This window comes from Ranitomeya variabilis, chromosome 4 (assembly GCF_051348905.1).
Source record: "Ranitomeya variabilis isolate aRanVar5 chromosome 4, aRanVar5.hap1, whole genome shotgun sequence".
Classification (NCBI taxonomy): domain Eukaryota; kingdom Metazoa; phylum Chordata; class Amphibia; order Anura; family Dendrobatidae; genus Ranitomeya; species Ranitomeya variabilis.
In genome coordinates this window covers 602,384,953-602,529,131 of record NC_135235.1, presented here as the reverse complement: position 1 = coordinate 602,529,131, position 144,179 = coordinate 602,384,953, and the positions used below count along the sequence as shown (strand labels likewise).

The 144,179-nt window shown below is 44.6% G+C and overlaps 1 protein-coding gene and 2 long non-coding RNA genes across 20 annotated transcripts in view; 2 read left to right on the top strand and 1 right to left on the bottom strand.

The window, feature by feature from the left end:
* The window catches only part of LOC143769227 (uncharacterized), a 15,675-nt gene extending 13,390 nt beyond the window's left edge, over window positions 1-2,285 (top strand). Inside the window, exon 3 of the long non-coding RNA XR_013214282.1 lies at window positions 2,027-2,285. This is a non-coding gene — a long non-coding RNA (uncharacterized LOC143769227). The remainder of the gene's footprint in view (window positions 1-2,026) is intronic.
* A 36,195-nt stretch (window positions 2,286-38,480) lies between these two features.
* LOC143765990 (uncharacterized) lies at window positions 38,481-79,023 on the bottom strand. Its single transcript, XR_013213494.1, has 3 exons — window positions 78,683-79,023; window positions 40,188-40,290; window positions 38,481-40,109 (listed from the first exon to the last, which is right to left on the bottom strand). It is a non-coding gene; the product is annotated as an uncharacterized LOC143765990 (long non-coding RNA).
* Window positions 61,487-141,185, top strand: ZMYND8 (zinc finger MYND-type containing 8). Of its 18 annotated transcripts, none has more exons than XM_077253268.1 (25): window positions 61,864-61,935; window positions 70,988-71,089; window positions 71,737-72,018; window positions 79,387-79,457; window positions 93,352-93,411; window positions 96,498-96,646; window positions 105,922-106,140; window positions 106,828-106,941; window positions 109,233-109,325; window positions 109,705-109,792; window positions 110,748-110,803; window positions 126,372-126,449; window positions 128,349-128,464; window positions 129,114-129,595; window positions 129,866-130,006; window positions 131,500-131,652; window positions 131,738-132,250; window positions 132,511-132,885; window positions 133,592-133,776; window positions 134,392-134,472; window positions 134,570-134,648; window positions 134,829-135,068; window positions 135,398-135,546; window positions 137,353-137,442; window positions 140,251-141,185. In XM_077253268.1, the coding sequence occupies exons 3-25, from the start codon at window positions 72,005-72,007 to the stop codon at window positions 140,350-140,352; spliced, it is 3,648 nt and encodes a 1,215-aa protein (XP_077109383.1). In that variant the 5' UTR covers window positions 61,864-61,935; window positions 70,988-71,089; window positions 71,737-72,004; the 3' UTR covers window positions 140,353-141,185. The 18 variants fall into 18 exon arrangements, with proteins under 18 accessions (XP_077109384.1, XP_077109382.1, XP_077109394.1 ...); XM_077253272.1 differs by lacking the exons at window positions 61,864-61,935; window positions 70,988-71,089; window positions 71,737-72,018 and adding exons at window positions 77,994-78,014; window positions 78,990-79,116; window positions 79,192-79,310; XM_077253269.1 differs by lacking the exons at window positions 61,864-61,935; window positions 70,988-71,089 and adding an exon at window positions 61,487-61,729.
* The last annotated feature ends 2,994 nt before the right edge of the window (window positions 141,186-144,179 follow it).

Sequence of the window (144,179 nt, the reverse complement as noted above, 5' to 3'; positions counted from 1 at the left end):
TCTCCACGGTATCTCCAAACTCTAAGTCTGTCACATGTGTTCAGCGTGAACCTGCTTTTATCTGTGAAGAGCACAGTGCGCCAGTGGCGAATTTGCCAATCCTGGTGTTCTGTAAAATGCCAAACGTCCTGCTCGGTGTTGGGCTGTGAGCACAACCCCCATCTGTGGATGTGGGGCACTCAGACCATCCTCATGGAGTTTGTGCAGACACATGCACATTTGTGGCCTGCTGGAGGTCATTTTGCAGGGCTCTGGCAGTGCTCCTCCCGTTCCTCCTTGCACAAAGGCTGAGGTAGTGGTCCTGCTGCTGGGTTGTTGCCCTCCAATGGCCCACACCATGTTTTCTGGTGTACTGGCCTATCTCCTAGCAGCGCCTCCAGCCTCTGGACACTACGCTGAGACACATCAAACTTTCTTGCCACAGCTCACATTGATGTGTCTGAGCCACTTGTATGGGTTGTAGAGTCCGTCTCATGCTACTGAAGCGATGGCCGGGGGACCACCACTGTGTAGGAAGACTACTGTACACAAGATGAGGTGCAAACAGCAAAGGGTAGATTGATTGGGAGGCAAGGAATGAAAGGAACGAGGAAGATGCAAACAGGGGTTTACAATAGGAAAAGACAATGTACATGAGTTATCTTGTCCGTAAAATAGCGCGGTGCTCCAACAATTACAGACTCAGAATTTGTCTCACAAGCAACTTTAAACAATAAACAAATAACGATGCTACTCTATGTATAACCTCCTTGGCCTTTACTAAAAAGGCCACACGGCTCCCGTGTACTGACTACTGAAGCCTGCACTAGGCCCTAACAGGTGCACCAAACAGAAACAGACTCACGGTTATGTTGGGGACTCAGGTACAGTCCCAGGGGGGCCCCCAGAAGTCCAACACGGTGGTGCGCATGGCTTCCTGTCAGCTCTGCGAAGCGTGGTCTCCTTGCTTCTGGATCCTAGGGATGCTCCTGGAAACTGTAAGTCCCCTTCTCAGTATCTTCGTGGCTTCACAAACTAGCACAGGACAGCCACCTTTGCTGTACCCGGAAAAGTCTTGCAAATTTCACAAAACGCACTACGTCCCAAGCTGTGGGACCTTTCTTGCAGCAAACAGCACAAAGTTCTCTCTAGCAGCTCCAGCTCACACATGCTGCTCCATCTCCACACCTGCACTCTGCACCGACCAGTTCATTACAACGATTAGAGCAGGGGAGAAGCAGAACATTCCATCACACCAGACAAGGGGGTGCAGCCTCTTAAAGTGACAGCGTGTTCCTTACTGTCCATAACAGCACCACCCTCTTACACTACCACGAGTGTGAAAGCACAAACAACATTCAAAAGTGACCAAAATATCAGGCAGAAAGCATTGATACTGAGATGTGGTTGTGGTCCACACCTGCAAAACCAATCCTTTATTGAGTGTGTCTTGATAATTGCCAATTATTTCCATCTGTTGTCTATTCCATTTGCACAACAGCATGTGAAATTGATTGTCAAACAGTGTTGCCTCCTAAGTGGACAGTTTGATTTCACAGAAGTTTGATTTACTTGGAGTTATATTCTGTTGTTTAAGTGTTCCCTTTATTTTTTTGAGTAGTGTATTTATGTGTTTTTGTGAATTTGTCTTCAAACATGTATATGTACGTATCTGGGTATGTCTGTTTAGGTGCATGTCTGCGCACTGTGTATACAGGTGTTCGTGTGTATGTATGTCTGCGTATTGTGTGTGTGTCTGGTACCACCTGATGGGTTTTAGTGGGCGATTTTACCCCTGCTTTGTGTCTGTCATGGTTATTGCTAATATCATGGGGTTTCAAACATCTTTCTTGATATATTGTCTTATTTTGACAGATAGTAGGATTTAGATTTAAGGTGCTCATTGATTTCATCTACAACTTTGCATATAAGATTATGTATGGTAGATCAATTGTACCACTCACCTTATATCTGTTATAATTGCACCTTATCTGCACTTTGCACCTTATGCTTTAATATATTTTATTTTTTTTTCCACTTTTTTCAGCAGTATGAAGAAAAAGCATCTTTTTTGTTTACAGTGATCACTGAAGTGGTTAGCTAGTGTGATAGTTACGAACCCGGCAATACCAAATGTGTGCTTTTTTATTTTTACATAAACATACGTATTGCTAGGTATTTTGTTTCACTTTTTATTTAATGATATAATATATATATATATTTTTTTTTTTTACTTTGTCCCTCTAAGGGACTTCAACTGATATTTATCTGATCACTGGTCTCATTCATTGCAATACAAATGTATTGCAATGCACGAAACCTGTCATCTTTTCAATGGCAGATCACCCATTATACCTTGCTGCTGGCTAGGTCTAACAGGCCACACCGTAGCTGGCAGACCAGGAGGTCATTTGATCACCGGCTGCAATGACAACCCTCAGCTCAACTTGGTCACGTCACGGAGGATGGCGGAGGGGTGAGAGAGGTAATCCACTCCCTCTCAAAATCTTCTAAATGCTACGGCATCTTGAAGAGAACACAGGTATAACATGAAGACCTGAACCAATCGAGTACCGATGATGTCGCTGGTGCAGAGTTAGCGTTCTGCACCGGAATCCTGGAGCTTAGAGGCATGTAGGGGTCCTTATCATTGCAAGACTGCTGACCATAATCAAACGTTGGAGCTGCACAAAGCCCAGCAAGCACTGCTGTTTATTTACAGTCGGCGGTCGAGATGTGGTTAATGCAGCAGGGTCCCCGCACTGTTTGACCCATAAACTTGTATGGGCCCGTGGGTAGATAGACTTGTAGTATGTGTATTTTGAATCACGTTCAGTTTTCTTCCTTTACATTACACAAAATTCTTCTTGAAGCCTCTCCTTCCTGTTATCTCGTAGGACAATTCTTGCACCTGCCTCCTGTTAGAAATTAAATATGTTGCATATTGGACCGATCTTCATAAATGGCTGTGGTCGGCTAGTGCTTGTAAAATTGAAGCAATTTATAGCTTAATAAAATTTGCACCTGTTCTTGAGATATTTACATTTTCCTTTTGTTGATTTGGAGACCGACCACCTCTGCAAATCAGCAGAAATGCGCAATGCTTGCAAGCTCTTTTCTATTGAGCTTGTAAACGATTTTGATGCAAGCCAGGATCGCCAGAATGTGCGGTTATCTCCTAATCCTGGCCAGCTACAGTGCAGTGCTTACAGTTATACAGTTATAAAGTTATACAGCCAGTGGTGGTCGGTTTACTAGCCATCGAGCTGAAGAGAAAAATTTTAATATCCCAAGAACGGCTGCAAATTTTAATAAGCAGTAAATTGGAAAACTACTTGTATTTCTAAGAACTATCTGATAATATCCATGTATGAAGATAAGACTAGACCTTTACTAGTATATCAGCTTGATCTGGTCTTTGGTATAAACACGGTCACTTGCAGGCCTGATAATCTGATTGAGCTCTGATCACTGCTATTTAACCAATTTCAATATGATGGCAGTATTTCAATGAATGCTAGGTGGTGTACAGTGAGAGTACAGTTGCTATATACAGTATAGACCAAAAGTTTGGACACACCTTCTCATTTAAAGATTTTTCTGTATTTTCATGACTATGAAAATTGTACATTCACACTAAAGGCATCAAAACTATGAATTAACACATGTGGAATTATATACTTAACAAAAAAGTGTGAAACAACTGAAAATATGTCTTATATTCTAGGTTCTTCAAAGTAGCCACCTTTTGCTTTGATGACTGCTTTGCACACTCTTGGCATTCTCTTGATGAGCTTCAAGAGGTAGTCACCGGGAATGGTTTTCACTTCACGGCTGTGCCCTGCCAGGTTTATTAAGTGAGATTTCTTGCCTTATAAATGGGGTTGGGCCCATCAGTTGTGTTGTGCAGAAGTCTGGTGGATACACAGCTGAAAGTCCTACTGAATAGACTGTTAGAATTTGTATTATGGCAAGAAAAAAGCAGCTAAGTAAAGAAAAACAAGTGGCCATCATTACTTTAAGAAATAAAGGTCAGTCAGTCCAAAAAATTGGAAAAACTTTGAAAGTGTACCCAAGTGCAGTGGCAAAAATCATCAAGCACTACAAAGAAACTGGCTCACATGACGACCGCCCCAGGAAAGGAAGACCAAGAGTCACCTCTGCTTCTGAGGATAAGTTTATCCGAGTCACCAGCCTCAGAAATCGCAGGGTAACAGCAGCTCAGATTAGAGACCAGGTCAATGCCACACAGAGTTCTAGCAGCAGACACATCTCTACAACAACTGTTAAGAAGAGACTTTGTGCAGCAGGCCTTCATGGTAAAATAGCTGCTAGGAAACCAATGCTAAGGACAGGCAATAAGCAGAAGAGACTTGTTTGGGCTAAAGAACACAAGAAATGTACATTAGACCAGTGGAAATCTGTGCTTTGGTCTGATGAGTCCAAATTTGAGATCTTTGGTTCCAACCACAGTGTCTTTGTGCGACGCAGAAAAGGTGAACGGATGGACTCTACATGCCTGGTTCCCACTGTGAAGCATAAAGGAGGAGGTGTGATGGTGTGGGGGTGCTTTGTTGGTGACACTGTTGGGGATTTATTCATAATTGAAGGCATACTGAACCAGCTTGGCTACCACAGCATCTTGCGGCGGCATGCTATTCCATCCGGTTTGCGTTTAGTTGGACCATCATTTATTTTTCAACACGACAATGACCCCAAACACACCTCCAGGCTGTGTAAGGGCTATTTGACCAAGAAGGAGAGTGATGGGATGCCACACCAGACCTGAACCTAATCGAGATGGTTTGGGGTGAGCTGGACCGCAGAGTGAAGGCAAAAGGGCCAACAAGTACTAAGATTCTCTGGGAACTCCTTCAAGATTGTTGGAAGACCATTCCCGGTGACAACCTCTTGAAGCTCATCAAGAGAATGCCAAGAGTGTGCAAAGCAGTCATCAAAGCAAAAGGTGGATTCTTTGAAGAACCTAGAATATAAGACATAATTTCAGTTGTTTCACACTTTTTTGTTAAGTATATAATTCAAAGTTTTGATGCCTTCAGTGTGAATGTACAATCTTCATAGTTATGAAAAAACAGAAAAATCTTTAAATGAGAAGGTGTGTCCAAACTTTTGGTCTGTACTGTATATATATACACACACACACACACACACACACACACACACACACACACACACACACACACACACACACACACACAGTATATAGTAATTAAAAATAGTGATCTATTTCAAGTGGTTTTTTTCAGTTAATATTGATGATTATGGCTTACAGCCAAAGAAAACCCAAAAGTCATTTTCTCAGTGAATTAGAATACTTTATAACACCAGCTTTAAAAATGATTTTAAAATCCAAAATGTTGGATGTATATTCAGTAAATGCACTCAATACTTAGTCGGGGCTCCTTTTGCATCAATAACTGCAACAATGCAGCGCGGCATGGAGGTGATCAGCCTGTGGAACTGCTGAGGTGATGTAGAAACCCAGGTTGCTATGATAGCAGCCTTCAGCTCATCTGCATTGTTGGGTCTGGTGTCTCATCTTCCTCTTGACAATACCCCATAGATTCTCTATGGGGTTAAGGTCAGGTGAGTTTGCTGGCCAATCAAGCACAGTGATACTGTTGTTTTTAAACCATATTGGTACTTTTGGCAGCGTGGACAGGTGCCAAGTCTTGCTGGAGAATGAAAGTTCCATCTCCAAAAAGCTTGTCGGCAGAGGAAAGTATAAAGTGCTCTAACATTTCCTGATAGACGGCTGGGCTGACTTTGGTCTTGATAAAACATAGTGGACCTACACCAGCAGATGACATGGCTCACCAAACGATCACTGATTGTGGAAACTTCACACTAGACCTCAAGCAGCATGGATTGTGTGCTTCTCCACTCTTCCTCCAGACTCTGGGAACTTGATTTCCAAATGAAATGCAAATTTTACTTTAATCTGAAAACACCTTGGACCACTGAGCAACAGTCCAGTTCTTTTTCTCCTTGGCCTAGGTAAGACATTTCTGGCATTGTCTATTGGTCATAAGTGGCTTGACACAAGGAATGCGACACTTGTAGACCATGTCCTGGATATGTCTGTGTGTGGTGGCTCTTGAAGCAATTACTCCAGCAGCAGTCCACTCCTTGCGATTCTCCCCCAATTTTTTTTTATGGCCTTTTCTGAACAATCTGTTCAAGGCTGCGGTTATCTCGGTTGCTTGTGCACTTTCTTCTACCATACTTTTTCCTTCCACTCAACTTTCCATTAATATGCTTGGATACAGCACTCTGAACAGCCAGCTTCTTTAGCAATGACCTTTTGTGGTTTACCATCCTTGTGGAGTGTCATTGACTGCCTACTGGACATCTGTCAAGTTTAGCAGTCTTCCCCATGATTGTGGAGCCTACTGAAAGAGACTAACGGACCTTTTTAAAACTTAGGAAGCCTTTGCAAGGGTTTTAATTATTCTAATGTACTGGGATAATGACTTTTGGGTTTTCATTGGCTGTAAGCCATAATCATCAACATTAACAGAAATAAACACTTGAAATAGATCACTATGTTTGTAATGACTATATAATATACCAGTTTCACTTTTTGTATTGAAGACCTGAAATAAATTACCGTATATACCAGTGTATAAGCAGAGTTAACTATTTTGTGTGACTATCTCTCTGATTTAAGGGCATAAAAATTCAAAGTTTGAAAATTGCTAAATTTTAACATTTTTCGCCATATTTCCATTTTTTTCATAAATAAACTAAAGTAATATTAAAGAAATTTTACCAATAACATGAAGTACAATGTATCACGGAAAAACAACCTCAGAATCAGCGGGATCCGTTAAAGCGTTCCAGAGTTATAAACTCAAAGTGACAGTGGTCAGAATTGTAAAAATTGGCTTGGTCATTAAGTACCAGATTGGCTCTGTCACTAAGGGGTTAAATCCACAATGTTGGTCTACTGAAATGTATGTTCAGTAAATACATTCAATACTTGGTCGGGGCTCCTTTTGCATCAATTACTGCATCAATGCGGCATGGCATGGAGGCGATCAGCCTGTGGCACTGCTGAGGTGTTATGGAAGCCCAGGTTGCTTTGATAGCAGCCATCAGCTCGTCTGCATTGTTGGGTCTGGTGACTCATCTTCCTCTTGACAATACCTCATATGGGGTTATGGTCAGGCGATTTTGCTGGCCAATCAAGCACAGCGATACTGTTGTTTTTAACCCAGGTATTGGTACTTTTGGCAGTGTGGACAGGTGACAAGTCCTGCTGGAGAATGAAATTTCCATCTCCAAAATGCTTGTTGGCAGGGGGAAGCATGAAGTGCTTTAAAATTTCCTGGTAGACGGCTGCGCTGACTTTGGTCTTGATAAAACACAGTAGACCTACACCAACAGATGACATGGCTCCCCAAACCATCATTGATTGTGGAAACTTCACACTAGACCTCAAGCAGCTTGGATTGTGCGCCTCTCCACTCTTAATCCAGACTCTGGGACCTTAAATTTTGCATGTCATTTGGAAATCACTTTTATCTGAAAACAACATTTTGCACCACTGAGCAACAGTCCAGTTCTTTTTCTCCTTGGCCAGGTAAGATGCTTCTGGCATTGGCTATTGGTCATGAGTGGCTTGACACAAGGAATGCGACACTTGTAGCCCATGTCCTGGATACATCTGTGTGTGGTGGCTCTTGAAGAAATGACTCCAGCAGCAGTCTACTCCTTGTGAATCGCCCCCAAATTTTTGAATGGCCTTTTCTTAACAATCCTTTCAAGGCTGCAGTTATCTGGGTTGTTTATGCACCTTTTTCTACCACACTTTTTCCTTGCACTCAACTCTCCATTAATATGCTTGGATACAGCACTCTGAACAGCCAGCTTCTTTATTAATAACCTTTTGTGGCTTATCCTCTTTGTGGAGTGTGTCAGTGACTGCCTTCTTGACATGTGTCAAGTCAGCAGTCTTCCCCATGATTGTGAAGCCTACAGAAACAGACTAAGGGACCTTTTTAAACGCTTAGGAAGCCTTTTCAGGTGTTGTTTGTTAATTATTCTAATTTACTGAGATAATGACTTTTGGGTTTTCATTGGCTGTAAGCCATAATCATCAACATTAACAGAAATATACACTTGAAATAGATCACTTTGTTAAATATTAATTATTGACTTATTCTTATTCTCAATTCTGTACTGAGCACATTGCTTTTCGCTGACATACAGAGTAAAAGTTAACACTATTGATGAGCGAATATACTCGTTGCTCGGGTGGTCTCCGAGTATTTGTTAGTGCTCGGTGATTTAGTTTTTGTGACCGCAGCTGCATGATTTACAGCTGCTAGACAGCTTGAATACATGTGGGGATTCCCTAGCAACTAGGTAACCCCCACATGTACTCAGGCTGGCTAGCACCCATAAATCATGCAGCTGCTTTGACAAAAACTAAATGTCCGAGCACTGACAAATACTCTGAGACCACCCGAGCGTGCTCGGGAAAACCCGAGCAACGAGTATACTCGCTCATAACTAGTTAACACCATATAGAGAGAACACGTGCTCTGAGGGACATATATAATCATGAGTCACAGGAGGGAGGGGCACTCTCCCTCTCTTGGGGTCTCTTCACTCACACAGACTTCAGACAAGATGGACAGCTGGTATGTGAGTTAGCCATGTGCTTCTTGATGGCTTCTACAGAGACAGATGACATTTACCATTCAGAATTTCAGGAAGGATGGGGAACAAACTTTGATATGGACAAATGGACAATTCTTTGTAACTATTTCATCTATTTTATGTTTTGCTACAATGATGCTTTTTGGTGGACAATCCAAGAAACCACTACTTTTTTAATGAGAAATATCATGGCATTTTCTTTAGAGTATCACATCTGGTAAAGAGTCCTGAATAAATAAATATATTAAATAGCTATTTTTAACACACACTGTTTGTAATAACAGATAATATACGAGTTTCACTTTTTGTATTGAAGAACTGAAATAAATAAAAATTTTTGATGACATTCTAATTTTGTGAGAAGCACCTGTATATATTCACACTGTAGTGCAGCAGTAGCACCCTGTGCAGTGATGAGGCAGTGACCCAGCAAAGTTCAAAGCAAAATGTCTCTTTAATGTTCAACTCAAAACACACAGCACACAATATCCTCCGGATCGCAGCCGGGAACCATATCTTTCAGCTTACAGTTACTAAACTCGCCAGTCCACCTTTGACTAGTAACGGTGGGTGACTGCACCGCTGTGGGTATCAAGCGTCTCAGCTCCCCTGGCTGCTTGGCTCCGCTTACCTGTGTTGCCTCACACAGCGCGGAGCTCTGCAGAGCCGACTGCTCTGTACTCCTCCAAACACCAGACTGACACAGACTCTGACCCTGACACACCCAACCCTTTACTGCAGGGATGTTAACTGGAATCTGTGGCCATGGGCCACATGGAAAACAGGGGCCAATAATAAAACTGGCTGCACCACTACCATCCTGTAGTCCGTTTCAAAACAAAAAGGCCCAGAGCCAGGTTTTCCTAAATCTGCCCTGGACAAATAGTTTGCCCAAGACTAACACTTTTTATTCCGCATTGCAATCACAGCTACGCCTGTGACTGCCATGCACTCTCGTGGCCTCAATACACCATACACACAGTGACCCCTACATGTAACACCAGTTACTGCCTCACATACCCCCTCCCTCTGTTCATATCTGTGGGGTTGAACACTTGTCACCCCACATGGGCGCGTGACACACCTCGCCCGACACTGTACTGAGAAACCAAAGTAGGGACTGGAACCATCAGTTGACGCAAGCATCCCTCCTCTTTACGTTTCTCCTCCATACTTTGTTACGTGACCACCCACCTCCCCGTTCTCCATTGCAGAAGACACGCCCACTTACCTGACTAACAGATTTGGCCAGTTTTGGGTGCTCTCGACCTTGTTTATTTGGGGTTCACTAACCCCGCAGCTCATCCCATGACCTAAGTACCTGCTTTTGGGCACTTGGTATCGTTTCCCCCATACTCTTGCCTATGCCTTGGTGACTATGTCCTGCCGAAACGCCGAGGTCAGCACACAGCAATTCCGGGCATACATCCGTACCACATCACACCCAAATCTGAGCCTCCCAACGCTGCTGTCTAGTGAGAGCTCTATCCAGTTTACCCTGACCCATGGCCACACCCTTGGCCAATGCCAGCGGGTTCCTCGTGCGTACATCCCTAGTCGCCTCCACGGCCACACACACACACGATACCTCCCGGCCTTCTTTTTATACACACGTCCTGTAACTGAACTGTCCCGAACTTACGAGGGGTCATTTACAACTCGGGATTCGACTGGGTCTCCACGACCTCTCCTGCCACAACCTCTAGGGGGAACCTATCGGGGTTACACTCTGTCCCTAGGTTGGCGACCCCTATGGCAGGTATCCACGACTCGGGATCTTCGGGTTCTGCACCCGGAACAACCTCATCAGCCTCTCCTGCCAATACTTCTAGGGGGAACCTATCGGGGTTACGCTCTGTCTGTAGGTTGGCAACCCCTATGGCAGGTATCCCTGACTTGGGAACGTCGGGTTCTTCACCCGGAACAACATTTACCTTGAGAGGGTTGACCCTGGTCTCCCACAGGGATCAGAACAGGGGAAAGTCTCTTCCCAACATGGTCCCATATGGGAGGGTCTTCACCACTCCCACCACTTGTTTAAAGTCCCCACATAGTGTGGAAAAATTAACCTCCACAGTCGGGTATTTTCGGATTTCCCCATGGATATCCATCACCTCTACTTTTCATCCTTTGGGGTGGTCCCTGGCAACAAGGGACCCATGGTCCAAAGTCACTATGCTCCCCCAGTCCAGGAGAGCCTCTGTTTGGTACCCATTCATGAGTACCTGGCACAGCCGGGCATCGCTGTCGGCCATGCCCATAGTGGCGGAACAGACTGGCTGGGCATACATAGACACCTGGTGAGTATACCTGTAGTCCATGGGCTCAGATTTCAGGGGGCAGTTGACAGCCACATGTCCAGACCCTCTGCACCGCCAACACTTAATCACTGTGGCACGGCTATACCTTGGAGCTGATTTGGGAGAAACGGGACTTTTTTTCACCCTCACTTCGGGTTACTCCCTCATCACAGGCTCGGTCCTGGTTAGCAGTAGCCCAACAGTGGTTTGTGGACTTTTCCCATGCTCCTATACACAATCCTGAGTGGCTGTATACCGCTCAATCCAACTTATCAGCTGGTCCAGAGTGCCCAGGTTCCCTTGGCCCACCCAACGCTGCAGGGAAGCCGGCAAAGCCCTCACCAGCCGGTCGACCACCACCCTCTCTACCATCTGGGCCAGGGTCAAAGTCTCAGGCTGGAGCCATTTCTCCACCAACTGCAATAAGACATACGGCACGGCTGAGACCTGGCGGGACGAGTCTCTGCAAAGGACCACTGGTACACCCTCTGATTGCCCCTTACCTTAGGGGTCTCTTCTTGACACTGCTAATTGCCCCTCACCTTAGAGGCCTTCTCTTTAAACCGCAGATGCATTGGTAGCTGTCACTGCAGCGCCTCTTGCTCCTGCTACTGGAACTGCAGCACTTTCTGCCGCTGCTGCTGGAACTTCAGCGCCTCTTGCTGCTGCTGGCCCCGTAGCTCCTGCTGCAACTGCGGTGCCTCTTGCTGATGCCTCTATAACTGCAGCGCCTCTTGCCACTGCAGCGCCTCCAGCTGTTGTAGCTCCTGCTGCTGCTGAATGAGGACCACCTGTTTCAAAAACTCCTCTATTTTCCCAGCAGGCTTGCTCACAGACATGCAGCACACATTGGGGTATGCCTCAGTTCAAACTTCTCCGCATTCTCCAGTCATATGTATTGCAGTGGTAGCACCCTGTGCAGTGAGGAGGCAGTGACCCAGCAAAGTTCAAAGCAAAACGTCTCTAATGTTCAACTCACAACACACAGCACATGATATCCTCCGGATCCGCAGCCAGGAACCACATCCTTCAGTTTACAGTCACTCAACATGCCAGTCCACCTTTGACAAGTTACGGTGGGCGACTGCACCTCTATGGGTGCCAGGCGTCTCAGCTCCCGTGGCTGCTTGGCTCCGCTTGCCTGTGTTGCCTCACACAGTGTGGAGCTCTGCAGAACCAACTGCTCTGTACTCCTCCAAACACCAGACTGACACCGACTCTGACCCACCCAACCCTTTACTGCAGGGATTTTAACTGGAGTCTGTGGCCATGGGCCACATGGGAAACATGGGCCCGGAATGAAACAGACTGCACCACTACCATCCTGCAGTCCCTTTCAAAACACAAAAGCCCGGAGCAGGTTTTCCTAAATCTGTCTTGGACACATAGATTGCCCAAGACTTGCCCAAGGGTATGTTTCCATGTTCAGGAAACGCTGCGTGTTTGACACTGCGTAGAGCCGCAGCATCAAACGCGCAGCGTCCAGATGTTACAGCATAGTGGAGGGGATTTCATGAAATCCAGTCTCCACTATGCATTAAAAGACGCATGCGGCAGACCCGCGGAAACGGACATGCGGTGCGTCTTTTAAGAATGCAGCATGTCCTTACATTGCTGAAACAACGCAAGAACAACGCAGGTGACCTGCCAGTGACCTCAGGTGCAGATTTGGTCAGGATTTTACCTGCATAAAATCCTGACCAAATCCTGATGCAATCCTGAACGTGGACACATACTTTTTATTCCGCATTGCAATCACAGCTACACCTGTGACTGCCATGCACTCCCATGGCCTCAATACAACTCCATGCGCATCCTGGGGGTGGGGGGAACACACAGCGACCTCTACACGTATCACCAGTCACTGCCTCACAACACACATACAATATACATATATATATTATATATATCTATATAATCGTATAAGGAGTACTTTCGTCTGTCCGTCTAACGGCAATCCCACGTCGCTGATTGACCAGTGGAAATCTGTGCTTTGGTCTGATGAGTCCAAATTTGAGATCTTTGGTTCCAACCACCGTGTCTTTGTGCGACGCAGAAAAGGTGAACGGATGGACTCTACATGCCTGGTTCCCACTGTGAAGCATAAAGGAGGAGGTGTGATGGTGTGGGGGTGCTTTGTTGGTGACACTGTTGGGGATTTATTCATAATTGAAGGCATACTGAACCAGCTTGGCTACCACAGCATCTTGCGGCGGCATGCTATTCCATCCGGTTTGCCCATCAGTTGTGTTGTGCAGAAGTCTGGTGGATACACAGCTGAAAGTCCTACTGAATAGACTGTTAGAATTTGTATTATGGCAAGAAAAAAGCAGCTAAGTAAAGAAAAACAAGTGGCCATCATTACTTTAAGAAATAAAGGTCAGTCAGTCCAAAAAATTGGAAAAACTTTGAAAGTGTTCCCAAGTGCAGTGGCAAAAATCATCAAGCACTACAAAGAAACTGGCTCACATGACGACCGCCCCAGGAAAGGAAGACCAAGAGTCACCTCTGCTTCTGAGGATAAGTTTATCCGAGTCACCAGCCTCAGAAATCGCAGGGTAACAGCAGCTCAGATTAGAGACCAGGTCAATGCCACACAGAGTTCTAGCAGCAGACACATCTCTACAACAACTGTTAAGAAGAGACTTTGTGCAGCAGGCCTTCATGGTAAAATAGCTGCTAGGAAACCAATGCTAAGGACAGGCAATAAGCAGAAGAGACTTGTTTGGGCTAAAGAACACAAGAAATGTACATTAGACCAGTGGAAATCTGTGCTTTGGTCTGATGAGTCCAAATTTGAGATCTTTGGTTCCAACCACAGTGTCTTTGTGCGACGCAGAAAAGGTGAACGGATGGACTCTACATGCCTGGTTCCCACTGTGAAGCATAAAGGAGGAGGTGTGATGGTGTGGGGGTGCTTTGCTGTTGACACTGTTGGGGATTTATTAAAAATTGAAGGCATACTGAACCAGCATGGCTACCACAGCATCTTGCAGCGGCATGCTATTCCATCCGGTTTGCGTTTAGTTGGACCATCATTTATTTTTCAACAGGACAATGACCCCAAACACATCTCCAGGCTGTGTAAGGGCTATTTGACCAAGAAGGAGAGTGATGGGGTGCTACGCCAGATGACCTGGCCTCCACAGTCACCAGACAAAAACCCAATCGAGATGGTTTGGGGTGAGCTGGACCGCAGAGTGAAGGCAAAAGGGCCAACAAGTGCTAAGCATCTCTGTTAACTCCTTCAAGATTGTTCGAAGACCATTCCTGGTGACTACCTCTTGAAGCTCATCAAGAGAATGCCAAGAGTGTGCAAAGCAGTCATCAAAGCAAAAGGTGGCTACTTTGAAGAACCTAGAATATAAGACATATTTTCAGTTATTTCACACTTTTTTGTTAAGTATATAATTCCACATGTGTTAATTCATAGTTTTGATGCCTTCAGTGTGAATGTACCATTTTCATAATCATGAAAATACTGAAAAATCTTTAAATGAGAAGGTGTGTCCAAACTTTTGGTCTGTACTGTAGTGGAATGTGTTGAGAACAATAAAACATAAAAATGATCAATGTAAATCAAAATTAATATCCCATGGAGGTCTGAATTTGGAATGATACTCAATATCAAAGTGGAAAATCAAATTACATGCTGGTTCAACTTGAGTGGAAATGCCTCAAGACAAGAAAATGATGTTCTGTTGTGTGTGTGTGGCCTCCACGTGCCTGTATTACCTCCCTAAAATGCCTGGGCATGCTCCTGCTGAGGCGGCAGATGGTCTCCTGAGGATCTCCTCCCAGACCTGGACTAAAGCATCCGCCAACTCCTGGACAGTCTGTGGTGCAACGTGACGTTGGTGGATGGTGCGAGACATGATGATCCAGATGTGTTCAATCGGATTCAGGTCTGGGGAATGGGCGGGCCAGTCCATAGCTTCAATGCCTCCATCTTGCAGGAACTTCTGACACACTCCAGCCATATGAGGTCTGGCATTGTCCTGCATTAGGAGGAACCCAGGGCCAACCGCACCAGCATATGGTCTCACAAGGGGTCTGAGGATCTCATCTCTGTACCCATTGGCAGTCAGGCTACCACTGGCGAGCACATGGAGGGCTGTGCGGCTCTCCAAAGAAATGCCACCCTACACTATTACTGACCCACTGCCAAACCGTGCATGCTGAAGGATGTTGTAGGCAGAAAATCGCTCTTCACGGCGTCGCCAGACTCTGTCACATCTGTCACATGTGCTCAGTGTGAACCTGCTTTAATCTGTGAAGAGCACAGGGCGCCAGTGGCGATTTTGCCAATCCTGGTGTTCAGTGGCAAATGTCAAGCGTCCTGCACAGTGTTGGGCTGTGAGCACAACCCCAATCTGTGGAAGTCGGGCACTCAAACCATCCTCATGGAGTCAGTTTCTAACTGTTTGAGCAGACACACAACAGACCCTCCTATGGCCCCCTCCACATCTCCTGGTGTACTGGACTGTCTCATGTTAGCGCCTCCAGCCTCTGGACCCTACGCTGACAGACACAGCAAACCTTCTTGCCACAGCTCGCATTCATGTGCCACCCTGGATTAGCTGCACTACCTGAGCCACTTGTGTGGGTTGTAGAGTCCGTCTCATGCTACCACGAGTGTGAAAGCACAACCAACATTCAAAAGTGACCAAAACATCAGCCAGAAAGCATTGGTACTGAGATGTGGTCTGTGGTCCCCACCTGCAGAACCACTCCTTTATTGAGTGTGTCTTGATAATTGCCAATAATTTCCATCTGTTGTCTATTCCATTTGCACAACAGGATGTGAAATTGATTGTCAAACAGTGTTGCTTCCTAAGTGGACAGTTTGATTTCAGAGAAGTTTGATTTACTTGGAGTTATATTCTGTTGTTTAACCCCTTAACGACCTTTGACGCATACGCTGCGTCATGAAAGTCGGTGCCAAAGCGACCTATGACGCAGCGTATGCGTCATGGAATGATCGCGTCCCTGCAGATCGGGTGAAGGGGTTAACTCCGATTTTACCCGATCTGCAGAGACAGGGGGAGTGGTGCTTCAGCCCAGGGGGGGTGGCTTCACCCCCCCGTGGCTACGATCGCTCTGATTGGCTGTTGAAAGTGAAACTGCCAATCAGAGCGATTTGTAATATTTCACCTAAAAAACTGGTGAAATATTACAATCCAGCCATGGCCGATGCTGCAATATCATCGGCCATGGCTGGAAATACTCAAGTGCCCCCCCCACACCCACCGATCGCCCCCCCAGTCCTCCGTTATGGGGTCCGGTCCCCTCCGTCCGCCTGCCGGCTCCCCCGTCCTCCTGTCCGCTCCCTCCTTGCTCAGATCCCCCCCCCTGTGCTCCGATCACCCCCCCTGTGCTCCGATCCACCCCCCCACCACCCCTTCATACTTACCGATCCTCCCGGTGTCCGGCCGTCTCCTCGCTGGGCGCCGCCATCTTGGAAAATGGCGGGCGCATGCTCAGTGCGCCCGCCGAATCTGCCAGTCGGCAGATTCCTTACAAGTACATTTTGATCGCTGTGGTAGGTTCTATCACAGCGATCAAAATAAAAAAAATAATAAATAACCCCCCCCCCTTTATCACCCCCATAGGGACAATAATAAAATAAAGAAAATTTTTTTTTTCTTTTTCCACTAGGGTTAGGGTTAGAACTAGGGGTAGGGTTAGGGGTAGGGTTAGGGTTAGGGTTACGGGAAGGGTTAGGGGTAGGGTTATGGCATGTGCACACAGAGCGGATCGGCCGCGGATCCGCAGCGGATCCGCAGCGGATCGGCCGCGGATCCGCAGCGGATCGGCCGCGGATCCGCAGCGGATCGGCCGTGGATCCGCAGCGGATCGGCCGCGGATCCGCAGCGGATCGGCCGCGGATCGGCCGCGGATCCGCAGCGGATTGGCCGCGGATCCGCAGCGGATTGGCCACGGATCCGCAGTTTTCCATCAGGTTTACAGTACCATGTACACCTAAGGAAAACCAAATCCGCTGTGCCCATGGTGCGGAAAATTCCGTGCAGAAACGCTGCGTTGTATTTTCCGCAGAATGTCAATTCTTTGTGCGGATTCCGCAGCGTTTTACACCTGTTCCTCAATAGGAATCCGCAGGTGAAATCCGCACAAAAAAACACTGGAAATCTGCTGTATATCCGCAGGTAAAACGCAGTGCCTTTTACCTGCAGATTTTTCAAAAATCGTGCGAAAAAGTCTCACACGAATCCGCAACGTGGGCACATAGCCTTAGGGTTAGGGTTGGAATTAGAGTTAGGGTTGGAATTAGGGCTAGGGTTTGAAATAGGGTTAAGATTAGGCTTGTGGTTAGTGTTACGGATAGGGTTAGGGGTGTGTTGGGGTTACAGTTGTGGTTAGGGTTGGGATTAGGGTTACGGTTGGGATTAGGGTTAGGATTAGGGTTGGAATTAGGGTTACGGGTGTGTTGCGGTTAGGGTTGTGGTTAGGGGTGTGTTGGGGTTAGGGTTGTGATTAGGGTTATGGCTACAGTTGGGATTAGGATTAGGGGTGTGTTGGGGTTAGTGTTGAAGTTAGAATTGAGGGGTTTCCACTGTTTAGGCACATCAGGGGTCTCCAAACGCAACATGGCGCCACCATTGATTCCAGCCAATCTTGCGTTCAAAAAGTCAAATGGTGCTCCCGCCCTTCCAAGCCCCGACGTGCGCCCAAACAGTGGTTTACCCCCACATTAGGGGTACCAGCGTACTCAGGACAAACTGGGCAACAACTGTTGGGGTCCAATTTCTCCTGTTACCCTTGCAAAAATAAAAAATTACTTGCTAAAACATAATTTTTGAGGAAAGAACAATTATTTTTTATTTTCACGGCTCTGCGTTATAAACTTCTGTGAAGCACTTGGGGGTTGAAAGTGCTCACCACACATCTAGATTAGTTCCTTGGGGGTCTAGTTTCCAAAATGGGGTCACTTGTGGGGTGTTTCTACTGTTTAGGCACATCAGGGGCTCTGCAAATGCAATGTGACGCCCGCAGACCATTCCATCAAAGTCTGCATTTCAAATGTCACTACTTCCCTTCCGAGCCCTGACGTGTGCCCAAACAGTGGTTTACCCCCACATATGGGGTATCAGCATACTCACAACAAACTGGGCAACAAATATTGGGGTCCAAATTCTCCTGTTACCCTTGTGAAAATAAAAAATTGCTTGCTAAAACATCTTTTTTGAGGAAAGAAAAATGATTTTTTATTTTCACGGCTCTGCGTTGTAAACTTCTGTGAAGCACTTGGGGATTGAAAGTGCTCACCACACATCTAGATTAGTTCCTTGGGGGGTCTAGTTTCCAAAATGGGGTCACTTGTGGGGGGTTTCTACTGTTTAGGCATATCAGGGGCTCTGCAAACGTAACATGATGCCCGCAGACCATTCCATCAAAGTCTGCATTCCAAAACGTCACTACTTCCCTTCCGAGCCCTGACGTGTGCCCAAACAGTGGTTTACCCCCACATATGGGGTATCAGCGTACTCACAACAAACTGGGCAACAAATATTGGGGTCCAAATTCTCCTGTTACCCTTGTGAAAATAAAAAATTGCTTGCTAAAACATCTTTTTTGAGGAAAGAAAAATGATTTTTTATTTTCACGGCTCTGCGTTGTAAACTTCTGTGAAGCACTTGGGGATTGAAAGTGCTCACCACACATCTAGATTAGTTCCTTGGGGGGTCTAGTTTTCAAAATGGGGTCACTTGTGGGGGGTTTCTACTGTTTAGGCATATCAGGGGCTCTGCAAACGTAACATGATGCCCGCAGACCATTCCATCAAAGTCTGCATTCCAAAACGTCACTACTTCCCTTCCGAGCCCCGGCATGTGCCCAAACAGTGGTTTACCCCCACATATGGGGTATCAGCGTACTCAGGAGAAACTGGACAACAACTTTTGGGGTCCAATTTCTCCTGTTACTCTTGCAAAAATAAAAAATTCTGGGCTAAAAAAATATTTTTGAGGAAAGGAAACATGTTTATTATTTTCACGGCTCTGCGTTATAAACTTCTGTGAAGCACTTGGGGGTTCAAAGTGCTCACCACACATCTAGATAAGTTCCCTTGGGGGTCTAGTTTCCAAAATGGAGTCACTTGTGGGGAGTTCCTACTGTTTAGGCACATCAGGGGCTCTGCAAACGCAACCTGACGCCCGCAGAGCATTCCATCAAAGTCTGCATTTCAAAACGTCACTACTTCCCTTCCGAACCCCGACGTGTGCCAAAACAATGGTTTACCCCCACATATGGGGTATCAGCGTACTCAGGAGAAACTGGACAACAACTTTTGGGGTCCAATTTCTCCTGTTACCCTTGGGAAAATAAAAAATTGTGGGCTAAAAAATCATTTTTGAGAAAAGAAAAATTATTTTTTATTTTCATGGCTCTGCGTTATAAACTTCTGTGAAGCACTTGGGGGTTCAAAGTGCTCACCACACATCTAGATTAGTTCCTTTGGAGGTCTAGTTTCCAAAATGGGGTCACTTGTGCTGGAGCTCCAATGTTTAGGCACACAGGGGCTCTCCAAACGCGACATGGTGTCCGCTAATGATTGGAGCTAATTTTCCATTCAAAAAGCCAAATGGCGTGCCTTCCCTTCCGAGCCCTGCCGTGCGCCCAAACAGTGGTTTACCCCCACATATGGGGTATCATCGTACTCAGGACAAACTGGACAACAACATTTGGGGTCCAATTTCTCCTATTATCCTTGGGAAAATAAAAAATTCTGGGCTAAAAATAATTTTTGAGGAAAGAAAAATTATTTTTTTATTTTCACGGCTCTGCGTTATAAACTTCTGTGAAGCACCTGGGGGTTGTAAGTGCTCACTATGCATCTAGATAAGTTCCTTGGGGGGTCTAGTTTCCAAAATGGGGTCACTTGTAGGGGAGCTCCAATGTTTAGGCACACAGGGGCTCTCCAAACGCGACATGGTGTCCGCTAACGATTGGAGCTAATTTTCCATTCAAAAAGTCAAATGGCACGCCTCCCCTTCCGAGCCTTGCCGTGCACCCAAACAGTGGTTTACCCCCACATATGAGGTATCGGCATACTCAGGAGAAATTGCCCAACAAATTTTAGGATCCATTTTATCCTGTTGCCCATGTGAAAATGAAAGAATTGAGGCTAAAAGAAATTTTGTGTGAAAAAAAGTACTTTTTCATTTTTGCGGATCAATTTGTGAAGCACCTGGGGGTTTAAAGTGCTCACTATGCCTCTAGATGAGTTCCTTGGGGGGTCTAGTTTCCAAAATGGGGTCACTTGTGGAGGAGCTCCAATGTTTAGGCACACAGGGGCTTTCCAAACGCGACATGGTATCCGCTAACGATGGAGATAATTTTTCATTCAAAAAGTCAAATGGCGCTCCTTCCCTTCCGAGCCTTACCATGTGCCCAAACAGTGGTTTACCCCCACATGTGAGGTATTGGTGTACTCAGGAGAAATTGCCCAACAAAATTTAGGATCCATTTTATCCTGTTGCCCATGTGAAAATGAAAAAATTGAGGCTAAAATAATTTTTTTGTGAAAAAAAAGTACTTTTTCATTTTTACGGATCAATTTCTGAAGCACCTGGGGGTTTAAAGTGCTCACTATGCTTCTAGATAAGTTCCTTGGGGGGTCTAGTTTCCAAAATGGGGTCACTTGTGGGGGAGCTCCAATGTTTAGGCACACGGAGGCTCTCCAAACGTGACATGGTGTCCGCTAAAGATTGGAGCCAATTTTTCATTCAAAAAGTCAAATGGCGCTCCTTCCCTTCCGAGCCCTGCCGTGCGCCCAAACAGTGGTTTACCCCCACATATGAGGTATCAGCGTACTCAGGACAAATTGGACAACAACGTCCGTGGTCCAGTTTCTCCTTTTACCGCTGGGAAAATAAAAAAATTGTTGCTAAAAGATCATTTTTGTGACTAAAAAGTTAAATGTTAATTTTTTACTTCCATGTTGCTTCTGCTGCTGTGAAACACCTGAAGGGTTAATAAACTTCTTGAATGTGGTTTTGAGCACCTTGAGGGGTGCAGTTTTTAGAATGGTGTCACTTTTGGGTATTTTCAGCCATATAGAACCCTCAAAATGACTTCAAATGTGAGGTGGTCCCTAAAAAAAATGGTTTTGTAAATTTTGTTGTAAAAATGAGAAATCACTGGTCAAATTTTAACCCTTATAACTTCCTAGCAAAAAAAAAAATTGTTTCCAAAATTGTGCTGATGTAAAGTAGACATGTGGGAAACGTTATTTATTAACTATTTTGTGTCACATAACTCTCTGGTTTAACAGAATAAAAATTCAAAATGTGAAAATTGCAAAATTTTCAAATTTTTTGCCAAATTTCCATTTTTTTCACAAATAAACTCAGAAATTATCGACCTAAATTTACCACTAACATGAAGCCCAATATGTCACGAAAAAACAATCTCAGAATTGCTAGGATCCGTTGAAGCGTTCCGGAGTTATTACCTCATAAAGGGACACTGGTCAGAATTGCAAAAAACGGCAAGGTCATTAAGGCCAAAATAGGCTGGGTCATGAAGGGGTTAAGCGTTCCCTTTATTTTTTTGAGCAGTGTATATTTACTTAAAAAATTGGTAGAAAATGATCCTTCTATGGGCTGATCTTAACGAAATGATATTAGATGGTAAGGTTTTTGAGCAGTGCATATACATATACACACACACTGCCCTGGAGAATCATGTTGCCCTTGTACAGCCGTGTAGGCAGAAAAGAAGAAAATAGAATTAGTCTTACCGGTAATTCGGTTTCTAGGAACCTTCCACGACAGCAGCATGGGACGATGTCTCCTCACCCTAATGGGGGACAGGAAACATAAAGAGGTTAAATACCCCTTCCCTTCCTGCAACCACCAGTGTTTTTCCGGAAACACTAGCATGAATAGTTACCACCAAAATGCAGGAATCATGAAATAAGAACATCAGATAGGAGGGGAAATTAGTACTGTCGAGGAAGGTTCCTAGAAATCGAATTACTGGTAAGGCTAATTCTATTTTCACCAGTCACCTTCCACGACAGCAGCATAAGAGTAATACCAACTAATTTCTTAGGGAGGGACGACAGCCTGCAGAACTAGTCTGTCGGACGTTAACCCCTTACTGACATAGGATGTACTAATATGCTGATGTCAGTATCCCCCGCTTTGATGTGGGCTCCTGTGGTGAGCTCACCTCAAAGCCGGGACATGTCAGTTGTTTTGAACAGGTGACATGTGCCCACAATAACCGCGGGCGGAATCGCGATCTGTCCGCAGCTATTAACTAGTTAAATGCCACTGTCAAGCTCTGACAGCGGCATTTAAATTGCTCTTCGGCCATCGGCCCGGAAATACGCGCACCGGTGACCACCTCGTCACATGATTGGGGGTCATCGATGCTTCGGCATGACAACCAGAGGTCTCCTTGAGACCTCTATGGTTGTCAGTTGCGGATTGCTATGAGCATCACCCAGTGGTCGGCGCTCATAGCAACTCAACTACATAGAGGCGATCTGAGCATCGCCTTAATGTAGCTGAGCCGATCAAGTTGTGCCAGTCTTCTAGTCACTTGAAGCATGGCAAAAGTAAAAAAAAAAAAAAGTTTTAAAAAATATATATAAAAAATATATATATAAATCACCCCCCTTTTGCCCCATTCAAAATAAAACAATGAAAAAAAAAAATCAAACCTACACATATTTGTTATCGCTGCGTTCAGAATCGCCCGATCAATAAAAAAAAGGATTGACCTGATCGCTAAACGGAGTAGCCATTATAAAAAAAGGAAAAATGCCATAATTACGGGTTTTTTTGGTCGCCGCGACATTGTATTAAATGCAATAACGGGCGATCAAAAGAACGTATCTGAACCAAAATGGTATCATTAAAAATGTGAGCTCAGAAGGCTTTACCGGCCTCTTCTTATAGGGAAATGTTGCTTAGATTGTACCATGGCACATATATATCCCCACATCGTTCGTTTCTTATGGGCCTATCTCAATCGGCTAATTGTTTGAAGTGTGCAGCTCCTGAGGCAGACCTTTATCATCAATTTTGGGATTGCCCGGTTATTATGAGGTTTTGGGGGGAGGTAAAAAGCTTTTGTTTAGACCACCTCTTGAATTATATACCCTCCACGGCAGAGTGGGCGATTTTGGGAATATGGCCTAGGGAGGTATTGAGAATTACAAGAGGGGCCAAACGTCTGGCATCTATAGTGTCCATGGTAGGGAAAAAATGTATATTACAACAATGGATAACAGCGGAACCTCCAACACTGATAATGTTTTTAAATAAATTAAAACATGTGTTCCGTATGGAATGGATAGAGACACAGTTGGGGGAAGATCGCATGGTACCCCGCTTTTTTGATACTTGGGAGAGTTTCATTGATATGTTCTCCGAAGAGATGAGAACTCATCTTATAGCTTGTTTTGAACAGTCCCCATGGTATATTACTAGGATGGTGGCAGGAGATCCCCCGATCCGATCTAATGGACAGGATAGGGTATGACGGGAGTGACAATGCATCAAATAATTGTTGCTAATGGGGTGGGATAGTTTTAACAATGCAAAGATATTGTTGGTTTGATTAATGGGTATGATAGGATGTGACGGAAGTGACAATGCACTAAATAAGTGTTATTTGTAGGTTGTGATAGTTTCAATAATGAAAAGTTATTGTTTGTTTTATAATCTTTATTTGCTGTTTAAAAATGAAACAAAAAATAAGTTAAAATGAAGGTCATATTTCTTTTGAATATGTGATACTGTTGAGCTTACTAATCTCATGGACCCTGATTGTAATCACACATGTTTCAATTATATGATGCCTATGAGATGCTGAATTGTATACTAATACATGGATCACTGTATTGCATAATTTTGTGAACATGAATATTGTATCCTTCAATAAAAAACTTCTTAAACAAAAAAATGTGAGCTCAACACACAAAAAATAAGCCCTCAACCCACCCGAGATCACGGAAAATAGAGATGCTACGGGTATCGGAAAGTTGTGCAATTTTATTTTTTTTTAGCATAGTTTGGAATATTTTTTACACCACTTAGATAAAAAAGAACCTAGACATGTTTGGTGTCTATGAACTCGTAATATATAATAAAACCTGGCACTCAACTTTTTAACTGGAAATATATTTATTATCAGCAACAAAATGTTTCGGTCCCGGACTGGACCTTCATCAGTTACGTGCTATGAAGGATATTTGGGAGAGACGTGCTCGTATGAGCAGATGATAATTAGTTCTCCATAAGGATGCAGATTGTTAACCTGTGTAGAGATGTACGGGCAAAAAACCTCCGTATAGAGATGGCGTGGCTGACGCGGTGTCTCTCTCTCTCTCTCTCCCTTCCAGAAGCTTATACCTAAAAATCGAGGCAGGAACTTCGACGCATCCGTCATAACACTCGATGCGTTGCACACGTTTTCAGCTATTTTCACAACATCCGTCGGTACGTCGTTTCACTGCATTGCGACGCACCCGCAGCGACGGAAGTGTGAAAGAGGCCTTACCGATAACGGTATTTCTCTGATCCCATGAAAGCACCATGGAGAGAGAAGGATCTGCCCTCAGGGACAGGAAACCTACAGGTGAAAAATGCGGTAACTCTCTCCCACATCAGTTGGTTTACAGAGCCTTAACAGAACTTCAGCTGTAACTTAAATGGTTACCAAACAGAAATATTTTAATTTTAGGCTTATCAGAGGCACCGCGTGACTAAATATTAATAACTAATCCTAGTGTGCACACCCACACGTGAAGGAAGGGAATGTACAGGTGCCGTCATGGGATCAGAGAAATACCGTTATCGGTAAGTAACTACGATATTCTCTTTCCCCCATGACGGCACCACAGAGAGAATTTCATAGAATGTACATTAGGGGGGGGGACCACTGCCTCCAGGACCCTTCTGCCAAAGGTGAGGTCTGAAGTCAGATCTAGTCGGTAGTGTTTAAAGAATGTAGAGGGAGAAGACCAAGTAGCTGCTCTACATATCTGCTCAATTGATGCTCCCACTCTCATACGAAAGGATGATAGCGTCCCTTATCTATCTCGCCAGTGTGGCCTTCGATGCTTTATGTCCTTTGTTTGGACCCTGAAAGCACACAGAGACCTATCCCTCCTACAGGGCTGCTAGATATTGGATTAAGTGTTGTGAATTCCGCTCTTGGGCTCCCTCCGGTGGTTGTAAGTAGCACTTTTGTGAATTCTGCTCTTGGGCTCCCTCCTGTGGTTTTGAGTGGTATAGCTGCTTCTTGGATTTAGCATCAGCAGCTGCTTCCACTGATCGTCTTTCTGGCTCGGCTATTTTAGTCTGGCCTTATCCCTCAATCAATGCCAGTTGTCAATTGTTCCTGCTTGGAGCCACTGCTCTTTTGGATTTCCCTGACACTCTGTCCAGTTCAGCAAAGATAAGTCCTTGCTTGTCCTTTTGCAGTCCACTTGTTGTGGACTTTATTGTTCAGCACATTCTATGTTTTGCTCATTTGTCCAGCTTATCAGTATGGATCTATTCAGCTAAGCTGGAAGCTCTGGGCTGCAGATTTTGCCCTCCACACCTTTAGTCAGGTGTGGAGATTTTTGCATATCTCTGCGGTGGACTTTTTCTAGTTTTTATTACTGACCGCACAGTGTTCTTTCCTGTACTATCTATCTAGCTAGAAGTGGCCTCCTTTGCTAAATCTTGTTTCATACTACGTATGTCATTTCCTTCTCCTCTCACAGTCAATATTTGTGGGGGGCTGTCCTATCCTTTGGGGATCTTCTCTGAGGCAAGATAGCTTTCCTGTTTCTACCTTTAGGGGTAGCTAGTTCTCCGGCTATGACGAGGTGTCCAGGGAGTGACAGGAACATCCCACGGCTACTTCTAGTGTTGTGTTAAGATCAGGAACTGCGGTCTGTATAGTTACCACCTGCTCAGAGTTAGTCGCATGTCGCTCCTAAATTACCAGTCCATAACAATTAAGCATCTTTTAACATTAGTGTGTGTAGGAGTTCTTCCTTTCTTGTTGTGAATTTGGATTCTGGGCTCCCCCGGTGGCCGCTTGTGGAATTGGACTTGTCATCCTCTTTCCTGTTTCACCTGGTTCCATCAGTAGTGGGTGTCGCTATTTAAGCTCATTTCTCTGGTGGTTTCTTGCCGGTCAACAATGTTATCTGATGCCTCTCAGTGCTTGTTCCTGCTTCTAGACAACCACTAGATAAGTTGGACTTTTGTCCATGTTTTGTTTTGCCTATTTGTTCCAGTTCACAGCTGAAGTTTTGTTACTGTGTCTGGAAAGCTCTCGTTGATCAGGGATTGCTACTCTGGCGTTATGAGTTAATGCCAGAGTTTAAGGTAATCTCTGGATGGTGTTTTGTTAGTGTTTTTCTGCTGACCATGAAAGTATACTATCTGTCTTCTGCTATCTAGTAAGCGGACCTCAAATTTGCTAAGACTATTTTCCTGCTGCGTTTGTTGTTTCATCTGAACTCACCGTCATTATATGTGGGGGGCTACTGTCTTCTTTGGAATATTTCTCTAGAGGTGAGCCAGGTCTTATATTTCCCTCTGCTAGCTATTTAGGTCTTAGGCCAGAGCTGGGCATCTAGCTATAAATAGGAAATGCTACCTGGCTATTTCTAGTTGCGCGGCAGGCTTAGTTCATGGTCAGTATAGTTCCATCTTCCGAGAGCTTGTCCCTCTATAGGCTTGCTATGATCTCTGCCTGCAGAGATCATGACAGTTTGACCGGCCTATAAAGTGTTAAAGACCCAGGTTGAGAAAGGAGAGTTATAAGAAGTCTGCTGGAATATTTTTTTTTTTTTTTTTTCCTCCAGTCTGCCTTGCTGCAGTCTTTTTTCTCTCTCTCCTCCTAATCTCTGTATGCTCTGTGTGCACCTGACAATAATGGATCTCCAGAGTGTAACTGCGGGTTTGAATAATCTCATCACGAAAGTACAAAATTTACAAGATTTTGTGGTACATGCTCCGGTATCTGAACCGAGAATTCCTTTGCCGGAGTTCTTCACAGGGAATAGAGCTAGCTTCCAGAATTTCCGAAATAATTGTAAGCTTTATTTGTCCCTGAAGTCTCGTTCAGCTGGAGACCCTGCTCAGCAGGTTAGGATTGTGATTTCCTTGCTCAGGGGTGACCCTCAAGATTGGGCCTTCTCATTGCCAGCAGGGGATCCTGCGTTACGCGATGTGGATGCGTTTTTTCTGGCCTTGGGCTTGCTTTATGAGGAACCTCATTTGGAACTTCAGGCAGAAAAAACTTTGATGGCACTATCTCAGGGGCAAGACGAAGCTGAAGTTTTCTGCCAAAAATTCCGTAAATGGTCTGTGCTTACTCAGTGGAATGAGTGCGCCTTGGCGGCAACTTTCAGAGAAGGTCTCTCTGATGCCGTTAAGGATGTTATGGTGGGGTTCCCTTTGCCTGCAGGTCTGAATGAGTCCATGACAATGGCTATTCAGATTGATAGGCGTCTGCGGGAGCGCAAACCGGTGCACCATCTGGCGGTGTCTATGGAAAAGACGCCAGAAAGTATGCAGTGTGATAGAATACTGTCCAGGAGCGAGCGACAGAATTTTAGACGGAAGAATGGATTGTGTTTCTATTGTGGGGATTCTACTCATGTTATATCAGCATGCTCTAGGCGTACAAAGAAGCTTGATAAGTCTGTTTCCATTGGCACCATTCAGTCTAAGTTTATTTTGTCTGTAACCCTGATTTGCTCTTTGTCATCCATTGCCACGGACGCCTATGTTGACTCTGGCGCCGCTCTGAGTCTTATGGATTGGTCCTTTGCCAATCGTTGTGGTTTTGATTTAGAGCCTTTGGAGGCTCTTATTCCTCTGAAGGGGATTGACTCCACCCCATTGGCTAATAATAAACCACAATACTGGACACAAGTAACCATGCGTATCAATCCGGATCACCAGGAGATTATTCGTTTCCTGGTGCTGTATAATTTACATGACGATTTGGTACTGGGATTGCCATGGTTGCAGTCTCACAACCCAGTCTTGGACTGGAGAGCAATGTCTGTGTTGAGCTGGGGATGTAAGGGTATTCATGGGGACGTACCTTTGGCTTCTATTTCGTCGTCCATTCCCTCTGAAGTCCCTGAGTTCCTCTCTGATTATCAAGACGTCTTTGACGAACCCAAGCTTGGGTCGTTACCTCCGCACCGTGAGTGCGATTGTGCCATAGATTTGATACCGGGTTGTAAATATCCAAAGGGTCGTTTGTTTAATTTGTCTGTGCCGGAACATGCTGCTATGCGGGAATATATAAAGGAGTCTTTGGAAAAGGGACATATTCGTCCATCTTCTTCTCCCTTGGGAGCTGGGTTTTTCTTTGTCTCAAAAAAAAGACGGCTCTTTGAGACCATGTATTGATTATCGGCTTCTGAATAAGATCACTGTTAAGTATCAATACCCATTGCCATTGCTTACTGATTTGTTTGCTCGTATAGAGGGTGCTAAGTGGTTCTCTAAAATTGATCTTCGTGGGGCGTATAATTTGGTGCGGATCAGGCAGGGGGATGAGTGGAAGACCGCATTTAATACGCCCGAGGGCCACTTTGAGTATTTGGTCATGCCTTTTGGTCTTTCTAATGCCCCTTCAGTTTTCCAGTCTTTTATGCATGATATTTTCCGCGATTTTCTGGATAAATTTATGATAATATATCTGGATGATATTCTGATTTTTTCTGATGACTGGGACTCTCATGTCCAGCAGGTCAGGAGAGTTTTTCAGGTTCTGCGGTCTAATTCTTTATGTGTGAAGGGGTCTAAGTGCGTTTTTGGGGTCCAGAAAATTTCCTTTTTGGGGTATATTTTTTCTCCCTCTTCCATTGAGATGGATCCCGTCAAGGTGCAAGCTATTTGTGACTGGACTCAGCCCTCCTCTCTTAAGGGTCTTCAGAGATTTTTGGGCTTTGCCAACTTTTACCGCCGATTTATTGCTGGTTTTTCGGATGTCGTTAAACCACTGACTGATTTGACCAGACAAGGCGCTGATGTTGCTAATTGGTCCCCTCATGCTGTAGAGGCCTTTCAGGAGCTTAAGCGCCGTTTTGCCTCTGCCCCTGTGTTGCGTCAGCCTGATGTGAATCTGCCTTTTCAGGTTGAGGTTGACGCTTCGGAGATCGGAGCTGGGGCAGTGTTGTCGCAGAAAGGTTCCGACTGCTCCGTTATTAGGCCTTGTGCCTTTTTTTCTCGCAAATTTTCGCCCGCAGAGCGGAATTATGATGTTGGGAATCGGGAGCTTTTGGCCATGAAGTGGGCGTTTGAGGAGTGGCGCCATTGGCTCGAGGGGGCTAGGCATCAGGTGGTGGTATTGACTGACCACAAAAATTTGATTTATCTTGAGACTGCCAGACGCCTGAATCCTAGACAGGCGCGCTGGTCTTTATTTTTTTCTCGCTTTAATTTTGTGGTGTCATACCTACCGGGTTCTAAGAATGTTAAGGCAGATGCCCTTTCTAGGAGTTTTGACCCGGACTCTCCTGGTAATTCTGAACCCACAGGTATCCTTAGGGAGGGAGTAATTTTGTCGGCCGTTTCTCCTGATCTGCGGCGGTCCTTGCAAGAGTTTCAGGCGGATAGACCGGATCGTTGTCCGCCTGATAGACTGTTTGTTCCGGATGATTGGACCAGCAGAGTCATCTCTGAGGTACATTCTTCTGCATTGGCAGGTCATCCCGGAATTTTTGGTACCAGGGATTTGGTGGCAAGATCCTTCTGGTGGCCTTCCCTGTCACGAGATGTGCGAGTCTTTGTGCAGTCATGTGACGTTTGTGCTCGGGCCAAGTCTTGTAGTTCTCGGGCTAGCGGACTGCTGTTGCCCTTGCCTATTCCTAAGAGGCCTTGGACACACATCTCGATGGATTTTATTTCAGATCTGCCTGTTTCCCAGAAGATGTCTGTCATCTGGGTGGTCTGTGACCGTTTCTCTAAAATGGTCCATTTGGTTCCTCTGCCCAAGTTGCCTTCTTCTTCTGAGTTGGTTCCTCTGTTTTTTCAGAATGTTGTCCGATTGCACGGTATTCCTGAGAATATTGTTTCTGACAGAGGTACCCAATTTGTGTCTAGATTTTGGCGGGCATTCTGTGCTAGGATGGGCATAGATTTGTCTTTTTCATCTGCTTTTCACCCTCAGACTAATGGCCAGACCGAGCGGACTAATCAGACCCTTGAGACATATCTGAGGTGTTTTGTCTCTGCTGACCAGGATGATTGGGTTGCTTTTTTGCCATTGGCAGAGTTCGCCCTCAATAATCGGGCCAGTTCTTCCACCTTGGTGTCCCCGTTTTTCTGTAATTCGGGGTTTCACCCTCGATTTTCCTCCGGTCAGGTGGAATCCTCGGATTGTCCTGGAGTGGATGCGGTGGTGGAGAGATTGCATCACATCTGGGGGCAGGTTATGGACAATTTGAAGTTGTCCCAGGAGAAGACTCAGCGTTTTGCCAACCGTCATCGTCGTGTTGGTTCTCGGCTTTGTGTTGGAGATTTAGTGTGGTTGTCTTCTCGTTTTGTCCCTATGAGGGTCTCTTCTCCTAAGTTTAAACCTCGGTTCATCGGCCCTTATAGAATATTGGAGATTCTTAATCCTGTTTCTTTCCGTTTGGACCTCCCTGCGTCCTTTTCCATTCATAACGTTTTTCATCGGTCGTTATTGCGCAGGTATGAGGTACCTGTTGTACCTTCAGTGGAGCCTCCTGCTCCGGTGTTGGTTGAGGGTGAGTTGGAGTACGTTGTGGAGAAAATTTTGGACTCTCGTGTTTCCAGACGGAAACTCCAGTATCTGGTCAACTGGAAGGGTTACGGCCAGGAGGATAATTCTTGGGTCAATGCATCTGATGTTCATGCTTCTGATCTTGTTCGTGCCTTCCATAGGGCTCATCCTGGTCGCCCTGGTGGATCTGGTGAGGGTTCGGTGCCCCCTCCTTGAGGGGGGGGTACTGTTGTGAATTTGGATTCTGGGCTCCCCCGGTGGCCGCTTGTGGAATTGGACTTGTCATCCTCTTTCCTGTTTCACCTGGTTCCATCAGTAGTGGGTGTCGCTATTTAAGCTCATTTCTCTGGTGGTTTCTTGCCGGTCAACAATGTTATCTGATGCCTCTCAGTGCTTGTTCCTGCTTCTAGACAACCACTAGATAAGTTGGACTTTTGTCCATGTTTTGTTTTGCCTATTTGTTCCAGTTCACAGCTGAAGTTTTGTTACTGTGTCTGGAAAGCTCTCGTTGATCAGGGATTGCTACTCTGGCGTTATGAGTTAATGCCAGAGTTTAAGGTAATCTCTGGATGGTGTTTTGTTAGTGTTTTTCTGCTGACCATGAAAGTATACTATCTGTCTTCTGCTATCTAGTAAGCGGACCTCAAATTTGCTAAGACTATTTTCCTGCTGCGTTTGTTGTTTCATCTGAACTCACCGTCATTATATGTGGGGGGCTACTGTCTTCTTTGGAATATTTCTCTAGAGGTGAGCCAGGTCTTATATTTCCCTCTGCTAGCTATTTAGGTCTTAGGCCAGAGCTGGGCATCTAGCTATAAATAGGAAATGCTACCTGGCTATTTCTAGTTGCGCGGCAGGCTTAGTTCATGGTCAGTATAGTTCCATCTTCCGAGAGCTTGTCCCTCTATAGGCTTGCTATGATCTCTGCCTGCAGAGATCATGACACTTTCTATTTCTGGGGTTTGGACAGAAAGAGGGCAGAGAGGTTTCCTGAAATCTATGGAAACGTGACGCCACTTTAGGAAGACAGGATGGGTCAGTCTTAAGGACTACTCTATCATCTAGTATCTGGGTTAGAGGCGGGTATGCTGATAAAGCTTGCATATCACTAATTCTGCGAGCTGACATTAGTGCTACAAGAAGAGAGGTTTTGAGGGATACTATTTTTAAAGAGGCTTGTTATTACATAGTTATTAAGGTTGAAGGAAGACTGTAAGTCCATCTAGTTCAACCCATAGCCTAACCTAAAATGCCCTAACATGTTGATCCAGAGGAAGGCAAAAAAAACCCATGTGGCAAAGAGTAACCACCATGGGGAAAAAAATTCCTTCCCGACTCCACATACGGCAATCAGACTAGTTCCCTGGATCAACGCCTTATCAAGGAATCTAGTGTATATACCCTGTAACATTATACTTTTCCAGAAAGGTATCCAGTCCCCTCTTAAATTTAATAAATGAATCACTCATTACAACATCATACGGCAGAGAGTTCCATAGTCTCACTGCTCTTACAGTAAAGAATCCGCGTCTGTTATTATGCTTAAACCTTCTTTCCTCCAGACGTAGAGGATGCCCCCTTGTCCCTGTCTCAGGTCTATGATTAAAAAGATCATCAGAAAGGTCTTTGTACTGTCCCCTCATATATTTATACATTAAAATAAGATCACCCCTTAGTCTCCGTTTTTCCAAACTAAATAGCCCCAAGTGTAATAACCTATCTTGGTATTGCAGACCCCCCAGTCCTCTAATAACCTTGGTCGCTCTTCTCTGCACCCGCTCCAGTTCAGCTATGTCTTTCTTATACACCGGAGACCAGAACTGTGCACAGTATTCTAAGTGTGGTCGAACTAGTGACTTGTATAGAGGTAAAATTATGTTCTCCTCATGAGCATCTATGCCTCTTTTAATACATCCCATTATTTTATTTGCCTTTGTAGCAGCTGCCTGACACTGGCCACTGAATATGAGTTTGTCATCCACCCATATACCCAGGTCTTTTTCATTTACGGTTTTGCCCAGAGTTTTAGAATTAAGCACATAGTTGTACATCTTATTACTTCTACCCAAGTGCATGACCTTACATTTATCCCCATTAAAGCTCATTTGCCATTTATCAGCCCAAGCTTCTAGTTTACATAAATCATCCTGTAATATAAAATTGTCCTCCCCTGTATTGATTACCCTGCAGAGTTTAGTGTCATCTGCAAATATTGAAATTCTACTCTGAATGCCCCCTACAAGGTCATTAATAAATATGTTAAAAAGAAGAGGGCCCAATACTGACCCCTGTGGTACCCCACTGCTAACCGCAACCCAGTCCGAGTGTGCTCCATTAATAACCACCCTTTGTTTCCTATCCCTGAGCCAGCTCTCAACCCACTTACACATATTTTCCCCTATCCCCATTACTCTCATTTTATGTAACAACCTTTTGTGTGGCACCGTATCAAAAGCTTTGGAAAAGTCCATATACACTACGTCCACTGGGTTCCCTTGGTCCAGTCCGGAACTTACCTCTTCATAGAAGCTGATCAAATTAGTCTGACATGAACGGTCCCTAGTAAACCCGTGCTGATACTGGGTCATAAGGTTATTCCTCTTCAGATACTCCAGTATAGTATCCCTTAGAATGCCCTCCAGGATTTTACCCACAGTAGAGGTTAAGCTTACTGGCCTATAATTACTGAGTTCAGTTTTTGCCCCTTTTTTGAATATTGGCACCACATTTGCTATACGCCAGTCCTGTGGTACAGACCCTGTTATTATGGAGTCTTTAAAGATTAAAAATAATGGTCTATCAATGACTGTACTTAGTTCCTGCAGTACTCGGGGGTGTATCCCATCCGGGCCCGGAGATTTGTCAATTTTAGTTATTTTTAGACGCCGCTGTACTTCCTGCTGGGTTAAGCAGGTGACATTTAATGGGGAATTTTTATCACTAGTCATTTTGTCTGCCATTGGATTTTCTTTTGTAAATACTGATGAAAAAAAGTCATTTAGCATATTGGCTTTTTCCTCATCCTCATCCACCATTTCCCCCAGATTATTTTTAAGGGGGCCAACACTGTCATTTTTTAGTTTCTTACTATTTATATAGTTAAAGAATATTTTGGGATTATTTTTACTCTCTCTGGCAATGAGTCTCTCTGTCTCAATCTTTGCTGCCTTGATTTGCTTTTTACAGAATTTATTTAATTTTCTGTATTTATTTAATGCCTCCTCACTACCTACTTCCTTTAATTCTCTAAATGCTTTCTTTTTGTCCCTTTTTGCGCCCCTTACAGCTCTATTTAGCCATATTGGTTTCCTCCTATTTCTAGTATGTTTATTCCCATACGGTATATACTGTGCACAGGTCCTATCCAGGATGCTAATAAACGTCTCCCATTTTCTTTGTGTATTTTTGTGTCTCAGGATATCGTCCCAGTTAATTGCACCAAGATCCTCTCTCATCCGTTGGAAATTTGCCCTCCTGAAGTTTAGTGTCCTTGTCACCCCCCTACTACCCATCTTATTAAAGGTTACATGAAAACTTATTATTTTGTGATCACTATTCCCCAAGTGACCCCCAACCCTTATATTTGATATGCGGTCTGGCCTGTTGGTTAATATTAGGTCTAGCAGTGCCCCCCTCCTTGTTGGGTCCTGAACCAGTTGTGAAAGGTAATTGTCTCTCATAGTTGTCAAAAACCGATTACCTTTGCTGGAACTGCAGGTTTCTGTTCCCCAATCTATTTCAGGGTAGTTGAAGTCCCCCATAATAATGACTTCTCCTTGAGTCGCAGCTTCATCTATTTGCTTTACGAGGATATTCTCCATTGCTTCCATTATTTTTGGAGATTTATAACAAATCCCTATCAGTAATTTATTATTTTTTTCCCCTCCCCTTATCTCCACCTACAGGGACTCTACATTTTCATTAAATTCACCTATATTATCACGCAGGATGGGTTTTAAGGAAGATTTTACATATAGACACACCCCTCCCCCTCGCTTATCTGTACGGTCATTTCTGAACAGGCTATAGCCCTGCAAGTTAACAGCCCAGTCATGGCTCTCATCCAGCCACGTCTCAGATATCCTCACCATGTCATAATTATGCTCCAACAACATTAGTTCTAATTCATCCATTTTGTTGGCGAGGCTTCTGGCATTAGTATACATGCACTTGATGTTACTCTCTGTACCTCTATTCTTTCTTAAATTACTAACTGTTCTAACCCCACCCCCCATGCCACTGCCACCCCCAACTTCCTTATTTGTGCCCAGGTCTCTATCTGCACTATCTTCCCCTCCTATAAAATGAATACCCTCCCCCCCAATCCCTAGTTTAAACACTCCTCCAACCTTCTAACCATTTTCTCCCCCAGCACAGCTGCCCCTTCCCCATTGAGGTGCAGCCCGTCCCTAGCGTAGAGCCTGTAGCCAACTGAGAAGTCGGCCCAGTTCTGCAGGAACCCAAACCCCTCCTTCCTACACCAATTCTTGAGCCACTTATTAACCTCCCTAATCTCCCGTTGCCTCTCTGGCGTGGCACGTGGTACAGGCAGTATTTCGGAAAATACCACGTTGGAGGTCCTTGCTTTCAGCTTGCAGCCTAATTCCCTGAAATCATCTTTAAGGACCTTCCACCTACCTCTAACTTTGTCATTTGTGCCAATGTGCACCATGACCGCTGGGTCCTCACCAGCCCCTCCCAGTAATCTGTCCACCCGATCAGCGATGTGTCGGACTCGAGCGCCAGGTAGGCAGCACACCGTCCGACGATCCCTGTCTTTGTGACAGATTGCCCTATCTGTTCCCCTAATAATTGAGTCCCCCACTACCAGCACCTGTCTGGCCTGCCCTGCTCTCCTATTTCCCTCCTTACTGGAGCAGTCACTCCTCCGGCTTTCAGAGGACATGCCTGGCTGCAGCAGTGCTACCCCTGTACTGGCACCCCCCTCATCTGCCAACTTAGCAAACTTATTGGGGTGTGCCAGATCAGGACTAGCCTCCCTGGCACTCTTCCCTCTACCCCGCCTTCTATCTGTCACCCAGCTAACTGCCACACTGTCCTGCAGCTCCATCCTACCATCCCCCTCCTCATCTATCCCATTGAGCGTCTGCTCTGTGAGCAGAAGACTCCTCTCCATATTGTCTATGGATCTCAGTGTTGCCAGCTGCACATTTAGATCCAGTATCTGGGTTTCCAAATGCACAATGTGCTCACATCTCGCACAGCAGTATGCACCCTCGACCAGCTGGTCAAGGACTGCATACATGTGGCAAGATGTGCACTGGATGGCATTAACAATTGTGGAGCACATTTCTTAATGGGGATTGCACCACACAGAAACGTTAATTAAAAATAAATACAAAGTATTAATTAAAAAAAAAAAAAAAAAACAGAAGCAATTCCTCCCTTGGAAACTCCCTGATTCCAAAGTCACTGAATCACAAGTCACACTTACCACCGTTCACACTTACGCTCAGGTCACACTCAGCTCGCTCACACTCGCTGTGCTGAAGATTTATAGATTTTTTTTTTCTCTCTATCTCCCCTCAACAGCAATCCACCTTGCTGTTCAGATGCACTTCCAAAAAGGACTTGAGCCCCAAACAGCTGCCCCTTATATCCTCTTAATTATGAGCCCCCACCCTAAGTTAACTCCTTATGAATATAGCTACTCCCAATTCAGCAACTCACACAAATTCACACAGGTATTTGTTAAAGGCCTTCCAAATACCTCCTCACTGAATCACAAGTCACACACTTACCGCCGTTCACACTTACGCTCAGGTCACACTCAGCTCGCTCACACTCGCTGTGCTGAAGATTTATAGATTTTTTTTTTCTCTCTATCTCTTCTCAACAGCAATCCACCTTGCTGTTCAGATGCACTTTGTGACAAAGGCTCAAAGGGTGCTTTAGTCAATGCAGAGAGTACCAAGTTTAGATGCCAGAGAGGTGTAGTGTGGTGGACAACTGGTCTACTTGAGGCCTTAATAAATCTCTTTATCCAGCGATTTCCCGCTAAGTTGCAGTTGTAAAGGGCCTCTAGCGCTGCCACTTGAACTTTAAGTGTGCTTGTTGCTAAGGTTTTTCCAGCCCCTTCTGAAGGAACTCTAGCACTTTTTGAATTGGCATCTCCTCAGAAAAACTGGCACCTGAAACTGACAAAAGTCTCCTCTAAACCTTCCCATACGCCCTAGTAGTCACCGGTTTCCTACTTGACAGGAGAGTAGAAACTAGGTTTGAAGAGAATCCTCTCTTAGTTAGAAGCTCCCTTTCAAATTCCAGGCCGTCATATGCAAGTTTTTTACTTGCAGATGATTTACCGGCCCCTGACACAGAAGGTTCGGGATATCTGGAAGAACCCAAGAGTCTGTTATAGACATTATCCGTAGCCACGGGAACCATGCTCTTTTTGGCCAAAAGGGAGCTATCATGATCACCCTTGCTCAGTCCTCCTGGATCTTCCTCAATACTAGGGGAATTAACAGTATTGGGGAAAGGCATAGGTTAGATGAAAATCCAAGGGAATTGAAAAGGCGTCTTGGGTCACTGGGCTCCCTCATAGGTCGATTGAACAGAAGGCACAAGTCTTCCGGTTTTGGCTGTTTGCGAATAAATCTATCCCTGGGAGACCCCAAAGCTCTACTATGTGGTTGAATACCGCCTGGTTCAATTCCCACTCCCCTTGCTTCAGCTGTGTTCGGCTTAAAAAAATCTGCAGCCCGATTTTCCGTCCCTTTGATATGAAGGGCTGAGAGTGAAGACAGATTGGCCTCTGCTAACAGCAGGATAGATTTTGTTACCTCCATCAGTGCTCGAGATCTCGTGCCCCCCTTTTGGTTCAAGTATGCTACCACCACCCTGTTGTCTGAGAACACCCTCACGTGGTGGGAATGGAGGGAGTCTAGGAAGTGGTTGAGCGCACATCTCTGCTAGGAGTTCTTTCATGTTTGAGGAAACAAGTTTTTCCTCCTCCGACCACGGTCCCTGAGCAATTTGATTGTCTAAATGAGCCCCCCAACCCCAAGGACTCGCATCGGTGATCAGTGTTATAGATATCGGCCATACCCACGGAACACCCCTGGTTAAGTTGTCTGGATCCACCCACCAAGCTAGGGAACGTATTGTTTGTGAGATTTTTTAGCGCTTTTCTAAATCCCCCTTTAAGCGAGACTCTGCTTCTAGTATCTCCCACTGGAGATCTCTGGTATTACTCTGGGTCCATTGGACCGCTGGAATACAGGCTGTCATTAATCCCAGTATGGACATTGCTTTGCGCAAAGTGACGACTGGGGACCCCTTCAATTGTGCTACCAGTTGAATCATGTTCAAAATTTTTCCCCCCGGGAGATAACATTCTTGCCTGTTCGAGTCTATCATTATCCCTAAGTACTGTTGTACTTAGGTTGGGATAATTCTGGTCTTTGCTAGGTTCAACATCCAACCTACATTTGTCAGGGATGTCATCACTTTGTCCAACTATTGACTGCAATGGAGAGAGGATTCGCCAATTACCAGGAGGTCATCCAGATATGGGACTGTTAATATATTTTGCTCTCTTATGTGAGCCATGACCTCTGCCATTAGTTTCGTAAACACCCTCGGGGCTATGGCTAGGCTGAAGGGAAGGGCCTTGAATTGGTAATGTTTTAACTCCCCTTGCATTAATACCGCCAATCTGAGGAATTTTTGGTGATCTGAGTGGATGGACACATGGTAATATGCATCTTTTAAATCGATGACAGTCATAAAACAAGACGGATAAAGCGTTCTCGCACAGGTCTTTATTGTCTCCATTTTGAAACTTTGAGTCACTAGGTACTTGTTTAGTTTTTTCAAATTTATGATTGTCCTGTAAGTTCCATCCGGTTTTGTTCGAAGAAACAGAGGGGAGTAGAATCCCGTGCCTTTCTCCTGGTCTGGGACTTCTTGTTGAAGGACATTCTTTGTTAAAAGACTCTATCTCTTTTTGAAGGCCCAGTTGTTCGGCCTTTCCTTTCCTTTGTGGTGTCATGATAAAGTGATGAGATGGCATCGTATGAATCTTCAGCTTCAGCCCTGTTTTTATTATATTTAATATCCATACACTATCAGATATTTTTTCACAGGCTGGAAGAAAGTGTGTCAACCTCCCTCCCACCTGGGGCACACCTTCATTGGGGTTGTTTTTTGTGTTCAGGTTTGTTGAACATGAAGCCTTTTCCCTTAAATCTTTTATCCTCCCATCCTTCTTTTTGATTTTTAGGGGGCCTTCTACACACAAATCTCCTGCTCCGAAAGGGCCGTCTGTAGGATTGGTTGGGAAACCCCGGAAAGGCTTTTTCTTATCCCCTGCTTTCTCAAGAATGTCATCTAGGGTAGGCCCAAATAAAAATTCTCCTTCGCAGGGAATGGAACATAGTTTGGCTTTCGTTTGTAGGTCTCCCGGCAAACACTTGAGCCATAAAGCCCTTCTTGCTGCGCTTGAAGAGGAAGCAGACCTTGCCGCCAGTCTCACCGAGTCTATAGAGGCGTCTACTAGGAACGCAGCTGCTCCTTTCATTATTGAGACTGAGTCCAATATTGATTCTCTCGGGGATCTATCTTTTAGTTGTGACTCTAGGTGGTCTAGCCACATCATTAGTGCTCTGGAGGTACATGTGGCAGCTATGGCTGGTTTTAACCCCCCCCCCCCCCGGCAGCCTCCCAAGAACCCTTTAAGAATACTTCCGCCTTTTCGTCCATGGGGTCCTTTAGGATTCCCATGTCTTCAAAAGGCAAGGCAAATTTTTTTACAGGATTTTGCAATGGTGACATCTAATTTTGGTGCCTTTCCCTAGAAAGAGCAAACAGGGTCGTCAAAGGGATATTTTCTCTTTGGGGTTAAAAGGACCTTTTTATCTGGCCTCTTCCACTCCTTTTTTATTAAAGCTTGTATTTTTTCATTTAATGGAAACGCTCTTCGTTTCCTTTGTTCTAGGCCGTTAAACAAAGTCTTGCGCTGTTTTCTTGGATCGAGTCTCCACTAGCTCCATGGTTGTCCTAACTGCTTTTACTAAGGCATCTGTTTCTTCAATAGGGAAGCAATTGCAACCCCCTTCTGAGGATGAAGAGGATGAAGGAGAAGAGAGTGAACTGTCTGAGCTACAACGGTCGCTATCTTCCTCACTGAAACTTCACTCCGGGGAGCTGTGCCTGGATTTACGCTTTCTTTTTAAACTTTTAACGCTTTTTAACCCATCTTCCACTTGTGTTTTGATTAGCTCTTTTAAAGTCAGATGCGAATATTGGGGACTCTTCACATATGGTATTTTCTATGCATATAGCACAGAGCTTTTTTACCCACGTAGCGGGTAGCTCTACAGAGCAGATCGGACATACTCTGTGCCTGGATTTCGCTGTACACTTCTTCCCCTAAGAAGACACAATAAACCCCATTTAGAAGATGAACATTCACGGAGGTCACTTACCCTCCTAATGTAAGGGGGATACCGGTTCTGGCGTAGGAGTTGCTTCCTCGACTTGAACCGCTGTTGGTCTTCTAGATCCACTGGAGTGTTATGACCTGGTGGTTACGGAGCGGTACTGAGATGACCTGGTGGGTAAAACCAATGATGAACAAGCTCAGAGGAGGTGGCAGCTCCACAGACAGAAATCACTGATATGACCTAGTGATTACGGAGCAGCACTGAAATGACTTGGTGGGAAAAACAAATAATGAACTAGCTCTGAGGAGGTGGTAGCTTTACTGACCGCAATCCCTACTCCTAACACCAACACTAGAAATAGCCGAGGAGCGTTCCTATCTCTGCCTAGACGCCTCTTCACAGCCTAAGAACTAGCTACCCCTGAAGATGGAAACGGAAAACTCTCGCCTCAGAGAAACCCCCAAAGGAAAGATAGCCCCCACATATATTGACGGTGAGTGGAGAGGGAAATGACAAACTCAGAAATGAAACTAGAATTTTAGCAAAGGAGGCCAATACTATCTAAATAGACAGAGATAGAAAAGGCTACTGTGCGGTCAGTATAAAAACTAAATGTCCACGCAGAGTTTACAAAAATAACCCCCACACCGACTCACGGTGTGGAGGGGCAAATCTGCAACCCCAGAGCTTCCAACTAGCCGGAATATTTCATAATGACAAGCTGGACAAAAGAGACATAACATAAACTGAACAGTAGGTCATAAGCAGGGAAACACCCAAAAACTAGCAGAACTTATCTTGAGCTGAAATGGACTGGCCAACAGAGAACTTCCAGAAAAGGACTGAATCCACAGGAGAACATTGACAGCTGGCATCCACTACAGCCTAAAGCCCAGTTAAATAACAAGGCCAGGGCACCGATTAGTGAAAGCAGCTGCTAAGTTCCACTTGAAACCACCAGAGGGAGCCCAAGAGCAGAACTCCCAAAAATACCATTCATGACCACAGGATGGAGCCCAAGAACGGAATTCACAACAGTACCCCCCCCCTTGAGGAGGGGTCACTGAACCCTCACCAGAGCCCCCAGGCCGATCGGGACGAGCCAAATGAAAAGCACGTACCAAATCGGCAGCATGGACATCAGAGGCAAAAACCCAAGAGTTATCCTCCTGGCCATAACCCTTCTACTTGACCAGATACTGAAGTTTCCGCCTTGAAAGACGAGAATCCAAAATCTTCTCCACCACATATTCCAGCTCCCCCTCAACCAACACCGGAGCAGGAGGGTCAACAGAGGGAACCATGGGCACCACATATCTCCGCAACAAAGATCTATGGAACACATTATGAATGGAAAAAGAAGCTGGAAGGGCCAAACGAAAAGACACCGGATTGATAATTTCCGAAATCCTATAAGGACCAATAAAACGAGGCTTGAACTTAGGGGAAGAGACCTTCATAGGAACATGACGAGAAGACAACCAGACCAAATCCCCAACCCGAAGCCGGGGACCAACGCACCGACGGCGGTTAGCAAAACGTTGAGCCTTTTCCTGAGACAATGTTAAATTGTCCACCACATGAGTCCAAATCCGCTGCAACCTGTCCACCACAGAATCTACCCCAGGACAGTCCGAAGGCTCAACCTGCCCTGAAGAAAAACGATGATGAAAACCGAAGTTACAAAAAAAGGCGAAACCAAAGTAGCCGAACTAGCCCGATTATTAAGGGCAAACTCGGCCAACGGCAAGAAGGTAACCCAATCATCCTGATCAGCAGACACAAAGCATCCCAAATAGGTTTCCAAGGTCTGATTGGTTCGCTCCGTCTGTCCATTTGTCTGAGGGTGAAATGCCGAAGAAAAAGACAAATTAATGCCGATTCTAGCACAAAAGGACCGCCAAAACCTAGAAACAAACTGGGTACCTCTGTCAGACACAATATTCTCCGGAATACCATGCAAACGAACCACCTGCTGGAAAAACAAAGGAACCAAATCAGAGGAGGAAGGCAACTTAGGCAAAGGTACCAAATGGACCATTTTAGAAAACTGGTCACAAACCACCCAGATGACAGACATCTTCTGAGAAACAGGAAGATCAGAAATAAAATCCATGGAAATATGCGTCCAGGGCCTCTCAGGGATAGGCAAAGGCAAAAGCAACCCACTAGCACGAGAACAGCAGGGCTTAGCCCGGGCACAGATCCCACAGGACTGCACGAAGGAACGCACATCCCGTGACAAAGAAGGCCACCAAAAGGACCTGGCAACCAAATCTCTGGTACCAAAGATCCCAGGATGACCAGCCAACACCGAACCATGAATCTCAGAAATCACCTTACTAGTCCATCTATCAGGAACAAACAATTTCCCCACAGGACAGCGGTCGGGTCTATCAGCCTGAAACTCCTGAAGCACCCGCCGCAAATCAGGGGAGATAGCAGAAAGAATCACCCCCTCCTTGAAAATACCAGCCGGCTCACGGACTCCAGGAGAATCAGGCAAAAAACTCCTAGACAGGGCATCAGCCTTCACATTCTTAGATCCCGGAAGATACGAGACCACAAAATCAAAACGGGAGAAAAACAAAGACCACCGAGCCTGTCTAGGATTCAACCGCTTGGCCGACTCAAGGTAAATCAGATTCTTATGATCGGTCAAGACCACAACACGATGCTTAGCTCCCTCAAGCCAATGTCGCCACTCCTCGAATGCCCACTTCATAGCCAACAACTCCCGATTGCCGACATCATAATTACGCTCAGCAGGCGAAAACTTTCTGGAGAAGAAAGCACACGGCTTCAACACAGAGCCATCAGAACTTCTCTGAGACAGAACAGCTCCTGCCCCAATCTCAGAAGCGTCAACCTCAACCTGAAAAGGGAGAGAAACATCTGGCTGACGCAACTCAGGGGCAGAAGTAAAACAACGCTTAAGCTCCTGAAAGGCCTCCACAGCCGCAGAGGACCAATTCACCACATCAGCACCTTTCTTGGTCAAATCGGTCAGAGGTTTAACCACAGTAGAAAAATTAGCAATGAAGCGGCGATAAAAGTTAGCAAAGCCCAAAAATTTCTGAAGGCTCTTCACAGATGTGGGTTGAGTCCAATCATAAATAGCCTGGACCTTAACAGGGTCCATTTCAATAGCCGAGGGAGAAAAAATGAACCCCAGAAAAGAAACCTTCTGAACTCCAAAAAGGCAAAAAGGCACTTAGACCCCTTCACAAACAGTGTATTAGCACGAAGAATCTGAAATACCATCCTGACCGGCTTCACATGAGACTCCCAATCATCGGAAAAAAACAAAATATCATCCAAATATACAATCATAAATTTATCCAGATACTCCCGGAAAATATCATGCATAAAGGATTGAAACACAAATGGAGCATTAGAGAGCCCGAAAGGCATCACAAGATATTAAAAATGGCCTTCGGGCGTATTAAATGCTGTTTTCCATTCATCACCCTGTTTGATGCGGACCAGATTATACGCCCCTCGAAGGTCAATCTTGGTAAACCAGCTAGCCCCTTTAATCCGAGCAAACAAATCAGAGAGCAAAGGCAAAGGGTACTGGAATTTGACCGTGATCTTATTGAGAAGGCGATAATCTATACAGGGCCTCAAGAAGCCATCCTTCTTGGCAACAAAAAAGAACCCCGCTCCCGACGGTGACGAAGACGGGAAAATATGCCCCTTCTCCAAGGACTCCTTTACATAAGTCCGCATAGCAGCATGCTCTGGCACAGACAGATTGAAAAGTCGACCTTTAGGGAACTTACAGCCAGGAATCAAATTAATAGCGCAATCACAGTCCCTATGAGGAGGCAAAGGACTGGATTTAGGCTCCTCAAATATATCCTGGAAATCTGACAAAAACTCAGGAACTTCAGAAGAAGGGGACGAGGAAATTGACATCAGAGGAATGTCACTATGTATCCCCTGACAACCCCAACTAGTCACAGACATAGATTTCCAATCCAGCACTGGATTATGTACCTGTAACCATGGAAACCCCAGCACAACCACATCATGCAAATTATGCAACACCAAAAAGCGAATATTTTCCTGATGTACTGGAGCCATATTCATGGCTAACTGTGTCCAGTACTGAGGTTTATTCTTGGCCAATGGCGTAGCATCAATCCCCCTCAAGGGAATAGGATTCTGCAAAGGCTCCAAGGAAAAACCACAGCGCTTGGCAAATTCCAGGTCCATTAAGTTCAGGGCAGCGCCAGAATCCACAAATGCCATTACAGAAAAGGACGACAATGAGCAAATCAGGGTAATAGACAAGAGAAATTTAGGCTGTACAGTACTGATGGTAACCGACCTAGCAACCCTCTTAGTTCGCTTCGGGCAGTCAGAGATAGCATGAGTAGCGTCACCACAGTAAAAACACAGCCCATTCTGACGTCTGAACTCCTGCCGTTCTGCTCTCGTCAAAACTCTATCACATTGCATAGGCTCAGAACTCTGCCCAGAGGACACCGCCATATGATGCACCACCTTACGTTCACGTAGGCGCCGATCAATCTGAATGGCCAGAGACATTGATTCGTTCAAACCAGCAGGTGTGGGAAACCCCACCATAACATCTTTAACCCCTTCCTGACATCGGACGTACTATCCCGTCGAGGTGGGGTGGGCCCGTATGACCACCGACGGGATAGTACGTCATCACCGATCAGCGGCGCTCACGGGGGGAGCGCGGCCGATCGCGGCCGGGTGTCAGCTGCATATCGCAGCTGACATCCGGCACTATGTGCCAGGAGCGGTCACGGACCGCCCCCGGCACATTAACCCCCGGCACACCGCGATCAAACATGATCGCGGTGTACCGGCGGTATAGGGAAGCATCGCGCAGGGAGGGGGCTCCCTGCGGGCTTCCCTGAGACCCCCGGAGCAACGCGATGTGATCGCGTTGCTGCGAGGGTCTCCTACCTCCTTCCTGGCTGCAGGTCCCGGATCCAAGATGGCTGCGGCATCCGGGTCCTGCAGGGAAGGAGGTGGCTTACCGAGTGTCTGCTCAGAGCAGACACTGGTAAGCCTGCACCGATGTAAGTGAGATCGGTGATCTGATAGAGTGCTGTGCACACTATCAGATCATCGATCTGTGATGTCCCCCCCTGGGACAAAGTAAAAAAGTGAAAAAAATTTTTTTCCACATGTGTAAAAAAAAAAAAAAAAAATCCTAAATAAATAATAAAAAAAATATATATATTATTCCCATAAATACATTTCTTTATCTAAATAAAAAAAACCAAAACAATAAAAGTACACATATTTAGTATCGCCGCGTCCGTAACGACCCAACCTATAAAACTGTCCCACTAGTTAACCCCTTCAGTAAACACCGTAAGGAAAAAAAAAAAAAACGAGGCAAAAAACAACGCTTTATTACCATACCGCCGAACAAAAAGTGGAATAACACGCGATCAAAAAGACTGATATAAATATTCCTGGTACCGCTGAAAACGTCATCTTGTCCCGCAAAAAACAAGCCGCCACACAGCATCATCAGCAAAAAAATAAAAAAGTTATAGTCCTGAGAATAAAGCGATACCAAAATAATTATTTTTTCTATAAAATAGTTTTTATCGTATAAAAGCGCCAAAACATAAAAAAATGATATAAATGAGATATCGCTGTAATCGTACTGACCCGTCGAATAAAACTGCTTTATCAATTTTACCAAACGCGGAACGGTATAAACGCCTCTCCCAAAAGAAATTCATGAATAGCAGGTTTTTGGTCATTCTGCCTCACAAAAATCGGAATAAAAAGTGATCAAAAACGGTCACGTGTCCGAAAATGTTACCAATAAAAACGTCAACTCGTCCCGCAAAAAACAAGACCTCACATGACTCTGTAGACCAAAATGTGGAAAAATTCTAGGTCTCAAAATGTGGAGACGCAAAAACTTTTTTGCTATAAAAAGCGTCGCTGGTTTCACACTTGCGTTTTTGTCTGCAGCGTTTTTTGCACAAAAAAACGCATGCGTTTTTTCCCTATATTTAACATTGAAAACGCATGCGTTTTTTTGTACGGGTTTGGTCGCGTTTTCAAACGCATGCGTTTTTTTTCTGCATGCGTTCATTTTCAGAAATACAACCTGCAGTATTTTCTTGCGTTTTTAAGCACATGCGTTTGCGTTAAAAACGCATGCGTTTTTATCGAAAAAAAACAGAAAACACACTGAAAAGCCACCCACCACCATCAAGGTGATAAAGAGATCCAAACCCTAACCCTAACTCTACCCCTAACCTCACCCCTAACCGTTTAATGAACATTTTCTGACAGTCATAGTGCCACGTATTTCAGTGCCACGTATTTCAGTGCCACGTATTTCAGTGCCACGTATTTCAGTGCCACGTATCACGTATTTCAGTGCCACGTGTTTCAGTGCCACGTATTTAAGTGCCACGTATCACGTATTTCAGTGCCACATATTTTAGTGCCACGTATTTCAGTGGCACGTATTTCAGTGGCACGTATTTCAGTGCCACGTATCACGTATTTCAGTGCCACGTATTTCAGTGCCACGTATTTAAGTGCCACGTATCACGTATTTCAGTGCCACGTGTTTCAGTGCCACGTATTTAAGTGCCACGTATCACGTATTTCAGTGCCACGTATCACGTATTTCAGTGCCACATATTTAAGTGCCACGTATTTAAGTGCCACGTATTTCAGTTGCCACGTATTTAAGTGCCACGTATTTCAGTCACGTTTAGGGTTAGGGGTAGGGGTAGGGTTAGGGTTGGAGGTAAAGTTAGGGTTAGGGTTGGGGCTAAAGTTATGGTTGGGGCTAAAGTTAGGGTTTGGATTACATTTACGGTTTGGATTAGGGTTGGGATTAGAATTATGGGTGTGTCAGGGCTAGGGGTGTGGTTAGGGTTACCGTTGGGATTAGGGTTAGGGGTGTGTTTGGGTTAGGGTTTCAGGTAGAATTGGAGAGTTTCCACTGTCCAGGCACATCAGGGGCTCTCCAAGCGCGACATGGCGTCCAATCTCAATTCCAGCCAATTCTGCGTTGAAAAAGTAAAACAGTGCTCCTTCCCTTCCGAGCTCTCCCGTGCGCCCAAAAAGGGGTTTACCCCAACATATGTGTTATCAGCGTACTCGGGACAAATTGAACAACTTCTGGGGTCCAAGTTCTCTTGTTATCCTTAGGAAAATAAAAATTTGGGGGGCTAAAAATCATTTTTGTGGGAAAAAAAAGATGTTTTATTTTCACGGCTCTGCGTTATAAACTGTAGTGAAACACTTGGGGGTTCAAAGTTCTCACAACACATCTAGATAAGTACCTTGGGAGGTCTAGTTTCCAATATGGGGTCACTTGTGGGGGGTTTGTACTGTTTGGGTACATCAGGGGCTCTGCAAATGCAACGTGACGCCTGCAGACCAATCCATTTAAGGCTGCATTCCAAATGGCGCTCCTTCCCTTCCGAGCTCTGTCATGCGCCCAAACAGTGGTTCCCCCCCACAAGTGGGGTATCAGCGTACTCAGGACAAATTGGAAAACAAATTTTGGGGTCCAATTTATTCTGTTACCGTTGTAAAAATACAAAGCTGGGGGCTAAAAAATCATTTTTGAGAAAAAAAATATATATATTTTCACGGCTCTGCGTTATAATCTGTAGTGAAACACTTGGGGGTTCAAAGCTCTCAAAACACATCTAGATAAGTTCCTTAGGGGGTCTACTTTCCAAAATGGTGTCACTTGTGGGGGGTTTCAATGTTTAGGCACATCAGGGGCTCTCCAAACGCAACATGGCGTCCCATCTCAATTCCAGTCAATTTTGCATTGAAAAGTCAAATGGCGCTCCTTCCCTTCCAAGCTCTGCCATGCGCCCAAACAATGGTTTACACCCACATATGGGGTATCAGCGTACTCAGGACAAATTGCACAACATTTTTTGGGGTCCAATTTCTTCTCTTACCCTTGGGAAAATAAAAAATTGGGGGCGAAAAGATCATTTTTGTGAAAAAATATGATTTTTTATTTTTACGGCTCTGCATTATAAACTTCTGTGAAGCACTTGGTGGGTCAAAGTGCTCACCACACATCTAGATAAGTTCCTTATGGGGTCTACTTTCCAAAATGGTGTCACTTGTAGGGAGTTTCAATGTTTAGGCATATCAGGGGCTCTCCAAACGCAACATGGCGTCCCATCTCAATTCCAGTCAATTTTGCATTGAAAAGTCAAATGGCGCTCCTTCCCTTCCAAGCTCTGCCATGCGCCCAAACAATGGTTTACACCCACATATGGGGTATCAGCGTACTCAGGACAAATTGCACAACATTTTTTGGGGTCCAATTTCTTCTCTTACCCTTGGGAAAATAAAAAATTGGGGGCGAAAAGATCATTTTTGTGAAAAAATATGATTTTTTATTTTTACGGCTCTGCATTATAAACTTCTGTGAAGCACTTGGTGGGTCAAAGTGCTCACCACACATCTAGATAAGTTCCTTAGGGGGTCTACTTTCCAAAATGGTGTCACTTGTAGGGGGTTTCAATGTTTAGGCACATCAGGGGCTCTCCAAACGCAACATGGCGTCCCATCTCAATTCCAGTCAATTTTGCATTGAAAAGTCAAATGGCGCTCCTTCCCTTCCAAGCTCTGCCATGCGCCCAAACAATGGTTTACACCCACATATGGGGTATCAGCGTACTCAGGACAAATTGCACGACATTTTTTGGGGTCCAATTTCTTCTCTTACCCTTGGGAAAATAAAAAATTGGGGGCGAAAAGATCATTTTTGTGAAAAAATATGATTTTTTTTTTACGGCTCTGCATTATAAACTTCTGTGAAGCACTTGGTGGGTCAAAGTGCTCACCACACATCAAGATAAGTTCCTTAGGGGGTCTACTTTCCAAAATGGTGTCACTTGTAGGGGGTTTCAATGTTTAGGCACATCAGGGGCTCTCCAAACGCAACATGGCGTCCCATCTCAATTCCAGTCAATTTTGCATTGAAAAGTCAAATGGCGCTCCTTCCCTTCCAAGCTCTGCCATGCGCCCAAACAATGGTTTACACCCACATATGGGGTATCAGCGTACTCAGGACAAATTGCACAACATTTTTTGGGGTCCAATTTCTTCTCTTACCCTTGGGAAAATAAAAAATTGGGGGCGAAAAGATCATTTTTGTGAAAAAATATGATTTTTTTTTTTACGGCTCTGCATTATAAACTTCTGTGAAGCACTTGGTGGGTCAAAGTGCTCACCACACATCAAGATAAGTTCCTTAGGGGGTCTACTTTCCAAAATGGTGTCACTTGTAGGGGGTTTCAGTGTTTAGGCACATCAGGGGCTCTCCAAACGCAACATGGCGTCCCATCTCAATTCCAGTCAATTTTGCATTGAAAAGTAAAATGGCGCTCCTTTCCTTCCGAGCTCTGCCATGCGCCCAAACAGTGGTTTACCCCCACATATGGGGTATCAGCGTACTCAGGACAAATTGTACAACAACTTTGGGGGTCCATTTTCTCCTGTTACCCTTGGTAAAATAAAACAAATTGGAGCTGAAATAAATTTTGTGTGAAAAAAAGTTAAATGTTCATTTTGATTTAAACATTCAAAAAATTCCTGTGAAACACCTGAAGGGTTAATAAACTTCTTGAATGTGGTTTTGAGCACCTTGAGGGGTGCAGTTTTTAGAATGGTGTCACACTTGGGTATTTTCTATCATATAGACCCCTCAAAATGACTTCAAATGAGATGTGGTCCCTAAAAAAAAATGGTGTTGTAAAAATGAGAAATTGCTGGTCAACTTTTAACCCTTATAACTCCGTCACAAAAAAAAATTTTGGTTCCAAAATTGTACTGATGTAAAGTAGACATGTGGGAAATGTTACTTATTAAGTATTTTGCGTGACATATGTCTGTGATTTAAGGGCATAAAAATTCAAAGTTGGAAAATTGCAAAATTTTCAAAATTTTCGCCAAATTTCCATTTTTTTCACAAATAAACGCAAGTTATATCGAATAAATTTTACCACTAACATGAAGTACAATATGTCACGAGAAAACAATGTCAGAATCGCCAAGATCCGTCAAAGCGTTCCAGAGTTATAGCCTCATAAAGGAACAGTGGTCAGAATTGTAAAAATTGGCCCGGTCATTAACGTGCAAACCACCCTTGGGGGTGAAGGGGTTAAGAGCTTCAGAAAGACCCTTTCTGAAAATAGCCGCCAGGGCATCCTCATTCCATTTTGTAAGCACAGACCACTTTCTAAATTTCTGACAATATATCTCTGCCGCTTCCTGACCCTGACACAGAGCCAGCAAAATTTTTTCTGCCTGATCCACAGAATTGGGTTCGTCATAAAGCAATCCAAGTGCTTGAAAAAATGAATCTACATTGAGCAATGCAGGATTCCCTCGCTCAAGGGAGAATGCCCAATCCTGCGGGTCGCCACGCAGCAGAGAAATAACAATCTTCACCTGCTGAATGGGGTCACCAGAGGAACGGGGTCTGAGAGCAAAAAATAATCTGCAATTATTTTTAAAGTTCAAAAACCTAGATCTATCCCCAGAAAACAAATCAGGGATAGGAATTCTAGGCTCAGAAACAGGAGTTTGAACAACATAGTCTTGGATACTCTGTACCCTTGCAGCGAGATGATCAACACGCGCAGACAGACCCTGAACCTCCATATCAGCACCAAGCTCCTGCACCATCCAAAAATCAAGGGGAAAAAAAAGGACGAAACAAGCAACAAGAAAAAAAAAAAACAATGACTCAGAACTTTCTCTTCCCTCTTTTGAGATGCATTTAACACATTGTGGGCCAGCTGTACTGTTATGACCTGGTGGTTATGGAGCGGTACTGAGATGACCTGGTGGGTAAAACCAATGATGAACAAGCTCAGAGGAGGTGGCAGCTCCACAGACAGAAATCACTGATATGACCTAGTGATTACGGAGCAGCACTGAAATGACTTGGTGGGAAAAACAAATAATGAACTAGCTCTGAGGAGGTGGTAGCTTTACTGACCGCAATCCCTACTCCTAACACCAACACTAGAAATAGCCGTGGAGCGTTCCTATCTCTGCCTAGACGCCTCTTCACAGCCTATGAACTAGCTACCCCTGAAGATGGAAACGGAAAACTATCTCGCCTCAGAGAAACCCCAAAGGAAAGATAGCCCCCACATATATTGACGGTGAGTGGAGAGGGAAATGACAAACTCAGAAATGAAACTTGAATTTTAGCAAAGGAGGCCAATACTATCTAAATAGACAGAGATAGAAAAGGCTACTGTGCGGTCAGTATAAAAACTAAATGTCCACGCAGAGTTTACAAAAATAACCCCCACACCGACTCACGGTGTGGAGGGGCAAATCTGCAACCCCAGAGCTTCCAACTAGCCGGAATATTTCATAATGACAAGCTGGACAAAAGAGACATAACATAAACTGAACAGAAGGTCATAAGCAGAGAAACACCCAAAAACTAGCAGAACTTATCTTGAGCTGAAATGGACTGGCCAACAGAGAACTTCCAGAAAAGGACTGAATCCACAGGAGAACATTGACAGCTGGCATCCACTACAGCCTAAAGCCCAGTAAAATAACAAGGCCAGGGCACTGATTAGTGAAAGATCTGCTAAGTTCCACTTGAAACCACCAGAGGGAGCCCAAGAGCAGAACTCCCAAAAATACCATTCATGACCACAGGATGGAGCCCAAGAACGGAATTCACAACAGTACCCCCCCTTGAGGAGGGGTCACTGAACCCTCACCAGAGCCCCCAGGCCGATCGGGACGAGCCAAATGAAAAGCACGTACCAAATCGGCAGCATGGACATCACAACACTAGAGCCTCTGCTGTGCTGGGATCCTGAACTGCGACGCTGGGAAGAGACGTCTTGCTGTCGCCGCTGCTGGTGATGGCGCTGATGCTGGCGCTTTTTTGGAGGGGACTGCAGAATTTCCTCTGCCGGTTGCGCCTTCTCACTCATGGTGGAAAAAAAATAAAAAATCGAGCACTGGCCTTCTAGCTTAGCTGCTTTTTATTTCCCCAAGCGGGCGGCGCGCCGCAGCATCAATTACCCAGAGATGCCACGCACCACCCCGGAAATGACCCCTGCACCTCTGGATCTCCCAGAGATGCACTGCGGTCAGCGCACGCGTGTTCACTTTACTGGCGCCCGGCCTCCAGGAGGGAGCGTCGGAAGCGCTGGAGCAGCCGCTGATGCCGAAGTTGTGGCGCTTCCTGTAGGTGACCTCCGCCACCACCTCCTGGGCCATAGGTGGACCGGCGGTATAATACCAGGTGGTCAACGCCACCTATTACCGGCCATTGTGGATTTTAGGGAGAGGCAGACTGGATACCTGCTTCACTGCCTCTCCCACGCACACGCAGTGCCCGCTGACCCCGGAATCGTGGTCTTCGGGAGGGAGAATCCACAATGTTCAAGGCAGGGCCCTCAGCTACCTGGAACCGGCCAGATGCCGGCATCCCACAACGATCAGGTATGCTGTAGGTTCCCCGTCAGGGACAGGAAAACGAACTGATGTGGGAGAGAGGTACCGCCTTTTTCACCTGTAGGTTTCTTGTCCCTGAGGGCGGATCCCTCTCTCTCCATGGTGCCGTCATGGGGGAAAGAGAAAGGAAGGATTTGTCTCCGTCCATGGTCAGTCTGTCAGTGGTCACACAGAGACATAGACAAATGGGCCTTACCTGAAGGCATCCCCGACTAGGATTAAATAACCGAGGTCCCAGCGTTTACACAGTTGTGCTCCTCCTCCCCCAGGTTGCAGGGGGGGATCCCAAGGAAATGCCAAAAAGATGACAGCTGGTTTGGAGAATCCCAGCACATGCCGGGGTGCGCATGCGTTCCACAGTGGTATGCACAGAGTTCACCTACGTCACTTCCAGTGCGCGCTGTATCTGGATACTGCCACATGAGAAAACGCCGGGGAGCTACGAAAGGTCCCCGGCTGCACATCACCGCTCTGCTTTACCCCTCAAGGAGGCGCAGGAGGAGCAGGAAAAAGGGGGTCCCGAGTCACATGGCGAGCATGGAGACAGGAGCAGCAAGAGGAGGAAAGCAGAGCCCCCGACCTCAACTGCCCGGCGGTAAGTGAATAGCCCTGGGTGCTCCAAATCACCGGCCACTGCAGCACCATCAGGGGACCTGTTCATGCCCCATGGGGGACAGGAAAAACACTGGTGGTTCCAGGAAGGGGAGGGGTCTTAAACCTCTGTGTTTCCTGTCCTCTATTAGGGCAGGGAGACATCCTCCAATGCTGCTGTCTGGAAGGTGACTGGAGAAAAACAAAGGCTTTTGGAAGAAGTGATAAAAGCAAAAAAATTGGCTCAGTCTTTAACCCTTTCACGACCTTGAACGTATAGGTAGAGATGGGCAAACCTGAACAGGTAAAGTTCGGTGTCCGTACTGAACATCTACTGATCGGGCACAGACACCGACTTCACCAGGAAATCTGTTACCGCTTGGGTTCATCCCCCCCAAACACAGTGTTTGTCGAGCTGTCACGTGCATGACAGAGCTGCAAACATTGCTTCTGATCGGCGGTAAAATAATTACCACCAGTCAGACAGCCGCAGTTGTCACGCTGTCAAATGACAGCGTGAGACCACAGCTGGGATAGGAGGTAAAAAGTTTACGGCGTGTGACAGAACGTCAGACAGGTGAGGGATATTGTTGTTTTTTATTTCTGTTTTATTACAGGAGACGATGGAATGGGTGTTAGGTGAGTATACGGTAACTGCGTTTGTTATTTTTAAATTAAAAACACCAAGGTTACGTACCGGTAGCCGGATTTTCCGTAACCCATGACAGCACACCTGAGAGAGGGGATGCGCCCAGTAAGGACAGGAACGGACAGGAAACATACTGAAAATAAAAGGGCGGTACCTCTCCATCGCTTCAGTTGGTTTACAGAGCACGAGAGGCCCCCCTTGTTAGTACACATGGCAAAACCATCACCACATCTGATCAACTGAAAAACACTCAAAACTATAGTGCACACCGAAGGGGTGATAATGGGGGGGGGGGGGGGAGATGCGGGTGCTGTCATGGGTTCCGGAAAAAACGGATACTGGTAAGTAACCTTGGTGTTTTCCCTTCCCCCATGACAGCACACCTGAAGACTTTTGTAGAATGAAACATCTTACAGAGGGACCACTGCTTGCCACACCCTTCTACCAAAGGTTAGGTCAGCAGAGGATAGATCTAGCCAGTAGTGTTTGAAAAAAGTTGAGGGTGAGGACCAGGTAGCGGCCTTACAAATTTGATCAATCAATACCTCAGCCTTTTCTGCCCAGGAGGTAACCACTGCTCTGGTGGAGTGAGCCTTGATGCCTTCAGGAACCGGATTGCCACTCGCAGAGTAGGATAAACTAATGGCCTCCCTGATCCATCTGGCAATAGTACTTTTAGCTACCCCGCACCCTCTTTTGCTACCCTGAAAGGCTACGAATAGGGTCTGGTCTTTCCTCCACTGACTGGTCATGGACATGTATTGTAACATGGACCTCCTTACGTCTAACGTATGGAACTTTTGTTCCCCAAGATTCCTAGGATTATTACAAAATGATTGTACAGTAATCTCCTGACTCCTATGGAATTTAAGGACTACCTTGGGGAGATAAGCCAGATCTGGTCTTAGAACTATTCTGTCTTCGAAAATTTGAGTACATGGAGGGCATATAGACAGGGCCTGTAAATCACCCACCCTATGGGCCGATGTTAAGGCTACCAGTAGCTCTGTTTTAAGAGTGAGTAACTTTGGTGACAACTCCTGCAAAGGCTCAAAGGGGTCTCTGGTTAAGGCCTCTAAGACTAGATTCAGATCCCAAGGAGGGATTTTCGGGATAATGACCGGCCTAGACCTACTACTACTAAAAGATTTTATGAACCGTGAAACCCACCTATTTGATGCTAGGTTGCAGTTATATAGGGCCCCCAAGGCTGAAACTTAAATTTTAAGGGTGCTAGCTGCTAACCCGAGCTGCAATCCTGCCTGCAGAAATTCTGGGATGGGTCCCACTGGAGCTACATCCTCCAGGGTATTACTAGGGCATCTACAGCATAGGGATGTTCCCTTGGATTTAGGGAGCAGAACTTCCTGACTTTTTTGTTGTGTGAGGTGGCAAATAGATCTATTTCTGGTTTGCCCCAGACTTGTACTATTTGTTGGAAAATTTGGGGGTTTAAGGACCATTCCCCCTGTTTCAAGCCCCTGCGACTCAGGAAGTCTGCTCGTATGTTTTGGACTCCCCTTATATGTAAAGCCGTGAGAGATGACAGGTGTTGTTCTGCTAACTGAAATAGTAGATCTGATACCTCCATGAGGCCCCGGGACCTTGTTCCCCCCCTGGTGGTTGATATAAGCCACCACTGCTCGACTGTCCGTCATGACCCAAGTATGCCGGCCCCAAAGCAAGGGGAGAAAATTTCTCAAGGCCTTTTCCACTGCTCATAGTTCTTTCTCGTTTGAACCGTGATTCCTTTCTAGCAAGGTCCAGGTTCCTTCTACTGAGTGGGATCTCAGGTGTGCTCCCCAACCTATACCACTTGCGTTGGTCGTGATAATGTCCCCGACTGGTTTCTGCCACCGGACCCCCAATGTCAGATGTTCCTTCACAGTCCACCAGATTAGGGAATCTCTTACGCCCAAAGAAAGATATAGATTTCTTTCTAAATGTCCTTTTAATAACTTCTGCACTGACAGAACTTCCCACTGCAGCTGTCTCAGGTGAAATTATGCCCACCCTACAGCCGGTATGCATGATGTTAATGAGCCTAGTAGGGACATTGCATTCCTTAGGGTACCGTCTCACAGTGGCACTTTGGTCGATACGATGGCACGATCCGTGACGTTCCAGCGATATAGTTACGATCTCGCTGTGTCTGACACGCTACTGCGATCAGGGACCCCGCTGAGAATCGTACGTCGTAGCAGATCGTTTGAAACTTTATTTCGTCGCTGGATCACCCACTGACATCGCTGCATCGGCGTGTGTGACGCCGATGCAGCGATGTCTTCACTGGTAACCAGGGTAAACATCGGGTTACTAAGCGCAGGGCCGCGCTTAGTAATTCGATGTTTACCCTGGTTACCATTGTAAATGTAAAAAAAAAAAACACTACATACTTACATTCCGGTGCCTGTCATGTCCCCGGGCGTCCGCTTCCCTGCACTCCTCCTGCATCCTGTGTCAGCGCCGGCCGGCCGTACAGCAGAGCACAGCGGTGACATCACCGCTCTGCTTTACGGCCGCGCTTACACAGGACCTGCGGATATTATTCACCCATGCACGCCTAACCTTGAACCAGATATACCACCCCACTGCGCGTGCGCGGGAACCAAAACCCGCGCACAAGTGCCATCAGGGGGCAAAAAGGCATGCAAATGTAATGGCCTAGGCCTGTAATACACTGAATGGAAACAGGGTTGGTAAAAATGCATATATACCCTAAACAATCCTATACGGCATATTCACGTACATCAGAAACAAACTCACACCTGAAACAAACTCACAAGACTCCCCGGGGGTACAACAGCCAACCATGCTCACTTTGACCACTCGTCCTGTTGTAATTATAGACAGATAGTTTGATATGAAAACGTTTATTAAATATGGTATATTATAAGTATAGGTAAACAATAACATAACGCATGTGTACTTGATAACCAGCAATCCCAACTCCTACATAAGGGGTTCCAATGTCTATAAAAAGGAGATACCTCCAGGGATATGCATTTTTACCAACCCTGTTTCCATTCAGTGTATTACAGGCCTAGGCCATTACATTTGCATGCCTTTTTGCCCCCTGATGGCACTTGTGCGCGGGTTTTGGTTTCCGCGCACGCGCAGTGGGGTGGTATATCTGGTTCAAGGTGTGCATGGGTGAATAATATCCGCCCCCTTCCCCCCCCCCTTTTTTTTGCCGAGTCGCGGACACGCGCTGGCTTTGGGTACCCGGCCTCCTGCCTTCTTTATTTTTCAGCCAAGGGTTGGCTGCTTACATTAGAACCGACCTTTTGGTTATTCTTGTATGCACGGCTCTATTTTGGGCTGTGCAGCTGTCAGATTGATTTGCGCATGCGCGCCCTTCTGGTTGTCCGCTCATATTCCACATGAGCGCAGGTATTCACGCAGGCGCAGTCCAATTATGAACGGCGCTCCGTTGGGCCGATCTGCGCAGGCGCGCCTTGTTGTGCGGCCGCAGATTCCCTGTATGGGCACAGGAGCCTTCAAATTCCTTATGGCACATCATTTTCGGATCCGGAGCTGCACGCTGATTCCGTGGTTATGGTGGCACATGAATGCACACCGGTAGGCGCTTAAAACACTTATTAGCTATTTATATATTCACTTGTGTATTGGCTATTGTATACTTCCCCTGACGAAGCCTCATTCGGGAGGCGATACGCGTGGGGCTATGTCCCACTAGGCTTCCTGGATACTTCAGCCTGTCCATCTATAGGCCGGTTTGTATTAGACCAAATATACTAGCCTTATGGCTCTATACTGATGTATGGGGATTTCTTTTTCTATCATTATATGGGTAGCCCTGTGGCTATTCAGTTTATCCCCTTTTAGGTTTAGATAGTTACCATGCCGTATACGGGCCTTTAGTTACCCCATGAGCCGGTAGGCAGGTCAGTATTATGCTATTGTTATTGCTTTCTTTGTACGGGTATATCGACAGGCTGTAGATTTAATTATTTGTATATGGATTTATATCATGTATCCAGGTGTTTCACAGTGGCGTAGTGATTTTAATTGTTTTTATTATGCCAATAAAGTGTTGTGTTTTGTTATATATATATATATTTGGTGGTGTGCATTTTGTAGCAGTGTCTTTTTTCCTCTTTTTCCTTGCTGTGTACATTCTGCTACTTGCACCCCCTGTTGAGATATGTTACTCATGGCTGTGCGCCGGTTCTAATTTAACGTCAGAAGCACGACCAGGAAGCGGCTGCCCCTCCTGGACGCCGGCAGAGGGGGGAGGGCAGCGTGGGAGCCACGGAGGAGCCCTGGACACCCGACCGTGCTGCACCGACGCTGAGGTTCAGAGGACCCACGGACAGCGCTTCCAGCACCCGAGGACCAGCGCACAGTTCCATGCCGGGAAGGGAGTGGGTAAGTAGGAAAAAATCTTCCGCCGTGTTAAGCACAAGGGTCCCTGTCAGGACAGGAAACCCAACTGAAGCGACGGAGAGGTACTGCCCTTTTATTTTCATTAGAGTTCCTGTCCTGACTGGGCGGATCACCTCTCTCAAGCGTGCGGTCATGGGGAAGGGAAAAAAAAGTAGTGTGTTTTGTTTTGATTTCACATAAAAGACTTCATTCTTGCTGTGTGTTTATTTACAATATAACTATAGGATTAGTAATGGATGGGTGTCTTATAGATGCCTCATTACTAATCCGTGAGCTTGATGTCACTAGATAATACAAAAGGTGACATCAACCCCACAAATATGAACCCCACTTGACACCACAAGGACTGGCAAAGCACCAGAATTGGCGCATCTAGTAGATGCGCCTTTTTTGGGTGGCTGCAGGCTGCTATTTTTAGGCAGGGGCAATATCCATGGCACCTTACCAGCCTGAGAATACCAGTCCCCAGCTGTCAGCTTTAGCAAGGTTGGCTGTCAAAAATAGGGGAGACCCCATGCTTTTTTTTTTTTTTACTTAGTTAAATAATTTTAACCCCTTCATGACCTTGGTATTTTCCGTTTTTCCGTGTTCGTTTTTTGCTCCCCTTCTTCCCAGAGCCATAACTTTTTTATTTTTCTGTCAATATGGCCATATGAGGGCTTATTCTTTGCAAAACAAGTTGTACTTTTGAATGACATAATTGGTTTTAGCATGTCGTGTACTAGAAAACGGAAAAAAAATTCCAAGTCCGGTGAAATTGCAAAAAAGTGCAATTCCACACTTGTTTTTTGATTGGCTTTTTTACTAGGTTCACTAAATGCTAAAACTGACCTGCCATTATGATTCTCCAGGTCATTATGAGTTCATAGACAGCAACCATGTCTAGGTTCTCTTTTATCTAAGTAGTGAAAAAAATTCCAAACTTTGCTATAAAAAAAATAAAAATAAATAAAATTGCACCATTTTCCGATACCTGTAGCGTCTCCATTTTTCATGATCTGGGGTCAGGTGAGGGCTTATTTTTTGCGTGCTGAGCTGGCGTTTTTAATGATAGCATTTTGGTGCTGATACGTTCTTTTTATCGCCTGCTATTGCACTTTAATGCAATGTCGCGGCGACCAAAAAAAGTAATTCTGGCGTTTCAAATTTTTTTCTCGCTACGTCGTTTAGCGATCAGGTTAATCCTTTTTTTTTTTAATTGATAGATCGGGCGATTCTGAGAGCGGCGATACCAAATATGTGTAGGTTTGATATATTTTTTTTCTTGATTTATTTTGAATGGGGCGAAAGGGGGGTGATTTAAACTTTTATATATTTTTTTTTTTACTTGTGCCATGCTTCAATAGCCTCCATGGGAGGCTAGAAGCTGGCACCACTCGATCGGCTCTGCTACATAGCAGCGATCATCAGATCGCTGCTATGCAGCAGAAATGCAGGTGTGCTATGAGCGCCGACCAGAGGGGGCGCTCACAGCAGGCCAACATCAGTAACCATAGAGGTCTTAAGGACCTCTATGGTTACCATTCTGACGCATCGCTGACCCCCGATCATGTGACGGGGGTCGGCGATGCGCTCATTCCCAGCCGCCCGGTTAAATGCCGCTGTCCGGCTCTGCTATATAGCAGCGATCATCAGATACATCCAAGGTAGTGTCCTTATATTTGTTGTAGGCTCCACCACTGACCCTGCCTCTTTCCCTGCACATGAGAGCAGAGTTTAATCAGCTGTCATGTGCTTCTAACAGCCGCATGTGGATTAGCAATTCACCCGTAGCTATTAAGTTAAATGCCACTGTCAATCTCTGTCGGAGGCATTTAATATGCGCTGGCCGGAAGCTCGTCACAAGACCCACCCATTGGCGACGCAGTCACGTGATTGCAGGCTGACAGGTTGTCATGACTGCCGTGGATCTGCAAAATACCCCTGTGCCAACCATTGTAAATCTCTGAATGTCAACCTCCATAGGAGACTATCATTTCTGCTACATATAGCAGGGCTGAAGCTCTGCTATGTGTAGCACAAGAGATTGGATGATCACAACTAAGGGTATGTGCACACGCTGCTGATTACTCTGCGGATTTTTCCGGACTGATTTTGGTAAATCCGCAGTTAAACCGCACTGTGTATTTCATGCGGGATCACCACGATTTTTTTGCTGATTCCACCTGCAGATTCCTATTATGGAGGAGGTGTAAAGCGCTGCGGAATCCGCACAAAGAATTGACATGCTGCGGAATAAACAACGCTACGTTTCCGCGCATTTTTTTCCGCAGCATGTGCACTGCGGATTTTGTTTTCCATAGGCTTACATGGTACTCTAAACTCATGGAAAACTGCTGCGAATCTGCAGCAGCCAATCCGCTGCAGATCCGCAACGTGTGCACATACCCTCAGTCTCCTAAGAGGACTAATGAAGCCAGTAAAAAAAGTATAAAAAACCCCCAAACATTCAAATCCCCCCCCCCTTTTAGCCCCTTTCAAACTAAAACCATTTAAAAAACCCTACATATTTGGTCCTGCTGTGTACAGAAATGTCCGATCAAAATATAAAAGTAAATTAATCAGATCGGTAAAACGGCATGACAAGACAAAAAAAAAACCACCAGAATTTTTTCTTTTTTTGCTGCAGCAGCATTGCAAAACTGCAATAGCAGACTATCAAAACATTGTATCTACCTCAAAATGGTATCAAAAACATCAGCTCGGCGTGCCGCCGCACAAAAAAAAAAAAAAAAAAAAAGCCATCACCCGGCCCTAGATCCCAAAAAATGGACACACTATCGGTCTTGGAAAAATGGCACTTTTTTTTTTTTCTACCACTTAAAGGAACCTATAAAGTACAACTCATCCCACAAAAAACAAGTACTCGTACGGGTATATCGAAGGGAAAAAAAAAAATAAAAAAAAAGGGAGGTGGCTCTGTGAAGGAGACAAAGAATGAAAACAGAAAATTAAAAGGTGGTAAATGGGTTAAAGGGCTTAAAACAAAACAATCAAATTACTAACATAGCACACAAGTAGCAGGCAACTTGTAGTGAAATTTTGTACAACCTTATGTGGACTGTGCGCCCCCCCCCCCAAAAAAAAAAGAGGCCTGCCAGGCAAGATGGCGAACTTATAGGTGAAGACGAAAGCTTCTGAAAATTTTTGCCCTCCTTGGGTCATAAAGAGGCAGCGCCTGTAAAATAGGGTCACGACTTGAAAGCTACGTCAGCAGCAGCCATTACATTCCGCTCATGAAGCCATTGTGCGGCAGTAAGGGCAAGTATGCCAAAAATCTAACCTAATCCTCAGTGACTCATGAAATGCCACTATTTCCATGAATATAGTTACTAGGAGATGCCGCCATTACAAAAGTAACAATCGCAGCAGTAATGACAGGACGCCTTCAGGAGCCTGACAGAAACCCAGAGACGAAAGAAAAATGGCGGCCGCCGAAGATTATCGCTGAGGTAAACCTTCAAATAAATACCTGTACGTCTGTCAGCCAATCAGCGCGGGCGTGAGAATGACTGACGTTTATCTCAGCCAATCAGTGCGTGACATGTGGTGATGCTAAACTAGGTGACTGTGAAAGGTGTGGTGCAGGGACCCCCAGCTGAAGAGGCGGGGCGACATGTCGTGATATCTACGTGGGATACAATCACGACAGTCATATGTAAGGTTCCACTCTTGTCACAAACTACAGCTCCAGCCACGTGTGAGGTAGAGCAATATAAGCAGATGGATGCAGTGTATTTCTATATCATTGCTTGTGCTTTAGGACTGCTGAGCTTTGTGGTTCTCCACAGGGAGACACTATAATGAACAAGTATTGGTTTCTGCCATACTGACTGGTAACAATGCGATACAATACTCCAGTTGTTTCATGCGGTGGTTGCGCATGGTCGTCACCGGCATTCTCCTTCCATAGTAATGTTTTGGGGTTTTTTTCCCAAGTGCGGGTGTCTGACTAGGCTACGTTCACATTTGCGTTGTGCGCCGCAGCGTCGGCGCCGCAACGCACAACGCAAACAAAAACGCAGCAAAACGCATGCACAACGCTGCGTTTTGCGCCGCAAGCGTCCTTTTTTTGATTGATTTTGGACGCAGCAAAAATGCAACTTGCTGCGTCCTCTGCGCCCGGACGCGGGCGCCGCAGGGACGCATGCGGCGCAAAACGCAAGTGCGACGCATGTCCATGCGCCCCCATGTTAAATATAGGGGCGCATGACGCATGCTGCGGCGCCCGACGCGGCGCAGACCGCAAATGTGAACGTAGACTAAGACTTTCCTTGTGGATTTAGTGATATTTTCCCTCACGGGCTTTCATGGTAGGGCCGCGGTGGAGGTGACATGGGACCTGTTGGACTCGTCAGTCTACATCCGCCATGTTGTCTCTTCGCTCCATGTCACAGGCGCTGGTTTTCACATTGTGATGGTGAATAAGTCTGGGGCTACGTGCCGACGTTGGACAAAGATGGCTGTGTGTAGCTGCTGCATTGCGGCGCAGTACAAGTGAATGGATTATCCTTGTGACCCCCCACCACCAGGGTACCGAAACAAGTAAGTCGCAAAAAATCCGACCCTTCTGGATTTTCTGTGACCCTTTGCTTGTTGCGGTTAACCTAGGGGGGTCACAATACGGCCACATTCATATGTATTGTAGAAGCGACACCTAGCAATCGATGTTGCAGCAAAAGTCGCCGTGCTGATATGGGTTTAAGGCAGTATAAAAAAAATCAGTCCGATTTTCATCCTGAAAAGTGGGTTGAGGTTTTTTTTTTCTCATCCGTGTACAATCCGTTTATTTTTTACTCAGGAAACTTTAAATGATTAATAGCTGCTATGTTACAGAATTGCAATGTATCCATAATAATCGGATGTTATACTGTGGTCCGTATGGCATCCGATTTTTATTTATTTATTCTCACACCCATAGATTTGATTGTAAGAGTCTTATCAGATTTTTGGAAGAAAATCATGCATGCTGCAGTTTTTTTCTCATGCAGATTTATTTGGTCAGTGAAATAAAAAAAAAGTTAATCTCCACTGCCCCATCCAAGCTTGATCCTTTTTTTTTTTAAAGGCTAGCACTCAGACCAAAAATACTTTCATGAGCACGAGCCCTTCATCATATAAAATTGCCTATAGGATGCAAAAGAATAGTGCAAAAAATGATTTGTGCAAACTCCACACTAGTGGCCTATTTAGGCAATAAGCAGTCAAACGCTCATTAGTCGGGAGCGATGACCTTTATGCATGCAGAAAGACCATCATTATCGGTGGAGGATCGCCCAGTGTAAACCAAAGATGTGCTGCTGATAATATGATATTGGGTATGCCAAAAAAAAGAAAATCTTTATACGCAAGCCAAATAATATACAATAACTTTATTTCAACAATCAAAGATAATATATATATATATAGGTATAAAATGAAACAGCAAAGGTGAGATAATGCCATACGCTAATGTGACTCCGGCCTTAGGGTAGATGTCCAGGGGTACACCACACCATATAATATGGAGACAGAACAGTCATATTAGCGATTATTCTGTCCCTATCATTGTTACATCAGTATGTGTATATAGGCCAGTAAACAAGTGCCATCAGCTTGTATGCAGTTGAGTGGCGACTGTTTAACGAGACAGATCGGGGGTGCGACCGCACTTTGAGGCGGCAGCTCTGTCCACACACTGACTTCCGGCCTTTGGTTGATCACAAATTATCAACATTTCATCCTTTAAGGGAATCTGTCACTCCCAAAATCATATATGAGCTGCGGTCACCGGCATCAGGGGCTTATCTACAGCATTCTGTAATGCTGTAGATAAGCCCCCGATGTAACCTGAAAGATGAGAAATAAAGGTTATATTCTACTTATCCAGGGGCGGTCCCGCTGCCGTCTGGTCCGGGGCCTCCCATCTTCATACGATGACATCCTCTTCTTGTCTTCTTGCCGCAACTCCGGCGCAGGCGTACTTTGTCTGCCCTGTTGAGGGCAGAGCAAAGTACTGCAGTGCACAGGCACCGGGCCTCTCTGACCTTTCCCGGCGCCTGCGCACAGCAGTACTTTGCTCTGCCCTCAACAGGGCAGACAAAGTACGCCTGTGCCGGAGCCGCGGCAAGAGGAGGATGTCATCGTATGAAGATAGGAGGTGCCGGACCGCAACGCCCATCGGACCAGAACCGGACCGGGACCGCCCCTGGGTGAGTATAATATAACCTTTATTTCTCATCTTTCAGGTTACATCGGGGGCTTATCTACAGCATTACTGAATGCTGTAGATAAGCCTCTGATGCCGGTGGCCGCAGCTCATATACGATTTTGGGGGTGACAGACTCCCTTTAAAAGCATACGGCCGCAGCTAAACTCTCGATTACCGCAGGGTAGTTATGAGTGGTCCATTGCACATCAATGATCCTGCATTTAAAGGGGTTGTCCAATACTTGGACAAATTCTTATTAAATACTTTATTCTTCAAATTCTTTGTTTTACCTCCTGAATCAACAACATTCCAACGGTAAAGGCACCCGTTTGCATCCGGGCTATGGAGTCAGAGTCTGTCCATTTTGGTGGAGTCTGAATTGGAGTCGGTATAAAATGGACCAACTTCAACTCCTAAAATATATAATAAATTTGGCACAGTAGTTCAGTGCAGGATGTGCTGTAAATGTTTTCATAAGAATTTGGCAAATGTATGAAATGTTCTATAAATGTCTGTTCTGTTACTGATCTAAGGATCTCGGCTTTTTAGTGAGATGAATCTGTGCTGCACTTTATGTACATGCTCAGTAGTGACCAGTGCTGTGAAGTCAGGAGTCAGAGTTGAAGTCAATGGTTTGTCTTACCGACTCTACTGCCCTGGTTGGCATGACACTATTATGCCACGTGAGCCTGAAATCACGAGTGGGCTGCTGTTTTTACACTTCCCTTAGGCAAAGCATGGTCACTCAAGTATGATAACAGCGCCTACTTGCGGCAAATCAATGTCACGGCAATGCCGGGTGACCAGGCTGTGACAAAGCTGGAACGGCACATGTGCTGGAGGGGAGTATTTGTTGGGAATGCAGTATTTAAGAAGGGATTGTCTGAGTAGTGAACAACTCCTTTAAATTCTCCTTGGTTTTCACCACTGTGAACTTCACAAGTGAATCCTTGTAGACAATCTAAACCTTATCTGAACCTTCACGATTGACTTAAAGGGGTTGTCCGCTCTAAAATGACATGTCCACAGTCACTCTAGGTGACTGCAGACTTGTGAATCCTCACACTGCATGCACTGTCCGCTGTAAGAATTCTCCGATGTCCGCTCCAGGAACGTCAGTCACGTGACCGCAAATATGCGATTTGCATACTCCCGGTCAGAAGTTAATTAGACTGTTGCAATGCCAGTGTATTGCGTGAGGTCGGAAACAGTGTAGTGAGATTCTGGCCAGGAGTATGCAAATCGCATATTTGAGGTCACGTGACTGACGTTCCCAGCGTTGACACCGCACTGTGAGGATTCACAAGTCTGCAGGTCTGATATACCGCATCCCTGGCGATCCACTGTTGTTAGCGCCTGTAGTGGCCGGTTGTAAACGATGTGCGGAACAGGAATAGCACAGCGTCTTACACTCTATAGTGGCTGCTCACCGGTACTTCAGCTCAGCTCCTGTTAAAGTGAGCAGTAGCTGAGCCGCAGTACAAGTATCAGAACCACACTGATCTGATATTGATGACGTGTCCTGGGGATATTGGCATCCCTTTCAGTAGAATATTTGTTGAAATAGCTATCCTGTGAAATCTTAACCAAGGGTTCAGTCAGACGTAGCGGTGTGGCCTCTGAATATACAGCAAACACCAGGCCTGGCGTGTCTTCTGTCTACTATTTAAACATTTCATTCTGTTTCTTTGATTAAGTACATAGGACGTAAGTGGCCAGTGGCCACAGTGTGGATGGATGTCTAGTCCGCTGCACTTTTCTTTATCGCTTCATTGGGGGACACAGGTAACCATCGGTGTATGCTGCTGTCGCTAGGCCAATTGGACACACTTTTGGTCTCTGTCTGGTGAATGGAGGGCTATGGTAATGTTAAATCATACGCTGAAAGCCTTTCCTGGCATTATACGTTTAGCTAAGTACATTCTCCTAGTAATGCACTGTGCAGGAAGAGATGATATGCAGATCACACTGCAGTGTAGATCTCAGCAAGGAGCCATGGACAGGCAGATTTTCTAGAAAATGGTTCTACAAGAGAAAAAAAGAAAAATAAGGCCTCCCCTACTTGCTGTTTTTAGACGGCTCTTCTAATTTTGTCTCCCACACAAAGGGGCCGATTCATTAAGACTGATGTTGCATCTGCCAGTGTTAATGAAGTTGTGCTGCAGCACAATGTAGCCCATAAGCGGCGCACACCTCTTACTATATGGCCGGCCTCACACTAACGAGTTTTACGGACGTATTAGCGCAAAAACTACGTCCGTAAAATACGCATTGCACACGGCCCAATGAATCTCTATGGCCCAGCTCCTATCTGCCGTATATTACGCATCCGTAATATACGGTCTTGTACAGCCGTAGAAAATCGCAGCATGCTGCGTTTGTCACCGTATTGCGCAAAGAAATCGCCAATGAAAGTCTATGGGGCGAGAAAAATACGGATTCCACACGGACCAGCAGTGTGACTTGTGAGAAATACGCAGCGGTGTTAGTGAAAAGCCGGTAATTCAATTGCCGGCTTTTCATTTCTCCTTCACAAACCCGACAGGATATGAGACATGGTTTACATACAGTAAACCATCTCATATCCCTTTTTTTTTGCATATTCCACACTACTAATGTTAGTAGTGTGTATGTGCCAAATTTGGGCGCTGTAGCTTGTAAAATAAAGGGTTAAATGGCGGAAAAAATTGGCGTGGGCTCCCGCGCAATTTTCTCCGCCAGAGTGGTAAAGCCAGTGAGTGAGGGCAGATATTAATAGCCTAGAGAGGGTCCATGGTTATTGGCCCCCCTGGCTAAAAACATCTGCCCCCAGCCACCCCAGAAAAGGCACATCTGGAAGATGCGCCTATTCTGGCACTTGGCCACTCTCCTCCCACTCCCTTGTAGAGGTGGGATATGGGGTAATGAAGGGTTAATGTCACCTTGCTATTGTAAGGTGACATTAAGCCAGATTAATAATGGAGAGGCGTCAATTATGACACCTATCCATTATTAATCCAATAGTACTAAATGGTTAAGAAAACACACACACATGATTACAAAGTCCTTTAATGAAATAAAGACACATGTTGTTGTAATATTTTATTAGCCTCTTAATCCACCAGAAGACCATCGTCCTGAAACAAAGTTAAAAAAACAAACAACAATATTCCATACCTTCCGTCGTTATGTCCCACGATGTAAATCCATCTGAAGGGGTTAAATCATTTTACAGCCAGGAGCTGTGCTAATGCACTCGCTCCTGCCTGTAAAACCTCGGGTACTGAATGGAAAGCTGGGTGATCTGTAGTTACCTTGAGTTGCGGTGAGGCGCCCTCTGCTGGATGTCCTCATGAACTGGAGCCTTGGAAAAGTTCCCACGCTCGACGGAAGGTATGGAATATTGTTGTTTGTTTTTTTAACTTTGTTTCAGGACCATGGTCTTCTGGTGGATTAAGAGGCTAATAAAATATTACAACAACATGTGTCTTTATTTCATTAAAGGACTTTGTAATCATGTGTGTGTGTTTTATTAACCATTTCGTACTATTGGATTAATAATGGATAGGTGTCATAATTGACGCCTCTCCATTATTAATCTGGCTTAATGTCACCTTACAATAGCAAGGTGACATTAACCCTTCATTACCCCATATCCCACCGCTACACGGGAGTGGGAAGAGAGTGGCCAAGTGCCAGAATAGGCGCATCTTCCAGATGTGCCTTTTCTGGGGTGGCTGGGGGCAGATGTTTTTAGCCAGGGGGGGCCAATAACCATGGACCCTCTCTAGGCTATTAATATCTGCCCTCAGTCACTGGCTTTACCACTCTGGCGGAGAAAATTGCGCGGGAGCCCACGCCAATTTTTTCCGCGATTTAACCCTTTAATTTAATAGCTAGAGGGCCCAAATTTTGCACATACACACTACTAACATTAGTAGTGTGGAATATGCAAAAAAAAAAAGGGATATGAGATGGTTTACTGTATGTAAACCATGTCTCATATCCTGTCGGGTTTGTGAAGGAGAAATGAAAAGCCGGCAATTGAATTACCGGCTTTTCACATATCTCGCGCTGAATTAAATATAAATACAGTATCTATATATATATAGATACTGTATATATGTTTTAAAGAACATTTGAGCCCAAAAATCCATTTAGATGTCGGTTTTGCAAGCCTGCGAGAAAATATCGCAGTACGGATGCCATACGGATTACATACGGAGGATGCCATGCGCAAAATACGCTGACACACCCTGCCTACGGATGACATACGGATCACTATTTTGGGGACTTTTCTGCGTATTACGGCCGTAATAAACGGACTGTATTTTTATACGCTGAGTGTGAGGCCGGCCTTTTAGTTGCATCTGGTAACTGGCGTACGCCGCTGCCAGCAGAAATGAACTCCAGTATTTTTTTGAGTAAGTTATTTTGCTAAAATGGCAGAACTTTTAATGAATGTGGTCAGCCCCATCCCACGTGTGCTAGGCCCATGTAGCTGGGGAAGATTGTCATGTAAATGGCAAAAGTTGCAATATTTTTGCCCAACTTCCCAGTTGTGCAAATATATTGTGACTTGTTAATGTGTGTCACGCTAGAATTCTGGCATAAGCACCTTAATGAGGGAATTTATTAGCAGGGTTCATTTTCCATTTCACCACGAGTAGATGAAGACAAAAGCTGGTTCCAACGTTCTGCCAAATCAGGACCTGTGCCATGGTATGCCACCATTGGGGCCTTGGACATTTAAGAGGCAATCAACTGCAGGAAACCTGCAGTGATCAAATTATCGTCCCTGTACAAAATCATTGCAAACATTTACGTAGTTACGTAGTTGAGGCTTTAATATGTCTACACTTTGTCACAGATGTAAAAATTCAGGGACTGGTTGCAGTTTTGTCTGTGGCCACTAGGAGACAGGCTTGTAGCTGTGATCCGCCTGTCCTCATTCACTTTCTATAGGTGAAAACCTAATGTAATAAAAACTAGAAAAACAAAAGGTCAAAAATTAGACCTTGCATTGTAAATCACTTAGCTGACACTGTTCTAAATAACAGGGATGATTTCTGTTAATCTTTAGGGCTCATACCCATTTGCGAGAAAAAGAACGGTCCGTAATCTGGACCGAAAAAAATGGACGAGTGATATGCGCTGTAGGTGGGATTTTATTTTAAAGTGGATCTGTCGCTAGACAAACTGCATATATGATTGAATAGATCTGTTAGACCAGATGAGTCTAGTATCCTTACTTTGAAAACCCATGCCAGAATGGCTGCATAATTATTTTTAAAAATTTTCCCTTCTGATATTAAAGTAGGAATTTTCGGATCCCTGCTGTAGCTGGACTCCTAAATGTCTAAGGGAAGTATTTAGAAATGTATGCAGATTGGATTGTGAAATCTGGTGACTGATTCACTTTAATAGGAAAAAATAAAATAAAAATGTCACAAAATTGTGGCAACAAATATGGATTTTTTTTTGCTTTGAATCCAGATGTGAATGTAGAATTGCCGGTTGTAATACTAGGCGGCTTTTGTGATTACTAGCCCACTGAAACATTGTGACTACACCTGAGGCCTAGTAATCACAAGAAGCGCCCAGGATGTTGGCGTTTGACTGCCAGCCGAGGAACTGCCCTTGTCCAGCTGCCACGGAGCACTGATGAGGACGCTGGCCCAGGATCCTTCAGATCTTTTTGCTCAACTCTAGTGTAGACATCACAGTAAGGCTATGTTTCCATGGTCCGGATTGGCACGCTTTGGACGCAGCTCCGTCCAAAGCGCTGCCAACTTTTGTACGCACAGTGATTCCGCATTTGTTCATTGACCCATGCGGAATCACAGCATTATATATATATATATATATATATATATATATATATATATATACCGACGGTAATATTTATCTTGCGGAGACTGAGGATTTCATAAAATCCCATCCACTATGCTGTAACATCTGGCAGCGGCAGCTATGCGCAGCGTCCAATCCGCAGCAAATACTGACCATGGAAACGTACTCTGAGGCCCTTTCCATGGGACAGCCATGTGAATCTGAAAGCTGTGCCCACCTGTGGGGACGAATGAATGCACACGTTTGCCAGTAATACCTTGTGTGTTACCACAATCTCATGCACTTATTCACCCCCAGTGTGCAGAACATTGTAGGACTTTATTATGCTTTGCTTACATAGCGCCATTATATTCTGCAACTCTTTACAGATATTGTCATAACTGTCCCCATCGGGGCTCACAATCTAAATTTCCTATCAGTATGTCTTTGGCATGGAGGAGGAAACCTGAGGAGACCCACGCAAACACAGGGAGAAAATATAAACTCCTTGCAGATGTTGTGGGTGAGATTTTGTACTTTGGGGTTATTATCACATTGGACAGATACTTTGTGGATTTCTTGTTATATTGGCAAAACATGTAGCTGAGATTTTGCTCAGATCTGATAGAAATGCTGTGTTAAAAAAAAAAAAAAAAATCTGTAGCGTAAATGACATTTTGTAATTCTATTTTGTGGATTTTCACTACAGATTTTATCCTTTGCAGAGCAAGGGTGAAGTGTGTAAGAAATCTGTCACATTTTTGCAGAGACATCCGCCATAAAGAAACCGCTGCTGTAGAGAATGTACAAGGTATTTGTTTGTTGTGTATTGTGTTTAGGACGATCAGTGACTGTCAGTGTCCTGCCTGTTGTGTAACCGTGAAGGGGCTTTAATCACAGGACACAATGACCGTCCTTTACGTAAGAACGCCTAAAACTACAACAACTGGGGCAGAAGCCTCCTTCCTTCCCCCTTTGTCTTAAGGCTGCAGGCATAGGCAGGCCTTCCTTCAGAGAGCGCAGGCGACGCGGGGTTAATGCTCTGCAATTTGCAGCCTGCCAGGGCGGAAGCTGGGTTCTCGCTCTCTTTCTGTGTTGCTTTAAGGACAGCTTGGTTCGGCCTTGGAGGATGGGGGAATAAAAGGTTTGTTGGAAAGATCTGACAGCCCCGGTGCTCCTCCTGTGTCCCGGGAAGGCCCTGTCTAGCTATTAGTGTCACCGACCACACTGCTCCCTGCACTTTACCTGGATTCTCTGCTCCACAGCTCAGGGATCAGGTCACTCAGGTTTGCTTTTCTTCTGCATTTATTTTTTTTTCTGAATTGTAACTACACATTGTAACATCGTGTCCTCTGTGTATCAGGGGGACAGTGAAGGAGATCAGAGGATTGTGTGACATTGTGAATCTAAATCTATGTGTTTGCTAATGGCCGTGTGTTTTTCTGCATTCACTTCCAGATCTGCAGCGTGAAGGCCTAGCTGAAGCCTGTCTTTCTCTGTGCACAGGATGGCTCCTGCCTGCGAGAGCTGTACAAAGATAATCACTCAGGAAGTGGCTCAGCCAATGGCCTGAAGCAGTACATGCGGATTCCCGAAAACCTCCAATCCTGCCCCGGCTTGCATCAGGGGAGTCTGATCATCAGGCTGAAGTGCCAAGCCCTTTCTGTCTGAGAACTGAGAGTCTGTCCTCCATGTTTTATAAGTATTGACATATAACACTGTAACAATGCATCCACACAGGTAAGCCAGAGCTTGTTGTGTTTTTTTTTTTTTTAGTTTATTTTCATTTTTTTGGACACTGATTTTGCAGGTTGCATCGCTGCGACTTCTCGCGCCATATTCACTAAACCAGCCAGTGTTTTACATTTTGACTTTCTGGAGGGGATCACATGGTTGGGTGCCATTAGCCAGTGATTGCTGCTGGGGTTACAGCAGTGGTGCTGGGGGGTAACACTGCTCAAGTAACTTTCTTGGAAAGACTGGAGGGTTTCTGCACAAAGCCCCCCTCCTCCTTCCCCTGTTCACCAAGGAAGATCTCAGCATTATTCTGTATTCCTGTGTCACATGCTGCTCAGAGAAACATGGAGGCTCTCACAGCACAAGGCTTCAGCTGACGTACAGGCCACCAAGCACAGCACCCTGGCTCCCTGACCAACTTTACTTTTCCTGTTCCTAAAGGACAAAAGAAATATTAACCCAGGACTGTTACTTTTAATACCGACCACAAGAACTCTCCCTGCACTCATGCCTGACATACGTCTGGGGCCTAGCTTGCATCTGTCGGATTTTTAGAATACCACCATATCTAAAGCCTTTCTCCGGTCTATTCGTTGCCCCTGTGGATCGGCGCTGTTTGTGCGCACATGTTTTCTCTTGCTTTTTACCAATATATCATTTTTTGGTCTATATCTATTATTGTTGTGTTTTGGATATATGACTTCCTGAGGCCAGGAACCAACCAATATGGATGTCAAACAGTAAGTATACGAGCTGTATCACTATGACGCATTTATTTATGGCAACTTTTGTTAAGTTAAAGTAACACAAGTTTTCCATAACTATAGATAGAAGCATAGAAAACCTGCCAGTGTTAAGACACACAGATGCAGTTCCTCGCTTGCAGGCCGATTATCCAGTCCTGTGATTAACCCTTTGTGGTGCAGGTGCGGATCTGGGCCTTACAAAGGGTTAATGTGCGCTCTTATTGTAGATTTGTTGGGGGGAGAGTTTTTTTCCTCCGCATGAATATAATAAGGTAAGTTATGGAGCTCCTGTGTAATGTAACCAGCAGTCTATTATTAGAGGCAGGAAACAAAATGGATGCATTGCTCCTGTGTACACGATGTCCTACCCTCTGACTGCTTCATAAATCGTGCCTCTGTTTTTACTTTATGCCATTCGTGAAGCTCACACTTCTGTTGTGGATATTCATGTACTTCAAGAACAGGATTCCTAATTTTTATTAATAGTATTTTTAGATGCTCTCTGACATGACAAGTCCATATAAGTTATAACTCCAATCTCCCAGTCCTGAGAAAGGATGTAGTTTCACCAAAATAGGCCTTTACTTTTACCTTTCTATCTTTTTACTCCACATGCCAAGGTTCAGTTTTAGAATCTCAGGTGCTTATAATAAAAATTGTGTGCTAGGTCTCCCCAACGTACGATCCTAACATGGACGTGGATTACAAATGTTACATAAAGGCTGCAGAAAGTCCCCTTAACCATCTCCTATCCACATCATGTCACAGCAGCTACTGGAAATTTCATTTTTTTTAAATTGTTTTTCAGAATTTTAATTGTAGTTAAACGACTTCTCTTGTATAATTTATGAAATCACAACTCAGCAGATGGTATCTGTCACTGATATTTACCCCCACGAAGACCCCTCGGAGATGTTCCTTGTAGTTAAGGGATTATAAAAATGGTGCCAGCGTCACTGACGTCACTGGCAGTCTCCATCTTGTTAGGACAATCGTGTCATTTAAGACACTCAAATTTTTCTTCAGCAAATGTTCTTTACCTGCTATTTTATTTATTGATAAGTTTGTTTTTTTTTCATTTTTTTCCCTCTTTTTTGCTATCCATCTCAGATTGCAGCCATGTTTCCACTCCTTTACGAAGAACATTCTTGAAGCTTTACAGTTGGGCCATTAGACATAGCGATTAGGCCAACGACCTATATGTACACACACATAAAATATCTGTATCTTTCGCTCTAATGCATATATTCTGCCTCCTTATTATTCGCCGTCCTATGCAAGGATATCAAAAAGAATATTCAAACTTTGAATGCATTTACTGCCATATATAATATACTTATAAAATGAAAGTCCTTAATACACAAGTTTGCCGCGACAAGACAAACCTTTTTCTTTGAGGGGACCCTTACCATTTCTATCAGCCATACCACTCCCAAGCCAAAAACTTCCAAATTTAAAGGGCAGGTAGGATCCAATGTAAATGAGCGCCAATTGACTAGTGCAGAATTGCTAATAATCAACGTTGGTGCTAATCGATTCATAGGACCTGGTCCATCGGCCTTGTCGGGAAATTGTTGCCGCTTGACGGGAGCCCTTCTACCTCCGGGTATCTGCTGCTCTTCTTTTGATTAGCCAGCCTGAAGTCGCACTAGGATGGCTAATCAAAAGAACCGCCTCATGCCTATATGGCCGATGGACAAAGGTCTTGCAAAATCCATGTGCACCAACTTTAGTAATGATGCATTGACAAGCCGAAATCGGAACATCTAAATGTAGCATTATTCTCTAACCGTACCCCCTATCTGATGTGCATGCATGGGTCTTCGGGCAGCACCAGACCTTTTTGTGTTTTGAAAAATGGTATCAGACTATCACTACATGCGTTTGCTCGATGGGTAACAGGCCGCGGGTAATGGAAACCGCCGTGCTCGTCACCTACGTAGATACAGTAAAGATGTCTGCATTGCAGCAAGATGTCCGAGAGGGAGGAAGGAGCAAAGGGAAATAAATAAATAAAATTCCTGCCCTGTCAGTCCAATCCAGCTTCCGGGCATGGATTTTGTACCAATGGCGGCACAGAGCTGGTTAACAGTTGATGAATGGAGAGCGGAGAGGAGGGCAGCGCTGTGATTCTATTCTAGAAGTTTCCTGTGCTGCCCCGGATCTGAACAGCCCCTCTTTACAGCGTCATAAAGGAAAAACCTGTGAATGTACTGTATGTAGCCAGAGCAGGGGAAATGTCACTGATTTTAGTCCAATACATCTGATACACCAAATTCTGTATCTGCTACGTAGGCCATAGTGTATACATAGGAAAATCTGGGCCAAAATGGGAAACATGACTACTGGAAAATGATGTTTCCCATTCTGGCCCAGACTTAGGAACAGCTGAAATCGGAGATAATTACGGTATGTAAGCAGAGACCATATGTGACATAAAGTCGTGATCGTGGGGTGCAATGAGAGTTCTGCACAAATGGTCACTCATCCTATTGATTACCTCTGACCCAGTTTTAAATGGCTGATAACAGGGAGCAATAGGCTATATCCACCTATCCTACAGACCATCTAACCCCAGTTCCAATGGCTGATAACAGAACAATAGTCTATATCCAACTATCCTACAGTCAGTCTATCCTCAGGTTGCATTGGCTGTTAATAGGGAATAATTATGTCCATCTCTTCTGATAGTTGGGGCCTCTCCCCAGCCAGAGGTGAGTGATAACAGGGAGCAATTGATTACATCCTTTTATTGCACAGTTGGGGCCTTTCTCCAGATAGAATTGGGTGATAATAAGGAGCCATTCTACAGTTAAGCCCCCATACACATGAGATTGTCAGCAAAACCCACCCATATCGACTGATTTGGCCAACAGTCTCATGTGTATGGGGGCGAAGGCAAATAATTGTCAGAGATGTCGTTCGGGCATGTCTGATATTCGGACTGCCGATACCAGGGTTCTCCGGCAGAGATGTCAGTCGGTGGCCTTCTCAGAGAGAGAACACAGGAGCGCTCTGCTGACCCATGACTGTCGGCCAAATGATCAGCAGAAGCACCGTTTGGCCGACAGCCATCTAATGTATAAGGCTGGCTTCATCCTCTATCAAGCCTGAAATTGATATAATCTATTACTCTCTGTTATCAGCCATCTATTGAACAGTCAGGGCTTCTCCTCAGCCAGAAATGGGAGGTAACAGGGAGCAAAAGATTATATCCTCCTACTCTGCAGTTGACCTCTTCCCGAAGTAATGCGTATTAGCCTTGATGTTTCTTATGATTGGACTGATATGTGCGGTTATATTGGTTTATTGTGGAGGAAAGCAGAACTTGATACTGGGCCTGATGTCTTCACTGGTATTGAAATCCCTAGGAATACGAGCTACGCCATAAGTGCATGTACCTCGTCTTAGCCATCTCTCTGGTTTATTCAGCTCCCCTGCCATCTGCTTGGTAGAAGATTGGACGTGTGCCCACTGATGGCCCCTGAGGTCGGTGCTGGGAATCTGCGATCTTTAGTGCAGTGGGATATCTGTAATATGAGTGTGCATATGTAACGTATAGAGGGTGCTGTGCTGGTTAGCACTTATACCCACATATACTGAAGGGCACACCAAGCCACATTTTATACCCATGCCCTAACTTAAGCGAAGGACAGATTTTATGTAAAAAAAAAATCTATAATAATTTCTAATATATTTTATAATTTTTCTCCTTTTCAAGATTCCTGCTTGCTGTCAGTGAATTAAAACTCTCCAATACGCCTATGCCAGACTCCTCTAGCGGCAGCTTGAGAAGAGTAGGATCAAGAGTCCAAAATCGGACATACCGGATCCTTTTCTCACCTGACATCATGTCGGGGACCCCTGTATACATTAGACTGTAGGACAACAATATTGGTGGGTTCAGACATTGTTAGTCGAATGTGTCTGGGGGCCTTAAATCTCAGGATTTATCTGCAGCATATCTGCCTTGTCTGAAGTTGTCCATAGACATGAGAGAGCTGCGCAGATCCCGCATGAATCTATAAGGAGCGGGAGTCAGGCTCTCTGATGGCGGCCTGTCTGGTGGAAGCTATGGGATTTTTCGGGGTCTACTATCAGATTGGGATGGAAGTGAGCTATAGCGGTGGCAGCTCTGTCCCATGACAGTGGCATAGTGTGTATGTGCCTATATGACGTGCCCTCGGCTGTATCCGTCATCTTTGTAAGTGGGTGGTCTGGATTACCTAGGGTCCATACAGAAGGACGGTTCGTTATGGAGGCCGCAGTATTAGAGCGAGCCTTAAAGGGACTCTGTCACCTGAATTTGGAGGGAACAATTTTCAGCCATAGAGGCGGGGTTTTCGGGTGTTTGATTCACCCTTTCCTTACCCGCTGGCTGCATGTTGGCTGCAATATTGGATTGAAGTTCATTCTCTGTCCTCCATAGTACACGCCTGCGCAAGGCAAGATTGCCTTGTGCAGGCATGTACTACGGAGGACAGAGAATGAACTTCAATCCAATATTGCAGCCAGCATGCAGCCAGCGGGTAAGGAAAGGGTGAATCAAACACCCGAAAACCCCGCCTCTATGGCTGAAAATTGTTCCCTCCAAATTCAGGTGACAGAGTCCCTTTAAGACTTTTGATAAAAGATTTATTCAGTGTTTATAACTTGCCATTTAGCACAGGTTTAGTTTGACTGGACCCCGGAAATATTGACGGCATTATGCTGAACTCCAGACATGTTCCTCCCATCCAACTGTCCAGGCCCCAGTCCTCCTGGATGATGTTATGTCACCACCTTTGACGACTCGCTGAGGGTTGTAGTTATTTCCTTTTTTTTTTACCACCCCGGATCTTAGATACCAAGAAAAAAAAAAGATTAGAATATTAGTTCAGAAACCAAAGTGTGTCCAATAAAACCCTGCTGTGGCCGGATCACAGGCCTCTGCTCATCCACACAGAGCTCCGACCTTTGTTCCGGCCGAGTCTGCTTTGCGATGTGTAAACCATACCGGTCTTTTCCTGTCTGAATTCTCTCTAAACATTTGGTTTTCATCTACTGTTGCTGAAATAGAAGGCAATTTTTCCCCCCTTAGCTGTGGTGCTGTCGGCGGGGGAGATGGCAGCAGCAGAGTCCACATATGCCCCTATTAAATAAACTGCTTCCATTTTAGCTCCAGTGCAGGAATGGGGCAGTGCATTTACTGCCAGACGCCATTTTCAGAGCCTGCACAAGGTACATAGTCCTCGATGACTAAGACTGTGATAGGTGAGTCTTTCTGTGTCAGCTCCCATTCCTCCAGCTGCTCGTCTTTCACTATTACACAGGCTTCACATACATTTATTCACCATTTTCATGAATCCTGCTTGTATGCTGCATCATGGGGGGATGTCAAATCTTGCATTTTCTCTATTTTTGTTTTGTTTTTAGACATGTCACTTATGTATCCTTTTGCCTTTCATGCAGTGTTACAGATGTGTGGCATGCAAAGCAGCCCAGATCTGTATGGAAACATTATATATTTTTTCTCTAGCAAGTCTGCAACAATTGTAATGTTGCATGCAAAGCAAAGGAAAAAGCGGGAGGAGGGGGGGGAGTAAGAAGATGGCAAAGAAATGGTTAATTCGAAGCATTAGGAAATGAAGTGTATTCCTTGTTACCTTCTCTCCATGCACGAATTAAAGACCCTGGTAAAGGGTGCAATTAGCATTTGCCGGTTTGTTAGATAACCAATCTAATATCGATCTATACAGCTCCTTATCAATAATCGGTCCGATGTACAAACATATACGTATGCTTTTATTAACCAATGCATGGTAACCCTTTCCTCATCAGTCCATGACTTCAGATGGTCAGACAACAGAAAATTCTTGTACTCTACAAAAAAAAAAAAAGATAAAAAAAATTATCCCTCCATCCTCCCCCATCAATCTTACCTCCCAGAGACAGTCTCAGTCTGGTGCAGCCTTCTCATCGGAGAGGTTATTTCAAGTGTACGTATCCATGTTGACCGAGGGGCTTTATAAACGACTGAGACGGCTGCTCTGCTCAGGATCATGTATATAGATGCTCTGCATGGGGAGGATGTCATGTATAATTCTCAGATTGTCTTGAAGGTGCCCAGGGATGACAAAGGAGATTATATGTTTATTAAAGATGTTTTTTTTTCCCTTTATTTGCTCCTTTTTTCATATCCTGATCTTGCTGGAGAGTTGCTTAGTGCAGACGCTGCTTTCCTTGCAGGATCCTGCGGGACTGGGCATGTCTGCTGAATACTGACACTGGAGGTGCAAAGTGTGCTCCTTACCCTGCACCACTTCGTTTCATTAATATGGTCGGGCTGCTTCCTCGTTTATCCCTCCAGTCATATGTATGTATCATTTGGCAGTGGTACCTGCAACCTCAGAAAGCCCCCAGTGCTGCTACATTGCTCTCCTCCTTCCAGGGAGGACATGGTTAAATCTGAAGCTGTCACCTATCTTCTCTCAATCTATCACTGGATGAGATTGACACTAGTGAGAGATGCAACGTGGAGCCAGGGAACCCACATGTGTCGTATGTGGGGTCAGTGTGCTACACGGGGGGCTGTGTTTCTGATGACATGACAGGGTCACTTACCCTCTTTCTTTGTCTTCCACAGTTTGGCAGAGGAGGAAGTGAAGACTGAGCCGGAGGTGGTGGAGGGGATGGATGTCACCACACGATCCAAAGGTGAGGAGCGTTACTGCCATTTCACATCTGCTATTTTTCCTGCACATAAACTTGCAAACCAAGAGCCGGTATAAACAGACACAGCATGACACTGCTTTTACATGGTCTTCGGAAGAGGACTGTCTGCAAGCTTTATGGGGTTAACCCCTTTCACTGCTATAGTGATTTAGCTTAATGCTCTGCAAGAGTCCGATTCAGCAGATGTGTTGTAGAGCTGCAGTTTTCATCTCCCATTTTCCCTGGTTAAAAAGTCATCACAACTTTTTGTATAGAGTGGACTGGAAGATTATTCATTCCCATGGATCTATGGCCGTAATCTCTGGTAATACCCTGCAAGGTAGCAAAGGTTTGGGGTAGGATGGTAGTTGTGTAACATTTTATATGGCAGGACGTCGCTCATCTCCACGTTTGCTTCGTTAATGAGGACCACACCAAATAGTGTTAAGACATCTCCGTACCATCCTTCTTGAATACTCCTGTTGATTTTGATTGTCACCAGGTGGTCGCTACTTTGCCAACCCAGGGTGATAGGTTTGCAATGTCATCTGTAGCATCTGTTTCTTTTTCCGCTTACATGTGGAGTTGCCCTTTAAAACGTACAGCTGCTGCTCATCTGCGGCTTGTACAGTCATGTCTAGTGCAGATCAGTCTAAATAAAGAAGTCGCAGAAGCTTGCATACATCAACACAAAGCACCAAAGTAAATCTTGCCCCCATGATGTCATTAGAGACTCATCCCATCCCTGTATAACACAGGTTCTCAGTGGTAGAGCCATGCCGCCTGCTCCTAAATTACTGCCATTTACGTCTCCCAGCAGAATCTGACTATTAAGCACTGTGTAAGCCTGATGTGCAGGTTCCTTCCGCCTCCTTGTTCCCATCTGCCCGGCCGGCAGTGTTTACCAGGCACCATTTTGTTTACTTCTTCAGCAATGTCCTCAAAATGGTGGGTAGAGAAAATCTTGGCAGAGGCCTGCCGTTCCCAGGCCGAGTGCGTGTTTGCTTTATCTGCTGCAGCCCTCACAGATGTGATCCCCTGTCATCTGCCGACGACGTGACACCACTGAAGCCCGGCTGCACTTTATTGATCAGTATACTGTGATCTAGCGTTATGTTAATAACCGGTAAGACTTTTTATTGCCCCCTTTATCCTTAGAAATATTCCTTTGGCTCTTTCTGATGGGTGTTAAGATGCCAGGAGATGGGCAGAGGTGATGAGGATTCTCCCGAGAGGGGCAGCAACTGACCCTGAGCGCTGATGAACCCCCTCCTCTTTACCCTGACTCCATGGCTTTCCAATGCAGAGATGTTAATACACAGTTACCATCACAGAGCTTTCCCGAGCTCCTGAACCTGACTAGTGTTGTAGCGTATTGCTTATACCCCTTTAATGGCGGAATAGACAAATATTAAAGAGCAAGTACTGGGACCACCAACACAAAGCAAAGGTGTAACACCTTGAGCACAACTGTGTATTATTGTGTCTAAGATTTGGATTTCGCTGTTATTTTCATGATTAAACATTGACTAATAATTGCTTGGACTTTGAGCGTGCATGGCCCACCTCACCTGGCCACAGATACTACTGTAAAATTCTTTTAATTTGACATTTGCTAGCCTAGAAAGCACAATAATCCAGCTCTTATATGTAACACAATGGCAGTATAATGCTGGAAATCCTATAGAGCAAATAGACCCAGTGAGGACCCAGATTCTGGGGTTGCAATATACAGTGCCTTGCGAAAGTATTCCCCCTCCCCTGGAACTTTTCAACCTTTTCCCACATATCATGCTTCAAACCTAAAGATACCACGTGTAAATTTTTGGTGAAGTCATCAACAAGTGGAACACAATTGTGAAGTTGAACAAAACTTATTGATTATTTAAAATTTTTGTGGAAATTCAAAAACTGAAAAGTGGGGTGTGCAATATTATTTGGCCCCTTTACTTTCAGTGCAGCAAACTCACTCCAGAAGTTCATTGTGGATCTCTGAATGATCCAATGTTGTCCTAAATGCCTAATGATGATAAATATAATCCACCTGTGTGGAATCAAGTCTCCGTATAAATGCACCTGCTCTGTGATAGTCTCAGGGTTAAGTTTGAAGTACAATGAGCATCATGAAGACCAAGGAACACAACAGGCTGGTCCGTGATACTGTTGTAGAGAAGTTTAAAGCTGGATTTGGATACAAAATTATTTCCAAAACTTTAAACATCCCAAGGAGCACTGTGCAAGCGATCATATTGAAATGGAAGGAGTATCATACCACTGCAAATCTACCAAGACCCAGCCGTCCCTCTAAATTTTCATCTCAAACAAGGAGAAGACTGATCAGAGATGCAGCCAAGAGGCCCATGATCACTCTGGATGAACTGCAGAGATCTACAGCTGAGGTGGGACAGTCTGTCCATAGGACAACAATCAGTCGTACACTGCACAAAACTGGCCTTCATGGAAGAGTGGCAAGAAGAAAGCCATTTCTCAAAGATATCCATAAAAAGTGTCGTTTAAAGTTTGCAACAAGCCACCTGGGAGACACAGCAAACATGTGGAAGAAGGTGAAATGGTCAGATGAAACCAAAATCAAACTTTTTGGCAACAATGCCAAACGATATGTTTGGCGTAAAGGCAACACAGCTCATCACCCTGAACACACCATCCCCACTGTCAAACATGGTGGTGGCAGCATCATGGTTTGGGCCTGCTTTTCTTCAGCAGGGACACGGAAGATGGATGGAGCCAAATACAGGACCATTCTTGAAGAAAACCTGTTGGAGTCTGCAAAAGACCTGAGACTGGGACAGAGATTTGTCTTCCAACAAGACGATGATTCCAAACATAAAGCAAAATCTACAATGGAATGGTTCACAAATAAACGTATCCAGGTGTTAGAATGGCCAAGTCAAAGTCCAGACCTCAATCCAATCGAGAATCTGTGGAAAGAGCTGAAAACTGCTGTTCACAAACGATCTCCATCAAACCTCACTGAGCTCGAGTTGTTTGCCAAGGAAGAGTGGGCAAGAATTTCAGTCTCTTGATGTACAAAACTGATAGAGACATACCCCAAGCTACTTGCAGCTGTAATCGCAGCAAAAGGTGGCGCAACAAAGTATTAAGTTAAAGGGGCCGATTAATATTGCACGCTCCACTTTTCAGTTTTTGAATTTCCGGAAAAATTTTAAATCACCTATGAATTTCGTTCAACTTCACAATTGTGTTCCACTTGTTGTTGATTCTTCACCAAAAATTTACATTTGGTATCTTTGTTTGAAGCATGATATGTGGGAATAGGTTGAAAAGTTCCAGGTGGCCGAATACTTTCAGAAGGCACTGTATTTTTGTCTCTGGCCCTTCCTGAAAGTTTTCTGCCCTCACACAGGATATATAGTATATGTGCTCACGGCATCTTTTTCAGGCAGATTCGGTCTGGGACCCACCTGGAAAAAGTGCAAAGAAAACAAAAAACACCAAAAAGAATGTACATATGCATAGCAAATGTAAAAATAGCTTGCTTTTATACGTTCAATGATTTTCAACTTCTTTTAACTACTTCAGAAAAGAAATGACTGGTCCATTCTTCTGGCAGCTTCTTCTTGGAAGTCGCTCAATATTAGGGCTCGCTTACATGAGCGTATATTCGATGTTTTATCAGATAGCACTCGGACCATCTTTATGCTATGGGGCAGTCCTGACCTAACTTTTTTGTTTCTATAGAACAAATCGATATGTAGAAAAATTCTCAGCATATTGTGAGTGGCTCCATCATTCAGATCACGCACATCCATACAAGTCTATGGGTGCGTGTAAAACATTGGACTACACTCGGATGTCATCCAAGTGCAATTTGATTTATGCAGACAAAGACCGTTCTCAGTCTTCTCTGTACCTGTGCTCCGATTCTCGCATATGAGAAAATCGGATCTCACTAAGATGACACTCTGATCTGATTTAAAAAAAAAAAATGCTGGCGGCACAGCGACCCCCAAAAGTTACAAAAAAAAAGAAAAAGATGCTTCAGGAAAAACGCCACTGGTGTTTTTCTGCAGCGACTTTTGCAGGAATAGCTCAGTGGGTATGCCAGCGTCTAAAACACGCCTTATGGACATACCGTTATAGACTTTCTTTGGTAATCTGGTAATCCTTAGGTGGCATTCTCGACAAATCAAAGCAATATTACTGAATATAAATTATCCCATGCCAACTAGATATCTGCTATTTGTCCACTGTAAATGGTGACGGGCTGATTAACCCCCACCCTCCTTGCTATCTTTGTGTCACTCCTCAGGTTAAGCAAGGATTGAAGCTTTTGTATTGTACCCTGTTCAGTCCTTTGTTTGTTTAGATGATAAGCCACTCCAGGAGTGTCTGGAAGCCATTTAACTCCCTCCCTCTACTGAAATTTCAGCTGCAACCCTTATTATATATCCAGGTCTGGTCAAAGTGCCAATGAATCTGGTCTGGTCCAGTCATGGTGCCCATGTATCTAGCTCAGGCCTGGTCCTGTCATGGTGCCCATGTATCTAGTCCAGGTCTGGTTCAGTCATGGTGCTCAAGTAGCTGGTTCAGTCATGGTGCTCAAGTAGCTAGTTCAGCTCTGGTCCAGTCATGGTGCCCATATATCTAATCCAGGTTTGGTCCTGTCATGGTGCCCATGTATCTAGTCCAGTTTGGTCCAGTCATGGTGCCAATGTATCTGGTCTGGTCCAGTCATGGTGCCCATGTATCTAGCACAGGCCAAGTCCTATCATGTTGCCCATGTATCTAGTCCAGGTCTGGTTCAGTCATGGTGCTCAAGTAGCTAGTTCAGGTCTGGTCCAGTCATGGTGCCCATGTATCTAGCACAGGTCTGGTCCTGTCATGGTGCCCATGTATCTAGTCCAGGTCTGGTCCAGTCATGGTGCCTAAGTAGCAAGTTCAGGTCTGGTCCAGTCATGGTGCCTTTGTATTTAGTTCAGGTCTGGTCCAGTCATGGTGCCCATGTATCTAGCACAGGTCTGGTCCTGACATGGTGCCCATATATCTAGTCCAGGTTTTGTCCAGGCATGGTGTCCATGTATTTAGTTCAGGTCTGATCCAGTCATGGTGCCCATGTATGTTGTCCAGGTTTTGTCCTGTCATGGTGCCCATGTATCTAGTATAGTTCTAGTCCAGTCATGGTGCCAATGTATCTGGTCTGGTCCACTCATGGTGCCCATGTATCTTAGCACAGGCCTGGTCCTGTCATGGTGCCCATGTATCTAGCACAGGTCTGGTTCTGTCATGGTGCCTATATATCTAGTTCAGGTCTGGTCCAGTCATGGTGCCCAAGTAGCTAGTTCAGGTTTGGTCCAGTCATGATGCCCTTGTATTTAGTTCAGGTCTGGTCCAGTCATGGTGCCATGTATCTAGTCCAGGTTTGGTCCTGTCATGGTGCCTATGTATCTAGTCCAGGTCTAATCCAGTCATGGTGCCCATGTATCTGGTCCAGGTTGGGGCCAGTCATTTTACCCATGTAGCTAGTTCAGGTCTGATCCAGTCATGGTGCCCATGTAGCTAGTTCAGGTATGGTTCAGTCATGTGCCCATGTATCTGGTCCAGTCATGGTGCTCATGTATCAGGTCCAGTCATGGTGCCCATGTAGCTAGTCCAGGTCTGGTTCAGTCATGGTGCACATGTAGCTAGTTCAGGTCTGGCCCAGTCATGGTACCCAAGTAGCTAGTTCAGGTCTGGTCCAGTCATGGTGCCCAAGTAGCTAGTTCAGGTCTGGTTCACTCCTGGTGCCCGTGTATTCAGTCCCGGTATGGTTCAGTTATGGTGCTCTTGTATACAGTCCAGGTATGGCTCAGTTATGGTGCCCATGTATCCAACCCCTGTCTGATTCAGTCTTGGTGCCCATGTTGTCCAGGACTGGTCCATTCATTGTGTTTATGTATGTAGCCCAGACTGGTTAGGGTATGGTGCCACCTTAAACCAACCCAGGCGCCAGTGTAAATAGCCCAGGCTTGCCTCTATCTTGGACTTGTTTCTGTCTGGGCACCAGTGTATCTGCCAGGACTGGTTCTGTCTTGGTGTGTGTCTATATCTTGGGCCGGGTTTGGTCACGTGATTGTCTGAATATAATGGATGTTCTGTCTCTGTACATCAAATGTTTTCTCTGGTTTTCCAGGTGGGGGATGTGAGCGGAGGGGGATGGGATGAGCGGGCTGCTCTCTTCATACTGCACACATTTGGCCTCATCTGCAGGGTGATGGGCATCTGTGCAGCTTATTTATGTGAAAGCATTAAACGCTTCTTTTCCCCATATCTACCTGATTATATTACATGGCGCATGGATCCCACCCGGCAGCCCCCACTGTCAGTGTCACATCTCGGGCAAAGCTTTACGTCACGTTTTCCATGGCAACCTCCTCTCTGTGTCTCTGTGCAGAGTCCGCTGTGTGCCTCTTCCCCGGAGATCCTGTAACAATGCGTTCTTTGTCCTCCGCTTGTTTCATTCCCTCAGATGGAATGTAATGTCCCACTTATTCTCAGGGTCCAGGAGTGAGATTGCCCCACTCCAATAATCATCAGTGTATATATCACAGGAGTCATCGCCTGACGCTATCCCTTAATATTGGTAATAAAGATTCTGCAAACACAAGTATAGTCGTGGCCAGGGCAGCCATTTTTTAATTTTTTTGCATTTGCCATGTGATAAATTGGGTTGATGTGTAATAAAGATATAGAAATATATCTACTTCTGGAAGTATGACAAACAAAAAAAAATGATGAAAATGGGAGCACCTTGCATGTTCTCTGATGAATGTCAAGGGAAAGAGGAATCGGTCATGCTGGTTCTCCACATAACTTGTCCCTTGTTCCTACATGAGATAAGCTGCCACTCTAGGTGTCTAGCGGTGGCTTTGGTTCCTTTTACATCGACACTTGGCACTAATCGACGAATGCATATCTTTAAAGGGGTTGTCTGATCTTTTTTCAGGAGCACCCCTCTTTCTGCTTCCTGCTGTTCGTGATGGTGCTACTGAAGATGAACCCTTCAGCTAATTTGAACTGTGCGCTCTCTCATGCTGCAGCATTGGAGGAGCAAAGGGGCACGGAAGCTGGCCGAATTTCAGCGATCCAACCAGCTTCACCGCTAGCAGTTTCCAGTATAGCAAACCACTAGGCATACACTTCTTGCCATGGAAACTGGCCAGCTCTGATAGACTGCAGAAGGTGGCTGGAATCTTGGGCAACAAGCCTTAATCTATAAAATTAAAAACCTCTCTGTTCATTGTATGTTTTTTGGAACCCTGTATCACTTGTGAGATCACTTGTCCTCCTTCCTCTCCCTGTTGATAGATACTTGTTTACACAAGTGGATATGTTCATGACAAACGGTAATTTTCTGATCAGCATTAAAAGATACAGTCAACCACAAAATTATGGCTTTTTGATCGCTCTTTTCACAAGTATTGGGATCCTCTTGCTCAATTTAACAGGTTTTTTTCCTCAATAAATCCCATTGGGAAGATACCTTAGGACATTTATACCCAAAACATAAGCCATAAATGTACTGTACATGTGGGTCCTCAATGTCTACTTGATATTGATGGCATATCCTGTAGATATGCCGTTACCCCTCAAACTCCGCTCCCCCTATAGAGTACCCATGTATGATAGACCAAGCTAAGCAATATGATAAAATATTTTTTATATTATTAATCTTCTTCTGGTTTATCAGAATCGTACTATTTTTATTTATTTATGTTTTTAAATCTCCTTTTTCTCTACATGTCCTCATGTTTTTGTGAAATGCTTTATCTAGTCACAGACCTTATATAAGATCAGTGGTGCAGAGAAGGGGTAATAAAAGGAACTGAAACCTTCTGAGTCCCTTTGTGAACCTTCCACTTCCTTCAGGTTTCAGTCCCCAAGCTGTTGCATTATGTAGCCGCCGCTTGGTTATATCTGATGCAGAGACCGCTGGGTAAAAACCATTATATAGCTGCTACTAACAACACTCTTTGTCCATGATCATCCATGTTTTCCTGCGTTCCTACATTGCACAGTATGCAGGCTTTTAGTTACAGGTAGGAGTCCATGAATTCAGGTTACCACCGATGTGGGACAGCAGCTACATTCATGTCACCCATCTTGTCGTAGGTTAGCACGGACGACACTGCGGATTATCTTTGCAGAGTGCACAGTTAAGTTTAAAAACCGCAGCGTATTTCAGGACCTGAAAAGAGATTTAGCATAAATCTGCATGGCAGTCACTGGATGGACATCTAACTGATGGATAGAATCAGAAAGAAATGCTAAGATTTCTGCTTCAGGGAGCATGTCCTGCCTTACATGGCTACACATGGCTGCCAACACCATAGACAGTCCCTGATGTTATCACAACCCCAGACCTGCAAAATGTCTCATCTCTCCCAAGAATTCAGTGCAGGCAATTTACAAGCACTAATCCTGCATGGACACAACTGCCTGCACTGTGGGGGGAGGGCAGCCATTGGATTAACCCTTGCCGTTTCAGTACACTCTACCACTGCCTGTCTCTTTTCTGCTGTAACCTATGGAAAAAAATGTCAACTTCAATTGGTCTACACCAGCCGGTATACTCTTAATGCCAGCTGCCTTATTATAGTATGCAATTAAATGTCCAACAATGTCTGGTCGGTTAGAGAGAGCAGTTCTGTATTGCAATCCTCTGACTAAACAAAGGTCGGATATTTACGGTATTTATTTTTTTTCCCTTGCAAATATTGATGAAGATGATATTAGAAACGCTGTGAGTAGTTGGAAAGGCAGAGCAAAGATACAAAACTGAGCAATGTCATCTGGACATTTACCAGGCCGCAGATCAGGATGGTATTTAGCTGTATACATCCCTTTCCATGTCCAAAGTCTGTCAAAATGATTGCATTTTTATGATTTCTAGTTACATTATTTAATATTTATTGGATCCATTTAAGTATCATTGTAGATTGTTTTGCCAATAGTCGTTCTACTTTGTGGTGCAGCACAATTTTTAAGAAAAATAAAGGGGTATGGCCCTTTTAAATTGACCGCATGTTAGCGTGGTATCACCAGGTACATACATTACATGACTTGTCCTGGGAACAACCTTGGGAACGGAAAATCGATGGGATTAAAGGGAACCTGTCACCCCCCAAAATCGAAGATGAGCTAAGCCCACCAGCATCAGGGGCTTATCTACAGCATTCTGTAATGCTGTAGATAAGCCCCTGATGTATCCTGAAAGATGAGAAAAAGAGGTTAGATTATACTCCCCCAGGGGCATTCCCGGTACGATGGGCGTCACGGTCCGGTCCGGGGCCTCCCATCTTCATAGGATGACGTTCTCTTCTTGTCTTCATGCTCCGGCGCAGGCGTACTTTGTCTGCCCTGTTGAGGGCAGAGCAAAGTACTGCAGGGCGCAGGAGCCAGGAAAGGTCAGAGAGGCCCCGGACCGGACCGCGACGCCCATCAGACCGGACCTCAGCGGGGAACACCCCTGGGTGAGTATAATCTAACCTCTTTTTCTCATCTTTTAAGATACATCGGGGGCTTATCTACAGCATTCCAGAATGCTGTAGATAAGCCCCTGATGCCGGTGGGCTTAGCTCACCTTCCATTTTGGGGGTGACAGGTTCCCTTTAAAGGGATCCCTTCACCAGCATGCTGCCAATTCGATGGACCGTGGAGGGTAGTTTTTCTGTACCAGAAACTCCTCCACATGGACGTAGCTTTAGATGAAGATCCAAAGGGCGCTTTAATTTGTAGGAAGGAATCCCAATTTAGTTGTAAGAGGGCTACCAGCCAAGAAGTGTAGATTTTCAGCAAATTATTAAAACAAATATTTTTTTTATTTTTGCTTTGATGACAATTGGGCACTTGAAAAGCAATCGTCGGGTTCACATCAAATTGAGTAAAAATTAAGATAAAACATTACACACATCACGTTTCAGCTATTACAAGCCTTTATCAGGTCTCTGATACAATATGCCCCATATGAGCGATTTATATCCTCACCCGATGAAGGCTTGTATAGCTGAAACGCGGTGTGTAATGTTTTTAAATATTCTTATCTCAATTTGTATGTGAAAATGACCATTGCACTTCGAGTGCCCAATTGTCATCACAGCAAAAATTAGAAAAAATATTTGTTTTTACTAATCTACTGAAAATCAACACTTGGCTGGTAGCCTTCTTACAGCTAAATTTTGATTCCTTCCTACAAACGGAAGCGGCCTATGGATCTTCATCTAAAGCTATGACTTGTCCTGTACTGATCCTGAGTTACATTATTATTAGTATTATTATAGTATTATTATATAGTATTATTATTAGTATTATGGTATGTGCACACGTTGCGGATTTTGCTGCGGATCGGCAGCGGATTAGCCACAGTTTTCCATGAGTTTACAGTACCATGTAAACCTATGGAAAACAAAATCCGCAGTGCACATGCTGCGGAAAAAAATGCGCGGAAACGCTGTGTTGTTTATTCTGCAGCATGTCAATTCTTTATGCGGATTCTGCAGCGGTTTACACCTGCAATCTGCAGGTGTAAAACCGCAGGTGCAATCTGCGAAAAACCGTGGTAATTCCGGATTTACCAAAATCAGTGCGGAAAAATCCGCACACCTTTCCGCAACGTGTGCACATACCCTCATACTCCAGAGCTGCACTCACTATTCTGCTGGTGGAGTCACTGTGTACAGTTGTGGCCAAAAGTATTGACACCCCTGCAATTCTGTCAGATAATACTCAGTTTCTTTCTGAAAATGATTGCAAACACAAATTCTTTGGAATTATTATCTTCGTTTAATTTGTCTTAAATGAAAAAACACAAAAGAGAAAGAAGCAAAAAGCAAAACATTGATCATTTCACACAAAACTCCAAAAATGGGCCAGACAAAAGTATTGGCACCCTCAGCCTATTACTTGGTTGCACAACCTTTAGCCAAAATAACTGCGACCACCCTCTTCCGGTAACCATCAATGAGTTTTTCACAATGCTCTGCTGGAATTTTAGACCATTCTTCTTTGGCAAACTGCTCCAGGTCCCTGATATTTGAAGGGTGCCTTCTCCAAACTGCCATTTTTAGATCTCTCCACAGGTGTTCTATGGCATTCAGGTCTGGACTCATTGCTGGCCACCTTAGAAGTCTCCAGTGCTTTCTCTCAAACCATTTTCTAGTGCTTTTTGAAGTGTGTTTTGGGTCATTGTTCTGCTGGAAGATCCATGACCTCTGAGGGAGACCCAGCTTTCTCACACTGGGCCCTACATTATGCTGCAGAATTTGTTGGTAGTCTTCAGACTTCATAATGCCATGCACACGGTCAAGCAGTCCAGTGCCAGAGGCAGCAAAGCAACCCCAAAACATCAGGGAACCTCCGCCATGTTTGACTGTAGGGACCGTGTTCTTTTCTTTGAATGCCTCTTTTTTTCTCCTGTAAACTCTATGTTGATGCCTTTGCCCAAAAAGCTCTACTTTTGTCTCATCTGACCAGAGAACATTCTTCCAAAACGTTTTAGGTTTTTTCAGGTAAGTTTTGGCAAACTCCAGCCTGGCTTTTTTATGTCTCGGGGTAAGAAGTGGGGTCTTCCTGGGTCTCCTACCATACAGTCCCTTTTCATTCAGACGCCGACGGATAGTATGGGTTGACACTGTTGTACCCTCGGACTGCAGGGCAGCTTGAACTTGTTTGGATGTAAGTCAAGGTTCTTTATCCAACATCCGCACAATCTTGCGTTGAAATCTCTTGTCAATTTTTCTTTTCCGTCCACATCTAGGGAGGTTAGCCACAGTGCCATGGGCTTTAAACTTATTGATGACACTGCGCACGGTAGACACAGGAACATTCAGGTCTTTGGAGATGGACTTGTAGTCTTGAGATTGCTCATGCTTCCTCACAATTTGGTTTCTCAAGTCCTCAGACAGTTCTTTGGTCTTCTTTCTTTTCTCCATGCTCAATGTGGTACACACAAGGACACAGGACAGAGGTTGAGTCAACTTTAATCCATGTCAACTGGCTGCAAGTGTGATTTAGTTATTGACAACACCTGTTAGGTGCCACAGGTAAGTTACAGGTGCTGTTAATTACACAAATTACAGAAGCATCACATGATTTTTCCAACAGTGCCAATACTTTTGTCCACCCCCTTTTTTATGTTTAGTGTGGAATTATATCCAATTTGGCTTTAGGACAATTCTTTTTGTGTTTTTTTTTCACTTAAGACAAATTAAATGAAGATAATAATACCAAAGAATTTGTTTGCAATCATTTTCAGGAAGAAACTGAGTATTATCTGACAGAATTGCAGGGGTGTCAATACTTTTGGCCACAACTGTGCATACATTACATTACTTATCCTGTACTGATCCTGAGTTACATCCTGTATTATACCCCAGAGCTGCACTCACTATTCTGCTGGTGCAGTCACTGTGTACATACATTACATTACTTATCCTGTACTGATCCTGAGTTACATCCTGTATTATACTCCAGAGCAGCACTCACTATTCTGCTGGTGCAGTCACTGTTTACATACATTACCTTACTTATCCTGTACTGATCCTGAGTTATATCCTGTATTATACTCCAGAGCTGCACTCACTGTTCTGCTGGTGCAGTCACTGTGTACATACATTAAATTACTTATCTTGTACTGATCCTGAGTTATATCCTGTATTATACTCCAGAGCTGAACTCACTGTTCTGCTGGTGCAGTCACTGTACATACATTACATTACTTATCCTGTACTGATCCTGAGTTACATCCTGTATTATACTCCAGAGCTTCACTCACTATTCTGCTGGTGCAGTCACTGTGTACATACATTACATTACATTACATTACATTGCTTATCCTGTACTGATCCTGAGTTATATCCTGTATTATACTCCAGAGCTTCACTCACTATTCTGCTAGTGGAGTCAATGTGTACATACATTACATTACTTATCCTGTACTGATCCTGAGTTACATCCTGTATTATACTCCAGAGCTTCACTCACTATTCTGCTGGTGCAGTCAATGTGTACATACATTACATTACATTACATTGCTTATCCTGTACTGATCCTGAGTTACATCCTGTATTATACTCCAGAGCTTCACTCACTATTCTGCTGATGCTGGTGCAGTCACTGTGTACATACATTACATTACTTATCTTGTACTGATCCTGAGTTATATCCTGTATTGTACTCCAGAGCTGCACTCCATATTCTGCTGGTGCAGTCACTGTGTACATACATTACATTACTTATCTTGTACTGATCCTGAGTTATATCCTGTATTAGGGTACTGTCACACAGTGGCACTTTGATCGCTCCAACGGCACGATCCGTGACGTTGCAGCGTCGCTTGATTATCGCTCCAGCGTCGTAGACTGCGGTTACACTTTGCAATGCACGGCGCTGGAGCGATAATTTCATGACGTAGTTGCGATGTAGAAGTCATACGGGACATTGGGAATATCGTGCACACCTTTGTTACACGCTGCAATCATGCCGCCACAGCGGGACACTTGACGACGAAATAAAGTTTCAAACGATCTGCTACGACGTACGATTCTCAGCGGGGTCCCTGATCGCAGTAGCGTGTCAGACACAGCCATATCGTAACTATATCGCTGGAACATCACGGATCGTGCCGTTGTAGCGACCAAAGTGCCACTGTGTGACAGTACCCTTATACTCCAGAGCTGCACTCACTATTCTGCTGGTGCAGTCACTGTGTACATACATTACATTACTGATCCTGAGTTACATCCTGTATTATACTCCAGAGCTGCACTCACTATTCTGCTGGTGCAGTCACCTTGTACATACATTACTTTACTTATCCTGAATTACATCCTGTATTATACTTCAGAGCTGTGCTCACTATTCGGAATGGTTTGTGTTGCAGGTCCCGCTGTTGCGTATCCAGAGGGCTTACCCCAGGAACATGGAGACAGTCAGCAGTCCAGTGAGTACCGGCCACCTCGGTGTAATAACTAGGAAAAGTTAGCACTTGGTGTATTTTTTGTTGATTGCGATCGTGCTTTGGAGCCCCCATCACAGGATTCACAACTGTGTTTGTTTGAGCTTAGTTGCAGGTCACATAATTTTAACTGTATAAAAATGTGCAGCGTGTTGGGTTGATGGATACAATAATGCTGCCATATTGACCCGATTATGCTAGTCAATAGAATCTATCAGGTGCCTCTTGTCTCCGTTACGTGATGGATCTGTTTCTTTTTTATATAATGGAACAGAAAGACGGAAATCCGAACACCAGTGTGAACCCTGCCCTAAAATGAGACCGGAACAAGGTTTTTGCCACCTAATCTGAGAGCAGCATAATTTAGAAACGGAGACCCTGAGTCCAGCGATGCATCACTGACTGGGCTGCTTGCTGTAGTTTTGATCATCTCCACCTGAAAAGCTCTGATTTTATCACTAGAAGACAAGCCGAGCCTCACTGTGCATGGGGGAGTCGGGAGAGATGGCTGGCAGCTGAACAATAGTCCGGCCGACGCCTACCGTACGTGTATGTGGACTTTTAGTGATGAAGGCCTAGGTGTGCTCTGATATTTGCCACCGCATTGGCCATAAAATGCACTAGTGCTCTGAATGACTCTGTAATGCTGTACACAGGAAATCTGCTGCTGACGCTCCATTGATGCCTCTTGTTATTCCTGGAATCTGGCTTTGTCCTGCTTCTCTAATGACTTCCCACAATCCTTAGCGGCTGTAACCTGATCTCGTCATGCATTACCTAGAAGGATCTCAAAGCAAACATCTCAAGACACAGCCAAGTCTGTGCACCCACCTCCTGTAATCATCTGAGGCCGTGCTTACAATTCTGCTTTATTTTCCCAGATAAATGCATAGAATGTGACTACGTCTATCTGCTTAACCAGAGTCGTACCACCCTCTATAGTTCTGCTACATCCATAGCTGCGAACTGTGATTTACCAGTATCTCATGCTGAGGGATTTCCTGTGCCTTCCAGTATAACTGACGTCAGCTCTGGATGTGACTAGTGCTTAATACTTTGTATATCTCCATGCACAACAGGAGAAGCAAAGGTTCTTGGTCATAACATGTACCTTTTCTATGTCATAAGGCTTCGGCCATACAGTTTTTTTTGGAAAAAGATGTAATGACCTATAACTTAACAATGGAGATCTGTTTGGTTGCTGACAGACATGTAGGAGCAATGTCCTGGACTTTGTAGGGTCAGAGAGAAATATGATTATCACATATTATATCCTACATGTATGTAGGACCGTCAAGATTTGGAAGAGAACTTGACTTTTAAAACATCAAACAAACCTCAGAACTGACTTTATTGTGGTCACAGCAGCCACCTAGTATGTTCCCCACTGGTAAGACGCCTGAACATCTGTTCTGACCTATGTGTTAAGTGCTACAAGGTCCAGGAATTCCTCTTATTTCACTGAGGAAGTGAGAAACTTCAAGCAACCAGGTTCCCATTACTGTTAGATGGCAGGTCTTGGCACAGTGGGGGCGGCCATGTTGCCAACTTTACACTTTGAGACTGTCTCTTGACTACAGGAGTTTACAGCTGGCCATCTACATGAGGGATATCTGACTCTTGATTCCTCATCAAGAGCCCCATCTAAGTGCAGCGTTACGAGCCAAGCATGAGGCGAGCACTGCCCAGCCACAATGCCCCTTTTTTGCACTCAGCACAGTGCCAGTCTGACATTGAGCTTGCAGTGAATCTGCACGAAGAGCGATGCTACTTTTGGCAGAGCACATCATTTGCGTTGACATCTGTGCGCAGATCTTCATGCTTTGAAATAGTTACTGTCTATCTGTGACAGAACATAACACAATTGGGAAAAAATCTCCAATCAGTTGCTGATTTGTTGCAAATCTTCAAGCCTAAAACCCAGAAGAAAAGGATGAGATTTGGTAAAGCCTCCACCACTTTGCTCATGCTGTGAATAGCTAAACTTTTTTTTTTTCTGCCCAGGAAATTCGGACTGAAAGTCTGCAGCTTATCTGTCTCATGTGAACATGTCCTTCCAGAGAGAAAGCCGGCTGACTGATTGTATTTCACTCATAGTCAAACAATACTGTTCAGTAGTAGTACAACAATATTAGAAATCACAGGTATGAAGGAAAATGCCAATTATACCATTGTCTATTACCCTGGGAAGTTCCTGAAATTACCCAAGAAGATAGTGTCAACTACCCAGGCAGCTCAGAAAGAGTTAACCATTCATGACCTGTCTTTCCAACAAAGGGGCTGTTTTGGTGTGGGGGTGGAGATCTGTGACCCCTGACTTCCTCTCCACACTGGAGGTCAGTAGAAATCCAGGCCCAGCTACACATCAGCTTGTATATAGGTGCTGCCACCGTGTGTTCAGATTCACTTCTAGCCTTTACTAGTATCGTAGCGTAATACTCTGTCTGGCGCCATAAATGGCGATCACTTGTTACAGGGCATTTGATCATTTTAGTGTAGCCTGACAAGGGTCCACCATTTTACTACTGGAAAACGTTGGTGTAATGAATCTGAGCACATTCTCATTACTAAACCAGGATAAAGAGCGCAAAAAGGCCCTGGCATATTGAGGGGAGCGAGGGCTCAGTGAGTTGGTACATAAAGCCCGCACGTATACTGTTAAGCTCACTGTATACTAGCAAAACCTCAAGGAATAATCTAACTTGTCCCTCAAACTCATTTTCTTTGTCCTGGGAGATAATCCACCACTGCAGAAGCCTATGATGGGTTATTTCCCTCTGCTCATTGAAAACGTGCTCCCTCAGTTGGGCTGTGCATTCGTGGGCCTGGGGGGAAAGCCAATGGTATAATAAGCATTCAGCCGACTATTCAAAGGTGTTCGGGCTCCTTAGGTGTCCCTGTTTGGATGCTCATTTGGGGCATTTATACCCTATAGCGCAGTGTTATTTATCACCTCTTACTATGTCCCGTCCATGATTTTTTTTTTTTTAGGTGAGTATGGCGGGTTGGCTCTTTAAAGCTAGACTATACATCCTGGGTGGGATATGAACAAAACTTTTGTCTTATTTCAGACCCAGGCTCTGCTGAGCGTCCAGGGCAGAAAAGGAAATGCCCCAGCCCCCAACATTCATCCAATGGACACTCCCCACAAGATGCATCCGGCAGCCCAAGTAAAAAGAAGAAGAAACCGGGAATGTTAAACAGTCACAACAAAGACCAGGTATGGAGAATGTGCGCAGCCCCCATATATAGTTTTACTGCGTCCTTCACTGACTGCTCTGTGTCCCTGTTGCCATGTAGTGAACCCAATGTAAGAGCCATGCTGTGGTTAACCATTTTATTAGGTAGATCTTCTTCCCTCACCCATTCCTGGATCCCCAGCATCACTGGTCTGTCATGTGCTAAGGACATATGCAATACTAATAAAACCCTTGTACCAGTGTGTGCTGGTCACTATTGATGTTCTGATACCCTGTGGTATCCTCCGTAACATCAGACTGATTTTATAGGCCTTACATTATTTGTTTCATATTCCCTCTGTCCATCCATGGACAGGTGCAGTAGTGAATACAATGTAACTGTCCCTGACAGTAGCAGCTCTCTATTATCTGGTGTCATCTGCTGAGAGATTTGCTTACCACTTTTTGCCCTATGAAAAGTATGTATGGCTGTTGCCTACAGTCACCCATCTGCCAGCACAGAGGTACAGCCATTGACGCTGCTGTTCTGTATCCATATTTCCAGATTATTCGTTTGGGCCATAGGAGTGTAAAATTTGATTACACTGTTGAAAATTTCTTTAAAACTCCTCATGCCTGTGGCCATCTATTGTGGATGTTATTTCAGCGGTCTTCTTTGTCCATGAGTCTTATAGGTAATGCTCTGAGTATGGATTGTGTTTGCTGTTATCTATGATCCTCCCTCAGATTATGCAGGGGACTTTGTACCTAGTATTTGGTATCTGTCGCAACCTCCATTGTTCCCAAATGGAATATTTTACGTCTATCTTATCCCTCTGCAACAAGCCAGAATGAATGTTATTTTTTTCCCTTATGTCCCATTGTTGCTGACTAAAGAGATTTACAAAAACATGATTTTTATTGGTTTCTTTTTAATGTCCTAAAAGTCTGAAAATAGATCTGTATTGTGATAAGTATCATGGCTCTATCACCCTTTAAATGCTCATCGGATCGGGGAGATTTCTGTGCATCACCCTAAACTCTGCTCATTGGCTCACTGTGTATCCAGACATAGTCATTGTGATGAAAGCATTTTTTTTTTCCTGCATAACTTGCTGCATTGTTGCTTTTTATTGCTTCAGCTACATTATTCCATGTTGGATAATGTTCTTTGTACACTGCCTGACAACATATGTGCGTTCAATAAGATTGTTCAGTCCCGTTTGCAAATTAGGTTTATTAAGAAATGTTTACAAACTTTCTGCTGTTTGCAATAAACCAATGGAAGAAGAAAAATCTAAATGGCTCAACACAACTAAATAAGTGGTTTCTCCAAATTCAGCACAAAATGCTGCACACGAGCTTCTGGCAGCATACACAATAAGAAAAAAAGTGTGTGTATATATCTGTGTATGTATGTGTGTGTGTGTGTATATATATATATATATATATATATATATATATATATATATATATATATATATATATATATATATATATATATATATATATATATATATATATATATATACAATTAGTTCAGTGGGGCGGGGGAGGTTATGCCGAAGGTCCCAGCTAACAATATTACATTCTGGTAATGTCACCGTCCAGGCCTTATAGCCACTCATTGTCCCCTGACGAGCAGATGGACTGTAGCCTGTGATGCCACTGATCATACTATGCATATCTGACCTGCAGTGTAAATTGTACACCTTGTGAGGGGCCAGAAGCTTGTCTCATAAAGGTGAATGGCTGGCAAGTGATTGGATTGCTAGACTCAGGGAGTTTGGTGACCCTCATGAGGGTCACACTCTCCAGCTGATTATTATTATTTATTTACATAGCACCATTAATTCCATGGTACTGTACATGAGAAAGGGGTTACGTACAGAGTTCTAGATATTGTTTACAGTAAACAAATTTACAATGACAGACTGGTACAGTGGGGAGAGGACACTGTCCTTGCAGACTTACATTCTATGGGATAATGGGGAAGAGAAATTAGGTCGGGGGTTCAGCAACTCTGGTGGTAGTGAGGCGTCAGCTCTGGTTGTGGTAAGGCGTCAGCTCTTGTGGTGGTGAGGCGGCAGCTCTTGTGGTGGTGAGGCGGCAGCTCTTGTGGTGGTGAGGCGGCAGCTCTTGTGGTGGTGAGGCGGCAGCTCTTGTGGTGGTGAGGCGGAAGCTCTTGTGGTGGTGAGGCGGCAGCTCTTGGGGTGGTGAGGCGGCAGCTCTTGGGGTGGTGAGGCGGCAGCTCTTGGGGTGGTGAGGCGGCAGCTCTTGGGGTGGTGAGGCGGCTGCTCTTGCGGTGGTGAGGCGGCTGCTCTTGCGGTGGTGAAGCTTCAGGTCGGGTGGTGGTGAGGCGGCAGCTCGGGTGGTGATGAGGCGGCAGAATGGTTATTGCAGGCTGTAGGCTTTCCTGAAGAGATGGGTTTTCAGGTTCCGTCTGAAGGATCCGAGGGTGGTGGATAATCGGACATGTTGATTCCTGGGAAGAAGATTGGAGTCCGCTGCATTCAGACTATCCAGTGGCCAGAGTGGACATTGAAACGGCCCAAGGTACAGAGTCCCATGAGGTAGGTGTAGTCCAGGACTTATTGCATTCCATTATCATAGGACTTTTGTTTATTTTGGGACCTGTGGGGGAAGGAGACAGGGCTTGGTTGCTCAGACAAGAGATGGATCAGCCCTAAAGAGGTATCACCACACCCAGAGCCTGACAGATTTTCCTTCTGTGTCCTTGTGGGGGATGAGAAGGTAGTGTCCCCTGAGACGAACATTCCTGAGCTAGAGGTGACCAGCGAAAATTTTGGGACCCCCTAACATAGGGACCTATCTCTAAAGGAGGTGTTCAATAATGTAGTCATAAATGGTAGAGCGCAGGAGTGGGGGCTGACTCCAGGTTTACCTATTTTATTTTGAGTGGGGACTTATTGTACCGGGTTACAAAAGTGAAGGATAAGATAGTGGAACAGTTATTAGTAACAGGACCCTATAGACAGGGTGTTGAAGATGGCCCATTCACATGTCTTGGGTGGCCATCTGAGTGTGGACAAAACTCACCGGTTCATGCAGAGGTTCTATTGGCCCGGATGTCACCGGGAAATCTTAAAGTATTGCAGGTCCTGTCCCACCTTCCAGCTAACCGCCCCACCTCTCACTGTGTAAGGCCCTGCAAATTACACAACTAACTGAACACCTCTATGTACCATCCCCAGACGGGAAGCCTTGTGGAAAAATTCAATAAAACATTGAAGTGTATGCTTAGGAAGGTCATAGAAAAGGACGGTTTAACTGGGACTGTCTCCTGCCGTATCTGCTGTTCTTTATCTAGGAGGTTTCACGAGACTCTGAATTCTGTCCATTTGAAATTCTGTATGGCCGACATCCGCTAGGTCTCCTTGATATACCGAATGAAACCGAAGTCACTCCCCACCGGAACGTCATCGAGCACGTCGCTTAGATAGGATTGCGAAAGTGATGCCCATCGTAAAAGGACATCTCTTCCAGGCACAAGAAGCTCAATCTTGGGTCTACACCGTTCAGCTTCAGGGACCGAGTCCTCTTACTATTTCCCACCATTGGGAGTAAGTTATTGACCAAGTGGTAAGGGCCTTATGGGGTGGTCGAAAAGCTTGGTGAAGTGAACTAGAAGATTCATTAACCAGGAAGATGCAAGCCAAACTACGTCAATCTCATCAAGCCGTGGCAAGAGAGCCTGTTGAAACTCTGATGTCTGCTGGTCAAGCCAGAAGCACATGTTGAGAAAGTCGCAGTAGTGGAGACGCTATCCAAGGCCCTAAAAATAGCAGTGTCGGGAATTGCAGCAGAACAAGGACCTCTTCTCCGATTTGCCTGGGTGTAAAAAAGTCATAGAACACAAGGTTCTGAACCCCATGTGCGGGTGAAATTGAATCCCTATCGAATTCCTGAGCCCCGACAAGAGCTGATCTCCAAGGAAGTAAGTCGTATGTTGAAATTCATAGTCATTGAGAAATCCAAGAGCAGATGGTATAGCACGATTGTACTGGTTCTAATACCCGATGGCAAATGGAGATTCTGTAATGATAATAGTAGCCTGATTAAAGTTTCCAAGTTCGATGCATGTCAGTGAGCTGATCGAGAGAATTGGACCGGCAAGGTACATAACCACCTTTTGGATTTAACAAAGGGATATTGGCAAATCCTCATGTCACAAGAAGCCAAGGAGAAGACTGCTTTTTCTACACCTGACAAATGCTTCCAGTACGTTCGGATGACATTTGGACTGCAGGGAGCCCCGACCACCTTCCAGAGGGTCATGGACTCTTAGGAAGGCAGTTTTTTTTTTTTTTTTTTTAAATCCAAAAAAATGTGCCATGGGGAAAGAGGCCAAATACCTAGAATATGTAGTAGGTAGAGGCAACATCAAATCCCAGATAAGAAAAGTGGATGCAATCCAAAACTGTCAGAGACCTGTCTCAAAGAAGTAAGTTAGAGCCTTTCTAAGAATTGTGGGGTACTACAGGAGATTCATCCCAAATTTTGCCATGATGGCCTCTCCACTGACTGACCTCAAAGGGACTGACCTCAAAGGGACGAAATGGCCAGATGGACTGCAGAGGCGAACACAGGCCTTTCAAGAACTGAAGTAGCTTTGTGTAAGCAATCGGCCCTGGTTGCCCTAGACTTCAAGAACACTCCAGACAGACGCCTCAGAAGCCTTTTTAGGAGTAGTCCTTTCTCAGGAGATACACGGGGAGGAGCACCCCATTCCCTACCGAAGCTATTGGCATGTGAAAATTATCATTCCATCGTAGAAAAAGTACACTTGGCCATAAAGTGGGCGGTGAACACATTATGGTACTGTTAGGGCAAAAATTTTAATTAGTATCCAAACATGCCCCACTACGGTGGAGGATGAGGGAGAAAAGAGGTTTCCCACTGGTTTCTAACCCTCCAGAATTTGAAGAGGGGGAGGAATGTAAGGTGGCTACCTGACACATATTTCGTGGGAAGTGTGTATCACAGAGGTCGTCATCTGTGATGTAAACCTGGAGTAATGTTTCAGTGCACATAGTACGAAGAGGCTTGTTTGGTGCATCTGGGCCAGGTTTAACTCGCAGACTGAGAGCTAAGCGGGTCTGACTTCACAGATACCACACCTCCGTGTGTGGTTCACATGTTAAAATAGAGTCTGTTGTTTGACACATGGTCTGTGTGTGGAGGAAGAAGGCCTCCTGTGTGTTATTTCCAGACTGAGCTGGTATACTGGATTCTATCCAACCTGTGTGACCAGGACTGGCTCTAAAGAACTTTACTTTGTTTTGACTGCACTGAAAGGACGTTTTATTTTTCCTTCATGGCTGGTTTATTTATAATTTATTATATATAAAAAGTGGGATTGAGGAGGTTTCTTTCACCAGTATAGTACATTGTATGGTAATTTGCATAGTGTAATTCTAAACTACCACTCATTCCACAAAAATAAGCCCTCATACAGCCGTGTCAAAGTAACAATAAGAGTTCTAGCTCTTGGAACAAGGGGAAGAAAAAAAGTAAACAAATAATGTCTGTGCCCTTAAAAGGTTAAAGAAGTAGTCTGCCGCATATGGAACTGCCTTAGCTTTCCCGCTATAATTCGCTACAGGCATCACCTAGCTCCCACCATGCTTCACTGTAGGCATCACAAGCCCCTGTCATTCTTCACTGTAGGCAAGGTGTTCTTTTCCGCGTATTCTTACTCCACAGACATATCTCTGATCCATAGGTTCAGAAAATTCCAGTTTTGTTTAATCACTCCATTAAACAGAATTAAAAACTTTTGTGGTTTATTTATTTGCTTCTGAGCATATTGGAGCTGACATTTCTTGCACTTTTGGTTTAGTAGAGGTGTTGTCTTGGAATGCGGGTATAGTTACCTTCAGCGTTTAGTATGTGCCTAAAGACATGTTCACACATCATCTTTTTCAGGCAGAAAAGGCTCAAGAAACCTATTAAAATATGCTCTTATGAATGAACATAATAATTTCTATGTAAAAATTATTCCTTGTGCATAATGTCAGACTTTTGAATGTCTTTTAACCACTTTAGGTTTCTAAAAAGAAAACATCTGGCCATTCTTTTGCCATTTTGTAGCTCGGACGATGCTTTGTACTTTACAATATAAGTTAATAGGAATTCTCAGAAGATGCCTGGACATCTTTTGTAGAGTTTTTCCTTAAAAAAAAAAAGTTAGCAGTTTCTTCATTATGCAATGAAATAAATAAAATGACAGTAAAAAAAGACGTGACAAAAACCATTAGAAAACAGTACAAAAACCGTCAACAGCCAAAACTGTCAGAAAAATGTTCAGGAAACAGCCGAAAAAAATTACACAAAAGACGGTTCAGGAAAAAAGCAAACTGTGAAGTGTCTTCAGCTTGAGAACATCAGCAGGTTCGCCTTCGTTTAAGAGGTGTTGTGTGCATGTGGCCCAACTATGCAAACTGAAACCTTAGCGCCTGCTGCCACCATATTTTACTGTAGGTCTTTTGCAGTCACTCAAGGGTTTCTGACAAATTGCCCCTGCAGGAATCTAGTAGCTGCGGTTGTTGGCTTCTTTTTTCTACCACATCCAGGCAGTGGGTAGAGTAGCCAGTGTTGCTACAACTTTAAACTTGTGAACTATGAGCTGGCTATAACTTGAGGAACACTCTGTGCCTTTGCATCTTTTTAGTATGCTTTCTAGTGATGAGCAAGTGTACTCGTTGCTCGGGTGATCTCCGAGTATTTTGTTAGTGTTCAGAGATTTAGTTTTCATTGCGGCAGCTGAATGATTTACAGCTAATACCCAGCCTGAGTACATGTGGGGATTGCCTGGTTGCTAGGGAATCCCCACATGTAAACAAGCTGTCTAGTAGCTGTAAATCATCCAGCTGGGGCCATGAAAACTAAATCTCTGAGCAGTCAAAAAACACTCGGAGATCACCCTAGCATGCTTGGGAAAACCCGAGCAACGAGTACACTCGCTCATCACTAGTGCTTTCCCTTGTTTGTGTTAGACAGTCATATCTTGTCTTAGTGCTGCAGTCACACATCTGTGTCGTGGTCTGACCTCGGACCCTGTTGCAGGGACTGTCTGCGGGTCTCCTGACCAGAAATTGACTGTCTCATGTATGCCTATGAGCAGTGGCGTAACTTGAAACTCATGGGCCCCGATGCAAAAGCTACAACGGGGCCCCCAAATATTTTAAGTTTTTAATAGCAATAGTCTTTTTCCATAGGCCAAAGAGACTTTTAGAGCCCCCTAGGCTCCAGGGCCAGGGTGCGATTGCAATCCCTGCACCTGTTGTAGTTGCGCCCCCTGCCTATGAGGTTGTCAAGTTTGGGTTAGGAGACCCATGGACAGTCCGTGCTCCAACCATAGCAATATTATCACCATGCAATCATGTGCCAGTCACCAAACCTTGTAGCCAGTGCAGGTATTGGATGTGTTTTATGTCATGCACACCTGCTGCAGGTACCAACACCCTGCATTATTACATCAGGTCCTGGAGACTCTTAGGAGAGGTTCAATTCAGGGGTTGAATCAATCTGGGACTGCAGTAATCAGTAGAAGTAGTATTTTGTGTTGCATTTGGAAAAAAACGCTTGTTACATTGTTCGGCTGTTTATACAGTTCTTGGTTTGATTTATTGCAAACAGCAGAAAGTTAGAACATTTTCCTATTAAACCTACAGTAATTTGCAATAATGGGTGAATTATAACTCTCATAAACAACGAACTAACTTACCATTGCACATATATAGCATGCTGACTGTGGATTTACGTGCAGAAAACCCACATTGTAATGCAGAGATCTCCTCTACACATTGTGGAAATTTCCGATGTGTAAAGCGACCTGTGGTGTGGAGAGGAAATCTGCAGCATGTCCACGCTTTTTGTGAATATTCCTTTGCAGACCTCACCACATGCATACGGCTGTGAAAACGCAGCGTAAAATCCATGAAATTATCATTACGTTTTAACTTTGCAATGTGGAGAAATTCATGACAAAATCCGCAAGTAAATCATGCAGTTTATAATGCATATTTGTTGCTAATGTGGATGTATTGTTGGGCTATGTTCACACTTTGCGTTTTTTTTGCAGCCTTTTTTTTTTATGCCAAGTAAACGTAAAAAGGTTTAGTTCTTAAAACAAAAATCTGATTCAATTTCATCAGGTTTTGGCACCAAAAACGCAACAAAACCTGATACCTTTTGTTTTCTTGCAGCGTTTTTTCAGTGTTTTTGCACTGTGAAAGGGTGAAAAATGCTGAAAGAAGTGACTTGCTGCATTTTGAAAAAAAACAAGCTCTTTTGACAAAACAGTCAGGAAAAAAAACAAGGTGTGTGCATAAGATTTCTGAAGTCTCAGTTACTTTGCTGGTACTGTGTAACGCAGCAGAAAATTTGCATTAAAAAACCTTCAAAAACGCAATGTGTGAACATAGCCTTAAAATGGTATTAAAACTTCTAGTACAGCTCTTCTACCTGGTTGATGGTAGTGCCTGCATCCAAACTATTGTACTAGCATGAGAAGATGAAGCTTTCATTTTTACATTTTTGTTTTTAATTGCATATATTTGCTTGTCATAACTGCTGCAGATGCGGTAAAGAATCACTTACTGTATATATTAAAGGGGTTGTCCCCTTTCAGAAACTCTAAGTTCCTAGATGCAGCTTTTTTTTTTTTCTTTAACAAAGAGTATTACTCACCATCCCCAGGTCCGGTGCTGAGTCTTCCAGATTCTGATATCAGATGCTTTGCTGATGTAACATCGACAGCACTGCAGCCAATCAGTGAGCTCAGCAGCTCTGACAGGGCGTTCAGTGTATATGCTCACTCATCGCTGATTGAGTGCTGGACCCGGGGAGGTTGAGTAAAAAAAAAAAGTGTTTGTTATTAAAGAAAAAAATCGGCAGTCGAGGACAGATCAAGGTTTTCTTAAAGAGGACAACCCCTTTAAGCACCTCGTACAATAAGGTAATGATGCATACATCTGCATGCCACAAAAGAATCGGCTGAGCAGCTTTTGACACCAAATGTCAGGGTGTAGTGATGTTGTTCGGACCACCATAAGCGGTCTCAATAATTGCTAATATATACTCTGTCCATGCAGGGGGGATGTGTTTAGGCTTTCCCCATTTTCTGCTCATTCAGGCAGTGTACATTGTATATTTGCTTGTGTCTTGTCTTCACATTTATTTTTTTCATCATTTTTACTGTTGCTAACTGAACATTATGCTTTGTGTTGTTGTCAGCCGTCCATGTACACGTGTTTGAACCCAATCCTTGTCTCTCTTGCCTACATTTCAGTCAGAGCTAAGACATGGTCCGTTTTACTATATGAAGCAGCCACTCACCACAGACCCTGTTGATGTTGTACCGCAGGACGGCCGCAATGACTTCTACTGCTGGGTTTGTCACCGGGAAGGACAAGTCCTATGCTGTGAGCTCTGCCCCAGAGTTTATCATGCTAAGTGTCTGAAACTGACTGCTGAGCCTGAGGGCGACTGGTTTTGTCCTGAGTGTGAGGTGAGGCTCCACATGTTACCGGCGCAGTGGACCTTACATATCCATATTATATCGTATTTCTGGATTATTGTAGGGGGTGCAGGGGCGGGTACAGGTAACTCTAATGGACAGTTCATTTGTAAACCGTCTGGACACATCTTAAGGTCCATTTTCACGGACTGACCGGTGACCTGATACCATCACCGATCGGCAAACATTAAACGATCATCGGTTGTTTGACTGCGTGCTCACACACACAGTCCAAAAGCAAACGATGCTCATTGAGTGAGCTATAGTAACTTTTTGCTTGTTCATTGGGGGATTGTCTGCCTGTTTACATGACAAGCGTTTTTTAACTCTCATTTACAATTATCTTCCATTGTAAATGCCCTTTTAGTCTTTGAATCAGGGGACGATTGGACGATTTAGGGCCAGTTGTGAAGAACTTTAACAAACGGGGTCTCCGATGAGTAGTCCGGAATCTTCCCCATTCCTATTATTGGTCAGCTCAGGCACATAATGTGCAGAGTGTGTTACTGGGACACTGGGGTGGAGGGGTCTGAGAATATAACCTCTTATAAGGAAAACCGGGAATGTAGAGGTGGAGATGCTCCAGATACAGGGTCTTTGGGAACCCACTTACAGCATCTCTGGGAGTGTTGGGATTGTCGCTGTATTCTTTCCTAGTGATGTGTTTTCTATCTCCAGAAAATCACAGTTGCAGAATGCATAGAGACCCAGAGTAAAGCAATGACTATGTTGACCATAGATCAGCTTTCGTACCTGCTAAAATTTGCACTACAGAAGATGAAGCAGCCGGGGGTAAGTCAGCCACCGAGGACCCGAAATTCATTACATCTTCTACATAATGTTCTACCTGATGGGTGTCCTCATGGCTTCAAATGGATTAGGTGCTAAGAATTCAGTCTTTGAATTGACAATGGTGAAAATTACCAGCAGATGTACCATCATAGTGTACACATATTCTACATATACAAATGCCTAGCTCCATTTAGTCCTGTCCCGGTAGCTCAAAATCTGATACCTCAATCTGTTATGCATGCAGAAAATGTAAAACCCCTGCAGATTGTTGTCCTGACCTGATACAGTTGTGAGAAGCAATTTCTGAAGGGAGTGGTGCCGACCGCCGAGCTGCTGTGCTGGCAGCATTGGATGTAAAGGGGTTTAGTCATCATTATGTGGAGAGTTTGTGTGATTCATACACAGGCCTGCAGAATGCGTCTCACTGTGAGGGACATTTCCTATAGCCAAAGTAAAGTGAATTATGTTTCTGCATTTTAAAATCCCAATATATAAATCAATATATCTGCAGTATTAATTAGATTGAGTAGAATGCTGTGTCATGCCCAGTCAGTTATTGGAAGTATCTGGTCCCTGGCACATCTTCCCCAGGGTCACAATAAGAAACCAGAGATGAGCGACTTCACTTGGGTCCAGTGGCCGTGTTGTTAGTCTGTGGCTGCCAGACAAGAGCCCTGTGACTTGCCTCCCACCTGCCGGCATTCCCGGGGCCTGTGCTGGTTAGAAAGTACTCCCGGCGCGATGCCATGTGTGCATCCTCGCTGCTACAATGAAGTCGCACCTCACATATAAATCAGTAGAAGCGCCAGGGATTCCAGCAGATTAGGAGACGGTTTGCCACCCGGCGGCTATGGACTACTGACGTGGCCATTAGACCAGGGTCCTGCCAATCGGTTTGCTCCTCTCTATTGCAAATTAATCATTTAGTTAATAAGAATATGTCAGCAGGTTTTCACTATGTAATCCGAGAGCAGCATGATGTAGGGAAAGAGACACAAATTCCAGCGATGTCACTTGCTGGTCTGCATGCTGTCATTTTGATACAATCATAGCTTTCTCTGCTGCAGAGCTTGAATACTGAGCTGTGTATAACCTTCCCCCACACCATTGATTAGCTGATTTCTGTGAACACTGAATAGGCAAAAAGCAGCCAATACAGAGCAGTTGACCAGGATGCACAAAACATCTACTCCTGTAGTAATAATCTCCTGATGATAAAACACTGATTTTATTTAAAAAAAACGCATCACGCATCCCATCGTAAGTCTCATCGCTGCAATCAGGGTCTCAGCTCTTACATCATGCTGCTCTCAGATTACATAACAAAAACCTCCTGACAGCTTTCCTTTAATACCTTCACAAAAGAATACAAGAAATAGAAAACTTCCCTGAGTCATTCATTTATTCTTCTGTGATCTGACAGCAGTGCCGATTTCTCCACACATCCTGATAGTTTATTACAGCGTGTAGGTAAAATGTACCAGTCTGACAACCAGGTAGTGTAACGTGCAGAGGATTGTCCAGGCTGGATATTGTTGGGAGGAGAATACTGTGCGACTTGACGCTTTATTCAACTCTTCCTGACTGAGATCTAGTGGCCATGTTCTGTGAGTGGAGGGGTCTCGGTGTTGGGATCCACACTGATCTTACAATTATCACCTATCCAGTGAATAGATGATATTTTTTGCAGAGTGGAATACCCTTTAAACTTTTATCTAATTGGATATTTGGAAGTGAGCGAGCAGGAAGCCTCAGGTGTGTATTCTGCGGAGGTCTCTGACTCTTCTTATTCCAACAATGTTTCTCTCTGTCCTTATGTAATTATTGAAAAAATATGTGACACTCTTATAGGGTGCTCAAATAGGATTCCACCCCATAGACCAATAAAGTAGAATTTGGCACTCCAATATTCGATGCTGAAAATATATTTATCGTACATAGAAGACACAATGACGCACCTCCGCTTATCGTCCATTCATGTGATATCCACATATGCGCATGACAGGAACTGAGGCGTATCATAGGAAATGTCCTCACACTGATGTATAATGATTTATACGTTTGTGTAATTGTTTATCGTATTTTAGTTCTGAGGAAGGCCATTTTAGGCCAAAACGTGAACTGTAACTGTTTAGTGGATCTTCCTGTGTTTTCCATGTACAATAAATATTTTTTCAGTATCGAATATTTGAGTGCCAAATTCTACTTTATCTGTCCTTGTGTTTGGTTCAGTAATTTGTCACCGCTGCGATTGCAGCATATAGTAACGTTTGTGCATTTTCACGTTACAGACTGAACCCTTCCAGAAGCCGGTGTCATTAGAGCAGCATCCTGATTACTCAGAATATATATTTAATCCTATGGATCTCAGTACATTAGAAAAGGTCAGTGTCTGCGTCCTGCATGAGCCGCGTTGTGTGGTCGGACCAGTGGCTTCTGTGGGTAACGCCACCATTTGTCCCTTACACCAGAAAAAGTGAAACATTCGTCCCAAATAAAAGATTTTGTGCTCTAATGCAGCACGGCCGACCTTTCTTCCCAATGACATACATGTAAGATAAAGCTCCCCTTTTGTGTTATGGATGGCTCGTCTTTAACCAGTTATTTCCCAGGCCTCTCATAGATGCTTCTGGTGGTTTGTGGAGAGCGGGAACGTTCCTGGTACCCAGATATTCTCTTATATGTACAGTAGCTGCTGTTTCTCGTGCAATTGTTCTTGGTATATATCTCCATCCGTTAATTGCTTTTCTTTATTTTTTGCAGAATGTTAAAAAGAAAATGTACGGTTGCACAGAAGCCTTCCTGGCAGAAGCCAAATGGATATTGCATAACTGCATCATATATAATGGGGGTAAGTGATGTTTATTGCCAAGGCTGCACCAAGACATAGCATATTTATGGTCCGGTTCGCTGCAGACATCTGCAGGGTGAATTCACTTCTGTGTTGTTGTTTTGTGCTCCCCTTCGGTCCTGTATCTGAATAAGGACTGTACCCGTAAGCGCCTCATCGAATAGTTTAATATGGGTCAGCCTAAGGCTACTTTCACACTAGCGTCGTTCGACGCACGTCGCAATGCGTCGTTTTGGAGAAAAAACGTATCCTGCAAAGTTTCCCGCAGGATGCGGTTTTTCTCCATAGACTTTCATTAGCGACGCATTGCGACGGATTGCCACACGTCGCATCCGTCGTGCGTCGGATGCGTCATGTTTTGGTGGACCGTCGGCACAAAAAAAGTTATATGTAACGTTTTTTGAAACGTCGTGTCCGCCATTTTCGACCGCGCATGCGCGGCCAGAACTCCGCCCCCTCCTCCCCGGACATTACAATGGGGCAGCGGATGCGTTGAAAAACTGCATCCGCTGCCCCCGTTGTGATTTTATTTCACAGTATGCGTCGGCCCGACGCACTGCGATGGGTCCGTACCGACTCTAGTGTGAAAGTACCCTAAAATGTATAGAGTATGGGCTTAATACATGCTGTCCTTTAGACTAAGAAAACCATGAGTAAAGCACATGCAAAGTGTAGGTGTAGAGGTGTCATGATAAAATGATATTAGTGAACCCTAAAGCCAATACCGCTGCTGGCTTTTAGGCATTTGGTTGCAGCAAAGGAGACGTCTGAAGATTGTGAGAGCAAACTCTGTGTGGACAGTGATCAGCAAATGATAAGTCTATAATGCCTCGCTGTTCTTCAGATGGTGGAACAGATTGTCATTATTCTGGACTATGCTGGGAGTTGTAGTGTCACAGCCTCACGTGACCTCTCCTCAACCGATCTAATGATGTTTTATTTTCTTTTTACACAGGAAATCACAAATTAACACAAACCGCTAAAGTAATAATCAAGATATGTGAACATGAGGTGAGAACAGAATGTGGTAACGCGTGGATGTGTGTTATTCTTGTGCTTAGGGGGCTATTTGTTTTTGTTATGGTTCCATTCTCTCAGTCCTACTGAAATGCTCCGCTTCCTTGCCTTGGAGCTGTGGCTCCAGACTCTTAGGGTACCGTCACACTAAGCGACGCTGCAGCGATAGCGACAACGATGCCGATCGCTGCAGCGTCGCTGTTTGATCGCTGGAGAGCTGTCACACAGACCGCTCTCCAGCGACCAACGATGCCGAGGTCCCTGGGTAACCAGGGTAAACATCGGGTTGCTAAGCGCAGGGCCGCGCTTAGTAACCCGATGTTTACCCTGGTTACCAGAGTAAAATGTAAAAAAAACAAACAGTACATACTTACATGCGTCCCCCGGCGTCCGCTTCCTGCAATGACTGAGCGCCGGCAGTAGCAGGGCACAGCGGTGACGTCACCGCTGTGCTGTGGTTTCACTTTCACTTTGCGGCGCTCAGTCAGTGTGGGAAGCGGACGCCGGGGGACGCATGTGAGTATGTACTGTTTGTTTTTTTTACATTTTACGCTGGTAACCAGGGTAAACATCGGGTTACTAAGCGCGGCCCTGCGCTTAGTAACCCGATGTTTACCCTGGTTACCAGTGTAAAATATCGCTGGTATCGTTGCTTTTGCTGTCAAACACAACGATACACAGCGATCGGACGACCAAATAAAGTTCTGAACTTTATTCAGCGACCAGCGACATCACAGCAGGATCCTGATCGCTGCTGCGTGTCAAACTAAACGATATCGCTAGCCAGGACGCTGCAACGTCACGGATCGCTAGCGATATCGTTTAGTGTGACGGTACCCTTACTCTACTAGGATGGCTTAGAGAGTAACGCTAGCCTACACTTTAGCCTCCCAGCACCCAACTCTCTCAGAATAGGTATAGAATAGAATCCTGCATTGAGCATTGGTTGGGCACGATGACCCAGGAGGTCCCTTCCAACTCTAACATTCTACCATTCTATGAGATCCTTCTGTTTGCTCAGGAGATGAACTGCTGCAGAAGTTTCTGGCAGCTGTCTAAAGACTCCCATACATATATGAATGCACTGATATCGACGTGTTCGTCCTAGGATCCAATGTAGATGGAGTCGCCAGCCTACAGATGGTCAGGCGAGATGTCGATCGTGCATATCCAATTTGCCAATCTCATTGATGTCCCTGAAATACACCCCTGGCTGAGGGGCAGTTGGTGGCTTTCTCATATTAAACACAGGAGCACTCAGTCGAGCAAGCGCTTTTGTGTATCAGAGAGTCTGCCGAAATGTGTGTCGGACAAACGATCGGCAAACAACCATCTAAGGCCCCTTTCACACATCAGTTTTTTGCCATCAGTCACAATCCGTTGGCTCGACGGATCCATCGCAGATTGTGAAAAACTGATGCAACGGATCTGTTTTTTCGCCGGATCCGACTAGCGGATCTGGCTAATTGGATCCTAAAAAATTTGGAGCATGCTCAGTTAACCCCTTAATCCCATATGACGTACTATCCCGTCAAGGTGACTTGGGACTTAATTCCCAGTGACGGGATAGTACATCATATGCGATCGGCCGCGCTCACGGGGGGAGCGCGGCCGGGTGTCAGCTGACTATCGCAGCTGACATCCAGCACTATGTGCCAGGAGCGGTCACGGACCGCTCCTGGCACATTAACCCCCGGCACACTGTGATCAAACATGATCGCAGCGTTCTGGCGGTACAGGGAAGCATCGCGCAGGGAGGGGGCTCCCTGCGTGCTTCCCTGAGACGATCGGTACAAGGCGATGTGCTAACCTTGTACTGAGCGTCTCCTCCCTGCAAGCCCCGGATACGAAATGGCCGCAGGGCTACTTCCGGGTCCTGCAGGGAGGTGGCTTACCAAGTGCCTGCTCAGAGCAGGCGCTGGTAAGCCAGGAGCAGGGCACGTCAGATCGCAGATCTGACACAGTGCTCTGCAAAGTGTCAGATCAGCGATCTGTCACTATACAGTGATATCCCCCCTGGGACAAAGTAAAAAAAAAAATATTTAAACGTGTAAAAAAAAAAAAAAAAATTTAAATAAAAAAAAATTCCTAAATAAAGAAAGAAAAAAAATATATTGTTCCCATAAATACATTTCTTTAGCTAAATAATAAAAACAGTAAAAGTATACATAATTAGTATCGCCGCGTCCGTAACGACCCGACCTATACAACTGTCCCACTAGTTAACCCCTTCAGTGAACACCGTAAAAAAAAAAACAGCCAAAAAACGCTTTATCATACCGCCGAACAAAAAGTGGAATAACACGCGATCAAAAAGACGGATATAAATAACCATGGTACCGCTGAAAACGTCATCTTGTCCCCCAAAAAACGAGCCGCCACACAGCATCATCAGCAAAAAAATAAAAAAGTTATAGTCCTCAGAATAAAGCGATGCAAAAATAATTATTTTTTTCTATAAAATAGTTTTTATCGTATAAAAGCGCCAAAACATAAAAAAATTATGTAAATTAGGTATCGCTGTAATCGTACTGACCCGAAGAATAAAACTGCTTTATCCATTTTACCAAACGTGGACCGGTATAAACGCTGTGAATCCTAAAAATCCACTAAAAAACCCGCTATAAAAGTAAATCAAACCCCCCTTCATCACCGCCTTAGTTAGGGAAAAATAAAAAAATTTATTTCCATTTTCCCATTAGGGCTTAGGGTTAGGGCTAGGGTTGGGGTTAGGGCTAGGGTTAGGCTTAGGGGTAGGGCTAGGGTTGGGCTTAGGGTTAGGGCTAGGGTTGGGGTTAGGGCTAGGGTTAGGCTTAGGGGTAGGGCTAGGGTTGGGGTTAGGGTTAGGGCTAGGGTTAGGTTTAGGATTGGGGTTAAGGGTGGGGCTAGGGTTAGGGTTGGGGCTAGGGTTAGGGCTACAGTTAGGGTTAGGGCTACAGTTAGGGCTGGGGCTAAAGTTAGGGTTAGGGCTGGGGCTGAAGTTAGGGTTGGGGCTAAAGTTAGGGTTGGGGCTAAAGTTAGGGTTGGGGCTAAAGTTAGGGTTAGGGTTTGGATTACATTTACTGTTGGGATTAGGGTTAGGGGTGTGTCAGGGTTAGGGGTGTGGTTAGGGTTGTGGTTGGGATTAGGGTTAGGGGTGTGTTTGGGATAGGGTTTCAGTTAGAATTGGGGGTTTCCACTGTTTAGGCACATCAGGGCTCTCCAAACGCGACATGGCGTCCGATCTCAATTCCAGCCAATTCAGCATTGAAAAAGTAAAACAGTGCTCCTTCCCTTCCGAGCTCTCCCGTGCGCCGAAACAGGGGTGTACCCTAACATATGGGGTATCAGCATACTCAGGACAAATTGGACAACAACTATTGGGGTCCAATTTCTCTTGTTACCCTTGGGAAAATAAAAATTTGGGGGGCTAAAAAAACATTTTTGTGGGGAAAAAAATTAATTTTTATTTTCACGACTCTGCGTTATAAACTGTAGTGAAACACTTGGGGGTTCAAAGTTCTCACAACACATCTAGATAAGTTCCTTGGGGGGGTCTAGTTTCCAATATGGGGTCACTTGTGGGGGATTTCTACTGTTTAGGTGCATCAGGGGCTCTGCAAATGCAACGTGACTCCTGCAGACCAATCCATCTAAGTCTGCATTCCAAATGGCACTCTTTCCCTTCCGAGCTCTGCCATGCACCCAAACGGTGGTTCCCCCCCACATGTGGGGTATCAGCGTACTCAGGACAAATTGAATAACAACTTTTGGGGTCCAATTTCTCCTGTTACCCTTGAGAAAATACAAAACTGGGGGCTAAAAAATAATTTTTGTGGAAAAAAAAAAAAAGTATTTTCACGGCTCTGCGTTATAAACTGTAGTGAAACACTTGGGGGTTCAAAGCTGTCAAAACACATCTAGATAAGTTCCTTAGGGGGTCTACTTTCCAAAATGGTGTCACTTGTGGGGGGTTTCAATGTTTAGGCACATCAGGGGCTCTCTAAACGCAACATGGCGTCCCATCTCAATTCCAGGTCAAATGGCGCTCCTTCCCTTCCGAGCTCTGCCATGTGCCCAAACAGTGGTTTACCCCCACATATGGGGTATCGGCGTACTCAGAACAAATGGCACAACAACTTTTGTGGTCAAATTTCTTCTCTTACCCTTGGGAAAATAAAAAATTGGGGGCGAAAAAATCATATTTGTGAAAAAATATGATTTTTTATTTTTACGGCTCTGCATTATAAACTTCTGTGAAGCACTTGGTGGGTTAAGGTGCTCACCACACATCTAGATAAGTTCCTTAGGGGGTCTACGTTCCAAAATGGTGTCACTTGTGGGGAGTTTCAATGTTTAGGCACATCAGGGGCTCTCCAAACGCAACATGGCATCCCATCTCAATTCCAGTCAATTTTGCATTGAAAAGTGAAACTGCGCTCCTTCCCTTCCGAGCTCTGCCATGCACCCAAACAGTGGTTTACCCCCACATATGGGGTATCAGCGTACTCAGGACAAATTGTACAACAACTTTTGGGGTCCATTTTCTCCAGAGGAAGAAGCTGCGGGCGCCGGAGACCATCTGTCCGGGAGAAGCTGCCAGGGACTGCGCCGGAGCAGGTGAGTATTTCATATTCACCTTTCCTCGTTCCACCGTCGCTCTGTCTTCTGCGTCCTCTGCAGTGACTGTTCAGGTCAGAGGGCGCGATGGCGTATTAGTGTGCGCGCCTCCCTCTGCCTGAACAGTCAGTGCGGAGAGACGGGATGGTGAGGAGCAGCAGGCAGGGACAGGAGGTGAGTATGTCATTTTTTTTTTATTGTGGCAGCAGCAGCATTATATGTGGCACATTGTTATATGGAGCATCTATGGGGCCATAAAGAACTGCATGGAGCATTATATGGGGCACATTGTTATATGGAGCATCTTATGGGGCCATAAAGAACTGTATGGAGCAGCATATGTGGCACATTGTTATATGGAGCATCTTATGGGGCCATAATGAACTGCATGGAGCATTACATGTGGCACATTGTTATATGGAGCATCTTATGGGGCCATAATGAACTGCATGGAGCTATTACATGTGGCACATTTTTATATTGAGCATCTTATGGGGCCATAAAGAACTGTATTGAGCATTATGTGTGGCACATTGTTATATGGAGCATCTTATGGGGCCATAAGGAACTGTATGGAGCATTATATGTGGCACATTTTTATATGGAGCATCTTATGGGGCCATAATGAACTGCATGGAGCATTACATGTGGCACATTTTTATATGGAGCATCTTATGGGGCCATAAAGAACTGCATGGAGCATTATATGGGGCACATTGTTATATGGAGCATCTTATGGGGCCATAATGAACTGTATGGAGCATTATATGTGGCACATTGTTACATGGAGCATCTTATGGGGCCATAATGAACTGTATGGAGCATTATATGTGGCACATTGTTATATGGAGCATCTTATGGGGCCATAATGAATTGTATGGAGCATTATATGTGGCACATTTTTATATGGAGCATCTTATGGGGCCCATCATCAATTTTATGGAGCATTATATGGGGCATATTTTGTATGGAGCATCTTACGGGGCCCATGATGACCTGTATGGAGCATTATATGGGGCTCCTGATTCAATATGGATATTCAAAAACACTTAACGTACTGGTGTCTCAATTAATTTTACTTTAATTGGTATCTTTTTATTTTTGATATTTACCCGGTAGCTGCAGTTTTTTGTTGCAAAATTCGGGGTCTCGCCTTATACTCGGGTCGGCGTATACTCGAGTGTATACGGTATTTGATCTCTTGCTGATTTTGTAAGTTTGCCCACTGACAAAGACATGAACAGTCTATAATTTTAACCCCTTAACGAACAGAGATTTTTGGTTTTGCATTTTCATTTTTATACTCCCCTTCTTCCCAGAGCCATAATGTTTTTTTATTTTTTGGTCAAAATGGCCATGTGAGGGCTTATTTTTTGCGGGATGAATTGTACTTTCGAACGACACCATTGGTGTTACCATGTCGTGTACTAAAAAACGGGGAAAAAAATTCCAAGTGCGGTGAAATTGCAAAAAATGTGCAATCCCACTCTGTTTTTTTTTGTTTTGTTTTGGGTTTTTTGATTTATTCATTATATGCTAAAACTGACCTGCCATTACGATTCTCCAGGTCATTCCGAGTTCATAGACACCAAACATGTATAAGTTCTTTTTTAACGAAATGGTGAAAAAAAATCAAGTTTGTTAAAAACATATTTAAAAAAAAAAAAAAAAAAATGCGCCATTTTCTGATACCTGTAGTGTTTCCATTATTCGTGATCTGGAGTTGGGTGAGGGCCTATATATAGATAGATAGATAGAGAGAGATAGAGAGAGAGATAGAGAGATATAGATAGAGATATAGATATATATAGATAGATAGATAGATATATCTCCTGTATATAATATACTGGATGGTAGCCCGATTCTAACGCATCGGGTATTCTAGAATATGTATGTAGTTTATGAAGATTTTAGAATAATACATTGAATACACAGGATTCGGCTGGCCGCGACCAATTAGCGAAGCCGGACTGCGCCTGTCGCTGATTGTTCGCTGCCGGCCACGTAGTATATATCAGCCCACGTAGTAAATAGCACAGCCACGTAGTAAATAGCACAGCCCACGTAGTAAATGGCACAGCCCACGCAGTACAGGTCCTTCTCAAAAAATTAGCATATAGTGTTAAATTTCATTATTTACCATAATGTAATGATTACAATTAAACTTTCATATATTATAGATTCATTATCCACCAACTGAAATTTGTCAGGTCTTTTATTGTTTTAATACTGATGATTTTGGCCTACAACTCCTGATAACCCAAAAAACCTGTCTCAATAAATTAGCATATCAAGAAAAGGTTCTCTAAATGACCTATTACCCTAATCTTCTGAATCAACTAATTAACTCTAAACACATGCAAAAGATACCTGAGGCTTTTAAAAACTCCCTGCCTGGTTCATTACTCAAAACCCCCATCATGGGTAAGACTAGCGACCTGACAGATGTCAAGAAGGCCATCATTGACACCCTCAAGCAAGAGGGAAATTTCTCAACAAATAGGCTGTTCCCAGAGTGCTGTATCAAGGCACCTCAATGGTAAGTCTGTTGGAAGGAAACAATGTGGCAGAAAACGCTGTACAACGAGAAGAGGTGACCGGACCCTGAGGAAGATTGTGGAGAAGGACCGATTCCAGACCTTGGGGAACCTGAGGAAGCAGTGGACTGAGTCTGGTGTGGAAAGGCGTGTGCAGGAAATGGGCTACAGGTGCCGCATTCCCCAGGTAAAGCCACTTTTGAACCATAAACAGCGGCAGAAGCGCTGGGCTTCAGAGAAGCAGCACTGGACTGTTGCTAAGTGGTCCCAAGTACTTTTTTCTGATGAAAGCAAATTTTGCATGTCATTCGGAAATCAAGGTGCCAGAGTCTGGAGGAAGACTGGGGAGAAGGAAATGCCAAAATGCCTGAAGTCCAGTGTCAAGTACCCACAGTCAGTGATGGTGTGGGGTGCCATGTCAGCTGCTGGTGTTGGTCCACTGTGTTTCATCAAGGGCAGGGTCAATGCAGCTAGCTATCAGGAGATTTTGGAGCACTTCATGCTTCCATCGGCTGAAATGCTTTATGGAGATGAAGATTTCATTTTTCAGCACGACCTGGCACCTGCTCACAGTGCCAAAACCACTGGTAAATGGTTTACTGACCATGGTATTACTGTGCTCAATTGGCCTGCCAACTCTCCTGACCTGAACCCCATAGAGAATCTGTGGGATATTGTGAAGAGAAAGTTGAGAGACGCAAGACCCAACACTCTGGATGAGCTTAAGGCCGCTATTGAAGCATCCTGGGCCTCCATAACATCTCAGCAGTGTCACAGGCTGATTGCCTCCATGCCACGCCGCATTGAAGCAGTCATTTCTGCCAAAGGATTCCCGACAAAGTATTGAGTGCATAACTGAACATTATTATTTGATGGTTTTTTTGTTTGTTATTAAAAAACACTTTTATTTGATTGGACGGGTGAAATATGCTAATTTATTGAGACAGGTTTTTTGGGTTATCAGGAGTTGTAGGCCACAATCATCAGTATTAAAACAATAAAAGACCTGACAAATTTCAGTTGGTGGATAATGAATCTATAATATATGAAAGTTTAATTGTAATCATTACATTATGGTAAATAATGAAATTTAACACTATATGCTAATTTTTTGAGAAGGACCTGTATATTGCCCAGCCCGCGCAGTATATTGCCCAGCCCACGCAGTATATTGCCCAGCCCGCGTAGTATATTGCACGGCCCGCGTAGTATATTGCACAGCCCACGTAGTATATAGCAATGTGGGCATCATATCCCTGTTAAAAAAAGAATTAAAATAAAAAATAGTTATATACTCCCCTTCCGTTGGCCCCTGGATCCAGGCGAAGCGGTTACCGACACTCCTCGCACGCTCCGGTCTCAAGAGTGCATTGTGGTCTCGCGAGATGATGACGTAATGGTCTCGCGAGACCGCTACGTCATCATCTCGCGAGATCGCAATGCATGGAGCGGTCACCGGAGCGTCGCGAGGAGCAGGAAAGGCGGCGGAAGGTGAGTATATAATAATTTTTTTTTTTTTTTTTAATCATTTTTAACATTAGATCTTTTTACTATTGATGCTGCATAGGCAGCATCAATAGTAAAAAGTTGGTCACACAGGGTTAATAGCAGCGTTAATGGAGTGTGTTACACCGCGGCATAACGCGGTCCGTTAGCGCTGCCATTAACCCTGTGTAAGCGCTGACTGGAGGGGATTATGGAGCGGGCACTGACTGCGGGGAGGAAGGAGTGGCCATTTTGCCGCCGGACTGTGCCCGTCGCTGATTGGTCGTGGCTGTTTTGCCGCAACCAATCAGCGACTTGGATTTCCATGACAGAGGCTGCGACCAATGAATATCCGTCACAGACAGACAGACCGAAGTGACCCTTAGACAATTTTATATTATATATTTTTGTGTTATATTTTTTAAAACATTTTTTTTTTTTTTTTTTTTTACCTTTGGCATGCTTCAATAGGCTCCATGGGAGACTAGAAGCTGCCCCAACCCGACCGGCTCTGCTACATACAGGTGATGATCAGATCGCCTCTATGTAGTAGAATTACTCACTTGCTATGAGCGCCAACCACTGGGCGGCACTCACAGCAAGCTGGCAGTGGGTCACCGGTGGGCAGATTTCCAGCCTGATGACCAGAAACGCGAGTTAAATGCTGCTGTTGGCATTTGATCCACCCGCGGCTATTCTGGGCACATGTCAGCTGTTCAAAACAGCTGACATGTGCAGGGAGAGAGTATCAAAAATAAAATCCAGAAAATCACATTGTATAAATTATATACTCGAGTATAAGCTTACCCGAGTATAAGCCGACCCCCCTAATTTTGCCACAAAAAACTGGGAAAACTTAATGACTCGAGTATAAGCCTAGGGTGGGAAATGCAGCAGCTACCGGTAAATGTCAAAAGTAAAATAGATACCAATAAAACTAAAATTAATTGAGACATCAGTAGGTTACGTGTTTTTGAATATCCATATTGAATCAGGAGCCCCATATAATGCTTCATAAAGTTTATGATCGCCTCATAAGATGCTCCATATTAAAATATGTCCCATATAATCCTGCATAAAGGTTAATAATGGCCCCATAAGATGCTTCATAGACACATTTGCCCAATATAATGCTGCACAAACGTTGATTATGGCCCCATACAGACACTTGCCCCGTATAGTGCTGCACAAACGTTAAGGCCCCATAAAATGCCCCATACAGACACTTGCCCCATATAGTGCTGCACAAACGTTATGGCCCCATATAGTGCTGCACAAACGTTATGGCCCCATAGATGCTCCATACAGACAATTGCCCCATTTGCTGTTGCTGCGATAAAAAAATAAAAAAACACATACTCACTTCTCCTTCGCTCAGGCCCCCGGCACTTTCAATATTCACCTGCTCCTCGTTCCGGCGCCGCTCCATCTTCAGCGTCTCCTGCACTGACGTTCAGGCAGAGGGCGTGCACTAACCACGTCACCGCGCCCTCTGACCTGAGCATCACTGCTGAAGATGGAGCGGCGCCGGAACGAGGAGCAGGTGAATATCGCGCAGCGCTCCCCCTCCCGTTATACTCACCTGCTCCTGGCGCGGTGCAGTCCCTGCTTCCCCGCAGCTTCTTCCTGTACTGAGCTGTCACCGTTATCACTCATTACAGTAATGAATATGTGGCTCCACCTCTATGGGAGGTGGAGCCGCATATTCATTACTGTAATGAGCGGTACCATGTGACCGCTCACTACAGGAAGAAGCTGCCGGCACCGGGGAAGCCAGGGACGTGCAGGGACCGCACCAGGAGCAGGTGAGTATAATTAGACAGCCCCCGCTCCCCCTCCCTTGCCGACTCCTGGGTATGACCCGAGTATAAGCCGAGAGAGGGACTTTCAGCCCAAAAATATGGGCTGAAAATCTCAGCTTATACTCGAGTATATACGGTAAATTTATTTGCATTTTGCAGTGAGCAATACTATTCTATAATGCTATAGATATGCCCCTGATCCAACCTGAAAGATAAGAAAAATAATTTTACTATACTCACCGGGGGGGTCTTATGATCTCCCCAACATCGCGCTCCTGCGCAGGCGTACTTATCTGCCCTGTTGCACACTACAGTACTTTGCTCTGCCCTCAGCAGGGCAGATAAGTACGCCTGTGCAGGAGCGCGATGTTGGGGAGCCATGATGCAAGCAAGATGGCCGCAATCATAAGCAGATCGGAGGCGCCGGCCTAGGACCTGCGACATAGTGATGAGCGAATATACTCGTTACTCGAGATTCCCCGAGCACGCTCGAGTGTCCTCCGAGTATTTTTTAGTGCTCGCAGATTTAGTTTTCATCACCTCAGCTGAATGATTTACAGGCTAAGCCAGGCTAAGTACATGTGGGGGTTGCCTGGTTGTTAGGGAATCCCCACATGTAATCAAGCAGGCTAGTAGCTGTAAATCATCCAGCTGCGGCGAAGAAAACTAAATCTCCGAGCACTAAAAAATACTCGGAGGACACCGGGAAATCTCGAGTAACGAGTATATTTGCTCATTACTAGCGATACCCATTGGACCGGACCGCCCCCGCGCCCCCCCCCCCCCAGGTGAGTATAATAAAAGTTATTTTTCTCATCTTTCAGGTCGGATCGGGGACTTATCTACAGCATTATAGTAGCTGTAGATAAGCCCTGAAAGGCAGTGGCCACATCTTATATCGGCCAAACCTGGTGACTGGTTCACTTTAATATTTGGTTGCAAAACCCTTGTTGGCAAGCATAGCAGTCAGACGTTATTTTGTAGTTGATGATGAGGTTTGTGATGTCAGGAGGAATTTTGGTCCACTGTTCTTTTCAGATCATTTTTAAATAATTAAGATTTTGAGGCTCCCTCCATAAGTTTTCTATAGGATTAAGATCTAGAGACTGTCTAGGCCACTCCATGACCTTAATGTGCTTCTTTTTGAGCCAGTCCTTTGTTGCCTTGGTTGTATGTTTTGGGTCATTGTCTTGCTGGAAGACCCAGCCATGACCCATTTAGTGTCACTCAGGATTTTACGGTACATGGCTCCATCCATTCTCCCATTTATGCGGTGACGTAGACCTGTGCCCTTAGCAGAGAAACACCCCCAAAACATAATGTTTCCACCTCCATGCTTGACAGTGGGGATGGTGTTCTTTAGGTGATAGGCAGCATTTCTCTTCCTCTAAACATGGTGACTTGAGTTAATGCCAAAGAGCTCAATTTTTGTCTCATCTGACCACAGCACCTTCTCCCAATCACTGACAGAATCATCCAGGTATTCATTGGCAAACTTCAGATGGGCCTGCACATGTGCCTTCTTGAGTAAGGGGACCTTGCGGGCACTGCAGGCTTTTAAACCTTTATGGCATAATGTGTTACCAATGGATTTCTGGGTGACTGTGCTCCCAGCTGCCTTGACATTTATTAACAAGTTCCCACCGTGTAGTAATTTTAGGCTGATCTCTCACCTTTCTCCTGATCAAGGATACCCCACGAGGTGAGATTTTGCATGATGCCCCAGATCGATGTCGATTGACAGTCATTTTGTATTTCTTCAATTTTCTTACTATTGCACCAACAGTTGTCTCCTTCTCACCCAGCGTCTTAATTATGCCTTTGTAGCCCATTCCAGTTTTTTGCAGGTCTATGATCTTGTCCCTGACATCCTTATAAAGCTCTTTGGTCTTGCCCATGTTGTAGAGGTTATAGTCTGACTGATTGAGTCTGTGCATAGGAGTCTTTTATAAAGGTGACTATGTAAGACAGCTGTCTTTAGTGCAGGTAACGAGTTGTTTAGCAGCGTCTAACTGGTCTGTAGGAGCCAGAACTCTTAGGGTATGTGTCCACGTTCAGGATTGCATCAGGATTTGGTCAGGATTTTACGCAGGTAAAATCCTGACCAAATCTGCACCTGAGGTCACTGGCAGGTCACCTGCTTTGTTCTTGCGTTGTTTCAGCAATGTAAGGACATGCTGCGTTCTTAAAAGACGCGCCGCATGTCCGTTTCCGTGGGTCTGCCGCTTGCGTCTTTTAATGCATAGTGTAGACTGGATTTCATGAAATCCCCTCCACTATGCTGAAACATCTGGACGCTGCGTGTTTGACGCTGCGGCTCTACGCAGCGTCAAACACGCAGCGTTTCCTGAACGTGGAAACATACCCTTAGGCTATGTGCACATGTAGGAAAAGAGGTGCAGAAATTTCTGCACAAAATTTGCATCTCCTGGCAGAATCCGCAGCTGCGGATTTGCTGCGGTTTTTATGCGGATTTTATGCGGAATTGATGCGGATTTTATGCGGTTTTTGCCACTGCGGATTTTTATCATGGAGGGGTGCAGAAATGCTGCAGATCCGCACAAAAGAAGTGACATGCACTTCTTTGAAATCCGCAGCAATTCCGCACTGATTTATCCGCAACATCTGCACAGCTTTTTTTTTATCCCATTGAATAACATTGTACTGTACATCACAGTGCGGATCTGCAGCATTTCTGCGCGGAAAAATCTGCTGCGGATCCGCAGCAAATCCGCATCGTGTGCACATAGCTTGAATGGTTAGTAGGGGATCAAATACTTATTTCTCACTGCAAAATGCAAATTTATATAATGTGATTTTCTGGATTTTATTTTTGATATTCTATCTCTAAACCCTGAAGATTATAGACTCCATGTCAGTGGGCAAACTGACAAAATCAGCAAGGGATCAAATACTTATTTAGGGCAGCACGGTGGCGCAGTGGTTAGCACTGCAGTCTTGCAGCGCTGGAGTCCTGGGTTCAAACCCCACCAAGGACAACATCTGCAAAGAGTTTGTATGTTCTCTCCGTGTTTGCGTGGGTTTCCTCCAGGTACTCCGGTTTCCTCCCACATTCCAAAGACATACTGATAGGGAATTTAGATTGTGAGCCCCAATGGGGACAGCGATGATAATGTATGCAAAAACTGTAAAGCGCTGCGGAATATGTTAGCCCTATATAAAAATAAAGATTATTATTATTATTATTATTTCCCTCACTGTATGTGAGGAGGGTTTGGGAGGGATCACCTTCAGCCAACCACATTGTAAGCCCTCCATTCAATCCAACAAGCTCAATATTTCCCTGTCACTCCCTTAACATTTGGGATCATTAACATCAGGACAGTCCGATACATATTAGATGGTCGGCCGCCATTCATCCAATGCATCTTTATAATATAAGTAAATCAGAAAAGTACGCTGTAGATTTTTAAATTGTTCTGGAGAAGCATAACCACCATACATAACCACTGTACGTGCATAAATACTAAATACTCTAAGGCCATGTGCACACGTGGCCTTAGAGTATTTTTCACGTTCAGTATTTTTCGCGTTTTTTCGCGGTTTTCGCGGTTTTTTCTCATTTTTTCTCTATAAAAACGCGAAAAAAACGCTAACATATGCCTCCTATTTACAGTGTATTCCGCATTTTTTGTGCAAATGTTGCATTTTTTTCCGCTAAAAAATCGCATCGCGGAAAAAAAAGCAACATGTTCATTAAAAATGAGGAATTGCAGGGATTCCGCACACCTAGGAATGCATTGATCTGCTTACTTCCCGCACGGGGCTGTGCACACCATGCGGGAAGTAAGCAGATTATGTGCGGTTGGTACCCAGGGTGGAGGAGAGGAGACTCTCCTCCACGGACTGGGCACCATATAATTGGTCAAAAAAAGAGAATTAAAATAAAAAATAGTGATATACTCACCCTCTGATGGCCCCCGGAGTGTTCCCGCCTCTCCGGTGCATGCTGCCGCTTCGGTTCCTATAGCTGGTGTGCGGTGAAGGACCTGCGATGACGTCGCGGTCTTGTGATTGGTCGCGAGACCGGTCATGTGACCGCCCACGTGACCACGACGTCATGGAAGGTCCTGCACACACGCACCATCTATAGGAATGGACGCCGCTGAGGAGATCCGCTGTCTGCAGTATAACCATTTTTTTAATTTTTTTAAATTGTTTTTAAACATTCTATCTTTTACTATTGATGCTGCATAGGCTGCATCTATAGTAAAAAGTTGGTCACACTTGTCAAACACTATGTTTGACAAGTGTGACCAACCTGTCAGTTTTCCAAGCGATGCTACAGATCGCTTGGAAAACTTTAGCATTCTGCAAGCTAATTTCGCTTGCAAAATGCTAAAAAAAACACAAAAAAAAAAACGCAAAGAAAAAATGCGGATTTCTTGCAGAAAATTTCCGGTTTTCTTCAGGAAATTTCTGCAAGAAATCCTGACGTGTGCACATACCCTAAAAGCTCTATTTTCTGCTATTATTTTTATAGTAAATGTGGGATCGGAGTGGAGATAAATGACACACAGCTCTGTGGGTGTGATAGTGATCAGGGTTCAGCATTTCTTAATGGCTTCCTGTTTGTTCTCCTGCCTGCAGCCTAGCAGGAAAGGGGCTCTGCGGGTGTAACCTGCTCCCTCTGCTGTTCAGAGATGGTAACTGCACAAGATGTTACAGACTGTTAATTGATGTACTTTATTCAGTTCTTACTTGTAAGCGAAGCCGTACAAGTGAGTCACCGGCTGTAACAGAAGAGACGGAGTGTAGAATGTAATCACTTATCAATTTGAAGAAAATCCAGGTGCGGCAGTGCAGGGCGGACACAGACAGAAGAGGGCCCCTGTACAAGAACAATATTCGGGCCCTATGCAATCTAATAGCTCATCGTAATGCACAATTACACTTGCTTTGCAGGTGGTAGTGTGTTCCTGTTTGCCTGCACCAATGGTATGTAGTGTACAAGAGACATCCACGTGAAATTTCTGAAGAGACCTTGCAGTGTCATAACCATGGCTATATTGGGGTCAGATCGACTGTGGGACAGCACTCGGTGCCTTATGTGTTTTTCAGTGTGCTCAGCGTATATGAATCAATGCTTAATGCATGTATTTGTTTTCTGTCTTTCAGATGAATGAAATTGAAGTCTGCCCTGAATGTTATTTAGCTGCTTGCCAAAAAAGAGATAATTGGTTTTGTGAACCATGTGTGAGTATATAGTCCCTGGGTGGAGGGCATACTACGTTCACTACTCTCTACGCACATATCTTTGCACCTCTGTAGAACTGTCCATCATTTCTCCCGTAGGTGCTGTTTTATATTAAATTCCACTTCTGAAATGCCAGCTACTCCGTGAGCAGACCTTAGGGTATGTGTCCACGTTCAAGATTGCTTCAGGATTTGGTCAGGATTTTATGCAGGTAAAATCCTGACCAAATCTGCACCTGAGGTCACTGGCAGGTCACCTGCGTTGTCCTTGCGTTGCTTCTGCGCCGCATGTGAGTTTTCTTGGGTATGCCGCGTGCGTCTTTTACTGCATAGTGGAGACGGGATTTCATGAAATCCCCTCCACTATGCTGTAATATCTGGACGCTGCGTTTTTGACGCTGCGGCTCAATGCAGCGTCTAAAACGCAGCGTTTCCTGAACGTGGAAACATACCCTTAAAGTGTGGTAGAAGCCCAAATCTGTCTGACTATATGAAAGTCATTGCTTTCTTTTGTATTTGTTTCCATTCATTAGGAGGAATCATTCAGCAGTATTTTACCCCCACCCCTACAGCGATTTGTGTGCATGTAACTCTTTCAAAGACTAACTCAGCTTTACCTTTACATGGTCAAGTCTGTTCCTCTGTTATTGGGAATTTCGCATTCACATTGATATGCAAATGAGGCTGAAGATCTATGTTAGGTCTGAAACCTCTGTCACTCCAGCTCTATTCCCTGCCCAGCGCTGCCTCATCCTGCATTACTGATGGCTCCTTTGCGTTATGTCACAGAGCATCGACACTGTCAGTCAAGCTGGAGTGATGGGTGCTTCATATGTGCAATTAACTCTTCTGCTTCATTTGCATGTTTGAAGCCTCCATCACTCCTACTATAGTCCCTGCCCAGTGCCACCTCCCCAGTGCTTGAGTGACAGTCTCTATACTTTGTGACTTAAGGTAAAGGAGGCATCAGTCAAGCAGGAGAAGGTTGCACTGGGCAGGAAATAGAGCTGGAGGGACAGAGGCTTCAGATCTACCATAGCTCTTCACACACTGATTTCTCAATAATGGAGGAACGGACTGACCATGTAATGGTATGGCTGAAATTTACTTAGCAACATGTAATAAAACACTTGCACATTTGATTCCAGTAACTAGACCAAATTTAGTCTCCTACTTCATGTTGGGCATATACACATTAGTGGCATCAGACTGACTCTGGGCCTATCTTTTGTATACAAACCTGCTGAGCTAATCTGGGGCTCATAGGGAGAAAAACCACAAAGGCAAAAAATAGAACTATCCAATGAATATGTTGTCCTTACCTGAATCCAGTTTCCCAGCGCTACAAAGCAACAATGCAAACTACTGAGCCATCGTGCTGCCTTGTTTACAAAAAAGGACCCCAAAGAGCCACCATCCAGACCTTTTTTTGTAATGTTACATGTGCTGTAGACTCTGACATTGGTTGTAAAAATACAAGAAATCATTCAATAGTGCTTCAACACATTTCCATACTCCATAGCAACGTTGTGTGCGGCCTCATTGGGGAGAGGGGGTGGGTCACTGCCAGACACCTGTGGCATTAGCCTTTTTTCTTGTAGAAACAAATGGACAGACATGTTGATATGAAAGAGTCAGGACAACCCCAAACACATTGAATTGTTTAATTCTTCCACAGAATTTGGCCACCGTTCCTGTAATGAGCACGAGGGCTTTTTCGTCTACCTATCAAAGTCATAGCTAGTATCACAGATCCCATTCTAGGATATTGCACCTGGGCCAGGTTATATTGTCTGTGTATTATTAAAAACTTGCTGAACTTTATATACTTGTTTTAGGACCAGGCAAACAGGACTGTAACATTTGTTATTGTTGATTGATTATTTCTGTTTCCTTCAGAGCAATCCGCACCCTCTGGTCTGGGCTAAATTAAAAGGATTTCCTTTTTGGCCTGCAAAAGCCCTAAGAGACAAAGATGGTCAGGTAGACGCCCGCTTCTTTGGACAGCACGACAGGTAGGACCTGAACATCTGATAGTTCCACAATCTGCCAAGTAATCTCCGCTGCTGCCAGGAAACACATCCTAACACATTGTGTGCTGGAGCAGATAAGCTGTTATTTGGATTGAATATTTGCTCGCCTCTGCCTGATTGCACTACTGAGAGCTCGCAGATGAGATGCATTGATGAAAAAATTATTTTTGCAGCAGGCACTTACATGTTTCTAAAGGGTTACAGCCTTTTTATAGTGTTTTTTCATCTTCTAGAGAGATAGTATATGCCATCTCTTGTTGAATAATGGGGTCTGACCTTTGGGATTCTGAAAAAAGCCCAAGAAAAAAGGTAGTGCAGCTGTAGTACCGGATTTAGTCTCCAGCTACCCCTGGATGTGTGAGGAAATAGCAGCTTTCCCTGTTCACTTGAATGGGGAACAGTTTGCAATTCCCTACTCAGATGGAAAAGCCGTGAGTGGGACAGAGAGCTAAAACTGCGCTGTGGCTCCTTCGTGGGCTTCCCAGGGGTCAGTCAGCAAAAGTGTTAATTAGGCTGTGCGCATGGCGTCTTTTAGACGCTTCACATCCGCAGGTCACTACTCCTTTCGATAGAGCTGCTGCAGCGGCGGGCAGTCACAATGACTTATCGGTGTTCTGTCAATTTCCTCCAGGGCCTGGGTTCCAATGAACAATTGCTACCTCATGTCAAAAGAAATCCCATTTTCTGTAAAAAAGACAAAGAGCATCTTTAACAGCGCCATGCAGGAGATGGAGGTATACGTGGAAAACATTCGTAAGAGGTTTGGCGTCTTTAACTACGCTCCTTTCCGGACACCTTACACGCCCAACAACCAATACCAAATGCTGCTCGACACCACCAATCCAAACGCTGGCACTGCCAAGACAGACAAACAGGAGAAGATCAAACTGAATTTTGACATGACGGCATCACCGAAGATTCTCATGAGCAAACCCATATTGCACAGCGGTGGAGGGCGACGGATTTCATTAACCGACATGCCACGTTCTCCAATGAGCACAAACTCCTCTGTGCACACCGGCTCTGATGTGGAACCCGATGCTGAGAAGAAAGCCGTGTCCAGTCACTACAGTGCAAGTGAAGAGTCCATGGACTTCATAGATAAGAGTACAGGTGAGCGAGGAGCTTACATCTGCTCGTGCCCCATGACTACGTCATAACACATAACAATTGGTTTCAATTGTAGATAGTATGGTGTGTTCACTGTTTTCAGCCGATTCAAGAAGGGCTTATAGGGCAGGCGAAATGTTTTCTCATATTAAAGAACACTAGATGATGAATGCCGTTTCATGCTCTCTTTTATCGGCCACAAAGATGTCTTTCGTAAAACACTATAATATGAATATTCTGGACTTTGTTCAATTTTTTTGTCTATTTTTACAGCTTCTCCTGTATCGATAAAGACGGGACATGGCGGTAGCATATCGGGCAGTCCTAAACCTTTCTCTCCACAAGCCTCTACCCCAATAACCTGTAAGACGGAGAGGAACATGAGCACAGGCAGCATCCTCAACCTAAACCTTGGTCAGTGATTTATAAGGAGGCCGCTCTCTGAATAATGTTTAATGGGATTGTCCACTGCTTTTATACTGATGACCTAAAAGTATAGTGTAAAAGTGTTGGATAACCCCTTTAAAAGTAACACAATATGGTAACTGTAATTAATCACAAGTATAATAAAATACTGCACATAAATCTACAGAATAAACCATTAAAGCAAAGGTCCGACTGCCATAAGCTCAGATATGCGAAGACCTACGTTCTTTGTTAAAGGGAACCACAGGATTTACCCCTATAATGTGTTAGAAGTGCGCGATCGGCCCCTTATTGATATTTGTAGCAATGTCTTCATTCATGAGTTTTAGTATTTGCTGAAAAAGTGAAATTTAAAGGGAACATGTCATCTTGATTCATGCCGTTCATACGGCAGGCATGAATTGCAGCTTGGCAGTTCGATTGCAGGTATATCAGTCTTTGAAACGCTCCATCATTTCAGAGAGTATAATTTGAAGATCTGGATGGGAAACCTAGCGACCAGGCTAGTGCTGCCAGCTCTCTCCAACATTGCTGCAGATGAGTGACGGGTCTCTTACATGCGTGTACATAGAGAGAGACCTGTCAATCATCTCTAGCAGTACTGGGAAGAGCCGGTTGGAGTCGGACTGGTCTCATCTCTGGCTATGGTCTCCAGCTGGATCTTTAAAGTCCATTTTCTCTAAAACGCCATGGCACTTCAGAGAATAATATACCTGTCTTCAATGGTCAGGCTGGACAGTTTACCTTTGCTTCTGTCCCAGGACTAGTCTCAGAGCGCCATCACTCATTTCTGCCCTTTTCTGGCATTATGCTCCCCGCAGCGTGATTGAAAGACCAGTGTGCGCAGAGAGAACAAGTTCATCCCTCCGTTTCTCCTCTTTGTTCTCTCTGCACATCATTACAAACATCATTAGAAGGCGGATACTGCGCTCCTAACACATTGTCAGGTTGCCTTTAAATGCATCTAAGATGGTTTTTATTTTTTTCTGAGAATGAATCTATATGGGGGATTATACAGGTACAGTACCTGCGTGAAGGGGGGCACTGCTAGGAGAGCTAGTGTTCTACACATTGTAAAACTGGTGCTAATTAGTAAATCCGTCTGCACCGCTCATATGTTCTGGGAATTAAATCTTTGTCTTCCCTTTATAATTGAGACTGTCAATGGAGAACAACTAGGATAAGTGTGAAGTTTTTAGCTGAAAGGACAGTAAATACCCCTAATCCAGCGCCATTAGGAACCAATCTTTTTAGGAAGCAATAAAAAAACAGTTTATCAGATACCAGATTAATAGAAATTTCACTATTTTTTTTTTTCACGTGCAAAACTAATGTCTTTGTTCAATAACAATAATCTGGATAACTGAACTTTTCACTTTGTCCTGAATTTAAGAGATTTTACTGTAATTGTTTTTTTGTTTTTTTTTTACCTTTTTATTGACCAGTTTCATATTTTATAATTGGGTTCCTTTTTCTTTAAGATCGCAGTAAAGCAGAAATGGACTTGAAGGAGCTGAGTGAATCTGTGCTTCAGCAGTCACCAGCGACCTCGCTCATCTCTCCCAAGAGACAGATCCGGAGCCGCTTCCAGCTCAACCTGGACAAAACTATTGAAAGTTGCAAAGCCCAATTAGGTGTGGTATTGTGTCCCGACGGCTGGAGGCCTGTGCCAGATTTACTGTATTTCCACAGCTAATGTTATAATCTACCTCAATCCAGGAATTAATGAGATTCCCGATGACTCCTATGCCGCAGTGGAACACAGCGATTCCGAGGAGTCGGAGAAGACCGATTCTAGCGATAGTGAATACGGGAGCGAAGAGGAGTCGAAGTCAAAGAATGAGCACGACGAAGAAGACAAAGAAAGTGTGAAAGAAAAGGAAATATCCCCTTCCTCTTCCATAAAGAAAAAATCCAAGCCCTCAATCCCAGCGGAGGTGAAAGAAGAATCCAAGAGTGCAACAACAACATTGGATAAAGCTAATGGCGCGGGTAAGGAGAAGCAGGCGTCCACAGCGGAGAAAGATGTTCCTGAGAAAAGTAAATCCCTGCCGCACTCTGCAAAAGAAAAACTAAAGGGGAAAGATGAGCGGGACTCCCCTACTGTACACCTGGGACTGGACTCCGACTCCGAGAGTGAACTAGTCATTGACTTGGGCGAAGATCACTCAGGACGAGAAGGACGAAAATCTAAAAAAGATGCTAAAGTGATGGCAGCAAAACACCCAGAAAGTATGTCTGTTTAAAGAAAAAAAAAAAGTAGTTATGTGTGTGTGTGTGTGTGTGTGTGTGTGTGTGTGTGTGTGTGTGTGTGTGTGTGTGTGTAATATATATATTTTCGAGGAGATCATGTACTGATCTTGGCTACTTGCTTCTTTCTGCCTGTTGCACTATACAATATACTATGTGCTATCCTATACAATATTTGATACTGGCTTGCGTTATATTATGTACTTTACCAATGATGTATTCTCTCACTGGTTCATGTGCAGTAAAATCGCCAGCCGCATCCAATGCCAGCAGCCAGCCAGCAGCCGAGACTCCTATCATGACCCGTTCTGCCTCCCAGGCTGCTCCAGCAGTGGGTGTAACGGTGACTACAAGTTCTGCAGCAGCTGCAACCACTCCGACAGCGGCTACCGGCAGCCCAGTGAAGAAGCAGAGAACCCTGCTCCCCAAGGAGACTGTTCCCACCGTGCAGAGAGTGGTGTGGAATTCTTCCAGTAAGTTTCAGACCTCATCCCAGAAATGGCACATGCAGAAAGTTCAGAGGCAACAGCAGCAGCAACAACAGCAGCAGCCGAGCACGCCTGCGCCGTCACAGTCTCCACAAGGGACGAGATACCAGACACGGCAGGCTGTGAAAGGTATTGCATGCTGATCACATCCCTGTCATGTCACTGGCTCAGTCCTCAGGACCAGTGTCTCATTCACCTCAGTCTGAGGGTCCCATTTGGCATCATCTACTGTACATTCCTCACCTTCCATCTAACAAGCGGGAGAAGACCGGTGTGGGCATCTCCTCTGAGCCGTCATACTAATATTTCTCCGTGAGGTTTACAAAGCATTGCATGTAAAGGTGTGGATGTTTGGATGCATTTTTTATTTTTTTTTGACTGACTGTGAGCTCTGAGGAGAACAAATACCCTGCCCCTAGCCATCTGGGCATCAGCTGATGGTGTGATTTCACCTCAGACCTTATTGCAAATGCTCCTAGTGCAGGAAATAAAGTTATGGCTATGTGGTACAATTTCACTTGTACATTATTTAAAGGGGTTGTCTGGCGGGTACAAGTATTTAATGATTCAGAATGGGTTAATAATGATGCTCCCATTCTCATGCTACCCAGTTTCTTGCCAGTCTTCACTTCATAATCGCATCAGTAAATGCACTCATGAGTTGGCTCAATGGTACTTCTGGGACTAGGAAGTAGAGACAAGTGGTCTTCACCTTTTACCCACTGGGCAACCCCATTGTCAGCGCCTCATAAGCTGCTTTTGTCAGGAGCCAAGCCTTAGCGGAGCTGATGCACAAATATTAAGTCCCTTCATTAGCAATTGTTTTTATTTTTAGCGGTACAGCAGAAAGAAGTCACACAAGCTACATCCACCTCCACCATAACCCTGGTGACCAGCGCCCCTCCACTTGCAATGGTGACCAGCCCAGGACAGTCATTGACCACGTCGGTCACCAGTGATCTGCCCATCGCTACTGCCTCCGCTGATGTCGCTGCTGACATTGCCAAATACACCAGCAAGGTAAGTAGTGTCACTTATAATACAGAGCACTTGACTCCATCTCCCACAGTCCCAAAGAGAACATCTGGAGCGTGCGTGACTGCCGCTCTTGTCAATGATCAGTGGGGGTCTAACAGTCAGTACCAGCCCGACAGATTTATATTGAGACATAAGGATCAGGTGATTGGGTTTGAATTGTTTTATCGGGAGATAAGCCGCTGTTCTGTCACACAGGAGTGCCCTCCCAATTGCACCTTTTTTATCTTGCCTTCTAAAATGATTTTTATAGGATGGCCTTATCAATTGTCCTGTTTATTATAAGATGGAACAAGCAGAAGGCTGTGCATCGTCCTGCTTTCCTGTAACTGATGCTGGTCCTAGCTCACAGATCAGTCCTGACTTCAGATGTATCATTACGTCATTTTCAGATGTCCATACACTTGTGACTGTCCTGCAGATGAATTATTTTTCGTTTACCCTTTATATCCATAGTGACATATTCTTCCAATGTTTCACTTACATCTGTTCTGTGGGAGATGCTCTCTGGCTAATGTATAACTCGCGTGGACATTTTACGAGACAACTCATTAACCTATTCAGGTTTTTTTTATGACTGATTTTATTTATATTTTACAGATGATGGAGGCAATTAAAGGCACAATGACCGAAATATACAATGACCTGTCTAAGAATACTACCGGGAACACCATAGCTGAGGTATGTATATAATAAATGACCGTGATACGAAAGGATTCCGAAATATCCATTTATGATTCATCTTAATTATTAACTTTTTCTTTTTGTTTCTACACAGATCCGACGCTTGCGAATAGAGATTGATAAGCTGCAGTGGCTTCATCAGCAGGAGCTGTCAGAAATGAAGCATAATTTGGGTAAGTGCAGGGGATGTTATCCTGCATCGGTGTGGCTCTTGCTTACAGTAGGCGATCTATCCTATATTGTATGTACACATATGTTACTTCTATGTACCTCACGTATACCAGCTATTCCTTATAGATCTTGCTATAAGCAATATACAGCATTTTTTCTGAGTGTATTTTATGCCACGCTAGAACTCACCATGGCGGAAATGAGGCAGAGTCTGGAGCAGGAGAGAGATCGGCTGATTGCAGAGGTGAAGAAACAAACAGAGCTGGAAAAACAGCAAGCCGTGGATGAGACCAAGAAGAAGCAGTGGTGCGCTAATTGTAAAAAGGAGGCAATTTTCTACTGCTGCTGGAACACCAGCTACTGCGATTACCCATGCCAGCAGGCACACTGGCCCGAGCACATGAAGTCCTGCACGCAGTCAGGTACAAGCAGGTGGCAGAGCGACCATATCACTAGAGATGTTGTACACTGTACATTATGACTGTAGTGACCAGAGCACTGCTTTTATTATGGATTTTATGTGAATTTACCCATGAGCTACATGTACGACAAGTGCCAGTACAGGCAGCCCACACCGAAACTGAGAGGCTTCATTCATGCTGCATTTTCAGTGTATAGTTACCATATGTGCAGGGAAAGCTTCAGGCCCATCCATTAAATGAATGCATAGGCCTCCATTCATCTGACAGAAGGAAGTCTCCATATGGCAGGTAGATATCAGAGCTAACATTGCCTTGTATTGTGTTCGCAGCCACAGCGACGCAACAGGAAGCCGACCCCGACCTCAGCGCAGATAAAACGGCACAAGCCACAAGTGGTGCGCAGCCACCTCCTGCCGAAGCTGCCACAACGCCGAAAGAGAAAGAAGGCACGGCCGATAAGAGCAAAGAGAGTGTCACTGTACGTATCGCTGGTCGGTAGCTTGCCTCGTCCAAAGTGAGTGAAGACAGTTCTGTGTGTGTCTGTGTGCACAGGACAGAAGCTTCTCGCTTGCCGTCCATTTCAGAAATGCCTTTATTTTTCCCATTAACTCACCTTTTCCATAAGAAGCTTTAAATTATGAACGTGTCTTATCTCTTGTTTGGCCTGATATGTGCAGCGTTCTGGAGCCTCTGTTACATCCATGACATCCATTACAAGTGGCGGTTGCTGAAATAGAGGCCGATCCAGTAATAATTAATGACGTGTAATTGTACCCATACCGCGGTGCCCTGCATGACTCTGAAACCTCATGTTCACTGCAAAATTGAAATGACATTTTCTCTTTTAAGCATGGGTCAGTCTCATGGTAGGAATCCACAGAAATCATACGTAAGTCATCAGTGATTCATCATCGTGTCCGGAGCAGCCATACCTCCCGAACTACAATGAGCCTGACTTGTTCATCCATATACTGCACCAGATTCTACAACACCTCCAGGTTGTCATCATTATTGAGAGAAAAAGCTGCTGGCTGGTTTTCCTGGGGCCCGAGGGGCTGCAAATAGACATATGGCCATAAACCATATGCAATAGATTGCACACATTTAGTTTTACATTACTTATTGTTTAAAGGGACCCTGTCATGTCTCCAAACTCTGTTATCCTGCAGATTAATAGCGCTCCAATGCTGTTTGGCCGCCTTACTGAAAGTGTGGCTACTGGGAGAAAATGCATTTTATTCCTTCCAGGAGAGCCAGCTTTCAGTCATACAGGCGTAAGTGGCGGCTGTAAGCTCACCGCAGCACTTTGATTGACAGCTTGCGGTGAGGCACATCTGTGCAGTCTGTCAGTCTCGGGGTGAGCTTACAAACCTAAAGCAGATCTAGGCATGTCTTTATGACTGAGGGCGGCTCGCCAGGGAAAAAGTGTTTATGTTCTCTCTTTTGGCTTCGCTTTCAATAATGTGGCGGACAGTATTGCTATGCGATTAACCTACAGATTAACCCTGTATCTGCAGCTTAGTAGTGTTTGGGGCATGACTGGTTTCCTTTAACTCAATGATGGCTTCATGGCAGCACTGTGTCACAAATTGCCATTGCTAAGTGTGTCCATACATAATAAAGATTATTAATAATATGACTAGTAGACACAATTCTCACCACTTTTGGATGCTGCTGATGACTGTTTGATTCACCGGCCCCAGTGGGTAATGGTATCACATGCTAATCATACCTGCTCCTAATCAGTGCAGATATCGTGCAGTGACTGCGCCTTGCCGATCAGCACCCACATACAATTGGACCGTGTACGACACCTGTCTAATCCATGACTTGACGATTGCAGATTTCTGTGGCTTCCTTTTGTAAGTCTGAACCTGCTGATAAACCACTACACAGAGCGCAAGACATGGAAGTGACCGCATTCCTGCAATCACAGGGGTGGTCTGAGATGTCAAGTGACGCAGGACACACAGTAGTAAACAAATCCATAGACACACAGCGCGCTCCACAGCATATTGTATAGTTGCGTGGAGAATGAGCTCTCACATGCAGGCGCCAGGTATTGTGATTGAGTGATTTGGTTCTTTGGCACGCTCCTCAGCTTCATCGTACAGAAGCAGTACCCCAAATTCCTGCAGCCTCTGCCCACACCCTCATGTTGCTGTATGTCCTCCTCCTTCATTGGTGAGTGCTAGAAGGCAGCGAAATCTGTATTGTACTCGGCAGCAGTCACTGTCCTCGTGGTCAAGTCTGCAATTTAAGATTCCCTGTGCTGTCTCTGCAGATAGCAACAGGTGTGGCCACCAGCCAGCCCATAAAACTGGTCCACGTGCCGCAGAATGCTGCCTTTATCCCAACTACTCAGTCCACGATTGTAAGTACCAGCACTCTCATCCAGTCTGTTGTTGGCATCCCAGTAGTGTAGTGACTCCGTGTCTCCTCTCTGTGTCGCTTTTGCAGTGTGATGTCACCAGCCCTGGCCCCATCCTCCCCCATTCACGCCTGCTCAAATCTCCTAAAGTCACATTCACCAACCCTCCACTCCGTGAGACACGAGGTCATCAGACGCTGGGCAGATGGGAACACGCCAATCCCACATCACCTCCTGTTTTACAGAGAGACAGTCGGTGACTGTGATGTCTCGCTTTTGCTCTGTAGTATTGGCTTTTCATGCCTTTCTCCCACATTATTGGCTGTAGCATGAGACGTCGCCATATAATCAGCATCTCTTCTATTACCTGTGTCCAATTTGCATGTTAATCTTGTCTTGTATGAGATACGTGCGGATTAGCAAGCTGTATGTGCCGCTGGCTCATGATGAAGACTGTGGGGAGAAGATAAAGAGGGAGAGGGCTCATATTGTTGGGCACAAATCCGCATTTCTGTCCAGTGTGGATGAGCCCTTAGAAAGTGTTTTAAAGGGGTATTCCCATCTCCCAAGATCCTAATATGTAATAAGTGTAATAATAATATTAGCAAATACCTCCTATTAGAAATGTAGTACAGTTTTTCTCATTTTCGGTCTCTCTCTTCATGTGCAAGCATTGCAGAAACTTAGGTATCCATGGTCACGACCACTGATATAGTGTGTTAGTTAGCTAGTTGCTAGTGGTCGTAACCATGGATAACTTAAGGTCCTGCAATGTCTGAGACATGGAGGATCAGAAAAACTCTACTACATTTCTAATAGAAAAACTCTAGCAAATACCTCCTGACTCCCTATGTCTCTTTCCTCCTGTGCAGACATTGCAGGACCTTAGCTATCCATGGTTACGACCACTAGCAACTAGCTAACTATATTAGTGGTTGTAACCATGGATACCTAAGCGCCTGCAATGCCTGCACATGAGGAAAGAGACAGAATCGGAAAAACTCTTCAACATCACTAATAGGAGGTATTTGCTATTATTATTATTGCACTTACTACATATTGGGATAGGATCTTGGAGATGGGAATACCCTTTTAAAGTCACAAACTGTGTGTTTAACACCAAATATTTCCATCAGAATTGAGCGTGATTGTGAACATTATACAAGGAATAACTTAATTTTATTCTCCACTTTAGGAAACCATTTTACAGATTTGAATCTTCATGTGACACTAACAACATGGAGTCACTTTTATAAAGTGACCTTGGATTTAGGGAGAATTTAGATGTCCGTGTATCACAGTCCAAGAATTTAACAGCCTTATAGGGGTATATTAGGCTGTCACTTTCAGGTCAAGAGAGCCGCGGCCAGTCCTTGCATTGTGGTCCGTACTTGGACTATGATGCATGGACATCTAAATTCGGCCTTATACTGTGCCGATTCTGAACTTCATCATGTTGTATTCTCCAGTCACTTCAAAAGCTGTAAACAAAGATTGGAGATCTAAGATAAAGTCTCCCTGCTAGAGTTGACGACATCAGCAACTTTGAGATGATATAAGAAATAATTCTGCAAATGACCTTGACTAGACATTAAAGGAAATCTGGCAGCAGGTTTTTGGTATGTAATCTGGGAGCAGTATGATGATTCCAACAACGTTTCGCTTACTAGGTTGTGTTTTGCTGTTGCAATAAAATCTGTGTTTTTTCAGCATCATATTATCCCTACAGGACTAGGAATCTTGTGCCTCTCAGTCCAACCACTCGCCACCACTGATTGAATACTGACAGAAATCTGCCAGTGTACACAGAAAGCAGCCAATCCAAAGTGTGGGCGGGGTTATACACAGCTTAGCATTCTGAGCTCTGCAGCAGAGAAAACTGATTCTATTACAGCCCCTGCACCCAGTATACTAGGTGATATATCTCTGGAATCAGGGTCTCTGTATATACATCCTGCTGCTGTCAGATTACATAGCAGATTAACTCTAATGATCTATTCAGCACTACAAACCTAAAATAGCGGAGGGCTCTCAAAGCATTGCACTCTCCGGTATGACATTGAGAGAGGAAACCCCTGCATCCCCCCACATCCACTACAGCGTAGCGTGTTCTGTACAAGATCCGAACCAGCAGATTATAATTGTGACGACTGGAGCATAAACACTTTATACCATTTTTAATGTGTGTCCTTTACCGGAATGATATTATGTCAAGATTACTTCCACATGAAAACTGTAGGCAAATTGTGCTCAAAGGATGAGCATCGGCTTCAGGAGTGAAAGAATTGGCCATTTAGAAAAGATCGTGCAACGTCACCTCTGTTATAAAACCCCATTATAAGAATTTTGCTTTCCGCTATTTTTAATAGATGCCATTTTCAATTCTACACCATTTGGGGCATTTGATCTTCTCATAAGTGCCATATCCAGACCTTACATTTTTGTGAGTGATAATCTCAAATCAAAAGAGGACAAATATAAATTTTCTTTGCTACTACCTGTCAGAGCAAAAAAAAAACCTAAAGTTTTATTTAACACCTAGAATCAGGAGCAACCAGCCTGGGGTATGCTAAAAACCAGGGGTAGCCAGTCAGAGGTCTCCTTCACAAGAAACAGGTGGCCATGTGTGGTGGTTAGGTGTCTTGTGGCTATCAAGCCAACATGGGGCCGGTGAGATTATTGGGTACCCCGTTGACTTTGTTACAGAGTTTTTGTCTTCTATGAACATGGCCTCATGGCACGGACCATGTGATAACGTTTGCAATGTTGATTTCTGAAGCTGAATCCTAACCTCCTGCTTCTCCCCTACAGACCATACCTGTGGTTGTGAGCCCCAATGCCGGAACGGTAGCGGTGAGAGCCGGCGTGCAGTATGTGCAGACCACTGTGCCGGTCCAGGTGAGGAGAGTGTGACCAACAAGCATTAATACAACGAGACGATAACGAAAACACTACAATGTGAGCGTCCGGACCCAGCGCCTCATCCTGTGTGTAAATAATGTACAATCTGTGGATGTGATTAAGAATAGAACCATCTTTTTATATTTCTATTCGCTTTAACTTATAAACGTTTATCCGGAGTGGCAAAATCATGACTCTGATGATAAGCGACGCTGCTGAACGGATGGAACGACAAGGTGTAGATAAGCTGGAGATTCTTGTATCATTATAATTAGTGTACAAAGACATGGGAAGCGATACAAGATTTTATATGAAAAGTAACCACAGAAAAGACCGCGCTCCTTGGCAGAGGCCGCGGCGTTCAATCAGGAGCTTCACCCCAATGTGGTGATTTCCCTCAGAAACAATCGGAAGTGAATACCAGGCGCCATGTTTCTCTGTGGACGATGCTACAAAAAAGAAAAAATATTATGCTGAAGCCTTCAGTCTGTTACATTGACGCCACAGGTTAACTTTGTATTTTATGTAAAATCACTGCTGATGTCTGTATATGAGGACCCTCTGTATAATATCATTCCAGTGCCACGCGTTGTACATTTATCACACTGTTAATTTTCACCATTGTTCATAACGGAGACGGTGTGTGTACAGTAACCAACGGCAAACTCGAGATGGCAAAAAGGCGCCATCAATCCTGAGTGAGAGGCAATATCTGTGGCCAGCGGTTCGGAGCGCGGGACAGGCCGGCTTTCCCTTGTGAAACATAATTGCTTTTAGCATATGGAAGTATTTTTTCACATTTTCTTTGTATAAAATTTGTATTAAATCCAAACATTTTCTTTTTATGCCATTTCTTTACTTCTGGGCGTAAAGATTATCATGTTCTGTTCCGCTTCGTTTTATGGACACCGCTCAGTGCTGAAGCCAAAATCTTCCACCTGGTGATCGCTGCAGCAGAGAAAAATACGAGGGTTCATTGTGATTAACACTTAATATAACTAGGATGGAGATCGATTTTTTTTTTTTTTTATGGATTTACGTGAATTCTTCTCAGTCATTTTTATTATGAGAAATTCAGCCACTTCCCAATGGATTTGGACCCAATTCATCATTTCTGATTCATTAATAGCATCTTTTTTTGTCTTGTAGTATTCGTTCACGTTTTGTTGTGCCAAATTCTTCAAAATGGCGCACGACCATTAATGAATTTGAAGCAGAATCAAAAATGTTCTTTATTCTTGTTTTTGAGCAGTTTTTGAAACTTTTTAACACCAGAAGTCACAAATACTTTAGCAACGTTTTAAAAAAGTGTCAAACTGAAAACTTCAGCCAGGGACTAGAGTGAGATGCACCAAAAAAGGTGATATTTGGTAAAAGTTGTATTTCATGAATCTATATTTGGATAAACAAAGTTGTCAATGAAAAAAAACCCCGCAAACACTAATGCCACTAAAAAGGAGCAAGTTAAGGTACCTTCACACTAAACGATATCGCTAACGATCCGTGACGTTGCAGCGTCCTGGCTAGCGATATCGTTTAGTTTGACACGCAGCAGCGATCAGGATCCTGCTGTGATATCGCTGGTCGTTGAACAAAGTTCAGAACTTTATTTGGTCGTCAGACCGGCGTGTATCGTCGTGTTTGACACCAAAAGCAACGATACCAGCGATGTTTTACACTGGTAACCAGGGTAAATATCGGGTTACTAAGCGCAGGGCCGCGCTTAGTAACCCGATGTTTACCTGGTTACCAGTGTATAATGTAAAAAAAACAAACCGTACATACTCACCTTCGCGTCCCCTGGTGTCCGCTTCCCACACTGACTGAGCGCCGTAAAGTGAAAGTGAAAGTACAGCACAGCGGTGACGTCACCGCTCTGCTGTTAGGGCCGGCGCTCAGTCAGTGCAGGAAGCGGACGCCGGGGGACGCGAATGTAAGTATGTACTGTTTGTTTTTTTTACATTTTACGCTGGTAACCAGGGTAAACATCGGGTTACTAAGCGCGGCCCTGCGCTTAGCAACCCGATGGTTACCCGGGGGCCTCGGCATCGTTGGTCGCTGGAGAGCTGTCTGTGTGACAGCTCTCCAGCGATCAAACAGCGATGGTACCTTTACTCCTGAAAAGTGGAGAAATAGCAATGATGAGTTGGGGCCTATGAAATGGTTTGGAAACAAAACACAAAGGTCTTTGTTTGCTGTCAGTGAATGGAGTGTTTAGGTTAGGGACCAGGGGCTGAGCCTCAGCCAGATTTGGGCCTAGTAGCACAGCTGAGGGTTTGCTAAAATTGTATTCAGTCAAGATAATGATCTGAGACTGCCAACTGATACTTTTAACTGAACTGATACAATGTATCTGTCTGGATCATTGTCTAGACTGGATACAATGGTAGCAAACCCTCAGCTGTGCAGGCAGGACTAGATTAGAATGGGTTTTCAGCCTCTGGATATTAACCATGATGTTCTGTTCACTGACAGCAGAGAAAGCAGAACATAAGGTCTGATACCATGTGGCAAAAATGTGCTTTCTACAATGATGAATTTACATCACCGATCCTGGAGATTCGCTGGGCATGTACTAAATAATACTTGGGTAATATACATGCCTCTCCAGAGGATCTAGCCTTCTGATTACTGGCTGCTACTCTGCTCTTTCTGTAGCTGGATCTTTTATTCAAGTAGGCAGAAGAGCCCAGTGGAATTTTCACAAAGCTATTCCAGTATGAATGAACCCTTATTTTACACGGTCAAAATTGTTTGTACCCCTCATTTAATGACAGAAAAACCCACAATGTTCACATAACATGAATCTGACAAAAATAATAATAAATCTATGAAAATGAACAAATGAAAGTCAGGCATTGCTTTTCAACCATGCTTCCACAGAACCTTTTAAAAAATAGAGCCCATGAAATAGACCTGGACAGAAATGATGGTACCCCTGAAAATAATGTGACAAAAGGGACATGTTAAATGAAGGTGTGTCCACTAACTACCATCACAGGTGTCTACAACCTTGGAATCAGTGAGTGGGCCTGTATATAAGGCCGGGGACACACATAACGTATAAAAAAACGGTCCGTTTTTCACGGACGAGAATCGCACAAATGTTTCAAAAACAGTGATCCGTGTGCAGTGCGAGTATGCGATTTCCTCGCATCAAATGATCCGTGTGTCATCCGTATGGCATCCGTATGCCGAGATTTTCTCGCAGGCTTGCAAAACCGACATCTAATGGATTTATGTGCTCAAATGTTCGGTAAAACATATATACAGTATATATATATATATATATATATATATATATATATATATATATATATATCATTGAGACACATATATATATATTCTGTATTTATATTTCATTCAGCGCGATATCTGTGAAAAGCCGGTAATTCAATTGCCGGCTTTTGATTTCTCCTTCACAAACCCGACATGATATGAGACATGGTTTACATACAGTAAACCATCTCATATCCCCTTTTTTTTTTTGCATATTCCACACTACTAATGTTAGTAGTGTGTATGTGCAAAATTTGGCCGCTGTAGCTGCTCAAATAAAGGGTTAAATGGTGGAAAAAATTGGCGTGGGCTCCCGCGCAATTTTCTCCGCCAGAATGGTAAAGCCAGTGACTGAGGGCAGATATTAATAGCCTAGAGAGGGTCCATGGTTATTGGCCCCCCCTGGCTAAAAACATCTGCCCCCAGCCACCCCAGAAAAGGCACATCTGGAAGATGCGCCTATTCTGGCACTTGGCCACTCTCTTCCCACTCCCTGTAGCGGTGGGATATGGGGTAATGAAGGGTTAATGCCACCTTGCTATTGTAAGGTGACATTAAGC

Excerpts from the sequence above, each read along its gene's own strand:
- ZMYND8 (XM_077253261.1), top strand. The coding sequence starts at position 78,585 with ATGACTTCAGATGGTCAGACAACAGAAAATTCTTGTACTCTACAAAAA. Across the intron at positions 130,007-131,499 it reads CATCCTCAACCTAAACCTTG|ATCGCAGTAAAGCAGAAATG; the intron begins GTCAGTGATTTA and ends TTTTTCTTTAAG. Across the intron at positions 134,649-134,828 it reads AGAAATGAAGCATAATTTGG|AACTCACCATGGCGGAAATG; the intron begins GTAAGTGCAGGG and ends ATGCCACGCTAG.